Genomic DNA, 144,179 nt, shown 5'->3' on the forward strand with positions numbered 1-144,179 from the left:
ATGGAGCAGTGTATGCACCTAAATGATTTTTATCAAATCTCAAGATTGTGGTTTTCAAATTACTTGGGATATTTAGTTTATAAAGAGAACAAAACTGCCTGTGTTTTAGAGAAAGGTTATTTCCACCAATTGCAGTATAAAAATACTTTTTCAGTCTTGCACAAAGTGTCTTAAAACTGAATGAAAAAAAATTGCATCCTGGCATCCTGGTGAACCTTGCACTTGCAACTTATTTTTCATAATTGCTTCTTGCTTGGGGCGCGCGGGGGCTTGGCAGTTTGCACTGTTTCCTCAGACCTCCTGGACTGGATGTTTGAACCTCGATTCCAATCCACTCATCAAAACAGCTTCTTTTCTGCTCACCTCAGCCTGAGAAAAATGCTTATACAGTGAAACCTTGGATTACGAGCACAATTAATTCAGGAAGTGGGTTATATTCCAAAACACTCGTAAATTAAAGCAAATTTTTCCATACGAAATAATGGAAACTCTAATTATTTATTCCACAGCTTCAAAAAATAAATACGTAAAAATAAATAATACAAAATATAAAGTAAAAATAAAACAAATGATCCTGCGTTTTACTTGTTTCTGTTTATGCGCGCAGGCGCTGTGTGTGTGTACATTTGTGTGTGTGTCTGTGAATCTAAAGTAAGAGGACGGCAGGAATCAGCCCCTCCCCTTCTCATCTTACACAGTAAACCTTTCTACCCTCTTATTTAAATTTCACACACACACACACACATTAACGGGAAGACTGTTTTGTTGGAAAAATCGCAAGGAACATCACTAATGACACTTGCATGAGCGCTTACTTACGGAATCACTGCTGTAAAGTAAAAAGAATCGCGACAGAGCAGTGTTTCTGTGTAGACACGCACGGATGTTGATTATACCAGTTAGAGACGCGCATTAAGACCCAGCAGGGGAGACGAGTAACCACAATTCCGCAGTGCAAGAGAGAGTAAAAACATTGGCTCAGACGTGATTACATGACACTCGGCGTCAAAACAAGAAGCGGATGCGTGCTACATGATACTCTGTACTCGTAAACCAAGACTTGCTTGTTTTTTTAAGTCAAAATGTATTAAAAATCTTTGCTCGTCTTGCGTAACACTCACAAATCGCGTTACTCGTAATCCGAGGTTTCACTGTAATTGGAATTAGTTTTACTAAAAATAGTGTCTTGTATGCATGACTTAAGTGTAAAAACGTATGTGTTTTTTTGGAAGAAAGGAAGAAGTGTGATTTAGCAGAATGGCTGCACCATAAAAAAAATATAAACACACACACAGGCACATTAAAAAGTTGAATCTATTGACCGTTTCTATCAACGTTTTTTAGAGTGGTTTGATAAAATCACAGAATAGAATAAATCAAAATATGATATTGATGCTGTTGTAAGTTTTAAACCCACATTTTTTTGTGGTAAAAAAGAAAAATGCACACTCACACGTAGTCTGATCCTGTGTGTGCATGTCCTCTCACATACTGACTAATAGCTGCATCTTCTCAGAATCTAAAACAATATTAAACACAAATACATACAGCTCTGGAAAAAAAAAAGAGAGCACTGCAATTTACTCCAGAAATCTTCTGGAATGTCATCACAAGAAAGATGGATTGTCACAAACCATCATGCAAAGCTGAGCTGTTTGCTTTTTTTTTTTTTTTTTTTTTTTTTGCAAAAAGTATAGAGGTATAAAGTTATCCAACAACAATGTGAAAACTGGTGGAGAGCATGCCAAAACGCATGAAAGCTGTAATTACATGTTTGGGTTATTCCACCAAATAATGATTTCTTATGGCAAAAGCATTAACACAATTTGTTTTCAAATTATTTGCAAAGCATAAAGAAATTATTACTTTGCAATGGTCTCTTATTTCTTTCCAGAGCTGTACGTACATATAAACATACATACATACATACAGGGTTGGACAATGAAACTGAAACACTGGCCAATTTAGTGGGAGTTTTCATGACTAAATCTTTATTGATTGCACATTCCACCAGTAAGAGCTGTGAAGGTTTAATTAGCAGTGTAATAGCACAGATTTGCTTAAGATATTGCAATGCACACAACATTAGGGGTGACGTATCAGAGTTCAAAAGAGGACAAATTGTTGGTACACGTCTCGCTGGCGCACCTGTGACCAAGACAGGAATTCTTTGTGATGTAATTAAGAGCCACGGTATCCAGGCTAATGTCAGCATACCACCAAGAAGGACGAACCACATCCAACAGGAGTAACTAGAAGCTGCAAGAGGAAGCTGTCTGCAAGGGATTTCAGGGTGCTAACCCAGCTTGTATCCAAAAAACATAAAACCACAGTTGCCCAACTCACTGCAGAATTAAATGAGCATCCCAACTCTCTTGTTTCCACCAAAACTGTTTGTCAGGAGCTTAACAGGGTCAATGTACTTGACCGGGCTGCTATAGCCAAACCTTTGGTCACTCCTGCCAATGCCAAATGTTGGTTTTAATGGTGCTAGCAGTGAAAATCTTGGGTTGCATTCAATGTGAAACATGTATTGTTCTCTGATGAGTCCAACTTTACTGTCTTTCCTAAATCCGAGAGAGTTACGGTGTGGAGAAGCCCCAAAAAGTGTAGCACCCAGACTGTTGCATGCCCAGAATGAAGCAATATCATGGCATTCCCTAGACCCAATACTTGTGCTAGATGGGCGCATCACTGCCAAGGACCACCGAACCATTCTGGAGGAACATGTGCACCCAATGGTTCAAACATTGTATCCTGAAGGCGGTGCCATGTATCAGGATAATAATGCACCAATACACACAGCAAGACTGGTGACAGAGTGATTTGATGAACATAAAAGTGATGTGCAGGACTTGTATATGGCGTTCCCCAGACAAATTGATGCTGTATTGGCCGCAAAAGGAGGCCCTACACCATACTAATGAATTATTGTGGTCTAAAACCAGGCGTTTTAGTTTTATTGTCCAACCCCTTACATTTTATATATACGTATGAGGGGATGCAGCTATTAGTCAGTATGTGATTGACAGAGAGCGAGAATTATTATAATAAAAAGTGTCCACTTTGCCCTGGAAACTATGTAACCAGGATTGTTAATACCGTCAAGATCTCTTCATGGCTGGTATAAGTCAATAGAAAAGGACAAAAAATGCAAAATATAATTTATTCAAGGCCTTCATTTAATGTCAAGGCTTCTGGAATATTATCCAAGGTATCTTTTTCAAATGTATCGCTTTTACCAGGCCGACAGGATAACTGTATTCTGGAGCTAGTTTACATTGTCAGAAAACTATCTATGATTCAGGTCAAATGTCACATGTGATGCTCAAGATAATGTTTGATACATGTTATATATTGATGCAGATATGTTTTACAGAACAGGATGTTGTTTTTTCTTTCTGACAACCAACGTAAAAATGGCCGATGTGTTTTGACAGAGGTGTTATAAGGGGTGTTGTACGTGTGCAGAGCAGACGCAGAAGCAGAGCTTCAGCAATGCGAACGTTCACTTGGATTGCTTTGTGTGTGGTGCATACATATTGCCTTCCCATGTCAGTTCTCTTGTAAATCCTGTGGTTAGATCATTGCTAAAACCACTAACCTACATCCGTTTTGTTTAACAATGCTTAATTATTTATTTTATTCAGCCATATGAAACTACATGTGTGCCCATGCTCAGCTTGCTTTTGCTGTGATGTGTAAATGATAGAGAAGCAATTTCCTTAGGGTTGTTTTGCAAGATGTCATTGTTCTTGTTTCCTCATGCCTATCTACCTTTGCACATCGCGAAGTTTTGTTGCACTACCATGTCTGACTTTCCACCTAATATCAGATTATGTATGGATATTATTTTTTAATGTGGGTTGAAATGTATAAAAATATGCTAAAGCCTGAAAGAAGAAGTGATTGGGGCAAATTGCAGAAGTGAACTGGCGTTTAATTTATAGTCACTTGTAAAACAGAGAAGATTTTAGTGCTCTTGCATCTGTCTATGCATTTTAAAAGCATTTATTTAAATTCGTGCATCGCTTCTCTGCGGAATTTGAATATTACATGGCACTTGCTAGACAAACATAGTGCTTATTTTAATGCCATAGACAGCAACTAAACAAAGCTAAAGTGTCGAGTTGCAAACTTCGTTTCTGCCAGGCTGTGACAGTGAGTAGTTAACCACAGCATGTCATGCATGCGCATGGCCTAGTTATCGACCTGTCCCTTATTGGCTTAATCAGCTTTTGTGGTCTGGGTGTAGGAAGATTGCAGTATAAGTTTGTTTGTGCGGGTTTTTTTTAATTGTAGTTCCATTTTGATTATCATTATTAATCACTAGAATTAAATCAGGACCCCACCCCAATAGGGTGCAAAAACACTAACACTGACTCTTGCACCCTATTTAGTTAGCATGCATTTCAAACTGTCATGTTAGATGCTTTAAGAGTGATGTTAAGAACATGTGAATTATTAAGAGTTCGAGAAGAGGAAATGCAAAAACCACCAATATGACCAAACGTACCCCCATTCATTTAATCATTTTCACTAACCTCTTGGTACAAGGTTATCCTGGTACAAGTAAAGTTTTAAAATGAAAAGTAACGAACAAGTATGAATAGGTGTGGACAAGGTGTGGATGAGATGAAAATACTCTGCAATGTTAGTCATGGGGCTTATCCAAAAATCTCAATTTGCAATGTGGTTTTATCACCACAGCAGTGGATTATGGAGCAAATCAAAGTGAGTCATAGCCTGGCATTTTGCACTGAGGTGTACTAACAAAGTATTAGTTTGAGTTAATTTGTGACCCTTATAATTCAATGAGTTATAATAGAAAGTCATGGTTTATGATAAACAGAGTCTTAACATATTCATAATATGCAAAACCATAATGGATATTCCACAGAATATAGTAAAACTTAAAAAAAAATTAAATGACACAAATACAATTTCACAAAGCTTCCATTTCGTTGAAGGCTGTTTTCATATTGATGGGAGGCCAAGAATACAGAAACAAACTCCATTAAAAATATCTGTCTCTGTGTAAATGTGGACTTGATGGATGAAAACTTCATCATTTGTCAAATAAACAAAACAAATTGTTCTGTCACCTTGCTTACCAATCAATTTCTCTGTTCAGTAACTAATTTACAATCTTTTTTTGTTTTTACTTCTTTTACAGCCTTCAACTCATGGCACCTTTCCTCCTCGTCAACTTGCTCGTACTGTCATTGCCATGACTTGTGAAGACTCAGATGGCATCCCTTCCTCCTTCCCCCTGGATCCGAGTGAGGAGATCTCTCTCTGGCTCTCCAGCCTTCACTTACCTCAGTATGCCGCTAGCTTTACTCAGGCAGGCTACCGCACCCTGGCAGACTGCAGGGGGCTTACTGAGGAAAAGCTCCTACAAGTGGCTCGCTTCCCCACCGGCCATCGGCGGAGGATCCTGCACAATCTCGAGTTCCTTATGGCGGGAGATAATGATAATGACGAAGCTCCTGAGATAGAAGAAGGGATGGAAAAGCCTGTTCCCTTTCCTAGAACCATCTTTCTTAAGGAAAGAAAAAGAGTAACAGCCTCTCAAGATAAACAGACTAATAGGGTTGGGGAAAGCAACAGATTGCCTGAAACCCAGACTCTTCCCACAAGGACTTGTAAAGAGAAAGAACTTAAACATGACCCTGGTTTTATTTCCACTGTTTCCTACACACTCCCACGTACCAATCACAAAGCATTCCCTTCAGATACCAGATCTGCCTCTTTGGCCAGCAGCAGTGAATCACTGTCATCATCTTCACATTCTTTGCCTGCAGATTGGGAAAACTTCTTGAAGGTGACTACTCCTGCCATTGTCTTTGATGCAAAAGATGAAGGTTGCCTAATAGGATTCCAAGGAGTGATGGTGGATAATGATATATATGAGAGTGGCCCGTTCACGGCTTCTTCTGCAAGGCCCACGCGCTCTTACAAGTTACGGCATAGGCCTGTGCCAGAGATCCCAGAACGCACCATCATACCATCACATGACTTGTAAGTGGTTGCTCAGTATACTGGATTAGGACGGTTTTATTTTTTGCATGTCTGTTTAAAATATATAGGATGTATAAATGGTAATAGTATGCAAGTAGGTTGATATGCAGTACGAGGGTCATGATTTATAGGTACATTTCTTGCAACTAATAAAGTCTGAACTAGTGGTGTGGTCAATGACCTTAATAACGGAAATATTGGTTATGATTCCAATCATGACAGAATACTGGCGCAGTGGGTAGCAATGCTGCCTTATGGTTTCATGGTTCTGGGTTTGATACTAAGATGAGGATCTGTTTAGGGTTCCTGTGCATTTTCTCTGTATGTGTTTATGTAGTTTTCCTCTGCATTCCTTTCATTTTCCAGGAACATACAGTGCTTGTAGGTGAATAGCTTTCATTAAAATTGCCCGATGAGAGTCTGATTGGCTTGATCCATAACAATAGTGACTATTATAAGGAGATAATTGAGGAAGGGTGAATAAATCATGGAATGATTGGACATTTGTTGTAATCTGTAGTATTATGTGCGTAGTTATTGGATGAACCTGGCTTGGTGTATGAAACTTTTTTTGGAAACAATTGTACATATTGATTATTAATAAATCATCTCCATAATATAAACCAATAAGAGTGATTCTCCCAATTTATAGGAATGTGCCTGTGAAATCTGTCACGGAGCAGCACAGCAGCGCAGACGATGCCAGTGGCAGCAGACAGAAAGGTATGCTCAACTTGATTTCTCCCTCATTTGCTTCATATTTAAGCACCATTTCCTTTTATGATTATTAGCTCTGCCACTGTTAAGCCCATGGAATGCAGCAGTGGTGCTGGACCACTGCTGTTGCGGTTTCAACGGAAGCTGCTTGTCATCTTCTCATGCACGGAGAGACCTAGTTTTCCAAAGTCTCAAAACTACATAAAGTTGCAGATGGCTTTGAAAACACTTGTTTTGTGGCTCTGTGGATGTGTGCATAAATGTATTAGGAAAGGCACTTTCCATTTCCTGGAGAGACTCTTCCAAAATTGTTTGTGCATGACAGCTACTATAGAGACTGGGGAATTGGGACCAGGGAATATTGAACTGAAGCCTTATGTAAGAGAGCTTGAGGTATTTCAGGATATTTTACATTTATAATGTACATATCCAGTCCCTTGTTTGCTTCTAAGCTCTGGAGGATAAGAGAAAGTGAAAGAATGAGAGATGGGTAGTGTAAGACATAGAAGATGCATATAGATGCGGGCTGGGGAGATGTGGTTCACTTAAAGCTTATGGAATTACAACACTGACATTGTGGCATTTATAGTAAATTTCATTTACCTTTATCCAGTTATATCTAACTCTTCGGTGTTGCTTAAGTAGCTTTTAAAATATTACTCTAATTACTTTAATAAGGCAAGTTCTTCCATGATAGATCGTATTCTCTGTTAATGGATATTGCAGTGTATGGTGCAGGCAGTGTGTAGAGGCAGATGTGAGAGAGAGAGAGAGTGTGTTGTGTGCAGTCAGAAGGTCAACTGCAGATAATGATAAATGATGACACCGATCTGAAATGACTCCTGTGCCACTGAGCTAAGTGATCTGATAGTGTCTGTCGTAGATAACGTACTGCACCGTGGATCAGACCCCCTTTGGTCTAGCCTTATCTAGTGGTGTGGTCCTGTCTATGAGCTGTGTGAGTGTGTGTCCTTCTAAAGAAAGCGCTCTGGACTTTCTGCTGCCCTTTACTATCACCATCCAGCGCATTCATTTGTCACCTTGACAACCATTCGTCCCAGCTATACCCCCTTTGGTCGAATAACTATTTTAAAGGACAGTGTAGGCACTTGCGTTGCTCTTCATGTTTCAACTTTTCTCCTCTTTTCTTCTCCTGTCTTGTTTCTTGTCTCTTCTCTTGCACATTAATTTAAGTGTGCTGCTGCTGGATGGATTTAAAAGCATTTCTGTATTTTAGGCCCCCTTTGTGGGACCCAGACATCTGAAGACATAAGTCCCTATGGTGAGGTTTACCTATACAACACCATTGAAGAAAACAAACTGGTAGGTACAACCCAGTATTTAATATCAATAAGATCATTAAAAAAAAGAAAGACTGAGCAAATGGAATTTGTAGCTAAAGGTTTATTTTCCTTTTTAAAAGGAAGGGTATTTTTTAATTCCTAAAGTCATGCTGTTTTGTACAGTATTTAGCCACCTTCCCTATTCGAGAGTAGCTAAATGTTTCTGCATTTTAGGTGGTCAATGATGTCATCTGTTTGAATTTAACTTGTACTCACTTCCTTTTGCTGTGTTTATGCCCGGGGTTTCAGTAACGTTTTTGGCACTGATTGTAAATGCCATTGAAACCATTTGGGAATTTCTGTTTCTGTACATACAGTAAGCATCTGTACATTGTAAACATGACAAGTACTGTAATGCACTTTTTTAAGGTTGTGGATACAAAGGAAATGTTCAACCAAGAAACAAAGGAAAAACTGGAACAGAAAGCAACAAGGTATTGTATGGTGGCCTATTGTAACTTGTATATTAACCCTTTGTGGTAGCTTCTTGTTTTTTTTACTTTTATACTTTAAGAGGGAGGCTCATGATAGAAAATGAACTTGCTTGTGGATTTGCTTCTTGTCTGTTTAAAAACCCAGTCATAACGTCATGTATCTTTATCAGAAATGTATTCATGAATGCATACTCTCACTTCCTGTTTCTCTGTGACTACAGGAAGCAGCAGGCCAAGCAGCTAGACAAGGTGACAGAAAGCACAAGTAGACCCCTCAGTGATGATTACGCTTTGCTTCAGCCATACATTTCTAGTCAGGAGCAGGCCAATGAGTATTCCTTAAGCATAACAAAGTCCCTCCTCCAGCCTTCCATGTCATTGCCTGGAACCAAATCACAGGTGGCTTCAGGTGGCGTTTGTAGTGAGCCACAGGATGCTCTCTCTCGACTTGTGAAACACACGCTTCCTCTCCACAATGAAACGTCTATTTCTCCTTATGCCTGCTTCTACGGACACCCTAAACAATCAGTCAAAATGGGGTGGCTGGACAAGCTCTCTCCTCAAGGGTAAGGAATAATGCAGAGAAATAAAGACGAATCTGAAATTAGTACACTGTGGAGAAGTCTTGAGCCACTCATAATTTCTTAGTTTAAAATTAAATGATGTAGGTTAAATTAAAGAATAGAAATAAATGTTTTACTGTGACAGGCTGCAAAATCCCTAAAGATACAATTTAAAAAAAATAGTCGTCTATGTATCAACCTCGGCAGCAACCTCACTTCAGTGGTTGATGTCCCAACCACTCGGCATTCAGCATCACCAGTATACTAATCACCATCTGTATCATCTGTCGTCATCAGTGCCTGTTTCTCACTGGTTCATGCCTTAAGTTAGATGGTGTGTTTCACGTTTGAATGATTCATAGGCTACTGCGTGGCTTAACAAAAACCTCTGACATTGAAAATCAGGGCCAAAAAAGTTTATCAAAAACACAAGAAAGTCTGGCTTTTTGGAAACAAAATAAATATGAAGAAATTAGGGGCGGCTCAAGACTTTTGCACAGTACCGTATATACTGTAGCAGATATTATGCATCAATTCCACCGTTATTCATAATTCTGACTTCTGTTCTTCTGATCAGAAGATGTTGATCATGTTCTTTTCTAGCACATCTTGATGAATTTCTGTATTTCTGTAGTTTCAAACTACAAAAACAGTACTCTCTCTTTTAATCTTTATAGCACCTATAAGGTTCAGTATCACGGGAGGCCTGGAGCCTATCTCATGAGACTCAGGGTACTAGGCAGGGTACGACCTGCACAGGGTGCCAGTTCATAGAAAGGCACAAGCACATCCCATCCCCCTCGCACGTACTCGTACACTATGGGTAACACGCACTCATAACTGATTCAGGAATGGAACCCTAACCCTGTAGGTGTGAGGCCACCTTGCTAACCTCTATACCAACGTGCTGCCTCCTACGCAAACACATGCACGGCAAATGTGCCACATAAAGGAATTTAAAACGCATTATGTTGATATGGTAAGGTTTTCTTTGAGTAAAAGTTTATTTAGCATTTTTAGGAGAATTCTCCAGTGGCAGCTTATGTAATAGTCAGAAGTAAAGCTGTAACTTTAAGTTTTCAGAAAAGGGAACTTTTTCAGGACTTGCAGCTTGTTGGTAACAGGGGTAAGCTGAGTTTTTGTGTTAATAGCTTAAAGATGTGGGGCAAGCAGTGGCTGTTCAGAGAACTGTTTATAGAGGCTGTTTATATTGTTGCTATAACTTAAATGATAACCGGAACTAACTTATTTTGTGGATGTTTCACAAAAATAGATGCAGGTTGATAAAGTAAAAAGTATGACATTCTGTTAACTAATTATTTGACTGAATAAAGCACTTTTATGATTTGTTACAAAAATGATTCTGCATGATGATAGAATATGTCATTATGTTTAGAATAGTAAATGTAGAATGGAAAAAAAGAAAGTAAAGGTAAAAAACTAAAGCCTGAGAGCAGTCCTTTTCACAAGCGTTAAATGTTTCTCAAACGCCTCGTCTCTACCTTACTTCTGTGGGGTTGTCATGTGATGGCAATTTAATAAATTTATTTTTTGTAAGGCATGCATAGTATACAGTACAGTATAATGGCTTAGTCTTTGGAATATTTGGAATTTCCTTTGGGATAGAAGTATCTAGCTAAATAGCAAGCTAGATAGCTAGATACTGTAGCTAGATAGATAATCTAGCTTACTAACTAGCTAGCTACTGTACCTGTATGTACCTACTTATTTTATAGTATCACAGCTTTATCCATCAGCTGATACTGATTCAGTACTGACTGAATTAAGTCGACTCTGCAAACTACTGTTGCCTGAAACATACCAGTTTTGATCACAGTGAGTTTTAGAACATTTGTTGTCCACATTGGTACATCTCAAGGTGACATCACTACCAGCGACTAAACCACCAAGGCCTCTAAGGCTTCTGTTTTAGACACAAAACCAAAAGAGTACAAATAGCTTTGTAAGGCCTTGACTGCAAATAAAGCGCATGTTCTTCCACTCACCTTACAAGATGGTTCTACTGCTTATGGAAACTCATCTGAACCCTTAGGAGTGCAAATAGCTTTATTTTATTTTTAAACTATTTCTAGGCGCTTAAAATAAATGAAAGAAATGGGGAAAAGGAGTACACAACATCTAAAATACACTACATGGCTAAAAAATAAATCAAATAAATAAAGTCGAATATTCCAAGATTTCATTCAGTCAACTTTAACTTCGATTACAGCGCACAGTTTGGTGTCTGGTTCATGTGTGAAAATGATTCCTCATGTTTCCAGGACCACTCTTTCACAAACTGAGCCCTGGAATATGCCTGTACCATCAGGGAAGGAAAACTCCATTGGTGTGATAACCTGGTCATTCATTACATTCAGGTCATAGGCAACCCACGATTGTAACACTGTCTCCAGAGGCTTGCACAGAGGAATTTTCCAGGTTGAAGTTTTATTGTCATATGCACAGTAAAGAAACAGGTTCCCCCGAATGATGAAATTCAAGTCCCCCAATGAATGCAACGAAAAAATAAAAATAATAAAATAAATATGGGTACACAAAAGAATATATAAAAAAAGATGTGTTTAAAACGGTTTTAAAAGTGGAATAGGAAATATGTAAATATGTACTGTAAACAGTCCATAGAATTGTTTACAGTACATATTTACAGTCCACTACTGCAAATTTTCAAAGAGTGTGAAAAAAAAAAAAAGCCTGCTATGTTTTTGAGTAGGCCCGCAGTGAGTGTGCAATGCTGCGATGGGTGTGCAAATTGTGCAAATGATTGTGACTAGGGGTCACTGTTCATGATACCCACAGCTCTTTGTACATTTTTGTTCTGCCCTGCGCTGGAATATGGTCAATCTGAACCCAAATGTCAAACCAAATGTCCTTGTTCCTTCGCTGCCAATTCCAATCTTTATACTCCCTTACAAATTCCTGCATTTGTTTTTCTGATTTAGACTTACTAACAAGTGGGGTTCAACTGGTTAATCTTAATCTTTTGAGCTCACATCGCGTTGGGTGTGTATGGAAATGCTTTTATTTTTACTATTAAACATAGCTGTGGTTTTTCACATCATTTTTTTTGTGATGTTTTACATGACTACTTTTTTTTTTTATTGACCAGGCAGTGTATTTGCAAAGACACTTCATAATGAAAATCCTAGCTAAAAACTAATGATAGACTGCTTATACTTATATACACTTTGCTCAGTTTGGTGCTCATTTAAGTATTGCTTCTGTATTTTATAGTGGTTTCTGTATTTCATCTTCCTTTGGCGGAAATGGTGCTCATAGTGTTTTCACAGCTATTTTCACGGAAACGTTATTTTTGCTGCGTGGTCACACAGAGATGTTAATGACCTAGAGGGTGTTGGAGCCAATCCTTATTTCTGTTGTCTGTGGTTTTGTCACATGAAGCATTTAAACCAACTACAGTGGGCTAGTAAACTGATGACAGATAACTCAGAATTGTGCTTCTGTTTCACTGCCATGTCGACTTAGGGTTGTTTTGGCTCTTTTTTTTTCCTATAAGTTGAACTTACTATTTACTATTTTTACTTTCAGAAATCGTGTCTTTCAGAGAAGATGGGTCAAGTTTGATGGAGAGAATCTTACTTACTATAACAATGAAAAGGTTAGTGAAAGTGATTTCCACATTCCATGTGCACTTACTTCTATGCACAGACCCATACACACACACATGCACACAGTGGTTGTGCTAAATTCCTAGTTTCAGAACGGAAGATAGTAATGAGTTAATAGGCAATTCATTTTTTTAACATCTTTTCCCCCTGTTTCCACTATATTCATATCTCACAACAAAGTTTAATTATTTAGTAACCCTCAGCAGGCCTACATCAGGCCTCATCTTCAGGCAGCTTACAAGCCAAAAGTGCCTCTTTTAATGTTTTTTTTTTTTCTTTCTTTTTTCGATTGCTGCCAGTTCATTTATAAATATGAATAAAAATGCTAGTCCTGTAAGAATTATGACATTATCAACTAATTGCAATTATTTAAGCTGATCAGGATTGTTTGGCCTAATTACACTAGCTTTCACATTATGAGAATTACATGAGTCACATGAATATACAGTATGTACTTATCAAACATTTGCACCAAATTAGAATAATTATTCAAAGCCTTTTATCTTTCAACTGTATGCAATTAGGATCGAATTATCATTACAATAAAATGTAGGTAATTAGGTTTAAAACGTACAATGCAGTAACATTTTAGCAGAGTTGTCCTTTTTTGTTGAAAAGTGGTGTACATTTATTCATTTTTTTTAGCCTATTCAAGTATTTATACACAGCCACTTAAAGGTTTTTAAAACTATTATTATTTTTGTTTAAAAAACAAAGGATGGAATAAAGTTAAATACTCTACAGTCTGGAAATCTGTAAAAAGTAATGGGTTTCTGACATTATTTTATTGCAAAAACAATACTCATAGATTTGACGGGATGGGTCAGGCAATCGCTATAATTAGAACCTTCTATAAATCTTTCTACTTCTTACATAAGTTTTTTACAAAACATCTTACATAATTACATTATAGGAACTTAGTCTACTTTGCATGTTATATGGTCTTATAGTAGCTGCTTCACATGCACTTTAAAAAAGGACTCTTTTAGAGTCCCATTCGAACCTTCAAGTAGATAAATCCTGATCTGTTACGATTTATGTATTGGTTAAATAGTTATTTACTTGCCAGCATTAACACATGAAGTTGTGTTCTAAACCTTTTTGACTTTATGCATATTTATAATTCATGCTGTTTTCCAATTTGCATTTTTTATGTGTGTGTGTGCATAATACTAGTGTTATAGTTCTATAATGATTGGCATGAATTCAACAGAATAGACAATTAGGTCATTTATCACAATTATTTGTACGCCGATCAATTGTCGCCCAAAAGTTCATAATTGACAGGCCTTCTGTTTATGTTAAGAGAACCCGGCTGCCATTAAGTGTCAGTTAATGGTTCACTACCGCTGATTGTTAGCTGGCTAGTCAAGCTGAGGCTAATGTTTTATCACTGCTCTGTTGTAAGGCTGCTGTTAGTAAAAGCTCTGCATTAGGAAAAGATTCCATGCCAATTCTGCTTGGATTGTGAAAGTGCTCATGACCTTGTCAAGCTCAGAATGTTACTCCTTTGCCTCAACTGCTGTTTCTTTGGCAAGCGTGACTTGAATTTCATCTTTCTATACGAGTAATAAATATATAAGTAAAAAATCACATGGTTGATGGCTAAAAATAAAAGTGTAAATGTAGCATAATGGCATAAAATGTCATTGCATCAAGGTCGGTGCCAGTGCAGGGCTGAGAATGATCAACCACCCAAATCATATCTGCTCAATGGTGGTAGTGTAGTGGTCTCTGTGAGTTGATGGATGAGGTGGAGAAGGATGACAAATTGGGCATGGACTAGAGTAATTAAATGGTAAATTCTGTAGGCTAATGAATCTAGGTACAAGGTAGGAATACTTAAAAAAAAAAAAAAAAAACACTGGCATGGTTGCTGCTCTATGGCTAACAGCTTATAGTTCTGTTTCCTGTATATTCTCCGGTTAGTAGCTTTTAGTGTCTTTAAACTGAGGTGTTTTTATAATTACTCATTCTCACATGTTATATGTCAAACATATCTATCAACTATCCGGCTTTCAAATATCGGCTTATCCAGAGAACAAAGCAGCGCCATTATCGGATCATAGGTGAAGGTGATGGTGGATGTATGTGACACCGTTGAATAAAGGCATGCCACATTTTTTTTCAGGAAGAGAACAAGAGATAGAGGGGTTTGTGTGGAAAGGTGACATTGCGCCATGCTAGGCTGAGCACCTGTCTGCATTGAGCTGTTACGCTGCTTTAGCCCTATTTAGCTCCTATAAATGAGGGTCAGCAGCAGAACTGTTTCCTGCTTCCCTCAGCATCCTTTTCGTCTCTTTCTCCCTTCCTCTCTTTCTATGGCTCTTTGTGAGTTTTCTCTCCCTCACTCCCTGCATGTCTTAAAGAAGAAGCAGGGTTAGTATCATGCTTAACAGTGGGAAAAAGAGAGAAGAGGAAGCAAAAAAGGGTAAGAACACTGCAACTCAGCGACACTGTATCTTTTCGGTGTCACCCAGAAGAGGATTTTGAGTCTCGTTCCTCTTCCTCACGTCGTCTCGGGGAGCTTTTTTTTTTTCTTCTTCTTTTTTTCTCTCCCCCTTCCTGCCAATGCTCCCTCGGGCTTGCTCGTTAGGAATCTAAATCTGCCTCCTGATTTTTGTGACACTGCTATGTGAATGCGTGTATTGTAAAAAGCACTATACGAATAAAATTGAATTAAAATGATCTATTTTCCTCCCCTGACTTTTCATCCCTAGGTCTCTTTTTATCATGGTTTGTGTTATGAGCATAATGTAGCTTTGTCTGTTTAACCACCATCATTTTTTTAAAATGTATATATATTCTTTGTGTATTCAACCGGTTTGTTAGTCTCTCTTTGAATCTGTGTTTGCAAATTGGGTTTGTAGGCAGCCATGGCATGCTCTTTTTTTTATTGTTCATCATTCATATAAATTCCATGTAATTTATGTTTTTTAATCAGTTGTTAATTATAGCTCTGTATTCTCTTTTATTTACTCTACCCTGGAGTCTTTATTTCAGGACGTTGACGTACTTGTGGTCATGACTCGTTTGTGTGTGTGTGTGAGAGAGAGGAAGAGTGTGGTAAGGCTACCATTGTGTTTTTTTTTTCTCTTTGTGGTCAGAATGACTGCTTTAGCTTTTACTACTCACAACGTGCAGCTCGTTCATTAACAACTTGAAAGGACACAGATCTAATATGGTAGCAAGGAAACAAAATGTGCTAATTAGCCATGCATGTATTTTATGTAAATATTTTAGTTGCTTCTATCACTGGTTATATAGTGATACACAAGCAATAGTATACAAAAGAACTCTTCTAACTCCCCTTTAAATGTTGATTATAATTATATAGGTTGGTGTTTGGGTCAAATTGTAATTTTTGGATTACTGTCGATTTACTGGGAATGGAACGCGTGAATTCTGAGAGATAAGGCAAACATTTTTCTGTCGTGCCATTCGGGAGCGCTTTATGCTTCCCCCTCCTTTTTAATCTAAGCAGATGTGTAGATGTGGATGAGCTCTGGGTTTTTAATGTAGGCTCAATGGATTGAACCAATCGCGTTTGAAATGCAAATTAAAAAAGCCTCATAGCTGAAAACAATTTTTAAATAGCTCTGATTTACTTGCAGCCTAATTCCCCTAAACCCCCCCCCCCACACACACACACAATTTCTTTGGGTCGCCAGATCAGATCATACGAATCCAATATTTATTGGCACAGGTTTAATCCAGATGCGAAAACCCACCTATTTCTCCAAGCTGGCACTTATGATGCCCTACATTATTATATACTGTATTACATGTAGGCATATGGTTAAAGGCCTTGTGTAAGGGCCTAACAGTGGCAACCCGCGCTCGAACACGCAGCAACCCAGAGACACAACCGCTTGAGCAACCACTTCCTCCTTACATGCAGTCTAATGATCCAATAATAATTTGATTGATCTTTTAATCTGACAAAACATGTTCAGGTCTACGCCTCACTCAGACAAGAATAAAGCAATAGAGGCCAATTTGAATTAAATGTGCTTAAACAAGATGGCTAATGCTTTTAATAATCCATTAAACAGCTGCATAAACCTTTTGTGTCTGATTACTTTTGCTGTTGGAATCTGCATTGGTAACATTAGAAGACGAGTGAAGGTATTATATTAATGGATAATGTGTGTGAATGTTGAGCAAATATAAATTGCTGAGCAGCTTTGCTGTGCAGTCTCTTCTTGCTGTCTGTTTGAAAACTGCACTCTGGTAAAGTTTTGCTAGCACATAAATGATTTTTTAACAGTGCAAGCTACTTGATTAAGAACAAGCTAGACTCATGCGCCTTTCGCTGTTATGGTAACAGTGACACAAACCCTGACTTTTACATGAAACTTTGTAACATGTGATTACATGAAACGTGCATGTACTGTATAGTGTGTCCAGGATAGGATGCATGCAACAATAACAATACTGCAGACATATTCAGCATTATTCAACTTAATATTCTTATTATTTCAGTCTCATATGCACACCACTCTTCCCACACTCCTTTTCACTTCTCTAAAGAAAGCTGACGAAACCGGCCAGACATAGACAGCTTCTGCTCACTCCATCATCACCTGGTGATGTCATCAAACACTGTCGACTCCTGTAGGCGTGGGAGAAGGGACCCACACACTCTCTCACTAGATCTGTTTAGGGCCCCAAGAGCTTAAGTAGCCAGTTCCCTCTGGTGTTTCTCTCCAGTTACATCAACCTTATCTCCGAGTTCCTATGAGAGTTTGACAGCATGATTTTGTGCTGTGTGTGTGTGTGTGTGCGTGTTTAAATCAGGGTTTTAGAATGTCACCTGTCTTTAGATAGAGGTTGAAAAGCCTTGGAGATAGGATTAACTCTCTGTCTGAGACTGAATTAAGGCAAAGCTTTCTTCCCGAAGTTGCCATCAGTTCCCTGTGAAAGTGCTCGGCTGTCCTTTTTTTCTGCAGTGTCCTCTCTTTGCCTTTTAGCATATCTGCAACAGCGGCATTAGAGGCTAGTCATCGTGTTCCTGTTCACTGCAGTGTCTATGCGGAGGCAGTGAGGACTCCGCCAGGCTTGCTCCTGGCAACATTTACAAATTATTGCTCATAATAATGGCAGAGCTCAGAACTCTGAGCGTGATCCAAAGGGACTGCGATATGCGTTTGGTGTACTTTTGCCTGCAGTGCCTCAGCATGGCCAGTTGGTGTCTCTGTGGCTCCATAGTGGAAATGAAACCCAGGCGTTTTGCAGTATGAGCAAGGTTAAAGGCAAAACAGCACTCCATGCAGAACCTGTACAGTTAGGCTGGTGCAGGACCTCTTCTCCAACTCCTAATCTTAACCATTATGGAATAAATGGCAAATTTGTGCTTGGACCAGTGACAAATGATGCTGTCCACTGACACAAATTGCAGTATCTCTCAGCGCATATGCATATGTCTTTGTTAAGCAGGTCTCAGAGCCCTAATGTTATACCCGTCCCCTGTCATGCATGTTCCATATTTAATCACAGAAAAAAATGCCCACACGGAGCATACCGGTCACACACGTACTGTATACACAGTGTGTACAGTTTCTATGCAGGGCTGAATGCAAACCCAGCTCATTTGACCGTGTTTGCCATGAGGTTTTTCCATATATCAGGAGGCAAAGCTCATTCTTATTAACTGAAGGTGCATCCATAATCCTTACACACTTGTATGTTGGTGTTCTGTCATTTGTCTTCCTACACAGTGCACCTCTAAAAACTCTTAATGGATGTTTCTCGTGTTTACACATTCACTCTCCGTTTCAGCTCTGTCCCTGTGACCTCAAAAATAACAATTACAATGTGTAATTAACGTTAACCCAGATAGCGCCTAATTATCGGCACTTAGCTTTCGAAAAGATGTGCTCGTTTCTCTTTTCACTCGTCCCTTGCTCCTCTGTTTTCCCCATCCGTCCAAATTTAGATGGAGAGAGACTCATTAGAATGCTGCTAAGTTCGTGGCCCTAGCGCCGTAGCAACGGGAGAAGTGCTAAATTGGAGAGAGAGAGAAATCCCACAGAAAGGAGATGGCCGCCCCTTGCCATAATTAGGGTTAGCTGTAGCCGCCACTGTTAACATCATGCCTTAATTTGTGAAGATGCTCCTCTCCATGACCCCTTTTCCTCTGCTCTCTTGCTCTCTTTTTCTTTCTACCTTGTGCGACCGTTTCTTCACTACCTTTTCTCTCGCTCTCTCTCTCTCTCCCTTATTTATTTCCTCACAATATGTTTGCTGTCACCCCCCCTGCTTCCCATTTGTTATACATTTCTTCACTTTCTGCACATCTCCCACTGTGCCTCCATTTCCCTTTTGCGCTCACTAAGGAGGGAGTCCCGTACTCAATCATTTCTGCTATTTCCAGATAGAAATTCCAGAAATAGTGCAAGGTCATCATTGTAATTAAGAGGCAGATGGAATATACGAATCGGTCTCTCTAGCAAGATTAAAAATTCACTTGCCCATAGTTCATGTGTAGAGGAGACGGAGCTGCCTGCCACCACCGCCGCTGCTGCTGCTGAAGGTTTGGTGGTTGAATTGAAATAAAGAAATTACAGACAGATCTGAGGCTCAGGGCATAGGGCTGAAAAGTGATCATTTTTGCTTTCCAGTTAGTTTCAAGCATCCAGAGAGAGACCATATACCCTTTTCCCAAAGTAAGCAAGCCATCTTTCCTGCTTAAAACCCTGTGAATCTCCTCATGCTGTAAATATGTGAGAGGTTTATTTGCTTGAGAGGATCCTAGTATTAGTATTCGGACCAGCTGCATATCCGCGTGTGTTTACAGTGTATATCTATTTTTTTTTTACCTAGGGCCTGAACCCACACAGGAATTGGATCTAAATGATGTGTGTGTGTGTGTGTGTGTGTGTGTGTGTGTGTGCGTACGTGAGTGCATATATGTGTGCATAAGTATGTGTGTGTGTGTGTGTGTCTAGGTTTATCTCCCTTTCAATCACTCTTTTAGCAGATGTATCAGAGTTGGATTTTACTTTGCTGTGAAGTAGATGTCAGTGGTTTGTGTGGTGTGTATGGTGTGTGTGTGTGTGGGCAGGTTGGGTGGGTGGGTGGGTTTTAGTATGAATGTGATTGTCTTTTAAAGTAGCGAGACTGAATTTTCTCTCTCTCTCTCTCTCTCTCTCTCTGCAGGAGATGTACTCTAAAGGATTGGTCTCTCTCCTAGCTGTTAAGCAGGTGCGCTCTGTGGGAGACAATAAGTTTGAGGTGGTCACCGCAACGAGAACCTTTGTTTTTCGAGTAGAAAAAGAAGGTGAGACTTTTCTATTTATCCCCTCGCTCATTCTCATTCACAGCCTCACTTTTATTCCTACTGTTCTCTGTATTTTCACCCACATTCCCCCTCGCAGGAACACGAGTAGTTAAACTTCTGGGCTTTTTCACTCATTGCTGGTTCTCCAGTACAGTAACAAAATAAACCCGAATTTGTTTTATTAATAGCCTTGGTGCAGAGATTATTTTCTCAAATGTCTCAGATTGCCACAATGATCTATTTTTTTAATCATCTCCTTATGGACTGATATTACTTATTTAAAAAAAAAAAAAAAAAAGCTTGTAAAAATAGAGGCATGTCCTGACTGCAGCATAAGGGTCATTACTACAAGCAGTAATTTCAACATATCTTCCTGCAGTTGCTCCTTCCTCTCCATAAACCTGTTAAACTTCTTCTTCTTTGTTGTTTAACATCGGTTGGAATTCAGTAGGTTGATTACATCACTGCCAACTGTAGGTTTCATTCTTTATCTTCCTGGCCTCATAAAATATATAACTATATTATAATTAAGTCGAAGCAGGCTAGGATTGGGATAGGAAAAAAAAGTTGTGTGTACATAGTTTGAAAACCATCTCGGATGGTCAAAAGCGGATACACTATATGAAGAAAAGTATTTGGTCAAACCTGTTTTGAATTCAGGTCTTTAAATCAGGCTTTAGCAGACCAAGACATCTTGGACAATGCTATATGTCCAACTTTGGGGATGGCCCTTTTCTATTTCAACATGACTGTGGCCCAGTGCACAAAGCAACGACTATAAAGACATGGTTTGATGAGTTCAGTATGAAAGAACTTGACCGGCCCTAACACAGAGCCCTGACTTCAACCGCATCAAGCATCTTTGGGTGGACTGGAACGGAGATTGTGGCCTTCACATCCAACATCAGTGCCTGACCTCTTAAATACTATATAGATTGAATGGGCACAAATTCCCACAAAAACACTCCAAAAGCTTGTGGACAGCCTTCCAAGAAGAGTGGAAGCTGTTATACTTGCAAAATGGGCACCACCTTAATATTGAAGTATACAGTATGTATTTGGGTAAAATTGCAGGTTTGGCCAAATGATTTTGTCTATATAGTGTATATAGAAATTTATTAATTAAGTGTAATCACACAGGTCCAGGTGAAAATAGCAAAAAGGCCATGTGTACCAATACACACGAACTTGGCTATAACAACAAAAAAGGAGAAAATCTAATACACAAAGACCGAAACCACAAAAGGTTCACAGTTTGTAAGTATCTTCAGTAAACACTTACCAAACTCTTCTCTAAATTTCTAACCTCTGGGGCAAGACAGGAAAAAGTCATTTCAGGTACTTGGACTTTCCCAGGGGTTTAATAGTGTCCACAAATTTTGGTAACACACACACTCTTCACTGACTGAAGGAATTCTAATTATATAGAGCTTAAAGCATTAACCCCCTCATCTCATTAGACCTGTCCTAATGTGTTTTTATTATACTGTAAGGCATTTTATAACACGATTTTATTTTCATATTATGCAGCTTTAGTTTACATGGCGCAAACACACTGCTGTATTTTCACAGGATTCCCAGCTTCCAAAGTGTGCGTCCATGAACCAATATGATACTCATTACAGAGGACCTAAGGAATTTATCAGAATGTTCTACAAAAATGTGTTTATTGGAATCCAGTAACTCTATTTAGGTTTCCATCATGAGGTAGTTTTGAGTACAGAGTATTTCTGTTCTGTTTTCTATACAGGAACATATGTTCAAATGCTTGTCAGTTGCAATCGCACATCCAGTTCCGATATAGTAGATGGGAATGCAATCTCATTCACACCACTTCTCTTCCCCTCTTGTTTGCTGTGCCATCACTTTCTCTCTTTCTCCCTCACCGCTCTTCCTGTCTCTCTCCGCCAGACATTCTCAAGCAGAATGGTGTGTGTGCTCTTCTCACCGCTCATCTTCTTCGATTAGCTGGGGCCTTGTCTGGTTTAATGAGAGCTTTACTTTCCTCATCGCCGCTGTTTGGAGTCGGCCAACTAACAGAGTGTAGACACGCTTCACGCTGAGCCGTAACACGGAGCTGGCACGGTGACGACAAAGATGATGAAGGATGATGGTGGCATGATTTTAAATATGTGCATTAAATGCGCTGCTCGAGTGCATTATTGTCAGTCAGGTTCGGAGGGGTTTGCTTAGAGCGCTATTTATATAATCCCGCGATGTCTTGCAGGGAAAATCAGCATCGCCTGTGAACGTGCCAATTTATAAAGCAAGTAAAAGCCCTGTCTCTATGTCAGGACTTGTCAGCATGCAGGATGTGTAGCTCCCGACTGCAGATTAGAAAGGCAGCGCTATAGCTTTGGGCATGTGGTAAAAAATGTTTATATATCTTGCAAAAATTTTTATCCTTTGTCTCTCTGATATTGCAACCTACGGATCTGTAGTCTATTGCCCCCCGCAAGTCTGGACGAGGGGGTTAGCAAAGCGGTTTCATTAGCTGTGTTTTGGACGGCAAAGACAGCCTGGTCAGCTCATGCATCTTTAAACAGCTTTATAGCAGACTGAGAGAGTCATCAATCTTAAGACAAACACGAAAGATGGAGGAAAAGAGCAATGGAGTGGGTGTACAGGTTGGAGGTGGACAACGAAAAAAAGAAAAGGCCATGACTGAGCGGAGAGAGAGTATGGAGGGAGAAAGTGTGTGCGCGCGAGAGAGAGAGTGAGAGACGGGGAGCACATGCTGAATAATTTAGATGCATAGGAATATGTATGGGTGTGTGGGATCATCCACAGCTGTGCAGTGTTTTTGCCAGGCTGCAGGTGTTGAGGTCTTCCCAGGTGAACCTCAGCGACGCAGAAGCAAACTTTATAGCGTTCTTGTGGTATTGTGACTGTAAAACATTTGTGTGGAGGGAGTAAGAAATAAGCACTAAAGTACCCAGACAGAAACTCCCACATGCCAACAAACACACACCTGCCGTAAGTATCATGTTCGTCCATGGGCGTTAACTTATATTCACATTGTTTGTTTAGTTCCTGCTGTGTGTTCTTTTTCAAGTACAGCTGCATGGTATGAAATAAAACTCGCATTACGCAATGCCTTATAGTAAATTAAAAACACATTAGGGAAGGCATAATACGACACGGTTAAAGACCAACCTGCATTATTTTGGCCTGAATTATTGATGTGTGTTTAATAATGCAAAAGCCATTATTTGTCGGAACACCCACAGAACGCACGCTGAAAATATCAGACATTAGTCAGGATTCTCACGCACGGTGGCAAATTGCAATTTTTTTTTTAAGCTCTCATTTGCATGTTGTAGCATTTGGTGTTTGGTGTAGCTATAGCACTTATTACACAATCAGCCCAAATGCCAGTGGTCAGTGTTTATCTGTGTGCAGTGGTGTGTTCATGTCGGGGATAAATGAAAAGTATAAAAATAGTACATTGGGATTACATTGTCGTGCACTACAATTGCAATATGCCTTGCAATGACCTAAAACGAAAGGATATGTCTTGGTTAAAAGCTCATCTGCATTCTTTGATCACATTTCATTTTTGGATCACACTCAATCAAGGAAAAAAAAAAAGGCACAATGTGCCAGTGCTACTCTCCAAGGTATGTCTCTTGTACTTTTATTATGTATTCTTCATCTGGAGAGAAACTCATTTAAGGACAACCGTGGACCATAAAAACCTGATTCTGTAGCTTAAAAAGATATTGAGGTTACAAGATGCATTATATTCACTCTTACAGATGAAAGGTGCAGAATGTACAAAAGATGTTCCCTTGAGGGTCACACTGTAATCAGGTCTATAGTGAAGGCTAAGCACACTTCCTAAATTTTTGAAATTAAGCTTTTACCCACCTCTGACTAGCGTTAAAGCAGCTTTAAAGTTATTGCTAGAACGTCCTTTCAACAACTCGGGTTATTCATGTACTGTAATTTTGCCAGTGCATTCGAGGTACCTCAACTGTATACTGTGACCAATCGTGACCCATAGTCACATCGTCTCTCATTTCAGCCAGTCAATATGTTAAAGATTGACAACATGGATATACCGTACGGCAATGTTGAAAACATAGAAATGGCAAGCCTCCTCCTGGCAAATTTAAAATAACCAACAATAAACCACGTTGTGACTTTTTTTGTACATTTTTATAAAGATATCCAAGTAGTGATGTGTTTTTTTTTTTCCTCATTAAACTACAGGATGGATTGTTAAATTCTTTCAATGGTGGATGATGTTGAAAAAAATCTTCCATAGTCTTCCAATCTTCCAAGTCATGGACTTCAGCTATGTTAATTCCTTTCATGTTGTTGTTAATGAATTTCAGCTTAAATTCATTTCCATTAAATGTATTTTTTTTTCTTTTTACTGTAACTGGTATTTATTTATTTAATTTTTTTGGTCTATCTTATCCACTTCCACCATGAAATGTCCGCTTGATCACATAATTCATGGTTTATCCAGCTTTTTTGCAGCACTACAGCCCTGACTGCAATGATAAGCAGAGGAACAGTTTGTATGTTTTTTTTTTTTTTTTTTTTTTTTTTGCAGTGTGTGCCAGTTTTACTGAGATCTAGAGCTGAAACATTTAAGATCAGGTCAGCATACAGTACCTATCCATGATTTCTGGAATGTCAGTATTCTCATGTTTAATAAGTTGGAAATGAAGCATTGATGTACTGTAGCCTGATAGCCTGAGTAATTGGTGTGATGTGAACTGATGTACAAAATACAGTACCAATAACATGTTCCAAAGAATTTTTCCCTCCCTTTTAAATATGCACTATTTAAAATTTCTTGTAGACAATAATCTGGAAAATATATAGAACATGAATACTAATAAAATACAATAAAATAAAATAAATAAAAAAAAACACATAAGACGTGGTCTTATTAAAGGTGTAGTAAGCAGCAAAGTAAACTGTTCTGGAAGTCATGCTTGGGTTTGGATGTGCTTCCTCTCAGTCATTTTATAGACACTCCACTTTATGAGGCAGAGCTCTGAGAATGTGGGTGGGAATGGCTTCAAAGTCACCTAACCTACCTTCATCTGAAAAAAAAAAGACTGATCTTTAAAAACCCAGCAGTTTGCCTATGACTATATATTTATATGTGTAAGTTTTAATGGTCTGTATTTACATGTAATATTACATAAGTCAGATGCTGTTATGGTAATTTAGTCATCACCTAGTGCTCAATCTGATTAGAAAATTCAACAGCTGTTACCGTGATACTGTAAGAATGATTTACAAATAGCATGCCATCCTTGTTTGTATGTTAACCTAAATGAAACGCTTTGAGGCGTGTTTGTTTTTCCTGCCTGCTCATGCAGAAGGAACACTATATCTACTCACGTGGCAGTAAGCTGTGACATGCCAAAATCTCGCTGTGAAGTGGTGGAAAGGGCGGAGGCTCCTGGCTTTGGGGGAACATCAGCGCCGAATATTAGCTCGTTGGCACCGAGTTGGACCACGGAGCCTCCTTGGGCTAGGCATTCTTGTGCTTTGTGCTTTAGCTTTTTGGCACTGATCAAAAATAGGTTTGCTTTGAATCTTCTCCAGGGCAAGATCCTGGCACACATTATGCTTCTGATCAAATCCAGCCCTGTTGTGTATTTTACTTTATTTTATTTATTTATTTTTTGTCAATTTTATGTTTTTTTTTTTTTTTTTTTTTTTTTTGTCTTTTGAAAAGCTATTTTTTTTTTTTTTTTTTTTTTTACAAGTTGCATATTGGCTGTGATGCATTTTAGATTTTATTTTTGTTAGATTTTTGACTTTGGACACGACTTGAAATGTTCAGAGCACATCAAATATTCTCATTAATTAAGTTTCCACTGTATTACTATAGTGTACTGTTCTCTCTACTTTCTTTGTGCTTTCTCTCTCTCTCTCTCTCTCTCTCTCCCCCACCCCTGTCTGTCTGACACCAGGTGTTGTAGACCTGCATAGAATGGGGGCATCCAGCTGTTAATATTTCTCAGCTAGTGTGTGGGAGCCCCTGTGGTCCCATTTAAACCAATTTCAAGGGACATCTTGTGCTACCCACTTCCAATCAACTCACGCACACACACTACCCAACGAGACACAAGGGCTTTTTTGCATGCAAGCTTCATTTGCAGATTTTGAAACTTTGCAAAAGTATGCCACGCAATATCAGCCCTCATTCCTTCTATTTAATTCCCTGCTGCCACCGTGTCGTGCTATCCATACACGGGGAAATGTGTATTAAAAAAAAAAGCATATAATATATTTACACATGTATGCACTTGCATAGTGTTCACCTGGGAGCGTGAGACCCAGTATAACTCTGCTCTCTCAGTCTCTATCCTTCTCTTTCTCTCTGATGCATGCTTATACAGACACACACATTCTTAACAGCTTTCTCTCCTGTGTGTTACACCCTCAGGAGAGCGGCAGGAATGGCTGGCGGTGCTGCAGACTGCTCTGAAGTCTCGCTCATCCGTTTCCCACACGCCCTGTAAGCTTAGCTCCAGCAAGAGCGGCTACGTGGAGCTGCGCGGCCACAAAGGCAGAGTCTACCTCAGCCTCACGGGAACTAAAATCCGACTCTGCAAAACAGACCAGGTAGCTTTTTAGTTTAGTTGCGCACTTGCTTTCACATTTCTTCATTCTAGACAAAGCCTGTTTTATTCCCTTGCTTTTCTTTTTTTAAAGGGTGAAAAATATACTTGTGCATCCAGCCTAAAGAATAATGTGTGATTTGGTGTTTTTTTTTTTTTTTTTTTTAAACACGCACGCACACAAACACACGCACGTTTTCCTTCTATCCTTGTAAGGAATTAAAGAAATAATAATCTTTTTTTTTTTTTGTCTTTGAGACCAGTCAAGTGTCCACACAGGACTTAACCAGATAATACTATGCTTGTGGTGAACATTTCTCCCTAATTAAATATAAAAACATGTCCTCACGTACATAGACTGTATCTGAAGTCACAAACAAATGGTTCCTTTTTCCAAATGAGCTAGGAGGATGCTGCTATATAACCCACACACTCTCATTCTCACATTCACACGTGCGCTTTATATTATCTTTTCCTTTCATTATGTTCTGCATTAGCATGAAGAGAGGTCTTTTGTCTTAATTATGCATGGAAATTTTTCTTTGTCAGCTAATTGATAGGGAGAAGGCGAGGGCGAGCAATAAGAAGTAGAATAAATGGAAATTGATTGCATTGTTTTTGTTTTAAATCTTCTTTGCCGCAAGAACAATGTCGCACCGTGGGAGAAATAAAGGGAGAGCGGGGCACAAGAGCAGGGCATTAGATGGAGGGAGACAATGATGGAGGGAATGTTGAGGAAGGTGAAGACAGCGAGGGGGAATTGAAGGATGGAGAGAAGGTGAAAGAGCACAGAGACGGAGAACGAGGGAGGGAGCCGGAGAAAGAGTGAAGTGGGCGACTCTCTTCATGTTCAACGGAGTGGAGTATTTAATTTAACAAGATGAACGAGCTCACCGCTAGGTCTCTCTCTCTCTTTCCCTCTCTCTCTCTCTCTCTCTCTCTCTCGCTCTCTATTCCCTCTCTTTCTCCTTGGAGGGGAGGTTGAAGTCAGCTCCGGCGCCCCTGATCAGATGTCACCCTGCATCTCCCCACGGGAACCAGAGTCGTGGCAAACAAACAAAAGCAGCCGCCGCTTGGCCCCCGTTTAGTGCTGCATCGATCCTCTGCTCAGCTACCTGCTCAAAACACTGAGCGAAGGCAGAACTCAAAGATCAGTGTATGCAGGGTTAGAGTTTAGCACAGCAGGCCATTAATCTAAAAGTTTGTTGAGGTCTATAGAGAAATCTTAAATCATCACAGTCATTTGTTTAGTGGAAAGAGGTGTAGAAACCTATAGTGTAGGATGTAGGTTCTACAATGCCGGTATGTTTAAACACTATGTAGTAAGCATATATAAAGAACAGGAGGTGATTTGGAATTCAGCCACTTTATCACGACTGATGATAGAAGTAAGTAGAAATAAAGTGCAATTTAAAAAGGTATGCCACTTCATAATTTGACACAGCCAATTCCAACCCCATAACCATAATCATTCACTATTATATGGCTTATTCCACCTAGGGAGGGTGAATGGATGACACATGTTTCCTCTGAGATACATAAAGCCAGCAAAATGCTGTTTTTCTCACCGTTTCTAACGTTGCATCACAGGACAATTCAACACACTTAGGGGACAGTGCTATCAGCCTCCTCCACATATCTGAGCTCATAGATGCAAACGATTAACTAGTATCATAGTGTGTGTGTGTGTGTGTGTATGTGTGTGTGTGTGACAGATGAGGGGGGTATTCCGTCCACCCCATCTCGAAATAGTGAGTAATTTTAGTCTCTTGGATTAAAGAGCCACTAATAGCTGTTTCGGGATTTGAATGCATGATCTCCTGATGATCGACCAAAAAAAAAAAAAAAAATCATAAAAAGACTTTAGTCTATGCAATACTGGAATATTTAGAATTTTAGTGTAAAATGGTGGTAGAAGCTATAACACATTTAATGCAGTTTTTTTTATGTTTTAAGGTGTCCTGTGCACACGTGAGATGCTATAATAATGTACTTAGCCCCTCCCATGCTTTTTGTGCTAAATAGTTATGGATAAGGATGATTAAATGAAGTAAGACTGAAGCAACCTGTAGCCAATTTTTATGAATTCAATTCTGTTAAAGGACTTCAACATGGGGCTGGCTATCACCTTGGTGGATCTAATGGCTGCTTGTGTCAAACATGTGGACCGCAGAGGCTTTGAGATAAACACCCCTTTCAGATCGTTCTGGTGAGTGCATCTGAGTGTGTGTGTGTGTGTGTGCGCGTTTGTGCGTGCCTGTGTATATCTGCGCTGTATGCGCAAGTTATTGTGTGTGCAAGCGCATTCATACAGTCAGGTGTTTGTGTGTGCACAGGCAGGGGTCTTGCTTATGAATGTTGGGTTCTTAGTACTTAAAAACTTTTTGGTTGGGATAAAATTAATTAAACATGTCTTAATAAATGACCTTCAAACCTTTTATAAGCTTCTTAACAATATCTTTAATATCAAAGCCTTTTAAGCGTTTATTCTTAGAAAAGCTTAATCACATTTTCCTGTCAAGGGAATGGCTTTGAGATTTTATATATTAATACAGGTTTACTCGAGTGCATGAGGAATTTACCTTAATATTGTTTAGATTAGTCAAGCACACTAATTTTCATGCAAAGCATGTCCATCTTTAAACACGACGCATTTGTTTCCTGCTATTTTGGGGAACTTATGGGCAGTGTGAGTGCTGGCTAGATAGCATCGTGTAAATGTGAGTCAAATGTACCATAACACTTAAAAGTTGTGACACATTTGGTACAACACCGCATTAATTTGGGTGTTGGAATTTTCTGGAAGTGCGTAGGGTGAGAACAGAAGCACTCCTCCTCCTTCTTCTTCTTCTTCTTCTTCTTCATCATCATCCAGTGCATTGTGTGTAAAGCATATCCTCTAGATTGAATAATCTAGCAGTGCCGTTTATGTATAGAGTGATTAAAAAGCAGAATAAAATAATCTTGTGCCAAATGAAAGGCTTTGAAACCGCCTTCGCCTATACTTTAGAGTAACCAGAGTATGTGATAGCTGAACTCGATGGTGTGAGATTTATTAGTGCCAGATGAAACGCTTCTGATCCTTTTTTCGACTTTGTTTTGGTAACACATCTTATAGTCACTCCCCCGCTGTGTATCTCTCTTTCTCTCTCTCACTCCTTTTTTTTTTTCTGCCTCAAACGGTTCCTCGCTCATTACTGTTCTGTTTCTTTGATACGCCAATTGGAGCCACTTTCACTCGTTATTGATCTGTTTTTTTCCTATTTCCTTCCTTCACTCTTTCCATTCCTTTTTCAAGCAGCAGCTTTGCTAAAGTAGTCCCACAGCAGTGTTGATACACTTTGACCCCTCATGAGCAGCCATCTTGTGCATAATCCCTGCTGTGGGTTGCCTAATCCATAATCTTTGGACTTTTCTTTTATGTTTGTTCCCAACTGAGCTGAATCGGTTAATATTTTTGGACGTTCCCCGATCAATATAATTTTATTGATGATGTAATTTCTAACTATCAAGGGATGTGTGAGTAGTTCAGTGTCAGCATTGTCAACATAATTGGAGTTTATTGCTAAAATGAAGCATCAGAAATAAATTCTTGTCTCGGATCGTTCGGATTCGTTAAATCTAATACCGCGGATGTTCTGGGAATTAAAGATTGATTCTGAACCCTGGCTGCTGAGTGGATGGTGTGCTTGTAGCACTTATTCGATCACTGTGAATCACTAAAGCACATTTCGAACAGCACATCTGTTCACAACCAAGGACATGTTACATACACACCCTGTCATAGACACTTAAATATAGCATGGAGAAGAAAGATTACTAGCTTTCAGCCTTAGCACTATGTGTCTCTATCTTTTTCTCTCATGTTTTTTTTTAATGGCTTTAACGTGCATTTTCTTTTCCTATGTCTTTTGTCTTCTGAGTCTATCTCTCTAACTGTGTCCATTAAAATAGAAACCTTTAGCTGTATGTTTTTGGCTAGTTTCTAAAATACAAATTGATAATGAGTCGTTTTTAAAAACATTCAATCGTTTCAGCTTCACAGCCGAGTCCGAGCGGGAGAGGGAAGAATGGATCGAGGCAGTGCAGGAATCGATTGTTGAAACTCTGTCCAATTATGAAGTGGCCGAGAAGATTTGGTTCAACCAGTCGAACAGGAGCTGTGCCGACTGCAGAGCTTCGCATCCCGAGTGGGCCTCTATTAACCTCGGAGTGGTCATTTGTAAAATTTGTGCAGGTACACACGTCAAACAACACATGCACGCAAACATGCACTTTTGTTTAATGAACATACACATTAATATCCAGTAAAGAACTGACCTCTTGCCCTGTGTCTGTATAATATGATGTATTGCATAAATCATAGAGCTACCTGCCATGACCTTGTTCTGATAACAAACAACAGAAGGGAAGAAAATGGCTTCGAATGTGTAACGATTGTTGGTTCTCGAAAAAACTGTTTTTGAATATTGCGTATTGGTTTTGAGTCCCTAGAGTTTACACAGAATTGTGCACAAAACAAAGAACATCCAGTGACCAAAAGTTTTGACTGTGGAAATTGTCTCCTGGAGGACACAAGGTGCCCAGGGACACTTTGTTTGTGGACGTTGTGTTATTGTTCTTAGGCTTTTTATGTTAAAACAGTTGTAGTGTCTCGAATCACAGTTCAGTTTAGTTTCATAGGTGTGTTCAGTCAGCTTTGATTAGTGTCATTATTTAAGCTTTGGGTTGTCTCATGTTTCTCTTTTCACATCTGTTTGTGTTACTATTTTTGCTCCTGTTGTTTTCGTTCCTGTATTACGATGGTTGTATTTTGATTCCTGTTCTGTTTAATTCCTGTTCTGTTAATAGTTTGTCTGTGCTCACTATTGAATTTCTACTTATTTTTGCACTTATGTTATGCCTGTGACACTTTAATCCATGACAAAATGCAAAACCACATCTTCAGTGTCAGGCATGGGCACCTACATATTTTTTTGCCCAGCATGATTGGGGCTAAGACTTCAACTCTAAAAGCAAGCAGATTTTGCAGACAGCCACGTTGTGATCTTGTGACAAATTGGAGCCACTTTAGAGTGCACAGGAGAGATGGCCACTAGGTCCTACATGGCACTGGTACAGTATAGGAGAGTCAACAATATGGCCTATTCTTGCAGAGATTGAAGTAATGTGTCTATCTCAAGGTGTGATGTGTTGTTCTGAAATGCTTTTCTCCATACCATGGTGGTAAATATTGACGTAGCATTCCTGTCAGCATGAACCAGTCTATGATTGTACAGTACACAATGGATTATAATAAATTATTCTTTAGTCTAAGTTTACCTAGGGGAACATTTTAACACAAGTCTTTTTTGGGGTACTTTTTTTCCATCCTGTTAGCAATGTTGTATACGCTGTCAGGTGATGGTGTACTCTTAGGTATTGGATGGGATAAGGGGATAGTTTTTTTTTTTTTTTCTCTCCTAAGTCTGTATGTAAGAAATAAGTATTAGTAATTTTTCTTCTCTGCACGCTGACAGTGAAGTTCGTCATCTGTTGCACAATGAAAAAAACAGGTAATCAGGGCCAAACTGAGACTTATGTAAAGCTTCTGCAGTCATACTAAGCTAAATTGAGTTCTGGTTAGTGCAGGGAAGAGAAAAGAGATTCATTTGTACTAAATACACTGCAACTTGGAATGATCTAGCTTGTTTTAGCTTAGTGGGACTTCAGAAGCTCCGTATGAGTCTCGGATGAACTTTTGAATGCAATTAGAATAAGGTTTATGGAATTTGGCTTCATTTACTTACATTGTACTCCGACTTTATGGTCGGTTTGCCAAGCAGAAAATTCCAAGACCTATTGTAATGTACTTATTTGCACCTCAATTTTGATTCAAGACCGACTTGAAAATTCCCAACCTATTCCTTTGAGGTCATGTTCTTTGTAATATGATTAATCTCTTTTATTCTTATCTTTGCAAAGAAAATGAGCAGAAGGTGTGAGGGATTCAGTGGAGGTGTCGTTGTGGGGAAAAAGTGTGTGGTCAGTCTTAAAGTAGTACTTAAGCTCCTCAATGGTCTATTTGATTGCAAGGGCTTCCTGCTCAATTTTGACATTGCTCAGGTTAGTTTCCTGCGCATACAGAACTGGATGTTATACGCTTTTAAATCCCGAGGACAACACTGTTTCTAGGTTTGTCTAAGTGGCATCTTTGTGTACCAGAAAGAGATGGCTGACATCTGGATTGCACAAGGCCAAGGAACTGGCAAGGCCTTCTTTTATTTCCATGTCTGAAATGCTTGTTTTGTGAAGGCTGTCCAACATACATGTCGGATTGCTCATTTTTGGTTGAGTCAGAGAGTGGGGCTGTGTTAGAGGATGAAGCGTTGGTCGTACCCTGCCAGGCAATGAAATGCATCATTTATCAGTTTTTTTGTTATGGGTTGTGGCTTGGTGCAGCCTGCTTCCACCTTCTTCTTCTGGTGTTTAAGGAGACCCTGGCTGAACCAGTACCTCATCGGTCTCTGTCAGCCCCAGATGAAACTGCTTTGGAGGACCGGTCAGCCTTTTCTTTCTAAGTTCACCCTAAAGATGATGCAGATTGTCGGCTCTTGCCAGGTGTATGATTATTTACTAAAGGTAGACAATCGTTCCTCACTGGCCATGTTGCATCTTGACAGTCTACCCACAACGTTAGTGGTGCTGAAATGGCACTGTTCCTTCAGCATCACTGTTGTGCCGGAGTACGCAACATTTTTTTTTACAGGGGTTCGTCCACATCTGTGTATTATGTAAATATATGATACCCTCAAATTGGACAATAACATCCAGCGACACAAAGTGGTATTGTACAGTCTTAATATTTTAGAGGTATTAAATGAGAAGGAATGTGTTTTTCTACATGTTTCTAGTCATACAGATGCAGGAAGTATCAAACTAAAGCTGACGTTATGCACTTTAGCCTCATTTTATTTAGTGTTTTATTTCAACATGCTGCAGTCAGGAGTGAAACAAAAACATCAGTCATTGTCCAATTAGTTGCAGACTGCATTGCATAATGCTAAGCCATGGTGGAGTTACCATGGTTACAGAGATGTATTTTATCAAATATGATTCATTCGGATAGAGTTGCCATTCTTTACACAATATGGAGCATATACTGTTAGCTGTCTATGGGATTGTAATCATAAATTCCTTAACTGCCCATATAAAGTGAAATGAGTCTGTCCTTCTCCAAAGGTCGTCAAGCGAAGCTGGTAAAAGTGATGACAACAAAACCTGTGTGAGCAAGCACTTGGCACTTAAACATTTAACAGATACAGCACCCTGGGATGAATCTCTGCAGTCGAGATTGTTTAATTACCTTTAACTTTGTCAGCGACAATAAGATAGAGAGGGAAGAAGAAATCATATGTGTGGCTAATGATTAGACAACGGCAATGTGTTTTCAACAGGGAGAGGTAAAAATTAGGCCTGGAGAAAACAAGAAGAATGAGCAGTGCTTTGTATATTTAGGTTATAATGAGCGGAGGTTGGGGAGCATGATTGCTCCAGCTCAGCTACTTTTACATAGGAGAAAATGACATCGTGCTTTAAGAGACAAAGCTGCTGAAGGATAGTAATTTAGAATCATGGTTACAAATCTTTTGATGCGCCCCTAATACTTCTGCTATTCCCCCCCCCCCACTACTCTGCCTCCTCCGTCTCAGCCTTTTTGACAGTTATTGAGGTGCTCTTGCCTCCCCTGGTGCAGCTGCAATAAGCTCTCTACATCAACTGTTGAGATAATGGACATTCCCCCAGTACAAACTCCTGTTTCCATAGGAACACTTTCTTCACTGTTTTATTTATTTATTTTTTTACTCAGTTATAAGACTGTTAATAAATTTGTTTTTCTTGCTTACTATGTTAGGAAGTTGACCTATGATGAACTTGTGTGATTCTGGGAATACAGAATGTTTTTCATTTCAATGTTTATTTCATATAATTAAATGCTAATTGTGTTTTATGAACATTATTGATGCAATCTCAGACGTGTATTGTTGTCTTTCATATTTGCATGTTGTTGTTTTTTTTGTTGTTGCTATATTTGCTATATACATTAAACAAAAAATGCACCCTAGATTTGTTTTCGGAAAGGATAGGAATTGAAAGCGAATTTAAAATGCACACACTTCTCAGTCACATTAGGGCTTTTCGACAACTTTGATGGCATGTGAGATCTCCAGATTATCACTAATTACACAAGAGGGCTGTTTAATCAATATTCATATAATGTGTTTCTCTCAATGTTTAATTCATCCGTTTTTTCTCATAAACAACGACAATGACGCCTCAAGTTCAGCTAAGCAAACACAGGCCAACAAACACAATTAATTACTCATGATTCATTTGCAATTATTGCCTTTTTATGCCTTTCATTTGCAATTAAAGCTGTGACTAGTGAGAAATAAGGTCTTGAAATGGATAGGATTAGTGTGATAATGAGTTTCAGCTGAATCTGAGTACACAGGGTAGGGTGATGTGTGCTTCTGAGCTTTTCCTGTTATGCAGTTTGGGTTTAAAAGAATAATATTGGCACTTTCTTTACATTAAAATGCATCATGTCCATGCCAGTATTTACAGTGGCAGAATTTTGTTTAAGAAGCATGTGGAATTAGTTTAATCAGCTAGATTGAAGTATTTTATTTCTTTTAATTGTGCAGGTTTTTAGTTGCATCTGATCTCCCCTTAAAAATATTTTCTTTGAAGAAAAGCAATCGCACATGGTGAAAAACTTGTAATGCATTACGAATACAGTAATGCTTTTCATTTGTGCCACAAGGCCAGTGTACCACATGTAAACGCCAAAGCTTCACTTCATTGTTCTAACATTTCTTTATCTATTCATTTAAAAGGAAGTAGCATGTTATTGGTTTGTAAGATGCAATCACCATCTTCATGTCAGCAGTGTATGTAATTCTTTGTTGCATTGCATTGCACTTTCATCAGCGTGTCGCAGTCATGACACACTAAATGCAGTAACTGTATGATCACATTTGAGCTGCACTTGGGGAGTTTGCTTGTCCATATGATCCAAGAACGTTGTCCTCGTAAAAGAATGCCTTTTATTGACTCTTTAGCTGTGGTTATATGGACAGAATCCTGTTTGAAATCATTCTGATTAGAGATCACAACTTAAATTGTTTACACAGACTCTAAGGGGTAAGATGTGCGCCTTACATGCTCAAAGCATTTTATCAGAATGTAAGAAGTTTTTCTGCCTGCTGTGAAGTGTTTAATCTTCTGTAAAATAACAACAAGAAGAATTTTTTTTTTTTTCCCAAAACAATTTGCCAAAATTTTATTACTTTGAGGATGATGACCAGGATGGACCCACACCATTACATTTACATTTAGGCATTTGGTAGACTCTCTTAAGCAAAGCGATTTACAAAAGGTGCTTTGAAGTTTCCATCATTGGATAGATCCTTATACTCTATTACTAAATTACTAAGTAAGTAGTATCAGTTTTTTGGGGGTTTTCAGCTGTTTATTCTAATTAAGCAGCAATCTCAGATGCACATACACTACCGATTTTGCAATTTCTAAACGGGAGAACTGGGCAATAAATTTAAATCTATTCTAGAACACTAAACATCATTGTATCCCATTCTCCCTCCGTCTGAAAACTGTAACATACAGTATGCTCATGCAATCATGAGGTGAAAAACATGCACAGAAAGAATATATTCATATCAACAATAAATAAATGATTTGATTAATTGTTTACATGGCTAATGCACAGGTCAGATCACAGCTTGTGGGCACCAAAGCCCAAATGACCAAAGTTCAGTCAGATCCAACAGAAATGCAGCACAAATTGGCAAGAGATCAGTGCTGGCCACTGTAGAAAAGGCATCAGAACACCAAGTGCACTACAGGTTGCTGCCCATGGGGGTCCAGCAGGCAAAGAGCCTACAATAGGCAAGTCATCCTGGTCTCTAAATTCCCCAGATCCAAGTTCAATCAAGCACTCGTGAGATGCTTCAGACAAACAAATCCAATGCATGTAAGCCTCACTCTGCAACCAAATAGCACTCAAAGGATTCGCTGCTAATGAGCTGGTACCAGATATCACAGCACCACAACCCAAAAGGCCCTGATTACCCAGAGTGGCCTTGCTGGTCCTAGGGGAACCTACATAATACTTGGCAGAATGTTTTATCTTGTATTGGTATGGTTGATCGGTGTATTTTTTTTCTGTTGAACAGATTTGCTGTACCCCCACATTCTAATTCCTTTATAAATTCCTTCTATATCCAGTCGGAGATGCACCAGTCTGTTCCAAAGGTGACGCCTTTATGTTGTAATTGGACATCGGAGCAATAGACTTCCATACATACCACATACCACCACCGCCAGACTCTTTCGCCACCCTAGAACTTGTTGTAAATTCACGTTGTCTGTATGTAGCACGTTGGTCCTGGAGGAACACTGTTTCGTTTCGCTGTGTATTGAACTGTAAATAAAATAGATGACAATAAAAGCCTACTTGACTTGATGATATATCTTTATTCTAACTGGGCTATTATCTCAATTATTAGTGAAATATTTAAGCCCATTTAAGTTCTTCCCTACTGCAGTGATTTTTAAACCTGGTATCATCCCACATGCTACTAAAATATACTAAAAGTTGTAGTTAGTATAGGAGTAGTACTGTAGGCAGATTTTCCTTTCATATACTGTAATGCTACGGGATTAGCTATTAAGATGATCATTTTAAGGCATCTGATCAGAATCAGCCTGACCCAAGTGCTGGAACTGCTATGGCCTTTTTCTACGAGTGTGGTCAGTGATCAGTGCCTCTGTATGATCTGCTGTATCCTTGTAACTTAAGTATTTTGTTGTTTGTAACAGGTCAGCATCGGTTCCTGGGCTCTGGTATTTCCCAAGTGAGGAGTCTGAAGCTGGACAGCAGCATTTGGACCAATGAACTGGTGGAGGTAAGGAAAAGCAAGGGGTAGCTGACATCGCCAAAAGCATCATTTTATCTCTGCACTCTGACAGTTTTATGGTGTCCATTATCTGTTGTTTGCAGCATGCCAGAAAAAACTGCAGCCAGTGTTATATAAGCCGTGCTGGTTGCTTAGGTGTTCTTAGAAAACCATATTGTTTAGTGCCATATCGCAGTAGAAGTGTTACAATGTCTAAGTTGCAATTTATATGCCTTTTCTGATGAATTACTGATGAAATACTTATTTAATTGCATTCAAGCTTTTTTTGGAAGTTGGAAATGAGAACGCCAACAAATTCTGGGCTGCCAATCTACCCCCGGAGGAGGAGTTAGAGAAGAGGGCATCGCCAGAACAGCGCGCAATTTTTCACCACAGGAAGTACAAAGAGAGGAAGTACAGGAAACTTCTGGAAGGAATGAGCAGCCAGGAGGAACTCAACCAGGTGTGTGTGCATGTGTTTGTGTGTGTGTGTTCGTTCCATTTGTGCTCTGTATACTTCATGTGTGTTTTCTATGGCCTTTGACATCGTATTGTTATTTCTGTACCTTGTTAAAAGGCCCATTAGTGCTGTCATTTATATTGTGTGTGTGTGTGTGTGTGTGTGTGTGTGTGTGTGTGTGTGTGTGTGTGAGAGAGAGAGAGAGAGAGAGACTGGTTGTGTGTGCGTGTGTGCTGCTTTCGCAGCTTACCTGGTAGCCCAGGTGTTAAATTGGGGTTGCCATGGTGACTGGTTTCCACAGATTTGTGAAATACACTACACAAAATCCAGCTCCAAACAATTGAGCTGAGCAAACACAATTGTGTGTGCTGTTTATATAACCCTATAGTTCGGCATCATACCTCAAAAATAATGAAAAATCCACGGGGAATGCATTTTCTTACGTATAAGTCTGCACTAGGATAGTTTTGTTGTTTCTCTTCGCTTTGGAAGCGTTTGCACCATTTGACTGTCCGCATTGTGGAAGGATATGTGTTTTTGTGTTCGTTCATGATAACTACTGTGTAAGCCTCTGCAAAGCTATTTTCTTCATTGCCAGCATCGGCTCAGATCAACAATGCTTCTGATTCTCTGTCTGATGAGCAGGGAAAAAAGTGGATTGGGTGCGTGTATGTGTGTGCAATCATTGTGTAGGACAAAAGTGGTGCAGAAGTGTCTAGGGTGAGTATATGAACAAGAAAGGGACTGGGAGAGTGTGTAAATGAAAAAGAAAAGATTACAAAGTAAACTAGTGTTTGAGATGAGCTTGTTTACTGTATGTACTCGGCTCAGAAGGGTGTCTGAGTGGGTAACCTTGTTGGAGTTGTTAATCTGAAATTCAGTTTTTAGGGATTTTAATATACGAGATGAGCTTGTTTACTGTATGAACCCTGCTCAAAAGTGTGTCTGAGTGGGTAACCTTGTTGGAGTTGTTAATCTGAAATTCAGTTATTAGGGTTGTTGATATGTATATGCACAGGAACTGATGCTGACCTGGCTGTTGCATTCTTGCAAATTCAAGGATATTTGGAAGAATCATTTACATTTATTTTTAAAACAATAGTTTTTTTCTGTGTAGACGCTTGTAATGAATTTAAGCATGCATGTCCGAAATTATAAATTGTAATTTGAGTTGTGCATTCGTAAATTTCCATTTGTTTGTCGTAAACTATTATACTCTGAACATCTAGTGTGTACATACGGTATATAAAACTGTGTGTTTGGTTCTGTTTGAGTTGTTTATCCTGTTATTCACTGTGTATCTGTAGAAATTGGCTTGCTTTTAAACCCTAATCCATTCAGTTATATAAAATGCCTATGTGAATGTGTGTTTGTGTGTTTGGGAGGGTGTTGCTAGCTGTCTGGAAGTCCTTGTTCTCTGTCGGATTAGGAATGTTTGGGCTGGATCGATAGAGGACGCGAGCTGCAGCTTTTCACATGAAAGGCAGCGTTAGGTAGCATTACACTCTCTCTCTTCTGCGTTCTCTCTCTCTATCTATCTCTTTTGCCTTCCCTCCCTCCCTTTCTCTCTTTCTCTCTTTCTGATTGTGTCTGAAGCCTACTATTCTGTTTATCGACCGTCTCTTTTTCCATCACATTTTAATTGGCCTGCTTGCATTCCTTCTGCTCGAGCCTTGTTTCCTTTCAAATACTGTCCTCAACTATTATTTAGGTGTCTATTGCAAGAAATTGAAGCTCTTGCAGGTTTTACACAAGATTTTAGATTCTTTCCCAGAATATCAAGTGTCAGGATGAATGGATACATTTTAGCTCTTGCAAGGAAAAAAAAAAGTGCTATAAAGCAGAGCGATGAACCATAGCTGGACTGATGAATTTTAGATAAAGTTTATAAAATGCATTTTTTTTAAATGAATTATTTCACCTGATTTGTGTGAAATCTACTCTATCCTGCACCTCTTTTTAGTCAGAGATGGACTCCTGACAGGCAACATCAGTGTGTTATGCAAGTATAGGCAATGTAGCATTGCTTTAGCAAGGAAAGGGTTTGCATGTGTAGGCTTAGATGTGCTGCCAATTGCATATTGATAGGATGTAATTTTTTGAAATAATAATTTAGAAGTCTCTAAACCTGTTTGTACCGTCTAAATTACATTTATTTGTGAAATTGCTGCGTTAAGCATTTTATTATTCAATTTAGAAAAATCGTGGTCTCTCAAACTAATTTTGGATTACTTTTAATTACCTAACAGCAGCGCGTGGATCTGTATAATTTCTCAGGGAAATTAATAATCATCCGATCTTGTGGCAACAGCAGGGGGCAAATCCTTCGAATCCTGCAGATACAGATCAAGAGCTTCATTTAATGTGATCAAAAAAATGTCATCTCTGTGACTTTAACCATGGCGATATCGGATGGGTTGATTTTATGACTTTCTCACACACAAATCTCTGGATGGACTAGGAAGTTTAAAAACTGGAAAAAAGACCAGGTACCCTTTTTTTTAATTGTCTAGTTTCAGTTACTCTTTTTCCATTATAGCTTTAAATTCCTGTTCTGACTGGAGTGGATCTGCTGATGTGATCTGCTGGTGTAGCGTCTACCACAAGGTTTGAGGTGTTCTGCATTCTGAGATGTATTTTTGCTTGCCACAGTTGCACAGAGTGGTTATCAAAGTTATTGTAGTATTTCTGTCAGCTTGAACCTGTCTGGCCATTCTTCTTTGATGGCTGTCATCAACCAGGCATATCTGCTTTGCAGAACCACTACTCAATGAAATTTTTTCTGTGCTCTAACATTCCAAACCTTGTTCAGACTTCAGGGAAATCTCACTTGTTTCGCAAATCTGATCTTTAGGATTTCCTGTCCACCTGGTTATTTGTAAGTGATCAGTTTGGATTTGGCTTCGTTCAGACTGGCAGCGTAAATGTGACACATTGTCAACCTGTCTGCATCAGTAGCTGTAGTAATGACAACAGAGGCTTTCATGCAGCACGATATTTTTTCATATATTGCCTTGTTTCCTGTACACTACATTTCATCTAGCTTTGCTGTACTGATGCATCCTCCCAAAATGCTAGCCGCCGTTTCACTTTGTCTTTTTTTAAAGGACTGTTGCTCTTCATTTCCATACTGCGGTTAAGTTGGTATGCTTTTGGAGGTCACAGAGCTTCTTTTTTCTGCTGTCGATGTCTATTACTGTGCCCTTGAATTTTCCATGCGGCTAAATTAACCATGTTTTCAGGAAGAGCAGCTGGCTTAACTGCCATATTTCCATCTTAATTTTTTTCATTGTTGTCCCACTTATTTTTCAAAGTCCATACCTTGTGATTGTGTGCACTTGGGCTTCTCCATTGACGTAATGGACTGTTTACAATCTGATTTGAGATAGGAAGACCGTCCAGGCTAAGACACATCTTCAGGAATCTGAATTGCTTCTGATTTTAAACCCTATCTGGATGTGGGCCAAATTAGATTTGGACTGTAGAAGTCAGATTCAGTGCAGATTTTTTACTTTTGAGGTTGGTTGAAAACAATCTAATCTCAAACTGATTCTAATTTGGAAATGCCAAAAAACTGGCAGTTTAAAAAAGGCCTTAGTAAACTCTAGTGAGTGTGGTGCATTAAAATCTCTGGAGGTTTTTAGGAGTTCTATAGTAGTAATACTCAAACCAGCTCTGTTTGGCACAAAAAGTCATGCCATGGCCAAAATCCCAGAGATCGCATTTTTCCATTCTGCTGGTTGGATGTGAATACTGCACACACCACAATGTCTACAGTGCAACTGTGCACCCTCACCTTCAGAACGCTTCAGTTGTCATTTATTTACACAGCTACTGTATTACACACTTTACTGTAGAATGTCCTTTACTCAATTATTTGTCACTTTGTCACAGTTTAGACAAAATGATGGCGGGTGTTGAAACTTAAATGATAAACAGCAATACCAACAATGAAGCTATTTATTTAATTTTCATTATTGTTAAAGTGTCTCAGAACTGGACATAATAAATCCCTAATGCTGATTTTAGATTTTTAAGGCCTTTGATATTTAGTGGCTGCTTTAATATATTTTCAATATACCATATATTAAAAAGTTTTATTCTGAAGATTGTTTTTGACCCCTTGTTTCTTAAAAGAAATACAGTGAAAGTTTTACTTCTTAATGCAGCCTCAAATGAACTCTTCCTAAAGTTTTTTAGGTGTTTGTGTGTGTGTTTGTGTGTGTGTAAAAAAACATTCCAAATGATTTAGACATTTTTAAGTAATCAAGTTTGTTTCAGCTACTGCGTTATTTGATGGATGATAATTTAGCACCAAAGGAATTCTGTATATATTTGCAGTAATAGATCAGTGCATTCATTCTCTCAACTGGGGCAACCTGGGGCAGCAACTATAACTTTAACTTTTTTTAAGAAAATTAAAAAACATTAAAGGAATTGCACATGTCCCTACTTTTCTGGACTCCATCTGCCGAAGTTGTAATGGAAGATCTTGAATTGCTTGGAAAAAAAAGGCCATCCAAGGCTGACAAAAAGTGATGATCTTTTATTTTTCCCCCGATTTTTTCCCTAATTTTAGTCATGGCCAATTCCTCCCCGTCGATACCATTTAGCCGGATGGGCCAAAGACTATCACGTGTTTCCTCAGAACCGCGTGACACCAGCCGACCGCATCTTTTCGAACTGCTTGCTCACGCACCGTTAGGGGCGGTGTAACACACTCGGAGGAAAGCGCTAGCCGCTCCTTCCGCCTGTGCGAGCTCACAGACGCCCCTGTTGAGGGCTGTAGAGCTGTGATTAATGTGGGAAAAGAAAGTACCTCTCATCCCTCCCCTGTGAGAGAGCTCGACCAATCAGCTCTCTAGGCCTCCGGTTGTGAGAGGTAACAGCATCACCCGGGGATCGAACCAGCGATCTCCGGATAATAGGGCGAGCACTAGTGATAACTAAAGTGATTATTTTAAGGAACCAACAACACAGAGTGTCCTAATAAGATATTGAGCCACCCAAACTGCTTCAGTGCCCATTGGTATTACCTCTTCAAATTTGTGTACTGTTCCTGCATTAAAAGGATCTCCTGGATGAGAATCTTCCCACAGGCATAAGTTATATAGAAGTTGAGTCATTTCAACTGGACAGGCTGACAGACACTCTGTGTAGACAGACTGTAAACAGACTGGAGAAGCTACTTTAAAAAGTAGTGAAACATCACCATTTTTCTGCAGGATAATTCTTCAGATAGAAATGATCCTTTATGCATTTGCAGTGACTTTTTTTTTTTTTTTTTTAAGTGTGCAAGTGGACCGATATCATGGCAACAAAATTGCCCAAACATCTACAATCATGACAAAGCTAACGTTCTTTCGTCACTTTTCTGAGTGTTATGTGTATGCAGGATCTACAGGATATGATTGGCTGTTTGTGTCTGTTTCTAGGCTTTGTGTTCTGCAGTCCTCCAACCTGATGTATTGTTGACCATGGCGTTGGTGTTCAGCGGGGCAGATGTAATGTGTGCTACAGGGGATCCTGAATACTCCACTCCTTACCTGCTGGCTCAGAAAGCAGGCCAGAGGCTGCAGATGGAGTTTCTCTATCACAATCAACTCTCAGGTGTGTTTTGCTTCAGTGCTTGTCCTCCCCTTACACTGACATGATCTCTGTCAATAAAATTGCACACTCTATTTAGTCCTTGGGTAGCAGTCGTGCAGCGAGATGGTGACTGTATTAAATTAGCACATGTAACCTCAATTCGCATAGCTTCTATGTGTAATAATATATGTGTAAAAATTGCCATATGGTCAGGATGCTTATATGCTATCAGGGCTTATAAATATATTGTTTTTAATACTTGATGTCCTAAACATCAGTCAGGCAGCTGTATAATCATTTCTTTCTTAGATTTTTTTTTTTTTTGTTGCAAGATTTATTTTAATTCCTAACCCGTAATTTGTACTAGCAGCTACAAATTAATCATGCAAAATGATTTTCAAATGTTTTGAGGCATCGTTTAAAAAAAATTCTGGTAGAAAATTCCTCTATTCAACTCCAGCAATGCCTCCAGAGCCTATGAACACTGTGTATGAGGTGACTGCGTTCTGGTAGTTAGAAGCCCATAGACATTGGAGTCTGCCTGGGATTAAAAGAAAAAAAAAAAACATTTAATAATCATTTTGTTATCGTTCCTCTATTTAGGAAACTCTATCAATCACCAAGGTTATTCTTTATTAACATTGTTGTTCCAAGTGTATTTATATCAGTTAATTGCTGTTAATTAAATCACTAAGAAACAACTAATAAAACTGCAGATGGAAAAAGCAGAACCATTAACGAAAAGCATGTACTGTAAGCTGTGTAGTTCCATGAAGTAACAAATGCACAGTGTAATGCGCTCCAATGCAGCTCCACCCAATTTAGAATTCTGGTCTTGTTAAAGAAATAAGGATTATATTCAAAAGGGGATGTTTGACCTCTCAGCAGGGGTCAAGGCCATGTTTTCTCAGGAACCCGATTTGTTTCGTTATTTCCCGCTACCATCGTAATTGGTTTTTGAGGTCACCCGGTTGTTATAGCAACAGACTTTTGTCACTGGCGGATGACACCCTCCCCCACCGGCCAACACCCACACACCCTCTTTTCAAGAGATCATTTCCTCTGAAAGCACCTTTAATTTGTGCGTGGTGTGTGTGTGTATATATATGTGTATAAGTGTGTGTGCAGAAGTGATTAGATTGAGCTGTTCCTGTGCTGCTCATCCGAGGCCTCTTCAGAAAGTGTGCCAGGTAGCCCAATTAGTCCATCCTCACAACACAGAGGCCCAAATGTTTACCAGTGCTCTTTCGGTATTGTGCTAACATCCTTAACAGCGAAGCAGCACTGAGGCCGCACAGGAAACTCCACAGTGTCCATATGGATCTGGAGCCTCATTAACTGCATAGTGTAGCTGTGGGTGTGTGGACCTCACTTGAGTAACAGCCTGATATTGTCCCTGACAGGTGGGGACACTGAAACACAGATATGTACACGATTCTGGCAGAGACGCCTCTATTTTGCTCCTGGTTGTTGTTGTGCAGTCATGTTAACATATTTATACATTTCTGTTGTCTACAAACCATCTTATTGATTTCCATGCTGAAGAAAACAGATCATATTCATAAGCAGATCTGATAATTATTTAAATTCAAAATATGCATGCAGGACTACTAAGACCCCCGAGTTCTGCTTATCGCCTCTCTACCTCATTATCGCTTCTAATACCCCTCGTTTTAACAAAAAGAGAGGGGGCTGGTGGCTGGAGGGGAGAGATGGAAGGATGGCAGAGATACTTCAATTAAAAAGGCTTTTCAATTAAAGTTATTTGAACTTGAGCCATGAAAGAGGCTGGAGGTGCTTGATAAAATCTCGCAGGTATTGCCGGCCCTCCCGAAGAAAATTGAACCTGTGCATAGCGGCTAATTGAATCTGAAACCGATAAGGGTGAACCCTGCAAAGATGTTAAAAGTGAAGGATGAAACGGGAGGGAGGAGAGGAAAGTAACACGCAGTGGGGTGAATTCCAAAGTTCTGGTTGTTAAAAAAAAAAAAAAAAGTTTTACTGGTGTTCTCCTTGAACTTGGAAGAGAGTGAATAAATATGGATATGTGGAAATGAAAAATAAGTATGAAGTAGCTCTGGTTATCGAGAAACGTTTGAGGTGGAAAGGCTCTGTTGAGCTGACTTTGTACTTTTAGTGATTGTGCTGTAACCTAAGCCAGTAGAGAATAATGAACTGACTTTAAATTGACTCGCTGAGGATTGGATTGTGCTTTACCACACACACACACACACACACACACACACACACACACACACACACACACACACACACACACACACACACTTTAAGCTCTCAACACTTTATTGGATTATTCCTAATCAGTTCTTTGATTCCTCCTGCCTTTTCTTCTCTCCTCCTTTTTCTCTTAGAGTTTGTAAAGTTGGAGATGGTAGGTGCCAGAAGATCCTCAGTAGACATTTCTACCTTCATGGATGGGTTTCTTTACTGTTCGGTCAACATGCTGAAGAGCACCCTGAATAAAAAAGGGAGAGATGGTGAGTCCATAATACACAAATCTATTGGTTATTTCTCCCGGACAAAAAAAAAAAAAAAGCCAGGCATGAAGAATCCATTCTTTTATCAACTCGATGTGTTTTTAAACCTAAACCCAGGACAATGTAAACCTATATTGAATGTTAATGTCCAGGCTTCATGTCCAATTCAGACATTTTCTTTTTTTTTTACGTTTGCCACCTCAAGTGGTGACTTTCTTTTTTTTTTTAGTTATTGCTTTTTTTGAGCTCATCTTTATATAATCAAATCCGTAATACAGAACAGTATTTAAGTAAATAAAACCTTTTGGAAACTTAATAACTGGTTGTGCTTATATCCTAATCAGATTCTAAAATAGTATTTGTTTATTATGCATCCAACTAAACCTGTATATTACATGCCACAATAACCTTGTTAAGGTTATTTATTAAAGACTCATATGCAGTCCTACAAAAGCATTAACTGTAACTCCAGTTAATTACAGTCAAATACATAAGTATTTTTATTTTTTACCCTGCGTACACCACCAGAATGTATTTAAAATGAATCAAGATGTCATTAAAATATACATTTAAGCAATAATTTAAAGCACAAAAACATTGCATTAACTGCCCAGCTCTAAAGTAATGGAAGAACTTAAAATCCCTAATATTAAAATAATTTAATACTAGATGTGCGACTTTGCTTATGTGGAATTTTTTTTCACACATATAAGCGTATTTTTAAAATGTACAACGCCATCTGTTAAATTTTGGAATTAACTTAAACTTTTGTGTTCCAGTGAAATGCGTGGAAGTAGATTCCAATTGCACACTTATAAGTACGTATTGAAAAATGTACAGCGTCATCTGTTAAATTTTGAGATAAACTAATGATTTTTCAAGGTCGACTTTATTTTATCTATTTATTTTTTTAATGATATAAGGGCAATTTCTATTTCAATTATATTATATATGATGTGTAATATATAGCTATTAAAAAAGTAGAATATCTTCTCTTCCCGTGGGCTGATTGCGATGAAACAAAGCCTATATACACCTCCAGCCAAATACACCTGTGAAAACCCCATAGAAATCCGATTTTTAGAAGTTTTTATGTGATGCGTGCATAACAAACGGAGAAAAATTCATATATATATATAAAATTTATATATGGTCTCACAGTTAACAGTGCATGTCAGAGAACAAACCAAGTCATGATGTCCAAGGAATTGTTTGTAGACCTCTGAGACAGAATTGTATTGAGGCACAGATCTGGGGAAGGGTACAGAAAAAATTCTATGGCATTGAAGGTCCAGATGAGCACAGTGGCCTCCATCATCCATAAGTGAAATAAGTTACTGTAGGAACCAGCAGGACTCTTTTAAGAGCTGGCCGTCTGGCCAAAGTGAGCGGAGAAGAGGAGAAGGGCCTTAATCAGGGAGGTGACCAAGAACCAGGCCTGCACGGTAGAGTGGATGATCAAGAAAAGGATGATCAAGAAACACCATCTTGTGACATACTCAAATGACTTGAGGCTGTAATTGGTGCCAAAGGTGCTTCAACAAAAAAAAAAAAAAGTTTTTTCATGGTCTGAGAGTCCTTCAGGTGACTTTTGGCAAACTACAGGCAAACATGTGCCTTTTACTGAGGAATAGCTTCCGTCTGGCCACTGATTGGTGGAGTCCTGCAGAGATGGTTGTTCTTCTGGAAGATTGTCCTCTCTATGCAGAGAAACACTAGACTAACCATCGGGTTTTTGGTCACTTACCTGAGTAAGGCCCTTCTCCCCCGACTTCTTTCACTCTTGCCTAAGTTCTTCCATTTACGGATGATGGAGGCCACTGTGCTCATCTGGACCTTCAATACTGCAGAAATCTTTCTGTACCTTACCCCAGATCTTTCCCTCGATACAATTCTGTCTCGGAGATCTATAGCCAGTTCTTTGGACTTCATGGCTTGGTTTGTGCCCTGACATGCGCTGTTTACATGTGGGACCTTATATAGACAGGTGTGTGTCTTTCCAAATCATATCAAATCGACTGAATTTACCACAGATGGGCTCCGATCCAGAAACATCTCAAGGATGATGAGTAGAAAGAGGATGCACCTGAGCTCAATTTTAAATGCCATGGCAATAGTATGTACAGTACATGTGATTTTTATTTTTTTTTTCTTTCTTTCTGATAAATTTGCAAAGATTTCAAACAAACTTCTTTCACGTTGTCATGATGGGGTATTATAGAATTTTGAGAAAAATAATAAATTCATTAAAAAAAATAATCCATTTTGAAATAAGGCTGTAACATAGAAAAATGTAGAAAAAGTGAAGCGCTGTAAAAATTTTCTAGATGCATTGTAGATACAGATTTGGATAGAAAAATGCTGTGAGTTGCTTTGCCAGGCTTTTACTGTGACTGCCTTCGGGTGCTGCTTGATTGTGTGTCTTTTTATTTGTGTTTTTGTCTTCAGTAATTGAAAAGCAGGTTCAATTGGGTTGAGGGCAGGTAACTCTTTAGGAACATTTCATTTCTTTGTCTTGGGTTGCTTTCACACTGTCCAGGCGTGAACTGGCAATCATGAAGTTCAGGAATTTTCCATTGGGTCACTCTTGAAAAGACAGTCTATTTTTTATTGTTATTTTTGCCAACCCCTGCATTATAACGTCTATACAGATGGCTCATCTCAGCTGCAGAGACATGGCTTGTCCCAGAATATAAACCATAATCGCAGGTAGCAGTTACCATCAGAACTGAAAGTGTCTAACACTTGAGTTAGACACTTTCGATGAGTATCGAGTGCTCAACGCCGAGACATTAATAGAAAGAGAAAACCTGTGGCTGGTCAGGTGATGTGGAAACATTGCAGCAAAAAAAGAAAAGAAAATACAAAGGCTCTGCTGACTGACAAGGATGTGTGTAGGTTGTGTGCAGGTGATGGTGAGGACAGTGGTGATGAGAGGAATAAGCATGTGCTGTATCATGTTTGCATACTATGTGCTGGTAATTAGCTAAATAAAGTTCATAAAAACAAAATGTCTTGGTAACCATGGAGATTTAATGCTTAAGTCCTGCTATAGGTTTAACAATTGCAAGGTTTAACTATCAGACATGCATGATGGTGCAATAACATTTAGATTAGTTTATGCTGAATTTCCCAGAAGTATTCGAAAATAGACATCAACTTTGATTGTAAATTGGTTAAATACACTTGTAAATTTAATAGTTTTTTCCAGATTTTTTATTCTTACTATCTATAAGGCATATTTTCAGTTGAGCCCAGCAATAAAAATGATTTGTGAAATACTTATTCTACAATCTAAACAGGTGAATGTTTAAAAAAGAAAGGAACAAATGGAGCAGGAACCAGCACAGATCCAATTATAGTTGCTCTATGGAATGTTACCCTGTTACTGTAAAGTACTGCAAAGTACAGTAAATCAGAGCACAAAACATCATTCATGTAATCAGGTTCAGCTACTCATTCAAGTTAATTATTGTTGCATTACAAAAAATGCACTTACAGGTATACTCCTATAGCAATTACCCAGATGACCAGTAATTGTTGTAACCTACTGTAAGAGAGGTGGCTATGTTGTGTGAACGTTGTGTGCTCCTATGGATAGTGTCTTCTGGTTCTAATATTGTTCTGTGTTTAAACATAGACATGTGTTTAAACATTTAAAATAATCCTGATGACAAGTCAAATTAGGTGTAGAATATTATAATTAACTTTTTCCTTTTGATTACCTCTATCACCATGGCTTCTAACCTTTTTTGCAACACAGATCAGTTTTATATTAGACAAATTCATGCAACTAATAATAAAAAATTCAACATACCATAACGCTAAATAAGTGGGAGCCTGGTTCCCTGTGACAAGTTGGTCCCACCTAGGTGTGATGGGAGACAATCTTTTTGTCCCTTTGCTCCGTAATTTTGTTTTCGTAGCTGTCACTGCAGAAAACCCTGCTTCACAAAGATAGGTTGTGGGAAATGGAAGCAGGGTTTTCAGTGCTTTTGTGGCGATCTCGGAATATTCCGTCTTGATTTTAATCCACAAAGTTGCAGTTGTGTCAAACATACTTTTTAGGCCAAAACTATTACTGTATACAGAGCGGGCTTGGAAAATGTGAATCATCTGTTCTGATAAACCTGTAATTTAGGTAAGACTCTTGGCATTTTCTTTTAATGTCGCTTTATTTGTTGGCAGTTTTTGCTGTCTCATTATTGGATATATTACGATATTTTCCCTTTTTCAAAAAAGCTTTACTTAAATAATAACAATATAAATTTTTTACTCATATTAGGTAGAAACATTAGTTTAATTTTATTGGGCATCAAATCCGAAAACCGAGAGAAATGTTGGCAAGAGGTACAGATGGAAGCGATTAGGGAATAATTTGATCATTGTTCTAAATAAAACAAATTGCAGATCCTAATAGTCAATAACATGGAAATAAAATGTAAAAAAGAATATATATATATTTTTTAAATTCCTTCTTTCTCTGCGGCCTGGCACCAAATCACCCACAGCCCAGTCCGCGGGGACCACTTCTCTATCATAGTAACATCAGTAACACATGATGTGTATTTTGAGCCCTTCCTGTCTTTCTCCACATTCGTCTTTTCCAAACATTCTAGTACAGAACTGGGTGTTTTTATTTAGATGTTTACTAGTTGAATCTAATCTGGTCTTTCTGTTCTTAAGTGATAGCTGTAGTTTGGTTCTCGAAGTAAATTATCTGTATTTATGTTTATGAAGGTCTCTCTTGATTGTAGACTTTTGACAGTACACTTACTACCCAAGAATGTTCCTGACTAGATGTTTTTTAATCTTTCCTTCACCAAGGCAAGAATTTTGTGATCATCTACAAAGCCTATATGTTACCTCAAGCCTGGCCAAATACACCTGTAAAAACCCCATTAAAATTTGTTAAGTAGTTTTTATAAGATGCCTGCACAGACAGACAGACAGAAATTCCAAAAAACATCTTAATGTGTTATTATTCATTTTGCGTCCCCCCAAATTATTTTTTTTCTAAATATCTTTAATGTATAGACACGCCATATATGTACAGATTATTTTATTTTAAATCCATTGTGGCAATTTACGGACAAAATAACCAAAACTGAGTCAGTGTCCAAATATTTATAAACCTGATTGTATGTGGTGTGCCTAAATTGCCCAATTAATTGCTAAGTTTGACCTACATTTAGGATGGGTTGAAATTGTTCCAATGTGATACCCTTTGTAAATTTACTAAACAACCTTAATAAACCTTAATACCTTAATACTACTACTACTACTAATGATAAAATGCACTCATGTCTACCTCTCGGTTATTTAAAAAGGTGATTTATGCTACAAAAAAAATACAACCTTTTTTCTCGAGTTGTGCTCAGTTTCGTCTAAATAATTTCTTTGCATTATTCCTAGAGTGCACTTGCCTCTTTTGATTCCGCATCTGTTTATCCATTTCCCGCAACACCTATGCAGAAGCTGGTGATACATCACTTGCTTTGTCTCTTCATTTTCTCCTGAAGATAAAAAGTGCTTTTAACAGAGCCGAGAATTGCATCAGCGTTCGTTTAAGACACTCAACACATCAGCGGCATCATCATTTCCACAAAGGTGTTACTCTTTAGAGAGCTTAAAACTTTTATTCGCTCCTCATGTTCTCTTCTGTCTCACTGTAGCTTCTCATCAACATCTGGACTGGGGCTTTGGGCCAGCTGGTAATTACAGAGAGGGGGTAAATTTAGAGTTCTCCCCAGGGAGAGGAAACAAAGTAAGGCCCCTATATTCAGTTTACACACACACACACACACACACACACACACACACACACACACACACACCTTAAGGTAGGAGGAGCAGCTGGAGGCTTCTATCCTCTTGAGAGCTTTTGCTTTCTCTGGATGCCTCCTTATTGCACCCCAAGGGGAATTTGTTGTTGCTACAGCATCCTGTCTGATTTTTCTCTCTTTTATCTGTGAGTGTTGACGAAAGTGGTTCTTACAGCTGGACTACATGTTAGGAAGTGAGTAGAGGGTCAGTTTTTTTTTATCTAAAAAAAAAAAAAGAAATACTCTTGATGGAAACGTTAGAAATTAATCCATGTTTAATGTATACACCTATATGTTTTTTTTATAAAAGTTACAAATATAAATGCACAAGGTTAGTGTTTTAGAGTTTATCTGCAACATAAAAAAATGGATTTCCAACTAGGAAAAAAAACCTTCTGAGCACGATTGACTGATTACAGCATTAACAGTAAACAACAGCTTTTTCATTTTAAAATAAATTCTGCTATATTCGTTTCAGATCAGTCAAAAACACTGCTTTGACAAAGTAAATAAACACTCACCCTCTACCTATTAGAAACATCTGTACACCTGTGCATTCATCAGTCTAGAGAGTGACGTGTGTAAAAATACTGTACTTCAAACCAGCCCATCTGGCACCACCAGTCATGCTCAGTTAAAGTCATAGAGATCATGTTTTCTCTATACTGATGTTTGACGTAAACATTAAATGCAGCTCCTGATCCGAAAGTGCTTGAATTTTTGCATTGTGCTCCTGTCACATGATTGGCTGATTCGATAATTGCGTAAACAAGCAAGTGTACATGCGTTTCACATAAAGTGGCCTGTGAGTGTATATCGCTAATCTCAGTTATATGCCCACATTTTTGCTAACAAAAAACAAACTTTTTGTAGCTTTAACTTAAGTAGGTCGTTAATAGTCAGTCCCTTCAGGAAAACAGCCAAATCAAATAACATACAGCATTGATGTCAATTACAGTGACAAATTTTCACCGTTTGTGACTAATTAAAATAAAATAATATTACAAATAAATAAAACACATGGAGGTGGCACAGCAGCATAGTGGACTCACACTTCCAGGGTCGAGGGTTTAATTTCCCATTTGGGGCTGTTTGTGTGTGGAGTTTGTGTTTCACATGGTGGGTTTTCTTTGGGTACTTTGGTTTCCTCCAGAAGTCCAAAGACATGCAATTTAGGTTAATTGGCATTCGCAAACTGCCTGTGTGTGCCCGGGGTGTGCCCTGTGATAGCTTGGCACCCTATCCAGTTTGTAACCCCACCATATGCCTCGAGTCTCCTGGGGTATACTCCAGGCCTTTTGCGATCCTGTACAGGATAAGCGGGTATAGAAGATGACGAAGAAATAACTGAATGAATGAATAACACAAGGAGTTTTTACTTTTAGTTTAGAAACTAAAGTGCATGAAATGAAGTAAAATATAAGACACACAAATCCTGGAGGGAGTGAATTGCATCTTCTGATGCAAGTTGAATTCAGAATTAACTGATACTGCAGCTAGATCAGACATGGTTGACTTGTGGATATGGACTGGTGATGTATTTACACAGCTTGAATAGTGGACTAGGAAAAAACTGATAAAGATACAATCTGCATAAGTGTGAAGAGAGTAAAGCAGTTTATCTGTTCATGTGTTTATGGAAATTGTTAAGCTGAAGGCAACTCATTGAAAAAGGGAAAGACTTTCATTTTTATTTCATTTTCTCTCTCTGACCTGATTAGTGCAGTTGTGTCATGGCTTGTTTAAAAAATATCTATTGAGGAAGAAAAGAACGTTTAAAGCCAACTTGGCAGAGATGCAGTTATTTTTCAGTTTTCAGGTCATACCTGAGCTCAGAGTCTACTAGGATTTTTTTCCCCCGAAAGGAGAAAAAAAAACATTAACACTTTAAATTCTTTTTTTTTTTTTACTGCCTACCTTTTAATGGTTAAGCATTAAATGGTAGCTTCAGAAATTTAGTTGATCCCCTTGAGCTAGAAAGATAACATTTGTGTACCTCTCAGAGCAGTGCAATAATATTCAGTAAATGAGGCACAAGTTATAAAAGAAACAGCCTGAAGAGGAAATTTTGTTGCTGCATGCAAAGAACGATAATGTCGCACTCCTTCTCTTGATTTCTCGCTCACTTCTGTTTGTTCTCTCTTTTTTTTTCACTTTGGCCTCTTCAAGTGGCCGAGATTAAATCCTCACTGCTGGCGCTGTAAAAGCCATGGCCGATAAACTGCTTGTTATTTCATTTATAATAAATAAGCATTCAAGAGCAGTCGTAATGGCAGCTTAAGTATAGTGCTTTTGACTGAAAATTTCAAAAGGCACTACTTAAACTGCGTAATTCAACTTCTTAATCCAACAAGAAGTGCAGCCTCACATTTCCAACAGAGAGGAAGTTGTTTTTTATATTTATTTATTTATTTATTTATTCATTTATCCCCCCCCCCCTCTCTTTTCTACCTCATGCACCCAGGTTGCTTTAAAGCCTTTTTCACTAATGGTTTGAAGCTCTATGAATAAAACCTCTTTTTAATAATTAATAAGCAGTTCCTGAGGATTTTTGTAAATACATGTTTGGCTGCTTTTCAGGGCTTTCCGTTTCTTGAAGTCAGCCCCATACCCCTTAAAACTTACTAACTAGCTAACTAACCAAATGTTCTGCAGTTGTATTAAATAAATATAAAAATTGCAGAGACCGTGGAAAACAAGGGATTACAGGTACTGCATAGCGGACTAGAAAAAAACTACTTAAGGTCTGCTTCACATCTTGAAGATATTAAAACACGAAGGGTACAGAATGTGGCTTCTTCCTGGATTAGTTTTGTGCAAGAATTGAGTTTAAAAAATAAGTTGATTTTATCTTCTTTATTTTTTTTTATCTTGGTACTTTAAGAGCCTTTGTGTTGTTTTTTTTTTTGGTGTGCGCTCTTTTTTCTTAAACATACACTATCATATGTGCACGACACTACAGTGCCGTCAAAACACACTGTCTAAACTGAGTGACAGCTTTGGAACTAAAACCTCTAATTTCTGATTACTTTGTGTTTATCTCCCATCTTTTGCTCTTGCGTTTGCTCTCTCTTTCCCTTTGTCTCTCTGTCTCTCTCTCTCCTATCCATTTCTCTGTCATACCTTTTCTCTTTCCTTTGTTCTCTGACTCCTTTTCTTCAGTACTTCACAAGGTCAGAGTTCTAGCATCTCCATTCCCTTTGATTTTATTCTGTCTTTCGCTCATCTAATCATACATCCTTTTCTCTTCACTTGCACATGAATTCTTTCAGGTTCATTGGTGTGTCTGATGTGACTGAGCTCACCAGGGTGAATCTGCCTGTTAAGGTTCACAAAGATGTACATAAACTGCAGGGCTGTTTAGCAGTTTGTTTTACCATGCATTTTCCTCATGGCCTTGTGTGTATTTTAAGTATAAAATCATTAAAATATAAAATTTGGATTTTGCCTTGGCAACTTGGATGTGAAAATGAGCATGGTTTTATATATCTACTAGCGTCAACTTGTAGTTTACAGGAAAAGAGTTTGTAGAAATGCTTAAAAAGGTTAAAAGCTAAACAATTATTTTTTTTTATCTTAAATGTAATCAGTAATATTATTATTTTAATTTGAAGCCCATGGATATGTCTGCTTGTTCTTCCAACTTATTAATAGAAATATATTTTTTTATGGTTAAGCATCTTATGCCTTGTTTACGCTAAGTTGTATTTCTTTCGCTGCAAGCCATCTGTACTATATATGTACAGATATTATTACAGACCTTCTCTCTTCTCTTCTTTTGCATCAATGACATTAGTTGCTACTGGCAGTACTCATTCTCAGTGTCTGTTTATTGATTGATTAATGGATTTTAATTGAGTGTGTGCTCGCTTGGGAGGGTGTTGCTTGTGTAACATCCAACAGTCTTTTGCTAAACCCAAAAGCCTGTAAAGTGCTAGTCCAATGCTCCATTTTGGTTGAAATGAAAGCAGTCACATCTGCCCCCTTATAAATCATGCAGTAGTTTTTTGAACGTGCACACACGTAGATGCAGTGCTTACACACAGATTCGCACACAAGTACACAAAAACATGCACACACATCAAAAATAACATAAAAGCAAGCTATGTTCTGACTCTGTTAGTGTTTTGTGCTTTTATTCAGAGGCATTTCCTGAATGGACCCTTTTTGATACATGCCATGCTCTTTGTGATTGAACCTTCAGCAAAGAAATTCTTTGTAAGCTGTATGTGTTTAAATATTGCATTAGATGTTTTTTAAGTACACATTGCATTTTTGTGCTCTGGCATGTGTATTTATATTTATTGTAGAAAAAAACATAAAATCTGCTATATCTTTCATGTAAACATAACATGAAAATAATGTAAATTCAGTCTTTTTTTTCACAGGATTAAGCTTTTTTTATTGTTTTCCTGAAACAAATTATATGGTTCTTGCATTAATGTGTTTCAAAATATTGTCCGTATAAAGTTTAATACAGCCGAGATGAAAAAGTCTATGGTTGGTATTTAACCAACATCACATGAGAGGGTGTTCTGTTGTATTGAAAATCAGCACAGCTGTGATGCTGTTGCAGATATTAGTCATACTGATATTCAGCACAACAGCATGACCAAGTATGTGTAATATTGCTTTTATACAAAAGTTCCACAATCATCACTTATTATCAACAGATTATGGTTATAAACCAGGTACAGCAGGTGGTAAACACTCATGAGAAACCTATCTGGTTTACTTTATATTTCCACTTTTCTCTTTGAGAATTACATCAGCTAACTCAGTGATCCAAGGAAAAAAAAATTGGAAGCTAGTGTGCTATGTAGGGTGTACATACCTTGTTCCACACAACAAGATGTGTCCTTGTTCAGGTGTCTAACGATTGTTAGAACACCTAATACACATATTTAAACATTCCATGCTGTTGTACTCTATATCAGCACTCTTGGAATGTCTCGTGTCCAGTCAGGTTACTTGGTCAGAATTAACTGTTGTGTAAATCACGATGAAGATGGAAAATGATCTAACATGATTAAACTTTGTTTCCATCTTTTACATCAGAAAGATGTGGCAGTTGTAACAGGGGTGTGTTTATATTTATATCCAGTGGATGTACTTGTAATATAAATAATTCAGTGCACTAAGGAGTTGTCTGTAAGCATTAGCAGACGGTTAGTTAACGGCTATGAGACTAAAAAAGGATATTTAATAAAGTGTCACTTTTTAACTGCAATTAAAAGTTCACGCCAGTGGCAGTGCACATGTTTGTGGTTGACTGGTAATGTGGTAATACAGAGAAATAATAGATAATAAGAAAATGCAATGCAAAATCTTTTCTCAACATGAACTGAATATTTCAGCTTGCCAACCTGCTGTATAGAGGAAGCATGTGATTAGACATTGGCTAAAATAAAATATTTAAAACAAGATATGTTAAAATAATAGCTTTTACTTTCCCAGGCTGCTAGCTGTTGTAGCATTGGGGAGGTTTAGGTAGCAGGTGGGTATCTGAATGAGGAAAATGAGAAAAAAAAAATCAATGGAATCAAAAAGGGAAAATAAAGACTCAATGTATGTACAGTATGAGCAGGATCCAAAGAATAGCACCGAGAGGGTTTGGTAGATACTCATAAGTACTGTGTCATTTCTGGAATAACTGGGCTTGTCCTGCGATAGCGCCCAAAAAAAGTATCCAAGATACTGTAAGTATCCAATTTGTGTCTTTTGGAGCTTAAGACTGTTCGTGAAGTTTGTACTACATTAAAAAGTTGCAGTTTTAATATTTGAATACTGACAGTTCAAGTAGTTAACTGTTTATTTACAATCCAGTGCACACCCATACGTTTATCATGATTCAGCAAAAGACAAAACCAGGGTTGTGGAATGGACATACAGTAAGTTTATACAAGTACAGCTAGTAAACCAAAGGGAAAACTACTCCAACACTCCTGGGTGTCCTCTTTTCCTCATGAGAGCTGCCTGATTCATCCTGATGCTCTACTTCTACACTGAACTTTTGTACTTTCTGCTGCTGGGACGCTCCCAAATGGATTGCCTAAAGACTGCAAAAAAAAAAAAAAAAAAAAAGCAGGTCTCTCACCCGATTTAGTGGATAATCTCAGCTGGATACTATAGACTTTTGTATAAGATTTTCATTGGAAGACTATGCATATGCTTATTGTAAACATGCTTTAAACATGTTTACAACTGCTAAATAAGAAATAAAATTGTGGAATTATAATAATTAATAATCACTCTATCTGTGTATAGTTGTATATGGATACCTAGAGTTTTTTTCTTGCAAATATTTCATTTGGTTCTCTTGTTAAGGATCTAAAGCTACATCCGATTGTTTCTAAAGTTGCTTTGTGACAATGCTGTTTAAAGGCATATACAGTACTTTGAACTGAAAACTACACGTGAGCTGCAGCCTCTGTTTCTGTTACAGTCTGATAACAGTGGTCCAAGTGGTCAAGTGACCTTATGCCAGATGGCATAAGAGGAAAAACAGCCTGTGAGCAAGGTGTGAGCAGTTATCTGTATGCTCCAGGCTTAAGAGATGAAACACATACGGTATAAAAAGTTTTTGATAAATGGGAGAGAGACTCTGTCCTATTCTAGAGACAGTCCCTCAGCATGCTGTCTATTGTCTCGTTGTGCTGTGTAGTGATGAAAGGGGTTTTCTCTCTTCACCTGTCACAAGTAGTGGGGATGATACGCGGTGCTCTGCTGCCTTGGCTGAGGAAACGGGTTCTAGGGTTTTGATGAGGACGTGCTCGTTGATTTACAGTGAAACGTGTATAAAACTGCATCATGTAAGCACCTGGTTTTCACCCGCTCATAATGCATTTTCGAACTGGATGAGAGCCATGGTGTAAATCATTGATAATGTGTTTAGTATGTACTGCAAATATTAGTCATGTAAGCACCTAATTAGATGAGTCTCTCTTGTTGGAATAAATTAATATTATTATTTCTGCCACATGGGATAACACTTGATAAGTTTCCTGGGAGGGAAATTCTGCTTCCGCTCCTGATCAGTAAACTCCATGAGGAAAAACTCTGTCACCTGTGTTTACTTTCATCCACTGTGTGTCTGACTAAGAAGAGGCCACTGTTTGTCTCACCAGATCATACTTAATAAAGCACCTAACAATTATAGATGAAACTGAGTTTTTATACCCAATCATTATATAAAAAGTAGGATATTTTGCAAAAGATGAGAAGCATAACTAATCTAAGAGTTGGAGAAAAAAAATACATATTCTTCTGTTACATTTCTAGCACATTAAAACATTTTAAAGCAGGCAAAGACACCTTGTATATAAAAAGCATACAATTCTGATTAAATGATTTGGGTGTTTAAACAGACATCTTATCAGATCTGCATCCCTGTAAACTGATAAACTGGAATCTCTAATTTAAGTGATTTCAATCGGATTGAAGAAATATTATCCATGCAGGCGTGGCTTGACAATTGTGCATTTTGCACTGTTTGTTGCAGCACATTAAGCAGAGTGGATTATTAGAGAGAGACAAAGATGTACATTTAAAGATTTGGGCTCAGTTCAACAGAATGAATGGGGGAATAGGAAAAATTGGGCACAGCTCAGCTAAATACTGATTTATGCAAATAAGCTAAAATCTAAATTTAGCCTTTCAGGGAAAAAAGTTAGATGGTTTCACCATGGAGCATTTTATTATCACGGTTTTAGTAATAATTAGTATAATTTAGTAATAATGGTAATAACATTATTACCATGAATAGGGTTATGGTGGTTCTAGAGTTACCAGATTTACTGGTTAAAAAAAAATAAAATAAAAGTAAAAAAAAATAAAAGTAATTTCTTGTAACACGTTATACCCAAATCATACATATAGATGAATTCTTCATAGATAAAGATGGAAAGGAGGGAATGACCCTTTTTTTCCCCTCCAAACTAGAATCTGCTTTGACTGCAATGTACCAATCAAATGAGATCATATCAGTTAGCTGACTATAAAGTGAATATGGTGTCTACTAAGATCGATTTTCAAAAATAAAGAAAAAAATCAGCGTCACTGACTTGATATTCGTTTCTTGTTTATAAAACTGTTGTATTAAAGCAATATTGTATTAGCAAGTGTGTAGTTATGCTAAATACAGGCAGGCTGTGATTAGCTTAGACACTCGCCCTGTGCGCTTGTGCCTAGAGCCTGATCACAGCTGTGCTGATATTCAGCATAATTGCACTGCTTGTGCCATGCTACTTGATTAACATCATGGCTCAGAAATTAGTCCACTTTAACGCAATTTTTTTTTATAGTAACAACTTGAACAGGGATTTTAATTGTAACCATTTCGCATAAATAGAATAATATTAGAATGTAATTCCTGTAAAAAGATAACGTTTTAAGCAGGAGACCCTAGCCACTGATATCTGCAAGGTTATCAGTATGCTTGCTTGTGCAAAGACCTTCATGGTTTGGTTTTATTTTATTTTATTTTAATTTTTACAGCCTACGTAACCAAATCCACCGAGACGACCACCAGGGTTTATCAAAAATAGGCTGCTACAGTATGTGGCGTCACAGAGCTCTAGGATATGATTTGCTAGAATGGACTTGAAATAGTAGTGAACCTGAGAATTGATGCCAACAGAGTGAGATCAAACTACTCTACACTCTTATCAAACTGTCAGTCACACCCTGATAACCTTCTGATTACCCAGCATGCTTCTCCCTCTATGGTCCCTCTCTCACTTCAGGGCGTAGGATCTACACAGGACTAGATGTAAGCAGAGGAGGTGAGAACTCTTGTGTTATTATACAAAAACCAGTTCAAGCTTCTAATTCCTGGCTTTATATGGCAATTACATTCCTTTTGCGTTTTTTGAGTACACTGGTGAAAAGAACAATGAAGGGGGGGGAAGACATGTCGCAAGAACTTTAGTATAGGAATATAGCAAAAAAAAAAAAAGATATGTTTTTCTCACAAAAATATCAGTAAGTACATTCTTGAAAGTTTTACTTTTTTTTCCCCCCTCCCTACATTCTCAAGAATGAAGTATCGACTGGTGACTAAAGTACTTGAATATCCAATTGTAGCAGACTTTTTAAACATATGTTAAAAAAAAAAGAGTTATTTATCTCATAGCCCTCTAGTTAACCATGAATTATCACAGAGTTTGGAGCATGATGTCTCTTGTGGCAAATCCAGTCACATACGGTATGTATTTTAAATTATGTAGATTATGTATTTGAAGGCGACAGCCAAGAGACTGCAAAAGACATTGGGTCATGAAGGGGAGGACGTTCACGGATTTTTCATTTCATTTAATCTCTGCTCAGATGGTTGAACTAACTACATTGCATGCTTAAAAAGGGAGATGACAAAAAAAAAATAACTTTTGGAATTAGTGGATATTCTCCTCGTCAAATTCTAAACTAAGATCTCATCCAATTCAGAGTCCATGGGGCTGGTTAAAAGTGGTAATGTGAGGTTCCCTATGAACCACTACCATCACCCATCACTTCTGTCATTTTATTCAAAGCCATAAATGAACCGTTACTGTTCATGCATGCGACGGGTATTGACGGACGCAATTGCAGTTCGACCAACTTTATTGAAATTCCAACAGTCAGAACAAATACAGAACATGCATGCAGGGACAGTGGTGGCTCAGAGGGATAAGGCACCGAGTTACTCATCAGAAGGTTGGCAGTTCGATCCACTAGGTTGCCACTGTCGGGCATATATATATATTTATATGCTTAGTGCTTGGTTGTGTGTAATTGAGTCCTGTGTTGTAAATTAGAAGTCAGGTGAGTTGGGACGTGTGTTGGGAATTTGTTTGTAGGCTTTTCTGTCTCTTGAAACCGGGCGCTGATTTCGGCATGTTCGTGACAGTATGAACATGTTATGTTAGGAACTTTGTCAGCAAGCTTTGGTTGAATACTTTTAAGTAAGATACAGTAGTTCATGCCATCTAAAATAAGATGCCATAGTTTTTATTTTGCTGTTGTCTTTTTCTTTTTTTTTTTTTTTTTTTGGAGGTTTGCTTATAGATCATAGGAGTTTACTCTTCTCCTTAGCACATCTGCAGTACAAAAAAAAAACAATGACCTCCTGTCTTTCTTCATGCTTCATTTTTGTTAGTTGCCTGTTGCATTCGGCACATTATAATTCTGCCTACTGATCCAGCCTTTGTTTTGAATTGCTTCTGGTGCCATTTCGAGTGGGAGATATGCTTACGGATACTGCCTGCGAGGTGATGAAATAAATACCACACACTGCAAACTGCAACATGGAGATACAGCAAGGCAGCCACATGAAATGATTGTTGATAGGAAATACCATCTGTCTCTTCTATGGCATATTTCGAACGTGTGCACGTGAGACGGTGCAAATGAGAAGGAGAGCGTATCCATTTCCGCTCGTTGAAAGAGTGTGGATGTGCCTGTTTGTGTTCCTGTTTTGGTGACAGGTATGGCACTTTCCAAATGCCATCACTTGAAATCTTTTTCTTTTGTCACTTTCATTCTCTGCACCTGTTAATTTGTGGCACCACAGAGCTGCTGATGAATGCTTCTGTTCTTCTGCTTCAGGAAACGTTGTAAATATCACTTGTTGTGCCAGTCACTTTTGTGTCCTTCCTACTCTTTCTCACCCATTCGCGCACGCACAAATTCATCAGTCTTTTTGTCAAGGCGGTTTTTAAGGGCACGCGATAATGTTATGATGTTTTAATATGACTGGGGGGAAGGTGGCTCTGCCTCCTAACAGCAACAGGAGATCAGATGAGGACAGCTATGCCTGTTCATTTAACATTTGCATTCTGTTTATGATAAGCTCATAAAAACGTCGGGTGTAAAAATGCTTCACAGTGCACCTTTAGATAGACAGTCAGCACCTTCTCGCTAGTTTATTAAATCATCTTTCTCTCTGTGTCATTAAGCTCTATTCAGGAGTGGATCATCAGCATATTCCTGATAAATGAACACGCATGTCTGATGACAGAAGAGGTCTGTTTGATGTAGAACAGAAATTAACAGATGGCAGTGGGAGTTTGTGTCTGACTTTGAAATTTAAAATTGAGTAGCTGTGGTGAGCTCGATGCTTGTAAGATGGTAAGTGCACCCACGTGGTACATGGTTCTTAAAATGCTGAAGATGCATCAGCTTTTTACATGAAAGATGAAAAATCGAGCAAAAACAGCTTGGATTTAAGGTTCTTTAAACACTCTTTTGGTTCATGGTCCTTTAAAGTGCCCATAAAATAAAAAAAATCGGTGTGTTAGACCTTTCTGTACATGTCCTATAAACTGAGTGTATACTACACAATATACTGCATTGATGACCCTTTTACGCTACATGGTTTTAATTGCATGCAGTCAGTTATTTGGTGGATGTATTTTTAGGGGTGTACAGTATGTGTGTATGCACATCACACATCATAATTTCTCATGGATGATGTGTGTACACTGAACAGTCATTCTCCTGTAAAACCATACCCAATTCAAACATCCTGCTTTTTCAAGAAAAAAACGCTACTGCTGTTTTGTCATGGTTTTGTGACTTTCTCACTATTTTGTATGGAAGAAAATAAAAGATATACTATGCATTGCATGTGAAGATGTGGACAGCAAGAATTATATGGTCTACAAATAGAAACTGGAGTTACAGTGCAAAAAAAGGAGTTGTTTCTGAATTATATCTGCTACTGTGTGAAAATGTTTGCTTGGGATTAAGACAATAGAGTTGCTGTATCTATCACACTACATGAGCTTTCTATGCTGGAGTTCTCAGTTACCGAGCCGGCAGCAGGGTTGTCACTCTTACTCACACTTTCACTCATTCTCTATACCTCTTATCCTGTACAGGGTCATAAAAAGCCTGGAGCCTATCCCAGGGGACTCAGAGCACTAGGTGGGGTACACACTGGACAGGGTGCCAATCAACTGTAGAGCACACATCCACCCACTCCCTCACACGTTCACTCACACACTACAGGCAGTTTGGAAACACCAGTAATCCTATCGTGCATGTTTTTGGACTGTGGGAGGAAACCGGAGCACAGGGAGAACATGCAAACTTCACGCACATAGACTTGAAGTGGGAAGCAAACCCCTATCCTGGGAGTGCAAGGCCACATTGCTAACCACTATGCCACTGTGGGTTGTCACCTAGCTCCAAAATTAGTTGCCTAACATGAGCTGGGGTTCAAATTGTGTAATTATTAAATTGTAAAATAAAAATAATTGTACAAATTATTTTGCATACAAATTGTATGTACTAGTCAAGTGTTCTTGAGACCAGTACTAGGCGGTATTCTGGCGTAATGGTTAGCATTGTTAGCATTGACACCTCAAGAGTCTAGGGTTTTGAGTCCTGCCTTTGGGTTCTTTCTGTGCTTGGTAGGTTTCCTTCAGGTCCTTCAGTTTTCCCATATATATTTCCCGTATAGTCCAAAGACATGCAGGGTAGGCTAATTGTTTCAAACTTGCCCGTAATACTGTATGCAAGTGAGTATGGAGGTATTTGCTCATGTCCTGTGATGGATTGGCACCCTGTCCACGGTGTACCGCTCCGAGTCCCCTGGCATACTGTAGGCTCCTGTGTCCCTGCACAAGATAAGTCATGAAGAGAATAAATAAGTGAATGTTTTATAATGGTCACTTCCAAAAAAAAAAAAAATTATTACAATTTTTAATCAGACTCGGTTAAACATTTGCTTGACAGTAGCAGCTCATTAGCAGACAACATGGTTTGTATGTGTATTTTTAGCTCTGTATCTTCCTGCACACTTTTTAAACATTGTTGGCTTGAGGGACAAAAAAAAGTCATTGGAGTTTTTTTTTTTTTTTTTTTTTTTCAAGAGAGTGGACATTTTGAAAGTTATTTATGTGACAGTTAGTTCTACCCTTACCGGAATGTCTTGCTACCTCAGACTGATCGACAACACAGTTGCACACAATTTATACACTGTCAGTGCTTGTCCATCAAGAAAAGTAAATATCATTTTAATTACCACTGAGATGTGTCAGATGTGTCTAGGTGATAATGTAGCGGCTCTCGGAAATGTATGTGTAGGATATCCTCCACTGCTAATAAAAGAATAGCTAGTTCAATCAGCTATGTTCTAAGCTGCTGTTTAAGGGGGTTAGTGGTGGTTGTGGTTGATGAGTAATTAGAATGATTAGAAGGAAATGCATCTTGCGGAATTAAATTACGTAAAGAATAAAATGAAAAACTTTTGGTCCTATGAAATTCTTTAGTTTTCTTCAGTTTGTTTGGCGCTCACAAAAATAGTTAAATAACCATCTGTCATGAAGTTCTTCGAGTGAACAAAAGATTCTATAAAGGTTCTATTAGGCCTTAATTAATATGGTGTACACAAATCTGTGAAAGTTACTTTTATTTAATTTTTATTTGATTGACCAGACAGCAACTGCTATCAAGTTTGTGGGAAATATATTACGTTTTTGAGATTATCACCTTAAAAGTCGCAGATCTGTATTATATTTGTTGTTCATAGTTTGTTGCTGTTATTAAGATAGAGGGTACATAGAACCACATCTGTGTATGACTTGCCTGATGGAACACTGTGACACTGACTGGCTGGCAAAATCACCAGACCTCAGTTTTATACAAAAAGTGTGGGATTATTTGCAACAGCAGGCAGAACTCTGAAATAGACACAAGCATGAACTGTAGTTCAACTGGACACCCAGACAGCGGAAGAGTGGGCTAAAATTGACAGGAAATCTTCGGTGGCTTTCTTACCTGACAGGCTTGGTGCTATTTTTAGTGTGAGCGGAGGAGTAACCAAGTAGGGGAAAGAAGTTAACTACTCGTAGTTCGTTAGTAAAACTGTTGAAGAAGTGATTTGCATGATGGTTTCTTTTTGAGGTACTTTACGTAAACTAACTTCATGATCTAAGATGTTGCCCTTGGGATCCTTATCAGGCACCTTGGTTCAGGCACCTTGGTTTTTAGGATTGCAACTTTACAAACATTTTACCTATTGACTAATGACATCATTACGATCTGTTTGGGTGCATTGGTGGCTCAGTGGTGGATTACTCGCCTGCCATACAGAAGGCCCAGGTCCAATGCCCAAACCTCAGCCACTGAATGTAGTGCCGTTTCAAAGCCTGGATAAAAATGGGAGGGTTGCGTCAACCTGTGCCAAGTTGTGCAAGGATGGGATAATCCACTATGGCGAACCCTTGATGGGAGCAGCCGAAAGACCAACAACTTTCCTATGACATGTTTAGTCTCCTACAAAGATGTTGTTTTTATGTTGCAGACATGGTCCAATGTTGGTGCACACTAGAAGGTGGCTACTTGAGTTACTACGATGGTGAAAAGAGCGCCACGCCGATAGGAAGAGTGGACATCAGTGACATGGCAAGCCTGGCCATTAACCCAGAGACCATGACTGGAGCAGGGTAGGAGCCCGGATTATTTGTGCTTTGCCTTTGTTTCCCTTCCCCCTCTGCCCTTTTCTTATTTCTCCTTATCTCTTTTATGTCTATCTGTTTCACTGACATCGTTTGCAGTATTTGACACTTTTGCAATTCACTAGCACGCACATGCATTTCAGTCAAAATATTGCACAACAACACTGTGCACAGAAAACACTGTCGGCAGTATTAGACCCTAACCTTTGACCTCTGGCTATCCTCTGGTGTTCTAATACCGGTGGTAGGAGCAGCAGACAAACTGAGATTAATAGCCAGGCGCTTTCCTTTCACAGCTCTGTGTGTGTGTTGTAATGCAACTTCCTTTCCCCTCAGGGCAGTGTTCACCTTTGAGATCTACCTGGAGTCTGAGAAAATGCTTGTGTTTGGCGCACAGACATCAGATGCACAAAGAGCCTGGGTCCATGCCATCACCAAGGTCTTTTCTGCTTCTCTCACTCGCAAACACGCACACGCTTTTCAGTTTTAAATAAAACTTTAAATACATTTTCTAGATATACATAGACATGAGGGAACAATTTATTAATCGACAGAGATAAGGATTCACAACCTCCTATTTGATGAGAATTAGATAGTTTGGATAGTTTCACAAGACCCAAGAGATTGAATCTACTGTAGGCTTGTAATGTGCAGATTTAGCACAATTTGTGTCTTGCTGATCTGTCAGAGGTCATGACTAAATTCTGATAGAAGTTAAAATTGTGTAATGTGAACAGGATTTCAGTTCAGTATGCATAGCTGCCTAGTCTAACCTATCGCCCTGTTTTATGCAATAGCAGCATCAGTTAAAGCTGAACTGTGACTTCTCCATCATCAGTGTGGAGGTGTTGCTCATGTTGTATACAGCATACAAAAATTGTCATGTTGTATTGGAAAAAAAAGTTGAGTAAGAAGATACATTTAATTAAAATAGTCCATGTCTTGTAATGGTTTAAAAGAATATTTTATCCCAGCATAAATTCTTTGTACTTTTAGAACGATCATTCTAGTCATCAAACGTTTTGCCTTTGTAATTGTCTAAGATAAAAAAACATGCTCCAACCTTTAGAACATCATTTTGCTTTTCTCTTTGTCTAGACAAAGCAACATCTGAAGTTCCATAATAATTTGTATTCGTATACATGTGAAGGAAGGGTGTTATTGTTCGTCTCTGTGTTTCAATGTGACTGAAGCATAGAGACGTGTCAGTGCCTATGTGCAGAAACTTTTCTGACGTTAAAGCTTCAGCTGTTAAAAGTTCATCTATGTCCTCCCACTCAGACTGAAACTTCCAAAAGTAATGGAACTCAGGGGTTAACTAGAGTTCCTCTGCTGGAAAATATCTGCCATGCAATTTATGTCCTCTTCACTGTGTCTGGCTGTGTAATGAACTTCAGAGCAGTTATTTTATCTGTCCATCATATTCTGTCAGAGGATGGTTATTACTTGGTATCTCTCTCTCATCTCATCTCTCTCTCTCTCCTCTTTTCCTCTCCTCTTTTCCTCTCTCTCTCTCTCCAGTGTTTGGATGCGGATAGGGTGGACTGTTTGTTGAAGGAGGACTGTGATCTGATTGGTCGTTTGTACTATAAGGAGGGTCATGACCTTTATCACTGGAGACGAGGATGGTGCACTTTGGTCGGCTCTGAGCTGTTCCTTCATCCTGAAAATAAGCACATGAACGAGATGGTTCTACAACTCAAACGCCTGCAGGAACTTAGTAAGAACCCACAATCACACAAGCATGGAGAAAAGAATTCATGCATTTTTTTATGCTAACATAAATTTATTAGAATGACCCATCATCTGTTCATTTATGAAATTGTCCAATGAGCCAGAATGGGTGATCCCTCTGACTGTGGCATGCCTGTTGGTGCCAGATGTTCTGGTTTGAACCTGCTGATCTTCTCGGATTTTAACACACATAGAATAGATGAAACTAGAAGAAGAAGGAAAAACGTATGCAGGTCTAACTCTATATACGTACTTTAATGTTGTCAGGCGTTAATTTTCAAAACCATCTTACTGAAGCTAGATATTCAAGACTTTCACCTTTCTAAATATTAAAGAACGTTACTTGTTTGTCAACGACACTTTAACTTGTCCTTATGTTCTCTCTGAAATGAGTTCTACTTGGCCAGTGTTGTTTCTCAATCTGATTTTTAACTGCATACGTGCTTGTCATGTTATTGTATCAATTTTACCATTTACAACAATCAGTTATTATGCTACAACCAATAAATGATGATGATACACAAACAAACAATGCCAATCATAACTTAAAATGTTAATGCATGAGCATTTTCTAGGTGTTTCTGTTTTGTTTTTCCCCCACACAATTGCCAGCACCTTCTTTATACAGTCATTTTTTTTTTCCAGGCATGACTCAATACTTTGCAGGACTTGGAGGCTTGTGGAGTTGGCTGAACCCCATATTTAAGTTGGTTAGGAATTGAAAAACTGATTATGTACGTGTTATGGAGTATACGTATATTTATTTAATCTAGTTAAGGTGTAATCATGTATCTGATATATAAAGCCCTTGTACAGTACTCATAGTAGGATGGTGAGGATAGTACATCACTTATATCACCTTGGAAATGCAGTGTTATCAAATAATACATGCACATCCATTTGGTCTCTGATCTCTTTGGGGTCGGAACAGGAACCCTGCAGGGCTGAAGCCCTGTGACACAGGATTAGAGCACAGACATAGCAAAGCTTTGTTGCTGACCTGAGATTTCTGTGCCGCTGTAACAACCCTTATAAAAAGCAGACTGTGGTTAACATTGGCATGGCCAGTGATATGTGGGTTGGAAGCTGCTCATGTAAGCTGTAAAAAAAAAAAAAAAAAAAAAAAAAAAAAAAGCTTGTTCATTTCCATTTAGTTGCATCACAACATTCTGGTTTGGTTAATCGTGTACTCTAGTGTACACTGAGTGATTTTTAAGTGGTAGCTGGAGACTTGTATGACTCCCTGTTATGGAGTTATGTGGCTGGCAGCATTGCTGATTCCTAATTCTAGGTAGAGTGTAACTTTAAGCATCACAGTGTGCGAGTCACATTTTCCAGCTTACTGACTATTCATATCTGAAGCATTTCAGTTTTGGACATTTAATTGTCATGGTGTTAGAACACATTTTTAACAGTCTACTATGCTTTTGTAAAATTTTAACTACCCACCTGAGAGGATAACTGTGACCCATTTATACATGGCAGTAAGAATTGTGACCTTAAGCCCACCAGACCCAAATCATAACTGGTAAATGATGAGGGAACTTTAAGTGTTAAATGAATACAGCACATATTTCAGTGTTACGATGAAGAACTCTGGTGGATTGATGGTGGTTCGGCTTTTTAGAGACCAAAAGCTGATTTGAAACTAAAGGACAGAGGGATCCTGGGGCTAGACTTGTGAGTCAGTGGAACTCTTTTTGAATTTTAACTGCTGGAACAGTCGTCCTTAGAGCAGCATAAAAGTAACGCTCATGGGGGAACCAACTCCAACTAGCTGAGGCCAAGGAAGCAGAGGTGCTGTGTCTGAAAATAAGCTGCATGACCCACTGGCGGTCCTTTAGCGTCCTGGGTTTTATGTGGAGCACAGGCTTACAGTGCTTGTATCCTGTCCAAAGAATCCGTAAAACATTGCTTCTAACGAAAAAAAACCAACAAAAAAACACAAATATCTACCACTTGACCTTCAGTTTTGTCCTTAAGAATACTTTAAAAAATGCATTTTTTTTCTTTAACTTTGTCTAAAGTTTATTTAATAAAGATGTGAAAATATAATTTATATAGTTACTGTAGAAAACACACTTTAATTTTAATGTTCTGCTAATCATTATTACAGTGGACGATCTTGCATTGATTTCTGTTGTTTCCTTAAGCGTTACACAACGAACAACAATAAAGACTTCCTCAAGTTTTATTAATTATTGCACAATTGAACTTATTTCCACATGAACAAATTTTACCTCAGGCATAACTTGCTGTAAAGGTTCAAGGAAGTAGGGCACGATGGAGAGATTGTTATTTGTAATTAATTACTGTGAGTGTTTGTCATTTTTCAGATAACAGGATTTAATATGGGTTATGTGTTTCACTTTTTTTTTTTTTTTTAAAGCTTACATTCAGTGAAAGCTGTAAACAAAATGTCTGCTCCTGAAAGATGCTCAGAGTTAATTAATGTACCTTGTTTTTGCCGCTCTCGAGTTCCCATGTTTCATTTCTTTCAAAGCTGTATTACTTAAGGCCATGGAATAGGCATAGATTTTTTCCCTCCTTCTTCCTTTAAATAAAACTTTCTCGTCTCAGGCTTCAAATCCGGTAGAGTCGATATATTAAGTATCTTTAGCATGCTGTATGCAGAGGCTTTGTCTTGCGGTAGAAGATAGGGGAAGAGAGAGAATGTGGACTTGGAAGAAAGCAGCGATATTTAGGAGCAAAAGAAGCCAGAGATGAGGAGATTTAAACCGTCACGAGGCATGCTCTCAGGTGTTGAAGGGGGTTATTCAGTAAATAGGCCACGGCATTGCAAGACGTTTGTATGCGTTTGATGAGAATGGTCAGACAGCTTTCTTGTGCACATGCTGGGAGAGATAATGACCAGCTACACTGAGCTTTCTGCCCTACTTGCTCCTAACAGGGGTTTTTACTCACATCCAAATGCAAAACATTACTGATATGCACTACATCTCACAAAGCAGCTTAATTTTTGCTAGTGTTGGACTGATTTTTTATGATTGAGTCCCTCTTGTTTTATCTTTACCCTTTCAGTTTTTCTTCTTGTTGTTCTAGCTGTCTCCACTCATTTGGAAAGAGATGAGATTATTCCGGTTCTGCTCATGGTTGAGAGTGGCAGGTAAAATTCTTTTAATAGCTGAAGTGCTATCGGATTCAGCAGAACCTGAAGATTTTTTTTTTATTTATATTGCTAATTAAAGAACCTTCATGCATTTCTGTATGGGCTTTTTTGCAGGACAATCTACCTTCATGGCGTTAGTAAACAAGACTTTACATTATGGCACTCGGCGATCGAGTTAGCTGCCGGCAGAGATGGCAGAGCACTAAGCAATCAACAGCTGACTAAAAATGACGTCCCCATCATCATCGACAGCTGTATTGCCTTTGTTACTCAATACGGTAAATTATATTTTAATCTGCCAGTATATTTTGTTTTAGTATGGTATCTTTTTTGGAACCTAACATTCACTTTGAACTTTGACTCCAGGTTTGTGTTATCAGGGCATCTATCAGAAAAACGGTGACCCAAAACGTGTGGCCCAGCTCCTAGAGGAGTTCACTAAAGATGCGCGGAATGTTAAGCTTAGAGTTCAGGATCATCAATTAGCGGATGTAACGGACACACTCAAATGCTTCCTGTCCAGCTGTGAGGATGCTTTATTAGCTAAAGAGCTCTACCCTTACTGGATTTCTGCTCTCGGTTAGTATTCATATTAAAACCAATATTGGAATTGCTTTACTTAAATGGTTTGGGAATATTACACCTTACCAAAAAATGTTATATACTTAACATATATCTTCATTTTAATAGATTTTTGTAGGCACTAGGAAATATTCTTAGACACTGCCGTAGAAACTTTTTAAATTAATTATTTACCTTGTTATTGATTAATCTCAGTTTTCTTGCTGACTCACTGACTGACTCACTCACACGCCAACTCTCCCCTATAAACAGCCACCAAATCGGGAAGATAAAAAATATATATTTTTGTGTTTTGTTTTCTCTAAGACAAATTAAATCCAGCAGCGTAACACATTAGGAGGAATGCCTTCTCAATCTGCATTTATGTTTTTTAGATATGGCCGTAGCATTGCTGTGATTGAGACAGAGTATGCCATCCCAACTACCCAGAGAACACTGCCAATTTTGCTTACTTGGCTCCTGATCATGAATAGCTGTGACATTCACTCGATATGACACTCTTTTTCTTTTGCATGAAAGTATTTCTCATCAATTTTCATAAAATAATTCCTATAAAAAAATAAAAGTTGAATATTCTGCCATTGTGGTGGTACAATTACACTATAGAGACTGAAGTGTTGTACAGCCAAATAATAGATCAGGGATACAAATATATTTTACCAAATTAAATGTTTGCTAGTCACAAGTGTCCTCTACATCAATGTTGTGCTTCTTTTATCTAGGCTCAAATGACTTTTTGACACTCAATGTGAAAAAAAATAACCTTTTCAACTGAAACCTCATTCACGCAACTATTTTAGGTGGCTTCCTTTTATATGGCTATACTGAAACAAATATTGTGTTTTTATATTGTGTCCGAATTGTTTTATAACTGTAACAACTCTTTGAAAAAAAGAAGATTGTTTTTTGTTCACATGGGAAAATGTAAAGGAAAAAAAAAAATCCACAAAAAGTTATCAGTGCTCTTTTCACTTTACTCAAGTACATCTCAATATCAGATACTGTAAAACACGTATGCCAGCAGTTTTCTCCTACTTTTGCTTGAGTCATTTCCCAGAAGTCTTTACTTGTACTCAGGTATCACTGCTCGGTCCTTTATATAGCACTGTTATATAACGTATGGAAGAGTTGCGTGCGGCACTGGTTGGTGCATTTTTCTAACTGTGTCATACTTCGTTTTTAGATGAAGTAAGTGAGAAGGACCGGGTTGAGAAGTACTCCACTTATATTCAGAGTTTACCCAAGATCAACAGATCAACTCTTTCGGCGCTATTACAGCATCTGTACAGGTACAGACAAATACACACATACACACTCAAGACTTTCACTTACCTCCACTGTTTTCTGTGTAGTTCTTTTGAAAAAAGTTTCTGAGTCACCACCAACCCTAGGCATTATAAACCTACACTCTGTGACTTTTCCGATTTGTTAGCTGCTTTGAAGTCTGCTTTCCATGCTCTCAGAAATTGCTTTCTTATAAAGCCTCAGTCGGCTTGTCAGACAGTGTGAAAAAATTCTTAAATGATTTTAATTGTTTGGAGAGAGTTCATTTGTTCTTTTTAGCAGATTTGGATAGTGGATTAATGTTTTCTTTAGGATCACTCTATATACACACAGTACATACTACTGTGTATACACTGTGATTGAAAGTGTATGTTTTCTTGATTAAACATATTCTACACATTAATGCACGTGTTACATTTTTCATTCAGGTTCATTTTTGTGTTAACTATATATTGTGGGTCTTTTACCAGGATTCAGAGCTGCTCTCATATAAATCAGATGAAGGCTCGGGGTCTGGCATGTGTTTTCTCATCCTGTCTCTTCCAAACGGGAGGACATGCACCTCAGGAGACTTTTGTTGTGGAAGATCTCATCAACAACTACATTCAGCTCTTCTCTGTGAGTGTCCTGCGCAAAGCAACATTTCTCATTTCTCATCATCATCCACACCCTGGTGTAGGCTACAAGTCAGGCTAAAATGTCTTAAGAGAGTTTGGGGTCATGTTTGAGCATAGCATACACAAGGGTGTATGTGTGTGTATTATACAGTATGCTAAAATATACAGTACTGAACAAGTAGATTGTCAACCTGGATTCCCAGAACAAAGGTTGCTGCAGACTCCTGCAGTTCTCGGCAGATCTTCACAGTTAAACACACTTTTGTTTAATATTCCTCACACGTAGGCATCAGTTGTAAGATCAGGAAACGAATTGTTCTGCCACCTTTTTAAACTTGGCCCCTATTTACGACCACTCCCATATGTGCGGAAATAATGCCCAACTATGAATACTTTTTTTGCCGAGAAACTCATTTCCAACAACAAATACACAACACAACCTCCTCTCCATTACTGTGAAGACGTGCGTCTGGAGCTATGCTCTGTCGACAAATGCAAATGTGCATCCGAGATGTGCGAGTTTCAGTACTGTATATTTTGGTGCACACCGTAATTTTTATTTTTGTTTTTATGAAGTATTATCACCATTTGGTTTGTGTCGTATCAAACATCTGCCCAATTTGTCTCCTCAAGCTTAGTCATGCGAAAAGCAAAGCAGGCTAATTAGAAAATAAGATTTGATGTCCATGCTTGTAAAGATAAAAAATGAAGAGCCCTAGAGAAAAAAAAAAATGAAGAAACATCGAAGTCTGGGATAGTGAGTCATAGCATCTCAAGAATCCTCCCAGCCTTCCAAGTAAGACAAAAAGTCAATAATAATAAAATGAATAACAACAAGAACATTAGCATTAAGTCTTACAGATATAATTGTGTAGCTCTGGGATTTCCTGTGCCTAATTTGTGGACATTTAATTATTTTTTAATTGTTTCAGGAATTAAGAACTTATCTACCAACAACCTGTATGTGTAAATAATTTTCTTATTTCCACTGTTAATCAGTTATCTGCTGAGCATTAGAGATTTAAATTTTATGCTTTTTATCTAGAGTTGTGTGTATGAGAGAGAGAGCGAGAGAGAGAGAGATAGAGAGAGAGCGTTATTGAAAAAGTATTTAAAAATGAAAGTAGGTCCTCTTCTCCAGCTCAGTAAAACTTCATTAATGCTCCTACTTTTCCAATTACATGCCTAGGCAGTGTTTCTGATTAGTGGATATGCACAAGAGATGAAAAGATGGCCACAATGGCCCCCTTTCTCCAATTAGCACTCGGTTTAAGCAAGAACGAAACAGAATTAGCAATTCTCTATAAGCACTATGCATTAGAACTGGCAGTACCTCATGTCGAAGGGTTTGTCCTTGTTCCCAAACCTGCTCCAGGAGGTCCCATCTGGCTGCACATTTAAGTGTTTTCCATGGTTTAACTTGAATGGATAAATGGATGTTGGCTAGGCAGATTTTTTTTTGTATCAGGTGTGGGGGAAGCAGGGAGAAGGATAAAATGTTCAAAACAGTAAGCACTTCAGCACTAGAGTATCAACCCAGAAGCATGAACAATTAGAAAGCACCCTAGTTTAGTTTTGAATATCACCACAGATTCTGCAGTGCTAGTCGATAGAGAATGGAATTGTTTTTCTGTTGTGCATGAACTTGAATGTATAAAGGGATTTGAAGTGCTCTGCAGTGCTAAATCCCCTCGGCTTAACTGTATCTCCCTGTTTTTTCTCGCACATGCGCCATTCATTCTCCATCAGTGCGAGATATGAGCTTTTTGCATGAACAATAAGCATCTAAGAGAAATAAAGTTTGTCACATCCAGTGAATAGGCACACCCCAGCAAAACCCTTAAGGAACACATAATTAACATCTGCTGAAGGGTGTAACTTTTTTTTTTTTTTTTTTTTTAAGATGCATAATAATAATAATACGCACTGCGTTCAAATCCTGACTTCTGATAAAATTTTGGGTGAGTGAGAGGATAAAACTAATTGACCTTTACAAGTAACCTCAAGCAAAATATGGTGATGAAACCTTTAGCTGCAATAAAATATCTGTATAGTGCTATAGAGTATAACTTTTTAAAGATAAACGTACATCTAAATGACGATCCAGGCTGAGATAGCATGTGGCTCACTTCAGTCATTCTCATGAACACGGAGTCCCGAGAAACCTCCATCTTGATGGTGTCCAAGCACTAGTGAAACTCTGGGATAAGTGCAATATTGTAGCCGCGGATTATATAGAGCTATTTTGCGTAATAATAATGAGAAGAAGAAAAAGAAGGTGTTTGGTGAATGGTGCTGTAAACTCTTTCTTATTTGTTTATTCTCATATTAAAACAGGTGAACAAGGAGCAAGTCAAGCAAATGGAGAGAGAGAACCATTGTATCATGAGATGGAAGGACACTACAGTAAGTCTCTACTTTTAACCTCATAGTGTGTTTGTGAAGAGGTAAAAAGAGAAATGGGGAGGTTATTATGTTTGTTTAATTACTGTACACTGCCCCTCAAAAATTTTGGGGACACAGTTTGAATGACCTCCAACACACCTAACGGCTGAGTGGCAGATATTTGTAGAGGTGATGAGCCTGTGATGTCTGTAATGGAATGGCCTGCCCAGTCACCCGACCTTAACCCAATCGAGCTCTGGGGGAAATGGACTGAAATGTTCAAGTAGGGTCTCCAACAAGCTTCATACATTTTTATTGTGGTGCAGTCCTGTGTCCAGAATTTACATTTATTGTACCTTTTTTGTCTTTGTATGTGTGCATTTGTTTTTTATTGCATGGTTCTCTTTTTCTGCGACAAGTATGGTGACAAAGAACACTCAGCAAGAAGTTGTTTATTTCAAGATTCAAAGAACTTTATTAATCCCAGAGGGAAATTGCTTGAATTTCTTATGACTGGCTGCATTAAGAGTAAATACTCAAGATCTACAGACCATAGTCCATTTTTAATTAAGTCAGTAAACATGATGGTGCACAAGGTGTGTTGAATAATATTTTTTTAGATGCACTGTGTCCACTATTGCTTTAGGCAAAAGCACTTAATTTACTATTTGTTAATTAACTATTTTATTATATTTAAGTTTAGCAATTTCATATTTATATTTTACGAAGCACAACAAGCTTGAATCTCAGCTCTAACTAGTCATTTATTAATCAATATCAATGTAAAATTATAATTTTTTGGGATATTGTTATATAAATTTCTATATAACTAGTAAATCATTTTTCACCAATTATGCTTATGTCTTAGATTTGTTTAGTTTCTTATTCTTTCTCAGTGGGTCATTGTCCAAAGAAAAAGGCTTAAGCATTCAAAAGACTTCAAGAGGCCTGGATACAAGAAATAAAGGGTAAACTCATGTTGGTTAAAAGGGTTGTAGATGAATGAACACAATGTTTCCTTCTGACTTCCGTTCATGCAAAGATTTCTTGGTCACATTTATCATGCTGTATCCCATCAAATCCCTACAGCAATGATTACATAATTGTCCCATCCTGTCCTGCAGCTCATCATAGACATTACTTCCCAGTGCCTTACTACAGTTTTTACACCATCAATATGTGAACACAGCACAACATAGTTGCCTGGCAGCAAGACAGAACAATTTCCTCAGATCACCTGAAATTAATCTTCTGCCATCTGCTGTTGTCCAGCCCTAAAATGTTGTTTATTTAATTGATTTTATTTTTCATTTAAGTGGAGACAAGACCGCACGAGTTTGAAGTGTATCCATGCAGAATAGAAGGTTATCTATTTGAAGGGTCACTTCTGTTACTGTCCCCTCAAGTCATGGGGAAAATTGGGAACCTGCTAAGACAAATGAAGAGAGGAAAATGTTTTGGAATGGTGGAAGGAGGGGGAAGAGAAGAAAGCTTTTTTGAGGGCTTTACTGCTTGTAAATGTCAGAAGTTGATGTTGAAGTGTGTTTAGAAATATTTGAGGAGTTTTGTGCTGTACTGTTTGTGTGAATTATAAGTTAGGACTGTTTATTTCCCTTTTTTTTTTTTTTTTACTTTATGGTAGGTATTGAGAAATGCATAAAGAACCAGAATGTTTAATACGGTTCAGCTTGTTCCTGTAAAAGTGTACTGTTAAATGACGTGTGACTCCAGCTGTAGATCATTTGGATAGACACACACACACACACACACACACACACACACACACACACGCACAAAAGTACAAGCTGAATGTAGCTTGATTACTCTTTGTTAGGTTCATAATAGCAGCAGTTGTAGCATGTGAAGTTCTTCAGTAAATGTGCATAATTTAACTTTTTTCTTTCTTTGTTTGGTTCTTTCTCATTTTGTTAGAACAGATCAGAGATCTTGATGTTTCTCAGAAAATAGAAGATAAAGACTTAAGAGATGAAAGAGGCAAAATCTGTAATTATCTTTTATATAGTTTTGTAGCATAATTTGTAATTTGATTGGTGGATACTTTTGGGTGGACCGTCATAGTAACGGTCCACCCAAAAGGGTTATAACATGTTATATGTTCTATTAAAGTTTCATTAAATATTAAGGAAAACATATTGCAGAAACGAATAGCAGGAGGTGAGAGTTGGGGCTGGCTGAAAAGCTGGAACTTGCAGGTTGCTTCTTATTGACCACTCCATAGCACAGCTATAAAATGCTCATTAATTCTTTATTTAATACAACTAAATGTTTCAGAGATGCACAGTAAACCTGATTGTTGTAAAGCATAGTGTTCTTTATTTCGAATAGTATTTTTAAAAAAATATTTTCTTCTAGCATAGAAGAGTCGATCTTATAATCTGTTCTGTCTGTTATATGGTCTTTAGGCTTTTAATTTTATTTTGTGTAAATGCCTCGAGGAACTGTCGCCTTGCACGTCCATGTTCCGGGTTAGATTCTCGCCTCAGGTTGGTGTGCATGAAGTGCATGTGCGCATCCTCCACATTCCATGCAGATTGGGCTAACTGCCATTCTCAAATTGCCTGTGTGTGTGTGTGTATGTGTGTGCCTTGCGATGGATTGGCATCCCACCGAGGGTATACCCTGCCTTGTGCCCTTGATAGACTCCAGGCCCCCCGTGACCCCGTCTTGATAACTGTTTCAATGTTTTGTCCGATTTCACATATTTAAATAAAAGTAATTGTGTGTCTACAGTTCTCTCCAGCAGGTGACCTGATCTTTGAGGTGTACTTGGAAAAGAAAGAGCCAGAAAATTGCTGCTTAATCAAGGTGTGTGTATGTGTGTGCTAAGCCACAAACAAAAAAGAGAGGTAATCAAAGAAGTTGCTCATTTAATTGTGTGAGTAATTTTGTTTTATCGGCAGCAGAGGAAAGTTTCAGGTAATGGACTTGTACTGTAGGGGTGCAGAATTCAAACTGTATGTGTGGACATGGATCATGTTTTTATATTTGAATAGGGACCACATATGAATGAGTGGAAATGCATCCTATGGGATGCCAGTCAGAACACCGAGCACTATATGCATGCATTTACATCTAGTGACAATTGAACAAAACCAGTCCATGTCCATGTTTTTGGGAAGTGGTAGGAAATCAGAGAATTCTAAGCAAAACCCACATGGGCATAAAGAAAACATAGTAAACTTCTTCAAGGACCCGGGTCAAGGACTGTGGAACTCTGAGGCAGCAATGCTACCCACTGCACCACCGTCCAATAAATAAATAATTGTTAAGGTTTTCATTAAGGGTATAGCAAGAATAGTAAGGTGTGAGACTGTGTGAGTGAATGGAAGAGTGATGTTGTATTTTTCTATCCTGTTCAATGGCATCAAGATGGTAAACGTACTGTACAGTGTAACATTAGATGATGATGCTGATGATAAGACTCTGTGTTGTGTCAGGTCTCTCCCACCATATGCGCTGATGAGCTGACTGACAGCACTCTGGAGATGAAGGGCATACAGCCAAGCCAGCATGACATCTGGACCACATTTGAGGTCATCGAGACTGGAGAACTTGGTACGAAACACATGCATAGCAGATCAGTTTTTTCCTAACACCAACTCACTTACAACCTATTAAAGCAAAAGAACATATGTTAGCACTCTGTTTACTTGCAGCTGTACATGTTACATGAGTGCTCCGCTGGTTTATTAGAATCATTTCCTCTTGGTTAAAAAACTATTAACTGGCTCTGTTGGGATTGGGGCTGTGGGGGAAAGAGGAGGTTCAGACTTGCCAATAGCATGCACCATGTTACCCCCTTTTGCAAATTAGGACCGGATAATAGATCTATTTTGCACTTGAGTGTGTTTTCTAATCAGACTCAGATTGGATGAGGATAATTGCAAATTTGCACTACGTAATTATGTGCACATGGAGGCAAAAAAAAGCAGCACTTCAATTTGTAATAGATTTTTTTTCTGGTAATAATGGAATTTGCTGATGACATTTTGGGGTTTGATTTAACTGTTAAAAAAACACACATACACCACCTCACAGTCAAGAGATTAATTTTGCGGTAGATTGGAGTTAACATCTGGTCTGAAATACACATTAAGTGCAAAACCCATGAGCAAGAAACACAATGACAAATTCAGAAAGGTGACGACAAATCTAAAAACACAACTTAAAAACGCCTCAGTATTAACTGAAAGTCTTTACTGAAAAGCATATGCTTGTTACCGACCGGACACTAGCACAAGGAAACTAAATTGCATCACCCCAGTGAAAATTAGTTATGTTCGTTATGGTATTTTGCTTATACAGTAAGACTTTCTTCTAAATTTCCCGACTTCCTTTATGTGTTTAGAACATTAGAATATGCAAAAAGGACCGCCCCCTGCCTGCAACAATAAAACTAATGGATTGGCGAGTTGACATGTGAATCATAGTGACAGACAGGTGCTTTCTTATTACCTGAACTTCCTGGAAGCTCTGCCACTTCCTAAAATTGTACATAATTAGTAATTACTTGTTTCCTCTCATTTTATTCTGCTTGAAGGACATACTCAAGTGGTTTAAAGGCAAATGATGAAGGTTTAAAATCTATCAGTGAATATTTGATTAAGATACTATTAAACATGTTTTAGTGAACATTAGCTAACTAAAGTATGTTAGGCATGCCACTGTTTTTTTATTTATTTATTATTTAATTATTTTTTAAGAGAAAAAAAATAGGATTACAACAGTGTCAAATTAAGCAATTTTACAGACAATAGTGACTGTAGTTCTAATTAGAAAGTGAATAAAAATACTGCTTTATTTCCTTCATCCTTTATTGTGTTCATCATTGTAGATATCACAAAGCTGGCCTTGTGTATACTCAAGGATTTATGGTAACTAGCATGTGCTTCTGGTAGCATGCCTCTATAAAATATAAACACTTTCTCATTAATTGCAGACCCGACCATGCCAAATTAACAAACATTTTATTAATAATAAAATAATAATAATAATAATAATAATAATAATTATATATATTTTTTTCCTTACCAAACACCCACATTAATCCTAATGCTCATATTCATACTCAAATAAGCACACTGCAAATTCTGCCTATGTCAGTGTTGTTTTCACCATTTTTGTGCTGTTTTTGATTTTGCTGTGTATGCATGTATGGTGAATTATATGATATGGATTTAAAACATAGACATCTGACACCTTGTGAAGACTTATCCAAACTGTTGTTTAAAAATTAGAAAACCACGATTGGTTAGAAGGTTTTGAAGGTTTAGGGATTTACTTTCACTTGAGCTTTAATGGGCTTAGCCTGAACAAGTTTCATCCTGACACCCCTGAGCATATAGCAGCTTTCATGAAGAAACTTTTGCTGAGCCAAAGTTGGTGTGGATAAGTGCCTGCGTAGAACCCTCATTGTATTCTCAACCCCAACCGCACCTTTGGGACCAACTAGAATGCAGACTGTGCACCAAGATAATAGGTTTACATTTGCATCTATTTAAAGTGACTTCCAAATAAGGCAAGTCTACAAGCAAGCATTTGAGGATTATGGGTTTTGCTCAAAGGCTCCATAGTTGCTGGTTGCTGTTGTGACTTTTAACTTCCTTTTAAGGTCTTGAGCCAGTGAGACTCCAATGAGTTTGTCACTTTGTCACTTGCACATATGTGTTCATGTGTTTCTCAGAACGCCCATTACACTACAAAGAGAAGATTCTCGAGCAGGTTTTAGAATGGAGCACGCTAGAGGATCCTGGCTCAGCTTTCCTGCTCATCAAAAAATTTCATGGATCTAAGATGTCCCGTTCCAGCTCAGGTAGTGCATGTTTAACATTTTTAGGCATAATTGACTGCTACCACTTTAGGCCATTTACTGGGTAAAGTGCCAGAGTTTAAATCTTTTCCCTAAATATTATTTTTAACACGAGTAGGGCATCATTTCTGCATGCAGCTTTGTTAAGGGTACAGTTCTCATCGGCTCAGGCATCTTTTCAGCAGTTTAACATTATGTTCTGAATACATGATCCAATTTCCTCCCTTGCTATTAAGTGAAACCTTTCACTACATTACAGCCAGACTCATTTAGCAGTTGCTGTTGGCTGTCTTTCAACTGTTTCAAACATTAGTAATAACATTCGGAAACACATACAAAGCTTGTTCTGTAGTAGTCTATTATTAAACTCCAGTAAATGTTATGTAAAGCATTTAACACCCAGAGTAATAGCACTTATCAAACAATATAATTTAGTCATTTTGCTGGGGCATTTCTAATGTTGGCATGATTGCAGGCACATACAGTATTAGCACATGTAGAACTTCTCTTTGTGTAGGTACAGAATGACTTGCATCGTGTTTAGTAAAATGTTATATTTTAAACTTGTACACTAATTACATGTTAGGAATTTTGGTTAAAGTCCTATTTGTGCCTCAATCTTTTTCTGTCTGTTTTTCTTTCAGAAGGGCAGAAAAACTTCACTAAAGGCGAGCAGCTCAAGTTTAAAGATGGCTCCTGCAAATTGCTTTCTGGAAACAAGTTTCAGGACAAATACTTTGTACTGCGGGATAAGAAGCTGCTGCTATATAAAGATGCAAAAGTATAATTTTTTTCTCCTGCTCTCCCTCCCTTCCTTCTGCACTCACTAACTTAGTCCTAGCTTCCTTTTCTTCCTCCATCCATCCCTGCTTTACTCATTTCCTGCCTCCCTTTCTTGCTCGCTCCCTCCCTCCCTCCTTTCCTCCCAAGCCCTTCACTTAGTCACTCACTTACTTCTTCCCTCCCTTCCTCGGTCTCACACCTTTTCATACTCATTTCACTGACTCTCTCTCATCTCCTCCCTCCCTTCATGCACTCACTCAGTTCCTATCTCACTCATTCACACACCTCATCTGTGTTTCTTCTCCACTCCCTTTCTGACCTACTGACTCATTGACTGACTCGCACATTCTGTAACAATATTTTTCTGCATGTTTCTGCATGGAGCTTTATGTCTTTTATTCTTTTATTTCTGTCTCTCGTATATGCCATTATTTTCCTCTTTCCTCTCTCTCTTTTTAATTATCCACCTTATTGTACTCCTGATCCAAGCAGATCAGGTTGATGGAGTGCTTATTGCCTGTAGCAGTACCTCAATTTGATCGGGATCACGATCGGTGGTTCCCCCCTTTCTTCTATTCTCCTGCAGAGTTGCCACTCTAATTTTTTTGGTTCTCGTACATAAGTAACAGCAGTGTTTACCTGTCTCCAAGATCAGCTGTTGATTAAAAGTAGGATAAAATTAGATACTGTTTGGTCGACTTAGTTGTGATATGTTTATAAGGGGGGAATGAAACATAGGTTTCTCTGTTTTAAACTCTGTGTCTTATTTGCCTGGAATGAACATAGTGACACAGATCTACCTTTTTTTTTTTTTTTTTTTTTTTAATTGTGCTCTGTTTTTGTTCTCTGTGATTTTTGCACCATGCATATTCTGCTATGTTTTCCCTCTGGGACACCTACAGCTCGAGCTGACACAGAGTCTCACAGAGACAGAAATGTGTGTTAATTGATATTTGAAGCAAAGGAAATGTTTGTGTGTGGGGGTGTAGGGAGGCAGGTAAAGACATTTTAAAAGTAGGCTGTTCTCTTCTTAATTAGTATAATATGTCAGAATGTTCTCCTAATTACTGAGTAAAGAAGGTGCAAATCAGCTGTGAAGCAGAAATTTAATTGATATTCTGATGCTTTTGTTTTTCACGTTTCTTGAGCAAATGAGTGGGCAAAAGGTTTCTGTGTGCGTGCGTGTGTAAGAGAGAGCTCTTATACATTTTTTTTTTTTTTTATCATTGTGCTTGTCTCTGTCTGGGGTTTGTTGTTCATTAAGTGTGAAATACATACCTTCTGGGCAACATTACAGTGTTGTTGGCATATGCTAGTTTAAACAAGGCCCTTGGGCTTGTTATCGCTGTATATAGGATTGCAGTGTTATTTTCCTCATTTCAAACAAATGAACTTGGGTAGATAAAAAAAAATATATATATATCATAGATAGCTCAGCTAAGACATTCACACTCAACTGCAAGTCTGATTAAATTCCAGCACTTGTCACAGTGATGGTTTGGGAAAATATGATAGTGTCATTTTCACTGCCATCTCCTGAAGCAAAGATGATTTTATTTTCTACCTGGTGTAATCAACAAAGTAGTCTAGAGCCATAACAAGTTATGGGCGAATTATATAACAGCATATTAATGTATGAGAAAAGTTCACATGGCGCATGATTGTAGCGGTGTTATGAATAACGTTTCTGACTTTTCGGGGTCAGATTAGCTGGATTATAATGTCACATGTCATTTTTTTTCCTTCAGAGTGCAAAACCAGAGAGAGAGGTTCCTGTGGAGTCGGTGAAATGCTATTTAGGGATAAGAAAAAAGCTGAAACCAATAAACAAGTAAGCACCTTCATTTATGCGTTCTTATTACTTATTCTAAGGTAAACCACATTAAATAAAGTAACATGAATAAAAGTGAACCCTATGAAATGTAATTGTAAAAAAAAAAAAAAAAGTTTTTATATTGAACAGTTTATTTTTATGCAAAATAAATGGGGCTCAAAAGTCAGAGAATTAAACACATTAGTCAAAATTAGTTTTGCTACCGGAAACACACATTAATATTTCTAAAAATCTGATTTGATTAAGATCGATGCAAAAGAATTTTTGTCTGAGCCTCAGTCCTCATTAATATCACTTGGAGACCACTGCTGTCTCTGGTGCTTGTGCCAAAGATTTGTTTTCTACAAATTTCTACCCCAAAGGAAGGATTTGTGAGACTCCCAAAACCACATTTAAATCTCACAATAGCAGAATTGATTAAATGCAATTGGCTTTTAACAGGTACAAATGATCCCTTTCGTCCTCTCCTGCTGGGAAAACTGCAGCACTAGATTTAGTATATTTTAATCATTTAATTTTACCAGTTATGGTTTCCATAAATTTGTCTATGCCGGTCTGCTGGTAATGGTCTGTCTGGAATTCTAATCAGTTTCGCATTCTTACAGGATGGGAAAAGACAGATGCGACCGACTGGAGATAGAGAGAGTAAAGGGAATATTGATCCAAGCCATATTGAGTGGAGTTCAGGAACGAGTCAGAGAGGAAAAGACAGCTGACCGTGAAAGCACTGTGTGTTTTCAAAACAGCAGCGATTCACACTTTTACAAGAATAAGGTTGTTTGAGATGTGAGAAAAGAAGTCGTGCTAAAGAAGAGTTGTCCTTCCTGCAAAGAAACAACAGATATTTTTTAAATCAAAAAGTCATTCCAAGTTCAAATTTGCCTCCAATCACTGAGAAAAAAGTTTCCTGTTTTTTATTTTTATTTTTTTTTTATAATAGATGTTTAACATCCAGTTATAGGTATAAGATTTATCATAATAAAAGTCACTGGTAATCTCTAAAATCCAAACTATTTAATATTTTAGTTCTGAGCTTCAGTTGTCCCTCAGTGTTGTAACTTGCCAAGATCATTAGTAGAAAAAGCGACTTTAAAACACCTGGCCTGAGCCTTAAAATAGTGATAAGTGGTACCAAGTTGATATTTTGAGACACAGTCCCATACTTGTTCAAAAAGTAAAAAAAAAATAAAAAAAACACCACAAGCCGAACAAAGAATGAGTGCGTAAGGTTGTATGATCCGTACTCCCTTCGTGCCCTGTCCGTCGGCTAGAAAGCACAAAGTGCTTTTACACACAGCATATCGCAGCCTTCCTGTACATTTCGAATCCATTAGTATCATGTGCTGAAATATTGCCAAAGAGCAAAGAGCATGGAGGCCTTCCTTTAGCCCAAGCTTTTATTCCTCCCACCAGCTCTTTAAACCACATTTACGCTGCAGTAAAGGAAGCTAAGCTGAATTTTACGGTTGCTTAGTGCTTAAGCAATCCTCTGGGGGTCAAGTTCTGTGACTGTTGGAAAGAGTTGAGAATAGACTTAAATCGATATGAAGGCCTTAGTGAAATGCAGGGAGGGTAAAGGTTTGTGTGTTGTTTTCTGACTCTCTTTCTCTCATTCTCTGATTCTTAACAGTTGGGGTTTCACAGTTTACACGCAAAAGCAGCAATGGTAAGAGCAATTAATTTCAGGCTAATTGAAGAGTCAATGATAAGAAGACAAACTTGGATGCTGTTTTGTAAATGTACTATATAATCTTTACAGCCTGCCACTTAATTGAGATACATTGAGGAAAAAATTTCAGATATATTAAACCCTAAGTTAATACTGTAGCTATGAAGTTAATGTTTGGTCCTTTATTTTCTTGATGAGGTATTTCTGCTGTGAGGGAAAAGATTCACAGCTGGACTGGGTTACAGCTATTATCACGAGTAAGGTAAGTTAATTACGAAACCTCTTATTCTTCTATGGAATACATGTTCGTGCTTTCTGAATCCATGGAGACGTTTAGTAACTTCAAGAAAATCGCACGCAGAGACGCAGTTTTCTTTCTTTCAAAAGAAGGGGAAAAAAATGAAGTGGTACATGAATAACGAGAAAGTTTTGAGGTCATTCTCTTGCTGCATAAATCACATTATCCTGAAAAGTCTTTTAGCAGAAATAAGGTCATGTAGACTGCCACAATCGCCCCAGCTCCATCATGGTCTTCCTTCCACAGCTGAGTGCAGCTACTGACCAAAGACCTGACTCAGCTCAGTGTGCATTAATAATAGAAAGAGAGGGCATGCACTGGCACAAGTGCTAGCGAAGATTTAGACATTTCCCCCTTCTCTACCCTAGCGCTTCCTCCTTATCTGCCTTTCTCAGTTCTCTGAACCTTATTGGAAGCTTTTGTCCTTTTTCTTTGTCCTGAAGTAGCAATACAGCATAAAAAATAAAGAGCTCTTAATCACTTTCTAGAAAGAGTACAGAAGATTTCCAGTAAAGGAATGATTGAGGCAGTCAGACAGAAAGAAACTGTCTCCCTGACAAAGGATGAGATGTGTTTAATGTTTTTATTAATTAATTTATTTATATATATATGTTTTTAGGACTTTCTTTTAGCACATATGTTTTGTGTGTACTAGAGCAAACCCAGCACGCAGATTAATTGATACTCTCAGACTTTCTTATCCTGTTTTTCAAACTCACAAGTCCCCGTGTTATGGTTCCCATAGCAATAGCTAAGGAAAAGTGGATAGGTAAGAGTACAGGTAGATGAGCCCTCTGCTGCTAAAATGAGGATGAATGTGCCAAGAACAGGATCAGAGGCCACTGAGTCACAAAGAAAAGTATGAGCTGTTTCAGCAAGCGGAAGGAGGGCGTGCTGGTTGCACAGGTAGCAGCGCAAAATGTTCCAGCACATTTGTTCTGACATCATTAAGTCCCTAAAGTCCTCTTTTTTTTCTTCTTCCCTATTTTACTCAAGAGTTTTAGTGTGTTTAAGTTATAGAAGGGATCTATGTATTCACTGTTAGGTTTAACATTCTCCCTTTTTATTTTTTAGTTGCAACACTGCAACTTTAATTCGTGTTTTAGACAGCATGGCCAAAAAGTCGCACGCTCTAAAATTTCAGTCAGTCATCTTTAGCGTTGATTGGAGCACACAATGTGTGTGTAATCATGTGTGAAAATGACTCTTCATGTTTGCAGAACCACTTTTTTTTCTTTACAGTTAGAGGCCTGGAATATTCCTGTGCCTTCAGGTCATCAGGTGTCTTCATTTTATTGCCACATAATGTTGCTGAGCGTAGACCTGACCAACTGAAGCAACCCCAGATCATAACACTGCCTCCAGAGGCTTGTACAGTGGCCACTATGCATGATTTTTGTTCTCCATCCTCGGGTACACTTACGTATTCATACTCTCTGATACACCAGGTGGCAGTATGCACCTACTTGGTTTGTGAGCCACCATTATGCACTTCCTACTTTATCAGCTATGGCTGTGTAGGTCAGAGGATGAGATTGGTGCATGGTACATGTATACTGAGATTTCGGAGTAGACTGACAGCACTGATAACATTGCGTCTAAACAACGATCTTCTACTCTGCTCAGGTACGATTGGCTTCTGTATCTGATTCGACCCGTGCCCGAACACAGTTTCCGAGTCCTAGAAGGATTGTGTTCTCACTGATCAAAATGAAGCAGACTTTGGGGTCAAGTGTTCTCAGAAACGATCTCGGGGCCGTGATGTGAAAATGTCCTTACCCTGCTGTGCCCATCGCTTTGGAATAGGTTCATTGTGAACTCATCAGACCACATGACCTTTTCCATTGGTCCAAACTCCAGACTTTTTTCTTTCTTGCTTTTGGGAGCATGATGAATCATTTTCACATAATCAAATCTAAAAAGGTCAAATGTTGGAGAAAACAAAACTTGCAGGAGAATGTTAAATCTAGGACTAAACACAGATCTTTAAATGCACTAAAATGCATTCAGTGTCTTAAAAAAAAAGGGGGAAACAAAAGATTAGAGTGCAATTAATACAAGGTGATTTGTAAATACTGATAAAGAGGCTAAAATCCCAGAGATATGCCCATAACAGTAACGTTATCCACCTTTCTATGTCAAACTAATGCATTCTAAATAGCAATATAGATAATACTTGCCATCTACTGTATAGTATCTAAACGTCTGTCTTACAACCATGACAAAAAATGTCGCATGTGAGGAGAAAGGGCTTGGTGGGTTTCTCCACAGCATGAAAAGCCAAAATGATGAGCACATATTTGCGAGCCAATAATGTTTATTATTATTATTATTATTATTATTATTATTATTATTCTTTGTTAAGTTATACTGTAGCAAATGAGGTGATAAGGTTCTATGAAAAACCCTTTGGAACATCTGCTTGGTTTCAATGCTGTAAGATTTCCACCTTTCACCTTTCTTTTCCCTCTTTTGTGCATTAGCTGATAACCAAGCAGGTTCTGAGTCATTAATCATCAGTGTAGCTCCAATTAAACAGGTTATTTAACTCTGATTATCAAAGACATTATTTCATAACTCACTGTAATTGCTACACATTTCCAGCAGTGTGTTTTGTTCGCACCTGCCGATGGTGTAGCCAAATTGTTTAATGGTTGTGCTGTGTTAAGGGATGGTGCTCTGGCACCTTAATGAGACAAGTCAAATTTTACTAACTTTGTTAACTTTCAACTTCTGTAAAACATTACACCAAAGTGTGGTGAAACATTGTGAAGTGCATGAAAGGACATGAAATTACCAAGTTCCAAAGTTCTCTTTATTATCTTTAGAAATGGCCAGTTTAAAGTAAAAGCATCAAACACTAAATCATTTAGTATTCTCCCTGCAATTACATATCCTAATTGATGAGTCATTTAAATAAAGAGGGTAAGAAGCAACAATGAAAAGAATGCCTACCTCAGTCATATTATTATTATAAAAAAAAAATGAATTAAAAAAAGTAAAGTTAATTAATAGCACTAGATGTGACGAACCACTGCCTTTGTGTTCATATAACAGGCAAACTTAAAGGCAAAATTCAGCCAGAATACAAGTATTAATTAATTATTAATAATTTCTTATCTTTTATAAATAACTTGTGAAATAATTTAATATAACAAGTACTTACTATAGTACTTAAATTGCACTGTAACTTTTGCACTGTATGTTTTTTGCTTATGCTGTATAGAATCAAGGAGACGTATGGCCTACACACAAAGAAAAGAGCAAGTCTTTAGATCAACAAAGCAGCAGAGAGCATGCTTTTGCTCGCCGGGCTTCAGAGACTGAAGCAACCAAACACAGCAAGGAGGTCAGTATAAAGGGGAAAAAAATCCATCCTGGCTTAAAGCCTATAGAGTTAGAAGCATGGCTCTTATCTTTTGGTTGATAACATTATTACTTTTATTTCACAATATCTCTGAGACCATCACCATCGCCATTCTTTTTCCACTATTGTTTACAGGATAAGAAGATGGTGCCCCTAAATGTAACTTTTGACAAGTTGAAGTTAAAGAACGTAAATGAGGCTGATATGCATAAAATGGCAATGCATAAGAAAAATTTCCAAAAAGGAAATTTAATGCCAGGACCAACTTCGGCCACGAGCGGAGGAAATAATGCACTGTCCAGGAACAAAATGGCTGTGGAAGAATCCCCACAGGCTCAGTGTAAATCTGTACCTCATCCAGATTCTGGTAACCACACGAAATTTCAACAAAAAAAAGCAATGATTGGATGCAACACGGGACAAATGCCTCAGAGTCTAATCGAAGAACTGAGCACCGTTCTTAATCAAACAGGACGCATGCCTAGACAAGAAAGCTGAGAGCTTACAAACAAAGTACTGTAGAGTGAAGAGGCGGGAGTCTTGCAAGTAGTATTCCAGAGGTTAAGAAAGCATACGACTCTGAGCTCTCAGGAAGACCTCTGGAAAAGCAAAACAAAGCTGTAAATAATGTAAAGTTTATGTGTTGTGCAGTCTACATGTTCTGTGTTAGACCTTCGCTAACCCTTAAAGAACATCTAACTGCAACCATACATGCAATACTGTTGTACAGTTGTGTTTTCATAGTAAGACATGTAAGGTAATGTTTTAAGACATTGGTATAGATTTATAGGTCTAATATGGGCGGAGTGTGGATGTACATGCCTCAAAGTGTACAGTGTTTTTTTTTTTGTTTTGTTTTTTGACCATGTTTTTGTCTAACTAGCCTTTTGTTCATGGACCTTGCTGCAATGCACCAGATAACAGATTATGTGGAGTAAAGCACAGAGTCCATTATGCAAATGATAAAAACGCAGGTAAGTAATTTAGGTTACTTTTGGACAAGCTCTAGAAAAATGCATGGCAAGTAGTTAAATCCTCCTTGATTTTCTGTACTTAATTTTGATGCTTAAATTGAGGTCTAGTGAAGGTCAGTCCACACAATCATCTGACATTAAAACATTACCCAATTTAATGTTTGTTATATATAGAAACTATTTAGATTGAACGTGGCCTTTATAGAAAAAAAAAAAAAGTTTTCTAATTTTCTCCAGTGTTAATGTTTTCTAAATCAACAGAAGCATGCCCCTTTCTCCAGCGTAGCTGTAATATCCCAGGAGTCCAAGTCACCCAAAGCCGATAAATAATAAATCTTTTTCTTACATGGGCTTTTGTTGTCCAGTTTTCTTTAAATATTTAGCTACATTTTATTACGCATCATGTAGCTGCTGCCTTTATTTGAATTTTTTTAAACACGTTTTGCAGTTTTCCAAAATATGTAATATGTTAATGTAAAGCAATTTGTGAGATTGTATAAATAAATGATGCCAAAAGGTAGTGTTTGTTTTATATTATTCTTTTGAAGGTGATCAACAGTTAATGTTCATTTTTGAAAATTATTATTAGAACACAATAATTTTTTTTATATAATTTGTCATACAACTTGCCAGTTTACTTAGTAGACCTATCTCATACCTACAAACATTAGTGTACAGTAAGTATGGAGTTGCTAATCATAGTTTACATCATTTTTTTATCTCTGCATAAAATAAGTACATTAATAGTAAATTATAATTAATTTCTCTCACTGTATAAAACAGTCACATCCTCACCTGTTAGCGTTTTTCACTTTTAGAACAACTCCTAACAGATCGGAAATAGCAGATTGTTTTTATGCACCTTTAACGGGCTGGGATATCCTGGGGAGTGTACTGTGACATTTGCAAGCTTTTTTTGGCTCCTTTGTTAGAAATAATTAACGTGGTTATGTCGAGACCCCTTGAGCACAGCCAGATGTCAAGGTCCCAAAGCACAAAGAAACATTCCACCTCTCCTGTCACTCAACTGATCAAAATTTAATTGTAAATTTTGAGGTGTGGTTGGGTGTGAACTTGCGTGCAGGGGGTCGGGTGCATATGTAGCAACTTTTTTTTTTGTTGCAGAAATGAATGATAATATTTTATATGATGGGATTTTATATGATCCGGATGCAGCAAAAAAAAATAAAAAATAGCTGTTTCTATTTTGTTTGAAGGCTGAAAGGAAATGCATAGAATACCTGAGCCTATAGTTATTATGCAGTAAAAACAACAACAAAAAACTGCTGATTATATCCAGTAGTCACTTATATTGCTGTTCAGCAGCACTGCTCAAATACTGTGTTTGCATATCAACATATATCAGGCAGTGATTGATGGTTGCTGACTGATATTCAATTTTATTTACGGTGTAGTGCCAACACTTTGTGTAGCAAATAAGCTTGTGGGATTTATGCATGAAATAAAAAATTGTAACAGTTTGCATTATTGAATTGTAACATTTCAAAGGATTATGGTCTCCACATATTTCAGAATGTGTAGGCCATCCTTTTAAACAATTGTTGTCATCTAGCATTTGTAGTAAAAAAAAACAAAAAAAAAAACAGATAAAAGTCAAGTCAGGGCTGAGGCAATAAAAACTAGATCCTTAAAGAAACCCACTTCAGGAAACTCAAATAAAAAAGAAATGGAGCCAATATGATTCAAACATTTGCTCATAAATGATGCAGTGTGTCTTCCATGCCATTATTACTGAGAGACTCCTGTTTGAACAGGGCACAGGCCAATTCAGTTATTTTGGAAAGGAAATAAAGACAAGTCTCATGCACCCAGCTTTTTGATATCATTACTTATTTATGGGCCTGAGCTGATTCTGCACATATTGAATTAACTGTAAATAAAACCTGTTTGCTGTTTTAATCAAAGAATGGGAAAGGGCCATAGGGGGGTGACCAAGTGTTGACATTTCCACAAAATATTTAATGAGCTTGTTTTAGTATAACAAATGTGCCTCCATTTGGTAAAAAAAAAAAAAAAAAACTTAAACAGGTACATTTGGCTGGCTAAAATTTCTACTATGTAGAACACATTTATCATAAGCATACTGTATAATTTCATCCTCATATCACTTTTGGTAATTGCAAATTTTAAATCTGATTATTCCTTGTGTAATCATTGTGTAGATGTTTGTCTCTTCTTACACAGTGAAATGCTTTGCCAGAATGGACTGCTACTTTTGATGTAATCAAATTGAGGCAATAGTGCTGAGAGCACAAACAACAAGCCCCAATCTCACTTCTGTTCAGCTGGATATCAGCCACTTGAATTGGACATACCACTTTATTGGCAGCCTTTGCCCTAAAGCTTGGAGGAAAAATAAATAAAGAGGGTTTTGAAAAAAAGCAAAAAAAGTCACATGGAGGTTGAACAAACTGGAAGACCACAATCATACCTGAAATTATGGCAAATTGCATTTATCATGGCCTGCATGTCTGCATTGATTATAGCCTGATATGCTAATTTGCTGTATCATTTGCGCTTCATGGATTCAGCTGAATGGGTCTCCCAACCGCCTTCCTTGGCTCTCGAAGGTTAAATACCCATTGTTAAGTTACACAGCAGGCTAAATCAAATCAAGATATAGACTGGGCATGGAAGAAACCATGCAACATATGTGTGAGGCAAATGGATAATGAGCCGATATTCGCTCTGAATCATTCACGGGTGGGATGAGATTTGGGGGAGTTATGCATCATTATGAGGCTTATCATATCAGGATTAATAAGCTCGTTGATATTACACCATTTGTTCATTTGGCACAGGACACAAATTTTGTATCATAATAAGCATGGCTGCATTTCCCTCTATTCCCTCCTCCCACCACCGTCCCATTATGCCTTTATCTGATAGCGACCCTTGCTGAATGGTGAGATGCCTGATTGGCTGCATAACAACTATAGCAGCTAATTAGCAGCTGGAAGACAATGCAGGGCTGATGCGAGATAATCTCTGATCACACATGAAAAAAATTTGACGATGAGAGAAGGCGACGATCTTGTAAATGGTGGGTGGGTGGGCGGTCGCAAGTGACAGCATGAGCAAGCAAGCATGTACGGAAGTGACAATTTGAAAAGAAAGGTAAATGACTATAAAGCCAACACACAAAAGAAATGCTTGTCAAATGCTAAAAAGTAAAATGCTAACAAGACCTCCTTGGAAACAGCAAAAAAACTGTTGCTTGATCGAATTTATTAATGCTGCTCTCCAAATAATTCCTTTTGAAGCTGACCTTTGATTAAAAAAAAGAAATCTTCCAATAATATCACACGTAAAATATTTATCTGCTCATTAATAAAACTTGACCACTTTTGATAAAAAAAAAATCCTTGTTTTAAGGGCTATTTGGATTGATTAAATTAAAGGACTATACTTTTATTCTACATAAAAAAATAACTGAATGCATTATCCAAGGACATTTTCAAGCCCATACTCAAATAGCAATCATGTAATTGTGACTAATTGCTCAGTCAGGTTTGAAGACATTCAAAACCAAAAAATGCACAAATCAAGCTTTGTGAGTTTGGCAGAAGGATATTTTTGTCAATGGTTTACAGAATGCCATTAAGCAATAAATGATTTTTAGAATCTGCACACACACACTTCATTTGTCAGTGAAACGGATCAAAAAACGCTGACCCTTCTCCTCTGACCTCTTTCCACCATCAACAAGGTAAAGGACCAAAAGAACTCCCGCTAACTGGAAGTATTTTATCTTTTCACACCGTTCTGCCCATCCATTAAAGGCTGTTATGCATGAAAATCCCAGGAGATTATCAGCTTCTAAAATATTCAAACCAGCCCTTTTGGCACCAACTAAATGAAAACCATGACGTGGATCTGCATGTCTTTATGCATTCTGCTGTCATATGATTAGAGCGTGCAAGTGTACAGGTGCTGCTATCAAAGTGACCGGTTATTGTATATTATTTAGCCCAAAGTATCTCCAATAATGCCATATATCATTTAGAAAGCAGTATTCTGGGCCAACATCTCAATATGGGCAGGAGGGGATATGCATAGTGCAATACAGTAAGTGTACTATATTTGGACATCTCTCTCTCTCTCTCTCTCTCTCTCTCTCTCTCTCTCTCTCTCTTTCTCTCTGTATGTAAGGGAGATATAGCTATTCTCAGTTTTATATTACAGCACTTGTTTTTTTTTCAGCAATTCTCTTGAAAATAGTCTTGAAAATACACCATATCCATTTAACCGAGGGCTTGGCTCAACTAGTTAGCATGTGAGTTGATGCGCTACTTTAGAAGATATACACACAGCAGGCCGCAGGCTGACTGATGCGTAAAACCCTGCATCATGTCAAATATGCTTGGGCGAGTTGTCGATTCAGTCCACTAATTACCATTTAGACTTCCACTATATGTTGCTGCTAAAGCCCAGGAGCTGGCCTGAGCTCATTGACAATTGGCCCAAATGAAGACTAGGAATAAAAACTAAGTCAATAAATATATATATATAAAAAACAGTTGTTCATTTTAAGTGATTAAATTAAGTATTAACATTCACATGTTTTTCTTCTTTCAGTGATTCTGGGTAAGCCTAAATACAGCGGGTGATGGTGACTCTGATGTGGATGATGTTAAAATGTTAAAATGATTAAGTGTCAGTTAAAAATTTATTTGGCTTTGTGTATGAGCAGCCGTGACTCATGGGACTACTGTATTCTTTGTCATAGTGCATCTGAGATGCTTTGTCAACACATTTGGCCAACAAAGTGTGCCTGCAGTTATTATTTGCTATATTCATGCTGTCACATCTGTTGGAATAGTCATCATTATTCTTCTGCGAAGTTAGCATGAGTTATTGTTTCTTCTTTATTTTTCCTGCTTAGGCACTATTTTATGACCTCAGTATTATAAGATTTTATAACTATGTAAACATCATCACTTTTATATACAGTATATGTCATCGGACACACTTTTCGTTTTACATGAAAACAATGCTGAAGACATCCAAAATGTGTCTGCTACCGACACTTATGAGTTGTAAGGTTTCATAACGGCTGTAATTTCAGGTGCTGTTAAGTGGTCATGTTTTAGGCTGGTAACTCTAAATGAAGTTTTGCTCTTGTATTGCTGGCATGGTGTTCATGAGAGTCAGTTTTATCCTGGTGCTTAATGGGTTTTGCAAATACAGTACACTTGACAATACTGCTTATCCAAGAAATTTTCCAGTGTTGGCTGCCCCTCGTGAACTTATTGTTGTTGTCATTGTTATTTCTTAATTAATGAATGTAATGCATTATTTCACAGTTTAAAAAAAAAAAAAAGAGCCAGTGTTGTAATAGAATGGAAAAAAAAACAATCCAAACTTGTGTCCAAAAATTGCATGGCACAGTACAACTGTACAAGTACACACACACACACACACACACACATACATATATATATATATATATATATATATATATATATATATATATATATATATATATATATATATATATATATATATATATATATATATATATATATATATATTACAATAATTTAGAATATTACAGAATAGTTTATAAATGTATAGTATATAGGAAATTTCTAGATTTACAGCTAAACTTGTTTTTTAAAAGCTTATCACATCGAGGATAAAGATTTTAAAACTACACGCTACACTGATGGCCTTGGCCAATCAATATCCATGTTCTATTTATACTCTGACCTAAAAGAAGGGAGTTGTATCCTCAGCATGGTGAGCTGGAAAAAGTAATATTTAGCTTTAGATGTTCTACATATGTCCCATGAGAATAATGAAAAAGTAAATGTATAAAACAAGTACAGCACCAGCCTACAGTATTCAGTGGTCTTAATGATATTAGATAAAGTAAGCAATACATATTAATGACGTCACCAAGCTGCATTCAACATTCTAAATAAACTGTCTATTTAAATCACTAATGCCTGAAGGTCAGTTAATGGATGTGTACTACATTACTAAATGTTTTTCAGTTAAAATGTCAAGGTAAGTATATTATTTATTAAACAAAAAATGTGAAACTGAATTATCTTGTATTTTTTACAATTATTATATCATTCTAGTATTTTGACATACCCATTTATTACTTATTTAATTATATTAATTAATCACTTAATAAAAAACACATAGATAGTTTAGAACTGTTATTCATGGAAACAATATCTGACGTTAGACCACAATAAGGTTTAATGTAAGATAAATTTTTGGTACTTTGAGTTTTTTATCGTGAAAAATTTCCCTCCCATACCTCAAAACATCTTTTCAACCAGATATATCTCATAATATTAATACAAAGCAAAAACCAGTGCACAAAACTTCCGAAATATATAATCATACTGTGGACCTACATATCTATCCAGGTGCAGTATTTTGTTTTTAAATTGGATAAAAAAAAGACAACACGGCATTCTGTGTAACATTTAATGATTTGAGGAGCTACTGTAGTTTCCTGTTCTTAGAATTAGTTCTCAGGCTCTCCCAGGACCAGTAGCGTGAGTAAACTGTGTTGCCACTAATGAGGCTTCTCTTCGGTCATAATTAGCATTAATCCCTGCTGTTAAAACCCAGACGTGCTTTGCAGGTCATGAACAAGCCAGGGACAGTAGTCACTCTTGTTTATAGCACTGTTTTTGTCTGAGCTTAATAAGTGGAGTGTTAATGGTGAGGAACGCTTGTTGACTGGGTAATAGTGGAGTCTCAGAGCTGGTTAATAATTGATGCCGTAGTATCATCAAAGAGGGTGAATACACTGTCTGTGTGTTGGCAGTGAAGGCATTGCTATGACTTACTGTACATGGTTGGTTGCGCTGAGCCTTCAGGTCTGCTTTATCAAACAGAGCTGAAATGCGGTGATAAATGGATGTTTGAATTCTTAGCTGCCGGCCAGTGTCTTGCCAGCTGACAGCTAGAATCATACATTCATATATCTTTGCTGTAGGAATTTGTGCAGTCACAACAAATAAATAAATAAAAATACACCCTAGGGGTGTTCCCTTGAATATCAATGTTGCAACATTTTTGCTAGCAGATGACAAGGGACAGAATGAAATGAACAAATAGGCCTGTTCCTGGCATTACATTGAGGACTTTCTAGAATTTCTAGTGCAACAGTTATTTGCCAGAGTATGAAGAGGATAACTATTGGTACTTAATGTATTTGCTGCACTCTCTGTCACTGACCTTCTACTCAGCATATATTTTCAGTTACTTTCATTCCACTGAATCAAACTCAAAGTAAACAACAATAAATCATACTAATATTTAGATTTTTTTCTTTCTAACAAAGGTTACAAAAGAGCACACAGGAATCAAGACATTTGTGTTATAGGCCAAGTGCAGCCAAGTTTCAGACCTGTAATTCAATGTACTGTAAATACAAACTGTCCAACTGTTATAAATAAACTTCACTTTAGTTATAATAATAGTTGTGTACACTAGAATGGACGAGAAGGCCTGGCTTGCAACTTCCGCTCTAATTCATCCCAAGGGTGTTCTATAGGGTTGATGTTAGGACTCAAGGTCAGATAACTCTTAATGGACCTTGCTTTGTGCACTGAGGGACAGCGCTATATGCTTTTACTACTTGTATGAGCTTACAGACAATTATAATTGGCTGTAGAGCCGTGATTGATGTGAGAGCGCTAAGTAACTCACATCCCTCCCCTCTGAGAGAGCTTGGCCAATCAGCTCTGTCTAGGCACCTGGTTGCGGGAGGCTACAGCATCAACTGGGAATCAAACTAGCAATCTCTGGATGAAAGGGCAAGCACTTAAGCACTGTGCTCTTAGGGCTTGAAGTTTATATACATTGAACATTAATGTCAATACAATATTGAGCTTCCAAATGGTTTTCCCAGGGCAGAATGCATGTAATACATTTATCACTTATAAACACCAAGAAATTGATGTGCAAGTTTTAATTAATTGTGGGTTTTCTGAAATTAACACAGGGTAAGTATTTGTTTGAATGTCACTTAGCAAGTTTTACCTTTGGCATATTTTTGGCCGAATTCTGGTTTATGTGTCACCACTTTTCTTGGGGAAAATTGGTAATGTTCAATTTGTTGGTTTCCAGCCACAGACCTTGTTTTGAAGCATGGTCTATAAATTTTGAATTGTGGTAAGCCTACAAATGCTTAATGCTGTATCTATTCCACAATCTGCTTAGATATGTGTTTGCGGTCATTGTCTAGTTGGAACACTTAATTTGGTTGACTGTTTCCAAGGCATTCCTTATTTTTCATTAATCAATCCACTTGCACAATGCACAGCAATGCTATTGTACTGTGTTGGTCAATTTAGTTTGTGCTAAATTGACCAACACGCAAACCCTTTGAATTTTAGCACAAAGAAGCTCCTGGCTTTAGTTAATCATGGTCAACACCAGGAAAATACGAGAGCTTGGGCTTAGTAAGTTAGACATTTCAGCACTGGTAAATTAATAACATTTAAATCACTTTTTAAAAGTAAATATGAGCAAATGAACAGTTTGACAGCAAAACACAACTGACAAACCTTCTGGCAAAGTATTTTCTCCATGCACACAAGGATGTCTAAAACAAAACCTTTCGACCAATGCATATACAGTAGCACATACTGTAGCTGTACTATGATAAGACATTATTGTCAACTACTGAAATAAAACTAAAATTGGTATAGGAGGAGGCTGATGTTACTGTAATCTCAATTTTTGGTATTGTTTTTACTGGAAGGGTGAGGTACGTGCGATGGCTAAGATAATGGACTACAGATTGGAAGGCCACAAGCTCAAACCCCAGGACAACTAACCTGCCATTGTTGGGCTCTTGGACAAGGCCCTTAACCCTTAATTGCTCATAGAGTATGTGTAATAAATAATGTGAGATAATATGCAAAATGCTCTGGATAAGGGCATCTGTCATAAATTTAATGTTTCTCATCATTTTTAACAATTTGTTTATTTAAAATAGGTTTTGCATGCAACAAAACTCTTTTTTTACTTGTTTCAATTTGCTGATAATGCTAAAAAAGAAGAAAAAAACATAAGCTATATTTTAGATTAAAACCTAACCAAAGCAAATCAAAGCAAAATCAAAGTTAACCAAATAATGGTAGTAAATTGCATACTTAAATCACCACAAATACAACTGCAGGCTGATTAATAATTTGTGACAAAACTGTAGTAAGTTGAGGCAAGTAGTCTTATGAAAAATTACACTAATATAGCCAAATGAATTTGAGAAAATAGTTTGCCATTTGTGCTTTTTATCACTCTTGTGACTCAATGAAAACATCGACAAAATATTCTCTATAAGAAAAAAAAAAAAAAAAAATTTGTGGAAGAATTTAAGCGAGAAAAAAAAAACAGTTTCAGTGCCACAAAATGTTTGACCACAAATATAACGCCTAAAGTTATGCATATTTAGATTTTGGTTACACATGTTTAAGTCTTATTTCACATGCTTTTCATATAGAATATATAAAAAAAATCTAGAGATAAGCAGTGTCCCAGATATAGGTGCTATTGACATTGAGCTTCTCTTTTCAATTTAAAGGCATAATGCAAATAAATACTTTTAAGTAATATTAGAATATATAATGTTTCATAATTGCCTAAAATGGCATTGCATCATTTTGAAACTCATTATGACATGTTTTAGCAGCTTAAAAGACACATTTCACTTTGACATATTGTAGTTTATATTTACATTTAGGCATTTGGCAGACACTCCTATCTAGATGCACATCTTTCTTGAGCCCTGAGAGATGGTGGGACCAGCCGAGCAGTGCTAGAGGATCAAAGGGGAACGTGGTGTGACTAGAGCTGAGGGGTAGGTGGGTGCTGAGCCATTACTGGCTTTGTAGGCAAGCATCAGGGTTTTAAATTTGATGCAGACAGCTACTGAAAGCCAGTGCAGAGAGCGGAGAAGTGGGGTCCAGAGGAGAAATGGTGGACAGAGGCAGACCTGCAAGGAGTGAGTCCAGTCTTGAAATAGCAAGGGACTAAACAAGCACCTGAGTAGTCTGTGAAGAAATAATTGGGCAAATTTTTCTAATGTCTAATGTAACGAAGAAATCGACAGGAGCGAGTAAAGTTAGCAACGTGTGGAAAAAATTACCGTTGATTGTCCAGAGTTACCCCAAGATGGCGGGCAGTCGCTGAAGGAGTGATCTGAATGTTGTCCAGGGAGCAGTTCGGTTTAACTGAGACTGAGCTTCAGCTGATGCCATGTAAAGATATGACTGTACCAATAGACCAGGTATAGAAAAAAAAAAAACAGAAGAAGACCCAGTACTGAGCCCTGTAGGACACCAGAGTCTATGTGGGGCAGATGTGGATCCCCTTCAGGTCACCCCCTACAAGCTATGTTCTAGGTAAGAAACAAACCATTGCATGCCGTTCCACAGATTCCAAGGATTGTAAGACAAGATAATGGAATCTTGTGGTTCTCTTAAAAGGAAATAAAAACGTCAGAGAAGGGTGTGGCACTTAATACGGCTGCTCCCTGAAGTTGATATTACATGTGTAAAACTGTTTTCAGGTTTTAGCTCAGAATCTTTTGTGTTTTGCTCAATCTTTGCCCCATGGCCATATTTATCATGCTACATCTGAGACCTAAATACAATGGTACAGTAGTTAATAGATAGGCACAGAGAATATATACAGTAAAATGGTATTGCTATTTGAAAAAATCTTTTTGATGCAAAAAACAAAAAACAAAAAAACAAACAATACAAATACAAAATAAATAGAGTAAAACCATAAAGTCAAACCACTAAACTGTAGTTAGTTAAGTCCTTAGGACAGGAAAAGATAATCTGAAAAGATCAATTCAATCACTTGTCTGAAAAATTAGTGTTAAGAACACCATATGTACAACATAAATTGAACTGTACTTTTTGCACATTGTTAGCATACATGAAATAAGTTATCCATCCCAATTTAGCCCCTATATATAAACCAGGAACATGGCATCCCATCACTGACTTCTAAAGAAACAAAGCATAGCCAAGAGCAAACTCTACTGAGCAATTGTGTGATTGGTGATTGGTGGTGATTCTTAAAATGTCATGGCCATTGATTACCTTTTGTTTAGTGTGTGTGCCGATCTTTACCTAAGACACTGATAAATAAGACACGCTACAGACAAAACAAACACAAAGAGAGAACAATAGTTAAAAAGGAGACAAGAAAGCAAAGAGAAGAGAAAAATAAGATCAAAAGTGAAATGGTTATAAAGTGGAAGAAGCAACAGAGAAAGAGAAAGGAGAGCAATGATGAAACCTCTAGTGTCACAAGGAGACAAATAGCTGCAGCACTGCAGCTCCTGCATTTATCAGAGCCAGGCTTTGGCCTCTTATCTTAATGAAGGATTCTGTTTACACCTCGCTACCCATGTCTGCCCCATACCAACCATAACTCTCGTTGATTTCAACAGGAAATACATTAATAAATGAAGCAAATGATGCTGAGTCACACAGTTGTCAGCAGAAAGAGATGCTAGTCTTGGCCATTTCTTATTTAGAAATGCTAAGGTGGTGGAACAACAGGATAGCAAGCATTGATCTCAGTGGTCTGTTATTTTCAATTTGAGGGCACACCTGTGGCTTTTGTACATGTAGAATAAAGCTTTAATCAGTCAGGCTTTTTCCCTCACAGCTTTCATGTTTCCTTCTCTTGTTTAATTCCGGTGGTGTCTCATGTGCAGTCATCACCTTACACACACACACACAATTTGACACTTGCTGATTTAAGAGCTTGCTTTTCCAGGCCCTAAATTGTGTCTAGCTGTGTTAAAACGGAGAAGAGACAAAAAGTGCCAGCTTCTGCAAAGTGAAAAAGATAAACAAGAATAAAATAGTAGGATCATCCCACATATTGGAAAGAAGAAGAAAAACTGGGGTTACAAAATCATGTATGGTTAAAAAAAACAGTTCTCATAGGGAACAATGAGGAAAATAAGTAATGATGAAAGTATAAAGGTTTTTTATATATATATAATACCCAACCATCTTACTTACTAGCACTGGGTTGGACCTCCTTTTGCCATCGGAACTGCCCTAATTCTTAGATTAGATTCAACAAGTGCTGGATTACTCAATGCGTTTTATTCAATCCTTGATGTGAATCTTCCATTCCATCCCAAATGTGCTCAACAGGATAGAGGTTTGGTGACTGTAGAGGCCATTTGAGTACAGTGAAGTTTTGTGACATGGCATATTATCCTTTGGACATAAAGGGATGAGCATTGTCAGGAACAATAATTAGGTAGATAATCAGGTAAATTGTGGCATTTAAATGATCAATTGGTACAAAAGTGTACCAATCTCAAGCCTTAACCACCAATAAAAAGCAGAATTTATCTATGCTTTCATGTTATTTATACCAAATTCTGACCCTTCCATCCAAATATTACAGAAAAAATTGTGAGTCTTCAGACCAGGCAACATTTTTCTAATCTTCTGATATCCAGTATTGGTGAGCCCATGCCAATTTAACCCCAGTTTTCTGTTTGTAGCTGGTTTGGTCTTCTGCTGCTGTAACCCATCTGCTTTAAGGTTTGATGTGTTGTAAATTCAAAGATGCTCTCTGGGACACCTTGGTTGTAATGAGATTTTATTTGAGTTACTGTTGCCTTTCTACTGTATCAGCTTGAACCAATCTGGCCATTCTCCTCTGTCAAAAATAAGGCATTTTTGTGCAGAGAACTGCTGGAATTTATTTTTTCTGTATCAGCCTATTCTCTGCAAACCCCCAAAATGGTTGTGTGTGAAAATTTCAGTAAATGATCAGTTTTGAAAATACTTAGACCAGCCCACCTGGCACCAAGAACCATGTCATGTTCAAAGTGACTTAAGTAAAGTATTTTCACCATTTTGATGCTTGGTTTTAGCAGATCATGCCTACATGCCTAAATGCGTTGAGTTGCTGCCACATGATTGGCTGATTAGATATCTGCGTTAAACAGGTGTAAAGAGTTTATTTTGGGAACACTACATCTGAGGTAAAAATCGGGTCATAGACAAGTCCCTGGTATACAGTACAATGCACCCACAAAAATCTGCAATGGAATTTAGTATAATTTATTCAGCAACAGGCAAGTTAGAGGAGGTGTGAGGAAACCAGAAAAGCCAATGAGAGAACAAACTTAGATCGTAACCTGAGCTCATAGATTGTGCGTTGTCAACATGACCAACCATGCAACTGTGCCACACAAGATATTTTTTTTTCTTACAAACTGTTTTTTTTAGTCATTTGCATTTACAAATCATGGTCCACACGTTTTTGCTTAGCTCCTGAAATGTTGATTCTTTAAGTTGATTTTCCTGACACATACTGTACCCAAAGTAGCGCTTAGCAACTGATTGCTTTGAGTGCTATTCACAGTCTGAATTTCCATGTACTATGTACTGTACCTTGACCTGTATAAAATAACAGTTATGTATGTCTAATCACAGATATTAGATCATTACAGTGGAATGGCATTAACCCTCTTTGTCTTGGAGACAAATGTCACATATAACAACAGTTAAGGGCAATTGTGCAAAATTACTATAATGTGTAGTGAAAGGATGCTAACAAGTGGACACACAATGGCATGATATAATTTCCCCAGACTGCTATGACATCTTAATCCTGAATTCAGAAGAAGAAGAAGCATGCTATTTGAGCTAAGCACCTCATGCTGTAATAATAGTTGCATTTTGGGATTTTTAGGGCTAAACTGAGACCATTTTGTCACTTCTTCAAAAATGAAAAGAATTACATTGTGTCCTTGCAGCTGTCTAAGAGAGAACTTTCGCTAGACTGTATAAAAACAGTTGGGAATCATTGTGATGTCTAAGGATTTTGAATGTAATCCAGTGAAATATGTCAACTTGTGCAAATATCGGTGTTCGCGTGTGTGTGTGTGCGTGCGTGCGTGCGTGCGTGTGTGTGCGTGCGTGTGTGTGTGTGTTGTGAAGGCAGAGTTTCTGACATGCTGGGAAGCTGACAGTAGCAGTGAGAGTCCCAACGCTGTTTTGTCTGCTGTCTGTTTGGATATGAATGGCAAGCTGAGCCCTAGACAGTGATCAACATCCTGAGGGGGAAAAAGATGAGTGAGGAGGGCCGCATGAACAGAATGCTCACAACTGATGGGTGGACGCGATGTCTCATGCAGAACACACACACACATACTTACTTTTAGTATAAGTCTGGTACTCTTTCTCTCCGGTTGAAAGTCAGTCAGGTTATATATAAAAAGCTATAATCATATTTAAATATTGCATTCTGTAATATATAGTATAATACAGTATAACATTGTATGAAATATTTTATTAACTTTTTTTTAAAAATTACTTAAAATGCTTATACATGCTTTTGTGTTTTTATGTGGGCACAAGGTGGGTTACACACTAAACATGGTGCCAATCCATCGCAGGTCACAAGCACACACAAGTCACAGACTATGAGCAATTTGGAAAGCCCAATTAGTGTAACCTGCATGGACTGTGGGTGGAAACTACTACCGTCCCAAAAACATTTTATGTTTAAAAGCTAAAATTATTTTTCACACTGTATATATATATATATATATATATATTTACAATACAGGTATAGTAATATAATGCTATATATATATATATGATGTTAGGATTTAATGATTGGCGTAGAGAGCCCTTGGGCAAGATTATATAACATTTACATTTAGGCATTTGGCAGACGCTCTTATCCAGAGCTACTTACATTTTTTTTTTTATCTTATTACACATCTGAGCAGTTGAGGGTTAAGGGCCTTGCTCAAGGGCCCAACAGTGGCAACTTGGTGGTTGTGGGGTTTGAACCTGGGATCTTCCGAACCGTAGTCCAATGCCTTAACCACTGAGCTACACCTGGCCCCATAACATATGACAAGAATGATGTAAACTCAGCCAAGGAGTCCAAGATGGACTTGTAATTTTATCAGGCATTTAACACATGCATTTTGTTTTTTAACTATTATTTTACATGATGGTTCCAGATATTGCAATGTTATTAAGCATCATAAGAAAAATAACAATATTGCCAGGATACATTTAAAGCTAACCTTTGAGCAGCCTTTTCATGTAACAGTGACTACTTGACATACTGTAGACATGCACACAGAAGTAATAACATGTGCAGCCACTGCTTCTCCACTTGTCAGCACATGGATTTGTCCAGAGGCTCTGTTCACTTTCCAGTGACAAACAAATGTCACCTCTTATCACGTTGCCTGTCCTGCTAACATTCGCTCCCTTTCTCTTGATCACACCATACTCTGATATCTAGTTTTGTCACATCCGCTGGCCAGACATGTGTCAGCTTGCGTCAGTTGTATTGAGCTTTGCATCTGGGCTGTGGGAGAATACCCTTCTCACTGGTCACTCAGGGGCCAGTGCTGTCTTGAAGGCATCAGCTCTGTTACATGTCCAGCAACAAAATGAGAGCTCTTCCCATGTAAACAGAGCAGTGATTAAATCAGACCTTCACTGTTGGGGCCTAATGAAAAATAATGGTGACATTCATCTGTTGCATTCAAGTCACTTGTATGCTGTGTCAGGAAAAAAGAAAAAAGAAGAAGTTGGTTTTGTTAATAAAATTCATACCAGGCTTTGGAGTATATGTGTTATATTTTAGTACTGCTGTGAGTAGAATTGATAAAATCACAATGTAATCTTTTCATGTTAAGCAAAACTGAGAATCCAAGTTTCTTTTGACACAGCTGCTGTGCTTCCATTGAACGATGGAACATAGGAAACAGTTTTCACTTTTTCCAAATTCCACTTTTTAAGATTTACAAAACCACAAATTGACTGTTTCAAACATTTATGAGATATTCAACTGATAATTAGGATAGAAGAAAATCAATAAAAAAATAAAAATAAAATTCAATAAAAGACCAAATGGAATTATACATGCAACATCTGGACTTTTTGCTGAGTCTTTTTCAACAAGCAAAAGTGAACATAATTCATGAATTAACCCCTATCCAGGCTTCACCCAGCACTCCCAAACCCACCCCCCAGACAGGCTCTCAATGTTATTGAATGCTTCCTTTTTTAAATACAGTCTTTCTGTTAATGGGGGCTTTAGTAGCTTTCTTGCTGTGTTTAATTTGCTCCCAGCTAACAGACAAACTGAATTTGTTAGCGGACGCTGGGTGCTTGGCTTGGTGCGATCCAAGGGCTGTATTTGGTGAGGGAATATTCAGGATGAAGGCAGTTAGTGTGCAATTATAGAAGCGAATTAAACATGGCAGGAACAGCATGCCCAAGGGGTTTTTTCCAATCCCCCCTCCTGACTTCCTTTGCCTTCTTCTCATTGCTCTTCCTCTCACCCTATGAGTTCTCCTCTTCCATTCACTGTCCTCCATTTCATATTTGGCAGTTCAGTTTGACTCTTTCTTTCTGGTCTTCGCTTTTTGTCTCTGTGAATATCAGCTTTATTTGTATGCCTGAGCATGAGTGTGTTAGGGACATTATACATAACAGTATGCTTTTTTCCCCACAAAAAAGCAATAGAGGATAAGATCTCTACTTATCTGCATTCACCCAGTGCTCTCTCTCCCTGATTTACTGTATATTTTGCCTGGTGTGATACTTTATCTTCAGACCATGTTCTGGGAATGGGTATGTGCATATTTCTTAACTTTAGCCTTAAAGTCTTAGATTTTCCTAAAGTTCAACTTTGTTACAAGTGTGTGTATGTGTCACATAAAAGTGTTGCCTGTTTTATTTGCATTGCTCTGTTGACATTTCATGTTGACCTTTACTCTAAAAAAAAAAAGAGTGCAGGCAAGGCAAGGGATCACATTAATGAGTGATTCTGTGCACTTTGCCCATTTTCAAGTCAATTAAGTTTGTTCGCTTCCCTGCATACAAATCCAATGCATTGTTCTCTCCAGACTACCCAAAGCTAATTGTCATTCCAAATACGGTTTAGTGGTAATAAAACTACATTTAGACTCTCCATTTGGCTGAAACTTTCAGGGGTTACAACCATATGAGGTCTACAGGGATGAATAATTCCTTAGGCTGTGCCCTGTTGTCTGTGTTGTGATGTGGTAAACTATTAAGCTTTAAAAAGTCCCTTAAAGACCCGTTTCAGTATAACACTTCTCATATTCTGCATCCACAAATTAAAAGGAAAATGTTGTTTCATCAGGTAATTTCCTCAAAGGGGTCTCAAAAAGTTTTCTTAGCCAATATGGCTGAGTTAATGTGGAGAAATCTGTTCAGTTTTATTTTTACATCTGCTGAGCAGCAGATGTAAAATTAAATGCCATTGCACGTCCACTGTCTTTTTTTTTTTTTTAAGGACACATTACTGGTATATCTATTTTTGCTCTAAAGCAACATATCATGTTTGAATTATAAAATCTTTCTTGTATATTTGTAAAAAAGGAGCAACCTTAACCCTACTACTATCTTTAAATTTACTATCATCTTTATCCTTGGAGTCATTTTCATCTTCTTGCAGCAATAGGTGAATGTTGAGTAAAACGTTGAAGATATTACCTTCCTATTCCTCATACCAAAAAGCTCAGAAAGAAGCTGTTTTTTTCTTACAGTCCCAAAAATGGTACCCTTTCTTTTCAGCAGGTTCTTACCCAAGGCATATGAAGTAAAAAGATTATCACAAATAATGTTATGATCATTGTTATGATCATGTTACTGTATGACAAACTTACAGTAACATTAGCTCAACACAAGCCATGAGGTACAGTAGCAACTCTACCAGCTGAACTGGTGGGAAAAAAAAACTCTAGCAAAATTCATTCATCTATTTATCCATTCATCCATCCATCATTTATAACCCTTGTGCTGTGTAGGGTTGGGGGGCTTAGGGCACAAAGCAGGATAAACACTGGATGGAGAGCTATTGCAGGGCACAAGCATATACAAAACACCCATTTATACATTATGATGCAATTTGGAAACGCCAATCATCCCATATCTTTGGGCAAAAAGCAAACCGGAGTATCTTAAAGAAATTTACTAAGCACAGAGAAAATGTGTAAACTCCCTGCATTCAGACTAAAGGCAAGATTCAACCCCCCAAGCGTGAATATGTCAGGAAAAAGTGCTAATACTCCATCACCATGCCACATAAGAGAGGGCTGCATTTTTCTTGCCAGTTTAAAGCTAAACCTACAAACAGGTGAGCCATGGTCAGACACATTATCTGTTAGACTACTAGCTCACAAGGACAAAAATACTTTTGAAATACAGCTACCATCCAGACATGTGACCGGTTGTCTGAGTGGCCACAGCACTCATCACTTAGTTAGATAAATCAGTGTAACTGTATAAAAAAGAGAGAAAAAAACCCTCTAAAATTTCTTCTAGAACCCACAAAATAAGGTGAAACATTAAAGCTTGGGAGAGTACAGGGAGAGAAGGGCAATGAATTTTGCTTATTATAACCACCCACAGGAGCAGCAGAGAATGAGAGTAGTCAGATATATAGTGCTGTCCGTGGTGCTGGACTTCGAGTGTCTTAAATTGCAACCAGAAATCACCAATCCTCTGTCAGCTTTAGTTTATGTTGACACACAACGTTTCTCATCACCTCTTTGCTGGATTCTCCTTTGGTGTCCCCTTAATGAGTTGATAAGAGCCAGACAGATCTGGGAGCAGACAGGCTGCAATAAAAAAGAGTGCATTCTGGGATTAAACTTGGTGGGGGGGATGTTAGCTGGAAAGGAAAGAAGTGAGAAGAGTGGATCAGACAAGTCTTCTTTGTCATTCAGTTTTTCCCTACCACTATGTATACTTTGGTACGAATGTAAATTGCTGTACAGAAATCAAGGTATTTGAATCATATTGCAATAATAAAAAAGACTCAAAGAGGTTGTGTCTGTGTGAGATGAAATCAAATTCCGCCACTGGAAGCCAACATTGTGTGTGGTTAGAGCAGAACTGCTTTATTCTGTTAGAAGGACCAGACAGTGATGTACTCAGACTGCTGTGCTCCCTCACCTCATATACAGTATCTAATTACGGAGGTGTACTTTCCTGGAGCTGTATGTAATATACTATGTCGTACCACTCTGGGATTTTGACAGAGTGCTTATATCAGTGCAATACACTGACAGGAACTGATAACAGATTAAAAGAAAAACACAAGTATATGACTATGTAAAATCCAAACAGTCTCATTTATATTGCATATATTGCAATGTACACTTGCAATACAGTTGCTCCATACATGATAAAGAAACAGAACTGACTTTGATATTCAATTGATAATATAATAGAGTAATGACGCTCAGATTCTCAACCCCAGCAGATTTCTGGTTCATTGCACTGAAGGATAATTTAAAGGAGGAGGAGTAATAAGAGCTCTCACTTGTGGGCTATATGCATTTATGTCAGGAGGCTCTCGCAGATCATCTGAAAATAACATTCAATTAACCAAGACTGTATTTGGGACTGTCTATTACATTCAGTCTGCAGAACGGACAAATTGTGGCTAACAAACTAATGCAGTGGTCAAGGAGTTAGATATGGTTATCAACTAAGTTTGGATATCAAGAAGCATTGCAAGTCGGGTGGATAAATGAAGTTTCTATTAAATATGATACTTTCATGTCAAAGAAATGGTAAAAGGTATGGTCCACAAAAGTGAGTGTGTTCAGAATGTGCTATACTACTTTTTATATGTGGGCAATTAAACAGTACACAGTTTTAATGTGGCCATTATTACATTTGGGAAATTGGCAGAAAAAGAAAATTTCTATTTTATGAATAGATTTTTTTCTACATGCCAGAGTATATAGTTATTTACATTGAGTATTTACAGTGCCTCTTGAAAATAGAATATCATGTAAAGTAAATTTTCTTTTCGGAATAAAATAAAAATATATTATAGATTGATTACACGTAAAGTGAAATATTTTGAGCCTTGTGGATATGGTACCATCAGGGTTGTTAAAAACAGTATTTTTTTTTATTCTTACTTTTCCTAAGCAGTTTTCTCTCATCACTCATAATATAAGTCTATTCTTAAACCACCTAATATTATTACTCATTTTGACAGCATCAACACAAATAAAAACAGCAAACAAGAAAACAACAACAAATACTTGCTGGTACTTAATATTGCTGTATACTGCCGCAGTGCCTGTTTTGTAACTCTTAAAGGAACATGCCTAGTTAAATTACACTTGGGTGAAAGACAAAACTATGGGCAAAATGGGCAGCCACTTATTGCCCAAATACTAATACTGCAAACACCATAAGTTATCAGATACAACTTGCTTCTCTCTTTCATTTCTCTTTATCTTTATTTTCTATTTCTTGCATGATCTGTTCTTATATGCATATGTACAGTATGTAAGGGTACATGTACTGTATTTTGCATGTTGCTTCGTGCTTGGTTATTAAAGGTTACAGTGTTTTGATTATTTGGACTAGTTTTGTAGACTTTTTTCCTGCAGAATAAAGCCTACCTACACCAAAAACGGGCACAACAGTGCATTATTCTTGCCTAGAGACTCAGTAAGACAAGGAAAAAAAAAACCTAAGTATTTGCTGATCCAGCATTCCTGACTTGGGACATGATTTAAGAACTTGAAAAACAGCTTAAGCTTCATCTAAAGCTATAGATCTCCCTCTGTCTTTCTCAGCACTGTTCCTTCCCAGTGTTGCTGCCTGAAGGTTCACTGAGACAAACTGAAAGCTTTTTGAAGCTGAGAAGGGATCAGCCTTCTGTTCAAAAGAAAAATAAAAAAGGTTAAAAAGAGCAAACGTTAAATTAATCTCATCTTGAGGGTGTGAAGTGTGTGGAACAGATGGATGGAAGAAAAGTGATGGAAAATTGCAATGCACACAAATCAGTGGCCTCTTAATGGAATGACAGTGCTGTGTGTAAGTGAATTTTTCATATACTGGTGACCTTTTCCTCCTGTGTGGGCGGAGATCACTTTTCAATTCTCACTCCCTATGTTATGAAGATGTTGGGATATTGAGGCCTGTGTAGTAGACATTGCCCTGGAGATGAGCTTTAGGGATTAGATTTTTTTATTATGCTGTAAAATCTATTAGGCAATAAGAAGAACCAGGTCCTTATGCTGTGAATAGCACTGAAAAGCATTAAGATATAGTACACATTTTGATTTTAATTTAAATCTAACAGTACAAAAACAAATTTAAATGTTTAGGCTTAGTAAGAGTGAATAAAATTAGAAAGACAGGAAATAAAAAGGTAATCAATAAATGAATGATTAAATGAATCAATGGATTTATATCATATGTATCTATCTTTGAAAGCTGATTAAAGAATTAGATTTAAAACAATAGAGAATGAAATATGTCCTCTTTGGATCAAATAATAACAACAACAAAAAAAATTAACCGAAAGGCAGAGAATCAATACTTGCGCATGCACATAGACACACATGCTGTATATAAACCACCTTGCCTCAACTACTCAAAAGCACATCATTGTCTAGGAAGTGCAATGCTTGAAGCTTTTGTGACTGCCTAATGGGTTAGTGGAGCATGCTAACCCGCGTAATTATGCAGGGTGATGTGTAATGTTCCTAATCCCTGCTGCTCAGTGAATCCCATACTGGGCCTTAATGAGATTCTGTTTACTCAGGAACATGCTGGCTGAGGCGAACATACTAACACCCCAAAGACTCCTTTATTGTGAGAGAAATCACTCAAAGAAGTTCTGAATGGAACAGATGCACTGTGCTTTATAAGATAAGATGTATGTGTGTTTGAAGCAAATTATCCAAGGAGTAGGTACTTTTATAGTATACTATGAACAGAGGTGCTCTCAGCAGGGTGAGTCCCTGAGGGGAGCCCTCAGCAAGGTGAATCCCAGTAAGTGGAGTGAAGGAGGTCTCTTAATATCAAAGATAGAGTGTAGGTGAATGACAATACCTGATAGTCACCAGGATAGAGAGCACAGTTCAGTCAATGGTTGATCAAAGAAGTGTGAGAGCAGACAGGTCATTTCCCACCACAGACCAGTAAGTAAGGATAACAGGAGGTCAGTGCAGGCTTATTGGAAACTAAAAAGTCAATAAATATTCTACTCAGCTTTCACAGATCGTGTGAAGTGTTTTGTGATAGTCTTTAGGAAGCTGTTTGATGTTGAGTAGAAGGATAATGGTCAGGTTGCTTTGTGATTCTGGAGAGCTGTGTTTTTCAGTCAGAGGCAGTCAGAGACCAATTAAACAATAAAACAGATTCCACTAAGCACAGACTCATTTCATGAATATTATTTAAATGTGTACAGCAATAATTTATACAGTTATTAGAGCCTTAAAGCTTTCTGTTTTTGAACATTCCCACAACAGAACACATTAAGTTCAAGTTGACATCATTTATAGGCAAGATTCTGCTTGAGTTATTGAGTTTTGGATTAAACTCAGATTAAATTCAAATGAGACCATTTAAACAGCCACATTTAGAACTTGATAGGAGATGCAATTCGGCTAAGGTGGGTTTAGATTGTAAAAAATCCCCTGGCTATGGTTTCTGGAAACTAATTCCACAACTGCTGAGGCTGTGCAAAAGCCTTAAGCCCCCAACACCTCCCCCCAAAATCCTCCATTTCTTAATATTAAATTACGTAAATTAAAGAAACGGGCAAAAATAATGTCAATGTCAGGTTGTAAAGTAAATAAAGATACAAACTGAAAAAATTTGATTGTTAACGACCCCAGCAGCAACCCCATTTCCCTTCTCGTCTGTTCCAACTACTCAGCATTCAGCATCACCAGTATATTAATCACCAGCCTGATCATCTCTCATCATCATTTCTCACTGGTTCATACATTAAGGTAGTTTTTGTTATGCTTGAATGGATCCTGGGTCACTGTGTGCCTTAAGAAGAAATAAACATTTCTCGGAAACTAGTCAGGCAAAAGGACAGTCTGGGGCTGAATGGATTTTTGGAAGCAAATTATAAAAAAATGAGGAATGGCTTTAAAAAAATTTTTTTACTTTCATTTGAAAAGCAAAACTCTTCAATATTCTAAATTCATTACATGTGAAGTAAAATATTTAAAGCCTTTTTTTGTTTTTAATTTCAATGACCACAGCTTATAGCTCATGTAAACATTAGAATATTTTAAAAAATGAATTACAAATATGACTTACAATACAGAAATTCAGAAAATGATTATGCACTAATTTATGCACTCAGTATTTGGTTGGGCCTCCTTTACAGCTTGTATGTATTTTTGATTCAGGTGTATCTCATCTTCCACTTGACAATGCTTCATACATTCTTTATATGTCAGGCGGGTTGGCTGGCCAATCAAGCACAGTAATATCATGGTCAGCAAACCTGTTACTGGTAGTTTTAGGATTGTAGGCAGGTGCTAAGCCTTGCTGTAAAATTATGGAAACAAGACATTTTTTAAAGTCTGCGGGTAAAGGGCTGTGTTGGCTTTGCACCTGATAAAACAAAGTGGACCAACACCAGCAGGTGACATAGCACACAAAATCATCACAGACACTGGAAACTTCACACAGTGGTTTTCAAGCAATCTTGCCTCTCAACCCCTCCTCTAGACTCAGGGACCTTGATTTCCAAATGAAATGCAAAATTTACTTTCATCTGAAAAGAGGACTTTGAAACTCTTATTTGTGACAGTCTAATTATTTTTCTCCTTAGTCCTCCTCTGGCATTGTTTCTAGTTTAGAAGTGGCTTGATACTAGTAATGAAACAGTTGTGGCCCATTTCCTGAAGACATATGTACATGGTGGCTCTTGATGCACAGACTCCAGCCTCATTCCACTCCTAATGTGTGTACTCAGCTAGACTGAGATATACATGGTATTTATTTATACAGTCTGAATTTTAATTTACTCTAACTTAAAATTAATTTTGAATTTTCATGAGCTGTTAGCTATAATTATCAAATTAAATTAAAAAAATCATTTTTCACATATTGTATCTTGAATATCAGTTTTACTTGTTACATTAAATTACATAAAAAATTATAAAATAACTAGTATTCTAATTTTCCAAGATGCACTATATATATAGTGAGGCAAAAAAGTATTTAGTCAGCCACCAATTGTGCAAGTTCTCCCATTAAAAAAGATGAGAGAGGCCTGTAATTTTCATCATAAGTATACCTTAACTATGAGAGACAAAATAAGAAAAGAAAAACACATTGGTGGATTTTTGGGATCAGGTGGTGTGTTTGGGATCATTGTCATGTTGAAAGACCCAGCCATGTTTCATATTCCATGCCCATGCTAATGGAAGGAGGTTTTCATTTAAAATATCATGATACATGACCCCATTCATTCTTTTCTTTACACGGATCAGTCATCCTGCTCCCTTTGCAGGAAAACAGCCCCAAAGAATGATGTTTCCACCCCCATGCTTCACAGTACTGTAGGTATTGTATTCTTTAGATGCAACTCAGCATTCTTTTCTGGATCATCCCAATGCTTTTTAGAAACTTCAGACTGGACATGTACTGGCTTAAGCAGAGGGATACGCCTGGCACTGCAGGATTTGAGTCCCTGTTGGTGCAGTGTGTTACTAATGATAGCCTTTGTTACTTTGGTCCCAGCTCTCTGCAGGTCATTTATTAGACCCCCCCAGTTCTTGTGATCATTTTGACCCCACGGGGTGAGATCTTGCGTGGAGCCCCAGATCGCAGGAGATTATCAGTGGTCTTGTATGTCTTCCATTTTCTTATAATTCCGCCCACAGTTGATTTCTTTACACTGAGCTAAATACCTATTGCAGATTCAGTCTTCCCAGCCTGGTGCAGGTCTACAATTTTGTTTTTGGTGTCCATGACAGCTCTTTGGTCTTGCATCAAGCAAAGAAAACAACTAAGGAATTTGAATTTACTGGAACTGGGTTAAGAACCTTTTAAGACATTATAAAAAACCTGAATAGTGCTTAACTGTTAAAATTGTGGAAGAAATGTCAAACACCAACCAAACACACAAGTTGCATTGTAAAACAACAACAACAACAACAACAGTAAAAACCATAGGTATTTTTAATAGTGAAAGTAAGAGCATTTCCATATGCACACAGTGTAATGAGATCTCACAGGATTGGGACTAAACAGATGTGTAACCATAAGAAAACCACTAATTAGCGAGACTAATCAGAATGTAATGGTTCAGTTTGCTATGCAGCAAAAAGATTGGACTTCGGAGCAATGGAAAAAGGTCATGTGATCCAATGAGTTCAGTTTGACCCTATAACAGATTGATGGGTGTGTCAGGGAAAGAGGGAAAGTGCATGAAGCGATACAATCATTATGCATAGGGGCCACTGTACAAGTCTCCGGATGCATTGCCATGATCTGGACACAGTATGTGTACAGACACAAATACACCCCCCCCCCCCCACACACACACACACACAAACACATTATTTTAAAATAACCAAACACACACATTTGCTTAACCACTGCAATTCAATTAACAATTCCTGACATGAACTTCAGAGTCTCCTCTTTGCTAACCTAATGATACCAACATTATGGGCAAAGTGAGAGAAAAAAAAATATAGAGAGAGATAGAGAGAAAGAGAGGAACAGAGATTTGTTTTATTATCCTTTCTTCCTTGTCTCTTTCTCCTTGTCTTACTCTATAGTCCTGCCTCAGGCTAGATGCCATTATCATTCTGGCTGTATCTCTGCAATGCCACCATATCTCTGTCTGTCTTTCTCTGTCACACAGCCACACTTGCATGCATCCAAGAATGTAGCCAGCGTTATTGGGACAGGGGGTGGAAGCAATTTACTCGTGTCATACAGCAATTGAGATGAGAGAGGGCACGAGAGAGAGAGAGAGGGAGAGAAAACGAAGGAGTAGGCTTTGAGATATTGGACTCATCCATACTCCGCCTGGCCACACTGCCCACGGGCATAACACAAAACAAAGCGTGATGGGAAGAAGTGGCCATCCGTGTCGCCATATAACAGGACCAGGGGAGGGAGAGCCATAAGTCACTCACACCCTGCAGATGTGTGTGTGCGTGCGTGCGTGCGTGTGTGTGTGTGTGTGTGTGTGTGTGCATTTTCATATCTATGTGGGAAGGAGACATATGATGGGTTGGAGGAAAGCAGTGAAGGAGAGAAAAAAGCAAGGTCAAGTAGGAAACATCCAAGCAACAGAATAGAGGAAATGCCTGGGTTATGTTTCACATGGACTGTTTAAACCACTGCCCTAGTCGTCACAGTTAATGAAGACTGTGAGCAAATAGATATTGTATTTTCTGCTGCTTTGGTAGTTTTAAAAAATGATGGAGGATGGAATGGTGAAGTTTTGAAGACGTGAAAAGCAAGCAAGGACTATTTCCTTGTCCTGGTGGGTCAGAAGCTCTAGTGTTTTGCTAGGACCTGCCACAAGAGGGTAGTGACAATACACACAAATGCGCAGAGTGGCTGCGTGCATAAATGTCCAGGGTGGATCATTTAAGTGCACCACAAAGGAACGAATATTCATGGTCTGTAGATGAAAAAAATCCATTAACAATGTTTTTAGATATCTGTCTATCAGAGCAATTCATACAATGCAAATAAATATAAATGAAGGCTGACTCCACCCATACATCCCCCCCCCACCCCCACCTGGCTATGAATAAACAATGCAGAAATCTAAAGTATATTAAAACCCAACATGTATTAAACCTACACTGTAAACAAAAAGTCCAAATTTAACAGAAAATAACTTTAAAATTTACTTTTAAAAAAACTTTTCCTTTTAAAAAAACTACATTCAAATGTCTGTAAAATTATTAAGTAGACTGTTATTTTATGTATTATTTCAATACTGATTTTTCCCCACATTTTTTAACAGTAAAAACACTATACTATTTAACTAGTTTTTTCTGTTTTTCGTAAATTATATACAACTTCATACAATTATACATTTTAATTAAATATGAAACTCATTAGATAAAGGTTAATGTCCATGCTAAAAATTCAACATTTTTCTTTGTAATTTTAAGGCAAATCCCATTAGTTTTTTATAATACTTTGACATTCAAATTCTTGATGCAAGTTTAGCATTTTTTTTTATGACTTTTAAAAAGATTATCATCAGGAAGTGGCACAGATAAGGCAGCAGAAGTCCCACACTTACATGTAGGCTATAGTATCTGCTTCATGCCTTTAACGAATGTAAAGATAATGTAGGAGACTGATACTCAGTGCAGCACCCATGCACATTATAAATGCCACAAATATTTTCGTTTTGATGACATTTGTTCTGAAAAATCACCATGGCAATCTATCCATCAGCATATAGGCCTGCATATTCTAACACAAGTATAACGTATTTGCTGTGTAGCTGTTTTAAAGCATTGCAGGTTGTGGGATTTTTTCTGTTGATTAAGTTCCATTCCTTATTTTGGTGATTGCAATGAAATGTTTTTAGCACTTAACTATAACTGCGTAAAGCATGGGGTGAGACGTTGGTGGAGTTACATTTTGATATTTTGCTTGTATGAGGGGAACCATGGTGTTATTTTTGTACCAAAAACTTTAGCGTAAATTTTCACGCGCTCTCCGCATTTACTGTCACAGTCAGAAGCTGAAGGAGAGAAGCTTCTAATTCTAATCTTGTTTATGATTGGCTGATCAGCAGCTGGAGGCAGAGAAAGTGGAGGATTGCCGCTTCCTGATTGGCGCATTTAAATAAGTCATGTCGCCATGTCACTGCTGAGAAGCTGCAGAACTTCACTTACACCTATAAGGGTAAGAGTCAGATGAACAGGGAGGGGTAGCGAGCTCTTTAAGAGTATGAGCATTAAGAATTTCAAAAGAGAGAGTCAGTGGGTGTACTGTATTCTGGAACCTAACTGTAGTATTAGTGTCTGACACTGTTAGCCTGACAGGGTCAGACATGACTTATGTTACATTAACAGCTGCTTTACTGTAAAAAATGTAAACTTTCCCAAACATTGAGTCTTTGTATTTTTAAATGACTCATTCCATTCAGTCAATGAATGTCAATACACTTCAGTCAAAATAAATGTAGAGATCATCAATATATATATATACTAGTATGTTTGTTGAAAACTTTTATGTATATGTAGCTGCCTGCTTCTGTGTGATATTTACATTAACATTTTCCAACTGTGTGTACTGCCAGGGATAATGATAAACTTGTTTACATTTTTGGATTAAACATTGGAACATGGGAGAAGAGGCATCCCATAGAGAGACAAGTCCTTCATTCGTAAGTATGGAGTGCAATATAAGACTACAGTACTTTGAATCTTTTCATGATGATGTAAAATTGAACTTCTTAAACCTTGGATCATTTTGAGTTAAATTCTTTACTTTGTAGAGATCCTTTCTGTATTGTCTCACTTGTAACATTTATGAGCTTGTTATTGGTGAAAATACGTTGTTTACAATAATGCACATGCTTGTTCTGTTAGATTAAATTGCATAGCCTTTTTGTAAATGCTGGATGTAACGTTCAAACTTAATACTGGACTGATTATAATTATGTTCTCTCACACTAAAAAACAAACAAACAAACAAACAAAAAAAAAAAACGTTTTTTTTACAGTGTAGGTTTACAAATGCACAGAACCACATAATACAGTGTACAGAATATACTAAAATGATGTCTCTCCTTTAATCTCTGTTTATAGGTTATGATGTTTTGTTGTTAAGCCCTGTGACAAGCAGGACAGATGGTGCAGTGAGGCATTCCAACTTGGCAAATTTACCACACGACAGGTCATTAAATGTATTTTTTATCCTAGTGCAGTACAGGTGGTAGAGACCCTAATCAGGCCATTAATTCAAGACTTAGGTCAGTGAAAGGAAAAGGCCACACATACTCACAATCCTGTATGTCTCAAATATTACAAGAAGCAGAGGGCAGGGCTTTTTGGCATGCTGTAGCTTGGCATGACATGTGCCAGTATTTGCCAGGCACTACAGAGTAAAGCTGCTCCACAGTGTCCAAACTACAGCCGAGGTTTTACAAACAGCAGGCATGACAGATGACCATCCAAGATCTGTTGTACCTTTAACCTTATACAACACCTGTGGTCTGGTCCACCTGTAGGGCACAATCAAGTTTTTTAATGGTTTCACCTTTTACTATAAAAGTAGTTTTTACGTAGAACTTGTAAAATATTAGCCAATAGGTGGAACAAGCAAGATTTTTTTAAAGACAACACCAGTGGTCACTTATGAAGCAAGTGATAAGTGACACTGTAATTTATGACACTATTTTTCAAAAGAGTTGTGATAAATGCACTTATCAAACATTTAAATGCCTGATATATATAATTCTAAGGATTTCAGTATAAACATGAAGGGTAAAAATTACATGCATAGTGCCATAGGTAAACTTATATACTAATATATTTTTCTCCTTGCATAAACGCTATGAAGGATGGAGATTTTGTGCAGAAAGGAGAGTTTATGCAGAAAGGAGAATTTGTGCAACAGGATTTACAACCACACACTATATGTGTTTAAGTAATTTCTGAATAAAGTTTTGAACATTGCAATCATGATATGATGCGAATATAATACGCAAACACTGTTACACAACAAACCACACATAAAAACTATTTTACAGACTGATATACAATAACAATAATTTTATTAACCTTTAAAGAATTTGAGAACTATGGTGTGTTGAATAGAGCTACTAGATAAATAGAGAATCCTTGTGTTTTTTTCAGTGCTTTGCCTGTAATATGATGGCTGATCATTCATTCATTCATTCATGAAAAACTTAGTGCAGCTTTATATATGCCAGACTCTTATTTCATATTTTTTCCTGGATGTTCCTATATAATCTCGCAAGCAGGGTTTAGGTCTGCCTCAGGATTCCTTCCCTGTGGACAAATCTCATACAACTTCAGTAATATCAAGGAGCATCCTTGTAAGATGTCCAGATCTCAAGTGACTCTTCTTGATTCACAGGAGCAGTGGCTCTACTTCTGGACTGCTGAGTTCCTCACTCTGTCATGCACAGTAAGCTCAGCACATACAGTAAGCTGAGGTACCTAATTTCTGCTGCCTGCACTCATAACCTAATTCTTTCAGTCACTTCACACAGCTGTGACCATGGGTAAGCAGAGGGTCATAGCCTGAGTGGCAAACAAGCTTTGGATGAAAACTTCTACTTCACCACCAGTTACTACACTGGTGTCAATCACATGATTCATTTGTTCATCAGTTGTGAATAGGATCTTAAGGTGTACTGTCATGTGTAAAAGCATTGTAAAAATCACGTGATTGTAGTAGGTCTTAGTATTAGGCAAATATAACCTCAGACAAACACCAACACATAACTTTGTTCCCTGTGCCATTATTTATTTAACAACAACAACAACAACAAAAAAACTTGTTTGCAAAGTATAATTCAATTGCTTGTAGATCCACTTTTAGCAGCAACAACTTTTCTATAATCATTTTTGGCATGACTTTATTCATCTCTCACATGAAGTGTGAGTTTATTCATCTCTCATATGTTTTGGCCCATTTTGCATTACAACACTTTAGTTCATTAAGGTTTTTTAACTGATTTGAGGTCTGGACTTTGACTAGGCCATTCCAAAGCCATAACTGATTAATTTTTTAATCATGTTGAAATAGATTTGCTGGTGTACGTCAGATCATTGTCCTATTCATGACCCAATTTTAGCCAAGCATTAGCTGTCAGACAGAGGCCCTGAAATTTGACAGTGGGTATAAGATGTTTCTGGTGAAATGCTGCAAGGTTTTCCTCAAATATCGCACTGGGCATTAAGGCCAAACAATTCCAGTTTTGTCTTAGTTGTCTATAGAATATTGTTCCAAAAGCCTTGTGGTTTATTTAGATGCAGTTTTGCAAACCTTTGTCATGCTTCCATGTTCTTTATGTTCTTTTTAGATAGAAAACATTTCTCCTCGTAACCCTTTAAACCAAACCGTACTTGTCAGTCTTCTTCTAATTGTGCAGTCATGGGCTTTAACACTTAACATGCGCATTAAGCCCTGTAGGGTCTGGGATGTAACTCCTAGGATTTTTGTATTTCTTTGAGCACTGCACAATCATCTAACCTTGGGGTAAATGTGCTGGGACGTCCACTTCTGGGAAGGTTGGCAGCTGTCTTGAATGCTTTGCACTTGTTGTCCCTTTTACTTTTATAACCCTTTCCACATTGATGTGCAGCAACATTTGCTTCCCAAAGACAAATGCTTATGTCTTTCCCTTCTGACATTGTGTTAACACAAACCTGAATGCTCCAGACAGCAAATTAATTAAATGAGGATGACTGCATATGGTGAATAGTATGTGGACACGTTCAGACTTCCCAAATGGTAGACACAAATTTGTAAGCACTCTATAGTCTAGAATGTCTTTGCATGCTGTGAATTAACTCTGGTTTGTTTTTCAGCTTTATTTGGGCAGGTTTAAACAAAGCAAATACACTTAGGTGTGGACCAGAATTCCTTGCTGCTATTTGTTTGTGGTGGGACCTCGATACAGACAAACTGCAGGGAGTTTTCTGCAAGTTTGAGCTAAGTGACTTTCAGAACCAGGTGCACTTTTTTGCTTCATGCTTATAAGCCACATTGTCAGGTTATCAAGTAGAAGATAAACATTCCATAAAACATGCTCAATATTTGCTTCCACCTTCTGTTCAATCAGCTTTAGGCTGCATGTCTTTGCAAATTTGATACAGCATTGTATTTTTCAGAAGTCCATTTGACATTCTTTGGCATAATTTTGATTAGAATACTACAATCACCCCAGTTATGAGTGCCATTTCTGCATGTTGCATAGTGAATTTGTTTCAACGGAATATTTGCTATAACATGGGTCTTCCTGTATATATGTTCTCATTTTTGAAGATGGACCAAATTTACAAATGGGGCCACTGATTCTGGCTTGTGCAAATGAACTATGTTTGAAAATGACCTGCGATAACCCTTTATTGAAACCAAGAGGTACAAGCCTGTTCTTGCATAAAAATGCTCATGTGCACAAAGGTCTAAAAAAGCATAATTTACTAAAGGTGGTTAAGGATGTTGAATAGTCTATGCAGAGGCTTGACCTCAACCTCATTCATCACTTTTGGAATTAATTGGAACACTGACCTCATGCCATGCCTTCCTGTCTGAATAAGTGCCCAACTTAGGCACCTGACCAATACTCTTGTGGTTAAATGGCATAATCCCCACAGCCCTGCTCCAATATAGATACTTTTGGTTCATTTTCTTTTGGCCGCAAAGTGTATGTAAACTCCTTCACATGTCTCTTCCCTCATCCAAAGGAAACATCTCACTTCTTTCTGAGAACCATAGTCTGCCTAGGTGTGGATTTTCATTCCAACTGCTTCACACGTAACAATAATTCACTTGACTATGTGTCAATGTTGAGTTTAGATGATATGTAGAAAATAACATAATTTACAAATGATGCTACAACCAAGGCTTAATCTGGATGTCCTGCAAAAAGCCACTAACAGACTTAGAAAAGAGACTTTTGTTGATATACACCTTTAACTGTTTTGACTTAAATTACTTATATATTAATTATTTTGTATTGTAACCTGTTATTCATTGACTCATTATGGCACAGAATGTTATGCATTGTATAGTATTATTGTAGGGAACAGGAAGCTGTAATCCACATATAAAATTATTCATTTAACAATGTATCAATATTCATATTATTTAATAATTAAACATTAATAGTGTTACTATCAAAATAATTATTGTAATTGTCAAGACGAAACTGACTATTTAAGCAATAAATGGTTTGTTTAAATTTAATAGACATATTAGGATGTATCAAAATGTTCTATGTGATTTTTGTAAGCTTTATTTCAAGTTTTAAAATGTTTAAAGAATTCTCCATTCTGATATTAAAATCACCATATGAGGTACATACAGTAGTGGGGCCTGGAAATGATTATAACTATAATCATAAACTTTTTCGCTTTGATCTAATTTAGAGCGACATTTTGTGACTTTGTTGTTTTCTGTGTTAGTAGACAGATGTTACTGCGCGCTAGAAACAAAGCACCTGGTGTTAGCACACATTTCTAGATGTCAGTCTCTATGCAGGAGGAATTACAAAAGGCACACTCAACAAAGAGACAATGTGAGAAAGAGATCTAGTTCATGTGTTAGAACTAATCCTTCTCTTCTTAGAAGCATTAAGTAGTGGGGCACACCTGAAGGACAAAGAAACACACAAACGCACACATGCTGTAGTCCACAGGGATAAACCACATTTGATGAATGAATTGGCAACACACTGCTGGTCGTTCCCCTTGGCGTTGCTCAATAACCTAATGTGATACAGCAAAGGCCAAGACAGGAAGGTGTTCGCTGTGACTTTGTTCCAATGCTGCTGCCTCACAGGGTTTGGCAAGCAGAGAGAGGCATCGTTCTCCTTGGAGAGCATCACACTGTCCTGATTGCCTCTCATTTAAAGGTGAAACTAGACAAACCTGCACTGCTGATCCATTTTTAGGAGGATCACAGCCTTAGAAGAGGGAATAAAAGAAGGTGAAAGTTATAATCAGAGAATGCTGCTATTTCACAGGGCGAGAGGAACAGAAGGTGAAACTTTGTCATCCTTATTATAAATGTAAGCAGTATGTGAGAGTATACCTAAAAAGCTTTTTTTCTTCTCTGGTAAAGTAAGTTGCTGGGTGTATATTGGAAATAAATTGTACTTTATTATAAAGACAATATAACTAAACTTTTTTTTTTTTTCCTGTGACCAAATCACCATGGTGGTCTATTGGGAAAATTATGTTTGTTGGGCATCAGTTTTACAACACCAGTGTATTATTCCCTGTGGAGAAATGCATGTGGATTTCAAAGCTCTTTGGGATTATTTTTAACTGGACCAAAAATATGCTGCATTAAGACGGGATTCAGATGGCAAATTACCAATTATTAAGTAAATAATTAAAATGGGTTTGAAACATTAACTTGAATGATGTAACAGATATTCCATCATTGTGGTTCTCCTAGGAATGCAATACCCTTCATAATTTATGCAGTATGAAAGTTTGGTCTACTGCTAGTAATTCAACATCCATCATCTGTTGAAAAACCTAATATGAGCTATGTCACTTAAATGCTGAAAATAAATTTATATCACAGACAACTGTTATTCTGAAATGCAACTCTAATCATGTGCAAAATGCAACATAAAGAGATGTATAACATTAATCAAGCAGTTATTTGTACAACTAATTTTAGCTGAACATTTTTTTAAAGTAGCACTATTTTGACTTGATTCATTATGTTTATCAGTGATAAACATACCCCCTCCTGGTAGGTCTAATGAGAATACATGTTAGGTGCTTGTTACCTTAAAAGAGCCCTGCTGGATTTTAATACATATTTAAATAGAATTGTTTTAGCTATTCAGGAGAAATAATTTCCTCTTGAGTGTTTCACTTGCTGAGTGTGAGCTGGGCTGAAATTTAGCAAGTATGAGGCTGTGTTTCTTTCACAGAAAACAATATGTGGTATTCTTTAACTTTGGGCCAGTGAAGACATTTTGGGTGGAGCAGTTTAAACATATTAAGGTTAGATTTATGAGTGATGAAGAAGAGAACGTGAGATTGACATATAGATCAGGATCAGCAGTGTCACAACGATTACTCCAGCTAATTGTGAGGAACCAGTCAAGATGCTTTAGGCACCTTATGGGAATAAACTAGAGTTGTATCAGTAATGCTCCATTTGATAAAGATCACAAGGCAGGCTCAGGACTTGGTGGAGAGAATATACCTCAAGATTGTCTTGGGAGCCCCAGGGGGAGCTGGAATCTGTACTGTAGCTACTGTAAGCCTAGAGGGATGTCACCATGACCTCCACCAGAAAAATCAAAAAGAACAGATTGAATGTTTAGTCAAGTTCATCAGACAGAAATGGTGATAATGCTAAAAGATCTTTTTAAACCGGAAAAAGAGAATATGGACAAAATGCATATCTATTTCCAGTTTGTGCTTGTGATAAAGACTAAAAGTCTAAGTAAATAAATTCTTACTCTTACTGTACAGACAGGAATCTTTTACTGACTGGCAAATAGTTAGACTAGTAAGTTGCCTATTAAACCCTTTTTTTGGACTAGGACATTCGATGCACCCAAGAAAATGCAAACTTTCCTAGCCGAGATGTCAAGTTCATTTGCCAGGTAATTACCTCATCTTTTACAGCTACATGCTCTGGTGCTTGGCTAAGGTAAATTCTATTTATACAGGACACAGATAATTACACATGATAGTTTTAACTTTAAGAATTTAGTTAAATTAAAATTGTCGGGATAACCTGCTTTGGCCTGTGAAACAGAAATAATTATCCTCAACACCTGAACTTGAGCCTTTTTGCTGCATTGGGCTGCAGTAAGCATTCCATCCCTGTCCATGTTATGCTTATGCTAGGAGAATTGTAGAACAAACCTTCCTATAGTAAAAATGAAAATGGCTAATGTTTTTTCTGTTTCCCAAGACAGAGTTTGATCACTAGCGTTGGTATACTAAAACATCCATTGATCAGCAAATATGATTATTTATGGCAACATTATTAGCTATTACCACTCATTGCTGGTCTAAGCTGTTTCTCCCCTTTTGCACTTATGCATTTTAACTTTCACTTAGAGTCAGTTTCACTGTACATACAAAACATGCAGATAAATAACTATCTATCCTATTAATTTGTTGATTGAATTAATTCTATAATTTCTTCATCCTTTCAGGCTTAAATAATGCATTGGATAGTTTCTAACCCAATTCCATTAATTAAAATGTAGCGGCTATTAGGCCTAAATTTGGCCATCCTGACATGGCAACTTTTTTTGGCCAGGCAGAGTATAATAGCTTAACATTCTATTTTGTCAAACATGCCTCAATTAAATAAAATTATGGTAAATATAGTTCAATTAATAGCATGTTAATTTCCATCATCATCATTATCATCATCATCATCATCAGTCATAATAAATAAGTAAATAAATAAATAAAATAAAATGTATGACATTTTAATCCTCCTCATGTGGTTTAAGCTGGCCTTAACTTTCTTGTATAGCGATTGACAGATCATCTTTGCTGGATGAAGCTTTACCATGGACCTGTTTTTAAATTTCCACCATCAATTTTACATGGATTGAGATCTAGGCTTTTTGCTGTTTCTGCCACTGAGTTGAAATGCCTCTGCAGAAAGAAAACTTTAACAGATTTTGCTCTGTGACAAAAGGCATTTTCCTCCTAAAAAACTACTTTATCCCCCAAACAATTTTCTCTTGATGGAATGAGAAAAGTTTCCAAAATGTAAACGTGTGCATTGATTGTTGATGTAATAATTGGTGTCTCTCTTGGTCCTTTACCTGACATACAGTATAATAACCCCATTTAAGCAAACCCATGTAATAAATGAAAGGAAAGTTACCATTTTTTTTTCTAGCAGTCATCTTTAAATGAGTTTTAGAATCCTTTTAATGTTTCAATTTATAACTCCAATAGTTCCATAATGTCTGTGAAGCACCTTTTTTTAAACTGCACACTAATTTGTAAATTTAGGCTTAAGCCAGCCCTTTTTTTTATAAATGCAATTTTGTAATTCCATATTTTTTCTCAGCATTAAAATTGATTCCATACTGTATATTTTTTTCTCCTTGATTAAAAAACATATGACATTAATTATTTAATAATAAATAATTAGTTTAATTAATAATTAGTTAATAATAGTTTTGCGATATGTTTGTGGTTCCTTTATTTGCTATTAAGTTTTTTTTAACCATGAATGTATTAATATATGCCTACCTATATATTGACAGCTAGAGTGTTCAGTAGTAGTTTCAGAATATATACTGTAATATATCCTAAATATTCATTTATTCATTCTTGCATTTTCTATACTGCTTATCTTGTACAGGATTGTGGGAAGCCTGGAGCCTATCTCAGGAGACTTGGAGACAGGGTACACCCTTTGCCAATCTTTTGCAGGGCACACATCCACACAAAGTGCAATGCCAGTTAGCCTACTGACAAAAAAATTAGACACAAAAAAATTTCATTTTACTGTGTACTAGAGGAAACCCACCAGGCATGGGTAGAGCATGCAAACTCCATGCACACAGACCCAAGATGGAGATCAAATACTTAACCCTAGCAGTGCATGGCAACCATGCTACAGTACTTATTTATACATATTATGTGTAAATATATAATTTACTGTATGAATAAACCATATTACACTTAAAACTTGAATTGTGAGCATAATTCATTCTGGAAGCATATTTCCAACCAGAAGCCGTGGGTGGATAAAACCATCCGCGACGCCCTGAGATCTCGCACCAGCACCGCTGCCTACAACACGGGACTCGCGTCGGGAGACATGGAACCGTACAAGGCTGCGTCATACAGCGTCCGGAAGGCGGTGAAAGAGGCGAAGCAGCGCTACGGGAGGAAACTAGAGTCACAACTCCAACAGAGTGACTCTAGGAGCCTGTGGCAGGGATTAAGGACAATAACTTATTGCACCAACTTATTGGATTATAAAGCACCAACATCCGGTATGATGAACGCAGACGTGACTCTGGCAGACGAGCTGAACACTTTCTATGCTTGCTTCGAGGCTGCAGCTAAAGACGCTAGCGATGCTAATGCTAGCGGTGCTAACGGCTGCAGACAGGAAGTCACTGCCAGCACCGGAAGCGCGTTCATCATCACCGAGCATGACGTGAGGAGAGCCTTCAAGAGAGTGAACACCAGGAAAGCAGCAGGACCAGACGGCATCTCAGGTCGTATTCTCAGAGCCTGTGCAGATCAGCTAGCACCTGTGTTCACAGAGATATTCAACATCTCTTTATCTCAGTCGGTGATCCCCACATGCTTCACAAGAGTCCATTATTGTTCCTATCCCAAAGAAACCACATCCTGCTTCTCTCAATGACTATCGCCCTGTGGCTCTCACCTAAGTAGTGATGAAGTGCTTCGAACGCCTGGTCAGGGACTTCATCATTTCTTCACTACCAGACACACTGGACCCACTACAGTTTGCATACCGTCCAAACCGTTCCACGGACGATGCAATCTCACATCTCCTCCATACATCTGTCACTCACCTGGACACTCAGAGGGGGAATTATGTGAAAATGCTCTTCATCGACTACAGCTCTGCATTTAATACCATAATTCCCTCCACACTCACCACCAAGCTGGAGCACCTGGGACTCAGCTCATTCATGTGTCAGTGGATCTCCAATTTTCTGACTGGCAGACCACAGGCAGTAAGGATGGGTGGACATGTCTCAGCCTCACTCACTCTCAGCACTGGAGCCCCCCAGGGTTGTGTTCTGAGCCCCCTGCTGTACTCTCTGTACACCTCTGACTGCGTGGCCACTACCAACTCCACCACCGTCATCAAGTTTGCTGACGACACTGTCGTGGTGGGCCTGATCACCAACAACGATGAGACGGCCTACCTGGAGGAGGTTGGAAATCTGGAGAACTGGTGCCAGAGAAACAATCTCCTCCTGAACGTCAGCAAGACAAAGGAGCTGATAGTGGACTTCAGTACAAAGCAGCGATTCCGCTCCCTGAGGGCCAACACAGAGAGACTGAGGAGGAGCTTCTTCCCGCAGGCGATAAGGTCTCTCAACCACACCACTATGCAAAACTAACACAATATTTTCACAATTTTCACAATCAATCAATCAATCTTTATACATCCATGGACACTATGGACAACTCCACGCACATCACATTTACACTACATGTTTACGTTTACATTCTGGACCATTGCACAAAGACACTTTAATAACCATTGCACAAAGTCACTTTTTCCATGCATATTTGCACACCATTATAGTTCTATTTGTACAGTATATTTCTATTTTCAGTTTCTATTTTTAGTTCTATTTTTTCTAGTTAAATTTTATTTTTTTTATTAAAATTTTCTATCATATTTCTTTTATTGATATTTATTACTTATTATAAGCTTTAATTCTCTTTTTAAGGTCACTGGCGGTCGTGTAAGCATTTCACTACATTTCGTACTGTGTATGACTGTGTATGTGACAAATAAAATTTTAATTTGAATTTTATAATTGTATATTAAAATACTTGTATATCAAAGTGAATTTTTTCATAAGAAATAATGGAAACCCTGATGATTTGTTCCACAACCCCAAAATAATTATATTAAAATAATTTATACAAAGTATAAAGTAAAAAATAAAACAAATTAACTTGCACTTTTCTTCTGAATGGAATCATGACTGGTGTTAGACAAAAAAAATGCTTTACGCACACATGCACACACGTGGTACACACAGTACACGCGCACATAGATGTTAAGTATATGAGTAACACATGTGCACTAAAATTAAACATAAGAAATCATTACCTAGAATCCCACAGCACAAGAAAGAGAAGAGCCAGTGGCTCAGTTGTGATCACGTGACACTCGGCAGACAAAGCACTAGTCTACAGTACTACAGTACTCGTATATAAAGAACTCTTTTGTTTAACAAGTTTAATTATTTAAAAAATGTTGCTTATCTTGCAAAACACTTGCAGACCAAGAACCTCGCAATTCAAGGTTCCACTGTATTTAATAGTTAATCCTACCCATTTCATAATTTAATGTCATTTCGGGGACACATTTATGAATAGGGCATGTGTCACATTTTGTTTGGGTTTGAAACATCTTAAAACCCATTTAAAGAATCACATTTAATTAGATTTTATTCATATTAGGACTTGCATTTAAAAATCCATTTACAGCTTAAAACAGTAATTGTGTGGCCCAAATCCAAACCCAAACAATAATACTGGAATTGTCCAGTAACATTTCAAGGTAATTCATACAGTAAGGGCCAGGTGAAGCAGTAGTAAATGAAATAATGAAAGACGATCAGAATGAGGGGAAAAAAAAGGTTATGAGACAGAATTTGAGAGACAAATAAAGAAACTATTTAAATCATAGAATCAAAGAGTCTAAGAAAGTGTATTTATGTGTGTGTGTGTGTGTGTGCGTGTGTGTGTGTGCGTGTGTGTGTGTAGGTGTGTGTGTGTGTGTGTGTGTGAAAGAAAGAGAGATGGCAAACATGCTAATTCTGAATAAAAGGAATGCTAAATTAAAAGATGACAGGCTGGAGAAGAATAGGCACAAACAGCCATGGGTAGCAGCAGACTCATTGTGGGTTTTTTGTTCTTGCCACATTGCATTAATGGAGTGTAGGGACCCATCTGTACTTTGAAACTAGGAATTTGTCTACTCTCAGGAGTGGCAGATACACTCTTGGTTATTTAACTAGAAAGGTAATTTCTTAAAGAAAAATGTCACTATGTACTGTAGCTACAGTAAAAATGCAACTAGCTTTTATGATTCTAAATGAGAGACATGTTTGGAGATGATTGTGTTTTGTTTTCTAGCCATTGGCCTTTTGGTGAACTCAATTCGGTTATTTTTGAATGCTGTTTTTTTTTAATGGAAGGAGACTTGTTTGATATTTTACTTCTTATTTCTTACAGTGTATTCCTCTTTGCTCTGATCCTCTCTCAGGTCACTGAATAAGCTTCCAACTTTGAATCTTTTTTCTTCTAGATGTAGGATTTTCCCATTGATTTTTCACTTGCCTCGACACACAAAATCTACAAAGCAGGAACAAGAGAAACATGACACATCTGAGAAAGGTGCTCAGTAGATTTTGATTCAAGTTACTGCTGTGTTATTCCCACCCGCTGTTGTCTGCCCAAAATCAGCCATGGTCCACATGCAATGCCCCTTTTAACTCCAGTTTCTCAAAAGACTCCCTTGCAACTTATGTAGAGCAAAGCGATACCACTAGCTTACTTCAAGGTGACGTAAACTCATACAAGCTCTTTTCTAACATTTCCAGGTAATTTCTATATAATTAGTTATTTGGTAAAATGAATCTGAAATATTGCCAATTAAAGAACTAATGAAATGCAAATTTTCTTGTTATCAATAATGTGTGAAAGGTTTTACTTTTCCATGAAATTAATTATTTATAAGGTAAATGCATAAAAATCAAAAAACAAGCACAGAAACAAAATGACAAGGGCTTTGACACTTTCTCATGTATTTACTGTATATTTTATTTGTTTATTTCATGGATGGTGATCTAAAAGACAAAACTGTCCTATTGATTGACATTTTGCTTAATTAAACTGCAATGTAGCATGCAACTTACAGAGGTTGAAGGAAAAAAAGACACATTCAATATAGTTGTCTGTACAATCCTCATACTCATGCTCACAACAACCTAAAGCTTGTATAAAAATATATATTTAAAAGAAAATGTCTTTTATAACTTTTCAGATTTTATTGTTTCACTAATAAAAAAAATTGACTATATTAGATAAATAGATTCAGAGATAAATACATAGAGACTGTTCTCTACTCCTCTACAGCTATTCTCTACTTCTCACATGCCTGACCCCCACATGCTGAATGGGCTGCACCAACTTAGCATTTGCTGTGTTGTGAGCCAGCAACATGACAATGGAGAGGGGCTACTTAACAAAAAATGGCTCAAAATCCCCTTAAATAGGAGCATATGAAACAGGAGAGAAACAAGCAGAGTGAAAACTGACAAGAGACTTATGCTTAAGTCTGTGTCACTCTGCTGCCTTTAGACTCCTTGCAAGACAAAAAACACTGCAGATGCCACTCAACCTAGAAGAGCTACTGTATCTCAGTACAGACCACAGATTGTCACCCAGACCTGCACCCTGCTGACAAGCTTCACTGACAGTATACAGTACACCCAGATCTCCACAGACATTTAAGGGGACCAAACAAATGCTTACTAAATAAAAGAACACTTTTTAATTTCCCCACTCATCCTTAATTTCTGTTAGAACATGTCCTGCACAGCACCATTACACTTCACTGGCAGTAAATGTGAGAGTTAATAAAAAGTTGGGAGTCAAGCTCTTCTGGCCCAAAGGAGAAACCAAGGGCACCCTCATCCCTAATTCCTTCCACGAAGCTCTGCATCTCATTTACAAGCTGACAGTGGAGGATGAAACATTCCTCAAAACCTTCAAGAGGACAGCACTGAGTGAAGATTGGCCCAGGGAACATTGGGGGCTGGCACTTACTTTCCCCTTCGTGAGACATACACAAGTGGCCTTCTGCGCCCTGACAGCCAAAGATGCGACTGACTATGTCATGGTGAAGAGCAGAGTCCTGGCAAGATGCTACTTCTACCTTGCCCAGACAGTGTCAGAATCCATCCATGAATAGTGATCCTGGCCGATGTGACTTAGAGTAATGCAGTAGTTTGCATGAATATTTAGAAAGTGGAAAGCCTGACTCTTAAAAAAAGTTCTACCCGCATTGCATTAGTGTAGCAGTGGATTATAAAAAGTAATATCTTTTTTTTACTTTCATAACTGTATACTATTTTTCTGCACAATCAAATGTTCTGGTTTGACTTGTACTATTGTACATATACTGTAGTTGACCTGTACTGTAGTAGATCCACCTGGTACGCCAAAACAGTGCAAAACCTGGCCTGGTAACTGGTCCTCACTTGTAGCTGAGTCAGGGTGCCATGACATATCATCAAGCCAGTGTCTCCAAGCTGAAAATTGACCTGATGGACCAGATCCAAATCCTGGTTTATCTTCCACAAATAAAGCGTCTATGCTAAGGAAGGTTGCTGATAAGAAAGCAACTGGGAGCTCCTTCTCCAGAATACCAAAAAAGACTACCTGGTTAACTAACAACTAACTGGTCTGGAAAGCAGAGGATGTTACCCAGCTCATATAAGCTGTTGGATAAGTTTGTTATTGTGGTTTGTTATTGTGGTTGGGTCTAAGCCTGACAGCAGCATCCTTCTGCAAACTCAGCCAAATCTCAGAGTTTGACAGCTACTTTCTTGGATGAACTGGTGGAGCATGGAGTGCCCTGCACATAAACTGAAGACTGTATTAGTTACCTTTAAAAGAAACTGGTAGTATTGGTGTCTATGGGTCCCCAGCTACCCTTTAACAGTTGATTAACATTTTCAAGTGCCCATTCTTTTACTTCGCCAACACCCAACTGGAAGACATTGTCATTTAATCAGAGTCCTGTAAGAGGTCCTAGTAGGGCTCCATCAGTCTGGGCTCACCACAAACTCCAGCAAGTACTGTACCATCTAAGGCGGACCAAGGCCAAGTACCTGGGGTACAGGCCACAAGAAAGAAATGTGTAAGCTGTGCCGGACTACCCTCAACTAACCACCAAGCGACATCAGTACATGATGTTTTGAGGCTTAATAGTTACTGTCAGTACTTTGTGCTTAATTTCTCTTGCCTAGCTTACTTTCAGACCTGACCAAGAAGGGGCAGGCAGAGTGGGTGAGCTGGATAGAAGACTTCATGAAAGTATTCAAGGCCCTAAAAAAAAGCATTATTCTGTTCCTCATGCTGTAAAAGACCTTTTGTCACACATACTGCCAGACCTGAACACTATGCTTTTGTAGGAATTCAACATTCACTAACAACCCATTTTGTTGGAGAGTAAGAATTTGTCCTCCACAGAAAAAATATGCAGCTGTGGAACAAGAAAGGCTGGACAGCAAATAGGCCAAAGAAGAAGTGAATTATTATCTGGCAGGGAGGCACTTCATCCTAGTGACCGACCATGCTTTGCTGCAGCGGATGGCTAAAGCAAAGGACAACACGGCCAAAATAACCTATTGGTTTTTTTCCCTCCAGGACATCTTGTTCCAGGTTAGACACCATGCAGGAAACCAGCATGGAAATTCTTATGAACCTTATTGGTGGTACACACTGGGGCCATTCACACACTGGCAACTGGCCTTGTAACTGGGTGTGTGTCCTCATCTGTGTGTCTCATCTCTTTTTCACTCCCACTTTCTTTTCCCATTTTTAAGTGATCCAAACATTGTAACATGTGACTAACATGTTTTTGTCCTGGTATGCACTGTTAGTAGAATTCAGCCCTGGGTTTGGCCTGTAAAGACTCCAGTCTTTCTAAATGAGAAAAATCAATCCATTTTGAAAGCTGTAAAAGAGAAAATAAATTGATCAGAGCCATTGCACAAGCATTCATTGGCCATAGCCAATATAACAAATTGGAATGTGAATCCGAAAATGAAAGAAATCACTGGTGTACTAACAACCACACATCAAACAGTTTGGGGGAAAAAGCAAGAAAAAAGCAAGCAACTGAAAACAGATACACCAACAAGGACATCACCAAAACCTCCACAGGCCAGGGTGAAGATATTAAAATCACTTGTTTGAAGAGTTCAAAAGAAATATAGAGGCCACACATTAAGATGCAAACCATTCATCTGAAGAAGGAATCAGAAGGCCAGGAATTTACAAAGAAATATTAAAATGAGAAACATAAGTCCTGAAACCAAGATTCAATTCTAAAAAGTGATTAAAATGGCAAAACATAGAGAGAAAAAAAATCCCCAACATGTAAACCCATAAATCAAACTCTGTGGAGAAGGTAATGTCATGGCTTGGGTTTTTATTGCTACTTCGACTTTTTCTGAATAACAAACAAAAAACAAACAAATAAAAACAACAAAACAACAACTAAAATGAAATGCAATAATTTTATTAGTCACTGGGTCACTGGTTAGATGCAGTTTATGTAAAGTATGGTCTTGACAGTGCATAGGGTGATGAAACAGTTCCACAGCGAATGCATGTAATTAAACCTACAGTAAAAGTGTTCCATCAAAATATTAGCATATTATTAACTGGACTGTGTACATCGGTGTTCTGCTTTATAGCTGGTATTACTGCTGGTGTCGTCTAAACTTTCCCAAAACAAAGTTAGGACACTAATATTTTGCTTGTTACCAATGTAATTTTAAATATTTTCACTTTAAATATGCAGGTTACACTTACAATTCAAACTTCCCATTTTGTGTTTCTTGGTGGTTGTGTCTCTTCTGCAGTCTCAGTCAGACATCAGTGATGTGTTATGATTAATTGACTTTGAGGATGAGACTTTGGCTTCCGCTGACTAGGCGCTGGGACCATATGCTAATTGCGTTAGCGTGGCAGGAGGCAGCGTGTAAATGCTTGCGAGGGCAGTTGTACTCTCTCTGGAGGGCTGGGGCAGGAGCAATCGTCCTGACAGCAAGTGTATGAGGGGCTGAAAGGGTTGAAAGAAGGTGGAACATTATGTCCCCCTCCTGCTGATATAATATTTTGATGTGCTGGTGTCTGACATTAACAACTGAGTCAAAACATGGAAAGAAGACAAAGAAATGCAATGTTTCAAGGGCGGTTCTTGCTTTTTACACTCATATAACCCCTTTTTTTAAGTTGTGCATGGTTGTACGGTAATTTGCCATGACTGCTGAACAAAAAAAGTTTTTTTGCATAATTTTGGAGATAATGTTGCTTTTCTTCATTATGGACACTACTTTAAAAGAAAAAAAATGTTGATTATAGATTAAATTACAAAAAGCCAAATAATATGATGGTTATATAATTACAGATTATATTAGAAAATGCTGCATATTTGATATAGTAAGTAAGGAAATGAAAATGTTTTTACTTTTTATATTTGCATAAAGGATAGGATTATATCCACCTTGCTTTGTGCACTGGTGCACAGTCATGTTGGAACAGGAAGGGGCAATTCCCAAACTGTTTCTGCAAAGCATGAAATTGTCCAAAATATTTTGGTATGCTGACACATTAAGAGTTCCTTTCACTGGAAGTAAGAAGACGAGCCCCACACCAGTTCCAACATATGTCCAACATCCAAGAGTGTTATACTGTTATAGTTGCAAGGGGTGGGCTAACATCATATTACACCCTACAGATTACAAATTGAATGTTACTCAAGTTCATATGCAAATACTTTTGGCAATATAGTATATATACTGTATATACAGTATATACACAAATTAGGTACCCTGGAGCTATGAGATGGCAACAATACAACTGTGACACTGTGCTGCCCCATATGACCTGTGATCACCTAATATTTACTGTAATCAACAAATCTATTATCTCTAAATTCAGTTTAATTCCACTCTATGTTTCAAAGGCCAACGTTTGCAAACATGGACAAACGCTAAAGCTAACTGATGATCGTCTTTGTTTAAATTCAGCTCTGCTTTTTCTGAAGGGTCACACCAGTCACCCACAGTCAAAGAGGGCTAAAGGGCCTGTTTCTGCAGCCCACATATTGACCTCCATCTCTCTGACTGAATCCAATTATCAGACAAAAGAGAGCTATCAGCCAATTGGATTAGTTGTTTCTGTTGATTTGTTGTGGTTCATGAGGCTAGTTCAACTTCTTGTCTTAATGGATATTAATGGGTATTTTGAAGGCAGAGGAATCGACTGTTAAATCAACATAATCAACTAAGAGCACATGCTAATTTAACCTAACGCAAAGTCAAAGTATAATATTGTACTGGAGACTCAGACAGCAGATTGTTGAATATTCTGAAATGACAATTTACAAATAAGAACATATAACATGTAAAAGGAACTGAAGCATGTTAAAACCTTGTATGGAATATCAATGTTCATTTTTTGGAAGATAATGTTGTCTCTAAACACTGTGAAAGCATGTGATTATAGCATTGGAAAAATGTTACTTTGTACCACTCTTCTTTGGTTTGTACGATATGAAATGTGGCTCATACCTTTTATGTGCAATTACTTCCTTTGTGTAATTGCACATAAAAGGTACAAACCACCTTTCATATCCCACTTACCAGCTTTTTTTTGCCACTGACTTTCCCTTTTCTTCTTTTGTCACTGCTAAATGGTTGCACAATTGCATTTTAAAGGCTCTTTTTCCCATTTCCCCATCCACCCTTAGCCACCCACCCACATACACTCCATCTATCCTTTCTTTGGCTTCATCTCTATTTTCCTGCATTTATTTCAGACACACTTTGCAGATGCAATTTAGTTTTTTTTTTTTTGACCCCAAGAAAAGGGGAAAAGGTGCCTTTTATTTATTTTATCTTATTTATTTATTTACTATTCATTTGTGTTTATGGCTAGTTGAGAAAAAAAAAAAAAACATGGAGTCCAACTAAGTTCAATCAAATTGGTATTTTTCCGAAGTAACTAGCTGCATTAATAAGCAGAAGTAGGCATTTGGCTACCTGAAAGTTTCCATGTGGCTAGTTCTGTGGAAATAAATTTGTATTGAATATACTGTTACTTTAAAAGATCCTAACTTTTAGCTCAGGGACTGCAGAATTCAGTTTTTGTATGAAATGACTTTTGAGGTTTGTGATAAACTTCATGGTCAGTGTGCAGAGCAGGAAAATTTATAATGACTAATATAAATGAAAATTTAGACCTATTGTAAAGTGTTTATACTGTATGCACCTCAATTTTAATTTACGAAAGACTTGAAAAAATCTGAACTATTCCTTAAAGTATTTTTAATGCAATTAAAAAATAAAAAACTGGCACTGCTCTTCAGTCTCAATCTCATATAGAGATCTTATATAGAGCAAAAGATGTAAGTTGATAAGCTGATACTCCTGTGCTGATCTGGCGATTTAAATAGAGATTATGTCAATAGAGAAAGGTCTTGATGCATGCATTTCTTGTCTCCAGAGGCAGTGTGGTGCAAAGCAGGGTGTAATAAGTGTTTTGTAAGTGGTTGCTAGTTTGTTTTAGGCTTTGTAGGAAAGAATCAGTGTTTTATATCTGAAGTGAGCAGTTAAAGGAAGTCAGTGGAAGGAGTTTATCAATGGGCTAGTGCAGGAGAGTGCTAGAGAACTTAGCAGAGCTGAAGCAGCTGTATTCTGGATCAGTTGCATAGGTCAAATGGTGCTCAGAGGCAGACCTGTCAGGATGAGTTGCACTAATACAGTTTTGAAATGACAAAGGAATAAGCAAGCACCTGAGTGGCCTGTGTGGATTGAAGTGATTGAAACCTCCATGATGAGAAATCAATGGGCATGACAGATTAGCGATGTAAGAAGAAAAGGACAGGTGATTGTTGTGGTTACCACAAGGCTGATTAAAGAATTGTCCAGGGAAATCATATGATCCTGATGTATAGATAAATCAACTGGGATGAACAGCAGCTTAGTGTTGCTGGAAAATATTTTCAGTTGATGAGCCGATCCTCCATGATGAGATGACTGCCAGACCTGCTAAGATCTGAAAGGAAACATATGTGTCTGAAGGAGGGAGAGAAGGTGAAGATGGGTTGAATGTACAAAAATCCATGTTAGTCTCATCGTGTCATATGGCCTCACAAAGAGATCAATTATAATTGAATGTAACAGAGGGAGAACAGAAGAGAACCATGTACTGAGCCCTATAGAGTGTCTGTGTGGATCAGATGTGGATCCCTTCCACTTCAACTGATATGATCGACCTTCTGAGTTGTTCCAGGAACTCCAAGATTCATGAGGATGGACAAGATAGTCTGGTTATTTACTGTGTGGAATGCTGCTGAAAATCTAATGAGGTTGACGGTTTGGTTGTTTGAGTATCATGTATCCTCTCAGTCACAGCCAAGAAGGCAGTCTCTGTGGAATGTACTTTAAAGCCAAACTGGTTAGGGTCTTGGAGAATTCCAAGGCCCTAAGGTTTTTTCAGAAAGGGAATAACTCTCTCTTTCTCAAATGCAGTTGGCACATTGTATAGATGTTATAGAGACAATGATAATAACAGCATTAAAGGTGATGAGGTCATGTGACACTGTTAAAGAAATTGGATCCAATATGCATGAGGTGGAACTGCAGGACAATATGACTTGCAGGATCCCTTCTTTTGCTGGATTAGCAAAATATGCCAATTATGATAAGTGTGTAATAGACGTTAAGGTAGGCGGGAAGAACTGAAATATGTTTCTAATCTTACCACTATAAAAGGTCTTCAGCAGCCAAAGGGGATGGAGCAAGAGGTGTCAGTTGGTTAAGAAGTAAAGAAAATGTTACGTGAAGCTTATATAGATCTTATGCGAAGTTCCTAGTTTTCCTTATGAAAAGCTGCTTTAGCAGAAGTCTCTTTAGATCAGAATTTGGACAGGAAAGCATGGTAATAAACAAGACCATCGTTGAGTTGTGATTTCTTCAACTTGCTCTCTGCCATTCTTAATTCTCTCTGCACAACACATCTTAGAGCCAAGGATCAGTGCAGGAAATCTTCCTGGGTTTAGAAGATAGAGGGCAGAGGAAGTTCATGGATGATGAAAGTGAAAAGAGGGAAGTTTCTATGGCTAACCACAAAAGTAGAGTGGAAAAAGAGTCAGGGTCTGGAAGGGATGATGAGGTGCATGAAGCTACAGAGGAAGGAGGGATAGAGTGTGTGTTTCAGTGGAGAGAAATATTGATAGTTGGTTTTAGGCAGGATACAGAAGGTGAGGGTGAAGAGCATTTTTATTTCCAATACTATATGGCATTGGATTTAAAGTTTGAATTTTGTAAAGTGAGATGATACTGAGTCACCTGTGGCCTTTCAAATCCAGCCCTACAGGATATTATTAAGTAACTTGAACAAATCTTTGCACATATTCCAGGATTTATTTTTCATGTACTACTGTCATTGAAACTATACTCGCCATAAACCATTTTCCCCTCTTGCACACACACAGATACACATAGTATACACATTAGCTTATCAACTGAAAGCTTCTTTGTAATAAGACACACTCATGGTCAAATGAAGGATGGAACAAAGATGTCCTTGCAGCCTGAGGTTGAACTGTCTCAGGTGGGAAATATGTGCTGATCCTATCATAATTCCCTATCTTAACTGTGTTATTTTTAAACCTTATATTTCAGGAAATAATAGATATGGAGCCCACAAATGTCATTATTTCTTCCTAATAACCATGTATTTTCAGAGCATGCACACAGCCATGACACACATACGACTGGTCTAAATCATTCTAAATTCAGCATATTAACGTATTAAGTCATGAACCAATTAGCTGCAATTTATATGAGACCAAAAGTGCACTAGATAGACTTCAACTACAAAGTGTAAAGCAGCATTCTTAAAACATTATGGTTAGAGGTATAGGTTCCAAATGAAGGTTCATTGCAATGAGACTTTTAGTGTGAGCAACCAAGCTGAGAGCTTATGTATCCCAAAATGCCTTGGGCTTCTTCACTCATAAATAACACGCAGGCCAGGCTGATGACCATAAACTGTGACATGATTCCCATACTTCCTGCCCCCATGAAAATCTCAAAAAAGAATGATAGTAGAGGCAGCAGAGCAGAATAAAAAAACAAAACAAAGCACTTTGATCATAGCCGAAATACATTTTGCTGGCTTTTATCTAGGGGAATTGATTTTATGGCATCCATAACCTTCTACAGCACTGAACTTCGAAAAGAACCTTGGAGTGATACTGAACCTTGCTGTCAGGAGAAATCCAAAAGGCTTTGAGCTGACATTTTTATTCCTAACTTCTCTCTCTCTTATTCTCTCTCTCTCTCTCTCTCTGAGGGAAAATGCTAATTCTTCGGAAGAACAGCTGGAAATTCACTTGCCTTAGTTGCTATGGGTTTGGGCACTAGATGAATATAATCCATAAAGTTACATGGCGCTATTGTACCTGACACATAATGCAGATTCTGTAAGAGAGTGTGTATGTATGTATCATACAGTAATATGGGTGTCACTCCTGACAGCATTTTTCACATTCTTTTTCCATTGCAAATAAGTGCCTGCCTGGTGAGCTGTGAAGGGCAGAGTGAAGTATTCGGCCAGGATGCATGACTTTCAAACATGCAGACACCCGCTGTCTTATTTCTGCATTAACAAGGTTCGTGTGTGTGTGTGTGTGTGTGTGTGTTCACAGTAGACTGAACAATTTTGCACCATAGTGATCCTCCACATTTCTCCCTCTTTTCAATTGTTTTAAGAAAATGTGTGTGTGCATGTGTGTGTAAGAGAAAGTGTGTAAGTGCATGTGTGTGTTTACGGCAAGAGAAATATCTCATGACCCCAAGGCCATCTAATAAAACAACATGGCTATAAAAAGGGGCACACACCAGGATTTCAAGCCTGAGAGATGGATGATATATGAAATGCCTCCTTCTAAAAATGAATCAGCACAAGCATGAGCAGGAACAATGGATATAATCAGAACACATTATGACATATGTTTTTATACGAGTTTAATATAAAAAAAGTTTAATATTTATCTGTAAAATAATCATAAGTAGCTGTATATCTGACCTCTCTGTATTTCCGAAACTTTATATGACAACTGAAAGAGTGCTGAACATTATTAATTCTGTCTTTTGATTTGTCAGATGCTCTGAAGGGAGCTGGTGCTAGTCTACAGAACTGAGATTAAAAGATCTTCTTCATCTCAGTCCTGCTGACTCAGACACTGTCACATCCTAGAGGGCACCATGATGGGCTGAAAAACATGCATGCAAATGCATAAATGCATAAACTTTTATACTCCCAAATCTTTTCTATCAGTAGTATTGAGAGTTTTCCAACACTACAGTATACTGGCAAAGGGTACGAGGGGGTTGGAGGGGTATAAAAAAGTTTCAAGATTTGCTGTACATCCTCCCTCAGATGACTTAAAACCCGGCAGTAAAATTCGCTATCGACAGTTTGACACCTAGGGATGATTTCTCGATGCCCAATGATGCTCCAATGTCAAAAAAGATGAGCATGCACGTCGAGCTGCAGACCTGCCACGCCTTTTTCGATCATGAAGATGAGAGGCTATTCCACAGTGAAGACTGTTGCTTGTCTCAGGGTCATACCCATACGGCCAGGTTTCATCATTGGCTATGATCCACGGCATGCTGATGGAGTTCTTGGCAGATTTTAATGCAATGTTTTTTTTTTGCTCCTGTATCAGCAACCTGGGGACGAATGTGCAGCAACATCGCACATGTTCAAATTACACTTGAGCATTGCCTGAACTGTTCCGTGTGACACACTAACAATGGCAGCAATGTATTGGATTGTTCTCCAACAATCATCATGCACAAGGTGCTGAACAGTTTCGACATTTTTGGGGGTTGAGCTTGTTGAAGGTCTTCCTGATCTCTTCTCATTTTTCAGTGATGTGATTCTTCCTCTGAAGCACGTGCCACTCAAAACACCTTAAACAACTCATTGCATGGGATGCACCAAACAAAAAATTCAATTCAAGGAGGCTTTACCCAATAACACACACCACCCAGAGGCTCTGTGGGCCATTTGGTGGAATTAGTGATATATTTAACTTTCTTTGTTAATCTGTCAGTGAAGTGACTATGAACCCTAGACCATAATTTAAACAATCTTTTTTCACAATGATTAGTGCATTATTTTATTTAATAGTTGCTTTGCTACCTTTAGAAGCTACCGTACAAAAGCTCCTAACATTTCCTTTTAGAATACTATACAGTCCATGACCAAAAGTAGCAGACACAAGCAACATGGAGATTGGAGCTTGCTAGTCTAAACAAAGAGTTGCTTTATGTTGACCTAGTATTATGGTTTTAGAGTGCATTCAGAAATAATTCAGACATTCAGAGCTTTTTTTTTCTTAATTTGTTACATTACAGACTAAATATCCAAATCATTTGTCTGTATTAAGCTGCTAACATAGTAATAAATAAGGATAAACATATTTTTACAAGCTTTTGTATATTTAGATATGAAAATAAACAAATAAATAAATAAATAAATAAATAAATAAATAAATAAATAATACCAAAATACCAATGTAGCCTAAAGTCACTTGCAAATGAACATAGTCCCATGTGATAAAAAACACAGGGGTTGATGTATGGACATGAAGCCATAGGGCCTGATCTATGAACAAAATATGATACTTACTGCTGCCAAAATTGCACTTGTAATGCATCTGACATTAATATTCAGCTTACTAAGGGTGTAGCTCATCATGCAAAGTACACCCTGCACCACCTACTAAATGTATTCTGAGTGAGACACATTGTGGTTTGCCACTAAACAATTAAATTGTGGAAATGGTCAATGTCAAAGGCATTAAAGAGCTTAGGACTTGAGGGAAATGCAAGCTGGGTAACAAAGAGATATATGCATTAATAAATTAATTTCTTATTAAATAAAGACTCTGTGTCAGCACAAGTTACCAGTGTGGAAAGCACTAATACAGCTCATATACCACTAAGTTTTACTCTAAAATGTATTTCATAATTTACATGACTATTACGTTATTATTATTTTTTATTTGCTACTTTGTAAACTAGACAGTGCCCAGTGATACATCACACGTTCACATCCTAAACCATATAGGGCATTGCTCTTCTTCATATTGTAGCACTTTCCCCTTGCAGAAGGAATATGGCCAACCTTGACCTTGCTTTTAAGTGCAACATGTTCGACT

At 37.8% G+C, this 144,179-nt stretch overlaps 1 protein-coding gene across 2 annotated transcripts; it reads left to right on the plus strand.

Annotated features, from left to right (window-relative positions):
- The first annotated feature begins 5,177 nt into the window (after positions 1-5,177).
- On the plus strand, positions 5,178-91,384 carry arap2 (ArfGAP with RhoGAP domain, ankyrin repeat and PH domain 2). Of its 2 annotated transcripts, none has more exons than XM_053513471.1 (32): positions 5,178-6,024; positions 6,677-6,747; positions 7,979-8,064; positions 8,454-8,518; positions 8,740-9,084; positions 12,649-12,718; positions 19,890-20,010; positions 26,432-26,610; positions 28,709-28,815; positions 30,644-30,843; positions 37,488-37,573; positions 37,845-38,027; positions 43,460-43,634; positions 45,986-46,111; positions 66,224-66,365; positions 66,714-66,816; positions 67,899-68,097; positions 71,175-71,238; positions 71,356-71,519; positions 71,608-71,820; positions 73,007-73,112; positions 73,578-73,725; positions 76,062-76,130; positions 78,861-78,935; positions 79,568-79,685; positions 81,814-81,942; positions 82,584-82,720; positions 84,471-84,553; positions 86,187-86,222; positions 86,424-86,487; positions 89,750-89,872; positions 90,026-91,384. In XM_053513471.1, the coding sequence occupies exons 1-32, from the start codon at positions 5,231-5,233 to the stop codon at positions 90,386-90,388; spliced, it is 4,944 nt and encodes a 1,647-aa protein (XP_053369446.1). In that variant the 5' UTR covers positions 5,178-5,230; the 3' UTR covers positions 90,389-91,384. The 2 variants fall into 2 exon arrangements, with proteins under 2 accessions (XP_053369446.1, XP_053369519.1); XM_053513544.1 differs by having other exon boundaries at positions 82,587-82,720.
- Positions 91,385-144,179: the final 52,795 nt, after the last annotated feature.

Source organism: Clarias gariepinus, chromosome 1 (genome assembly GCF_024256425.1).
Source record: "Clarias gariepinus isolate MV-2021 ecotype Netherlands chromosome 1, CGAR_prim_01v2, whole genome shotgun sequence".
NCBI classification, from domain to species: domain Eukaryota; kingdom Metazoa; phylum Chordata; class Actinopteri; order Siluriformes; family Clariidae; genus Clarias; species Clarias gariepinus.

Coding starts and splice junctions, on each gene's coding strand:
- arap2 (XM_053513471.1), top strand. CDS start 5,231: ATGACTTGTGAAGACTCAGATGGCATCCCTTCCTCCTTCCCCCTGGAT. Junction 8,519..8,739: donor CTGGAACAGAAAGCAACAAG/GTATTGTATGGT, acceptor CTGTGACTACAG/GAAGCAGCAGGCCAAGCAGC. Junction 68,098..71,174: donor CAAACGCCTGCAGGAACTTA/GTAAGAACCCAC, acceptor TTGTTGTTCTAG/CTGTCTCCACTCATTTGGAA.